Source organism: Thermobia domestica, chromosome 1 (genome assembly GCF_964235325.1).
Source record: "Thermobia domestica chromosome 1, izTheDome1.hap1.1, whole genome shotgun sequence".
NCBI lineage: Eukaryota > Metazoa > Arthropoda > Insecta > Zygentoma > Lepismatidae > Thermobia > Thermobia domestica.
The window spans coordinates 193,823,748-193,945,643 of record NC_137454.1 but is presented as its reverse complement, the minus strand read 5'-3'; the positions used below and the strand labels follow the sequence as shown (position 1 = coordinate 193,945,643).

Genomic DNA, 121,896 nt, shown 5'->3' with positions numbered 1-121,896 from the left:
TTCTTTTCCAAGTGATCTGAATTCGTTTGTAGTAGATTGAAATCTGATTAGAGATTTTCGCCTAACACACCAGCGAGTAGGACAGAGGCAGCAAATGTTTAGGATTATTTTCGTTGATAGTTTTACAGGGTTCAAGAACAATGTTGGCGTATGTTATCTATCGTTTTGCAGAATCCAGGTTGATGTTTCAAACGTCTTTCACTATGGCTCGTACGTCACACAGATTCGTATTTTCGTGCTACTTCCTGCAATGGAAGATCTAATGCATGATTATTGCAATGAATGTATACAGCTTTCGGATGTTGAGTCGAAATTATCTTCTGCACACAATTCACTCCGTCCTGACATAATAGCTGCACGATCATGACACTATTCGCGTATATTTTCTGCATTCAGGTTAAGTATTGTTAGAATATATTTGATCGTGAATTCTGTTTGTGCCATGTGGGGTGATCATTCCCATAAATATTTTGTTGAGTTTGATGAATCAGAGTCAATACAGCGCACACAGAGACAACTATTCTTTCTTTGAAATATCAGTCGTGGAGTCGGCTATGATTGCATAAAATGGAGACTCTTTAACTTCTGCTACCAAGTCTCTCTATATTGCATGTTCCATGATCTTTAAAATTCCATTCTTTCAATCAGCACTAAGCCAGTTATCCCGTCGATTAATCCATTGATGAGAACAGGCACATCCATTTTTCTTTCATCCAGGAGCGACATCAAATTACCCGTACTATGCAAATGTCCACTGATTGCTTGACCACTGCGAGCTAAATATCTAAGACTACTAGTTATTATAAGCAGTGACTGTCTTCCTCATTCTTGTTTACGAACTTGGTTTGAAAGGAGAGCTGAAACAGATGTTCTGTTTCTGCACTCATATCTTAACTCTTTCACTACCACTGGGACATATGTGTCTCACAATACATTCCAGAGGACGCGTGGTAATTTACCGCATGTTATTGCTATGAATTGATGTTCCACTAGTAAAGAGAAGCCTGCTAATGGTTCACAGAATTGACATGAACATTATCAAATAGACAGTAGTGGAAGTGAACGTGAACAATGAAAGTGAGGAACAATGTGCTAGTGATAAAGCAGTGGTTGCATGTTCTGTCATTTGGGAAAGGATGCCGAAATGTAAAATATTTGTAATCATATATACGACCCAATTTTTTTTTTTTCAATATACGTATCTAATTGAAAACAGAAGTTGATCATTCATGTCTCTACCAGTGGGACATATAGGTCCCACGTAAAAATATCGGTGGGATACATATGTCCCACCCTTCCCACGTCGAAAAACGAAACGGAGGAAAATGTTTATATATATATATATATATATATATATATATATATATATATATATATATATATATATATATATGTTTGAAAACAACTTAAAGTAGCCATATATTAATGTTTCTCACTCCGAAAAAAAATGGTAGTGAAAGGGTTAAACGAACGGAACGACAATGGAGTTCGCATTTTTCATTTGCTCTGAATTGTTAATCCTACCTTATACATTTTTCCTCCTCACTATAAAACTTACTGCACTCTGCATATTGTTTGTAAGAACATTAATTTAACTTTATGGAAAATGTATTTAGGCTCTAAATGTCCTGTTACCCATTTAAACTGTTATATTTTCAAACTTTAAAATCTCGCTCGACGATTCGTTTCATATTGCAGACTTACGATTACTTAAACAACAATTTTTAAAGAATTTACTGTGTTTTGAGAATGTACACCAATGGAAATAAAGAGAATTTTCAATTCTTTTTCCTATCTCTTTCTGTCTAACATGGGGGCAGAAAAAGCGCCCGGTCCCTTGTTTCAAAGAGAAAGATGAATCTGGAATAGAGAATTTTTTCACATTACCATAAAAAGCAAAATTTAGTTCTTATAATCAGTGTTCTGTGATGTTTTTAAAGTCTGAAAGTGAGGGGGCAAAACGAGTATCTTGTCCCCTCTGAAAATTTCAGGAGGGGCAACTGCCCCCTTGCCCTCCCGGTTCCGGCGCCCGTGAATGTAGGCCAGTATATAATACGTACATAGTTTTGTACTCGCGTTAGTTCAAGATTTCTTTCCTTTTTTTAGTTAAACTCACTGTTGTAGTTCACAATCGACAATTTGCTTATGGTTTGAAACTAAAGTTATGCTGTCATGTATAAAGCTAATGTTATGGTGACGTCCAACACTTCAGGTGTTACGTTAGATTTGAACTCACCACACCCCCTCCTCCAAATCTGACACAATGCGTATTTTCTCAGCACCTGCTAGAGTGCGTGTGTTGCGGGAGCGCGTTAGTTTCGGTGCAATGTTTGTGCAGCGTCTAGGTGGAAGTGATCTAGATTTTGTCTAAGCTGTTTATTTAAAAATGAAGGAGAAGGTCAATGAATCTTGAGATTGTCAGTATGTTAACCATAAATCAAACTCTTTGTAGTTGGTTAGAAAAAGTGCTAACTTCTGGATAAAGAGTATAAATATGACAAATCGAAATGATAGTGTGGTGAGTTACATTTTTTTTCATATATTTATGTAAGGTAATAAGTTCATCTACGTGAATATTAACCAGACTGAATTATTTGTTTTATGATACATGTAAATAAATGTTTGGTTGTTTATACCTGTGTGTGTGTATGACTATTGAGACTTCTATTGATTTTTTTACTGGAGGTAAAATGTTACGGTCAAGGACCAATTTATCAACGTGAATTTAATTTTGAAATATCCTTTACATACAGTTAAATGATAATCCATATGTAAGTTAGTGGTGTTCATACATGCATCGCACACACAGTAATTCAGTCCATGTTGTTAGGTTACAGGTAAGAGAATTAGATTTCTCAAGAGATGTGGGTGTATCTTTGACAATGGACTACTCAATAGAATCGTGTAGTTCAAGGTAAACCGATAAAAATGATGTATTACATGAGGAAATTGTTCACTAGTGTTTAACCAAATGTAACAAAGGTTTGCTAATGTTTAAATTGATATATAAAGATGCTTGTATTACATTTTGGGAGTCGTGCCACAGATGTAAGCCAGGATGTTTCACTTTACAAATTTGTTGATATAATTGCTGACCTATGGTACTGTTACATAGTTATGGGTAGTTCTGGTTCACATTTGCTTCAGATTTAATGAAGCAATTTTATTTTCTAATATTTATTTTCCCTGATTAACGTTGCTGCTCATTCCTGGGTTAAATAAGACGCAAGTGAAGTTTTTTTTTCATTACTTACTATCCTATTTTAGGTGCGCACACTTACATTCATGAATGTCAACTTCTCTTAGCACGAAATCCACTGCCTTAGAAAGGGCAAGGTTCTAGAACAGGTCCCCCTTCCCATTTAGCTGTAGTAAAGACAGAAAACAACGTGCCCTGCGGGGCTCTAACCCGCCTTCACTCGCTGACGCTCGCTCGGCAATACTATGTGAATTAAATATGAAACTTTGGTACAGAAAGGAACCAACCTAGCTACTAACATATATGGGGGGACCTTCCCCTTAAAAAGTGTTTTTAAGGGAGAAGTTGCGTAACTGGGTGCAGATTGACTTCAGGGAGCTGAGTATAAAAGACGAATCAATTTAAATACACAAACTTGTGCTAGGTGGCCACTAAAAAGCACGAATTTTATCTAACCGAGTCAGAACAAGAGCGTAGTAGGGATGATGCTTCCGTAGGGAGCAGGCGCATCAATGACGGAGGGTATACACATAAACGTGAATAGTGGAAATTCACATGCTGCATAAAAACACATGCCTTGCGTATGGCACAGCTTTGCGACACTTCTTTGATCTCTTCGTGTGCAGCCGTGAGGGTTGTAGAATGCTGGCCCGCATATATAGGTGAAGGTAGGTTACTAGACAGGTTGGTTCCTTTCTTTGTTAAAGCTTAATGCTCAAACCACATAGTAATGCCGAGCGAGCGATAGTGAGGAAGGCGGGTTAGTAGTCAAGTTGATTACTTGCTTTATTATGATTCAATAGAAATGGGGGCCAGTGTTTCAGAACTCCGCCTTCACATAACACTTTACTTCATCATGTTTTCCGGAATACTACGTTGTGAAGAGCACATTTCGCATTTCATATTTCTACCTTATTATCATTGGAGTACGGGATTTCAAGCAGTTTTAAAACCTTTCTTGAAATAGGTACTGCTTAAACAGCATTTCCATTTTGTTCAGAATAAAAGAGGCTTTCAAATGCAACATGACGCATGTCCGTGAGACGTACGAAGAATGGGAAATTTGGAAAAATTCGTGAGTTTCTCTTTTAAAAAATCCCTCTTTACAAGTTTGGTATCCGCTTGAGCAGCCCCGGGTAAGAGTACGCAACCTTAATGTAGTATCCTGAAAGATATGTTCGGAAATGCCATGCTCATATCCCGTTTAGTGACACACACACACACACACACACATATATATATATATATATATATATATATAATAAAAATTTCAGGACAGGGTACTATCCACCCGAATTTCGTGGTTAGAACGTCATTCTCACCCATAATAAAGGAGACTTTTCAATACCGTCATGATGTAGGAGAAAAGGAAGATTTGGAAAATTTCTGAAGTAAATCCCTGAGAGGTGAGGAAGGAGGACGGTGGTTGAGGGCTAGCCAAGTAAATTTTTATGTTACGCAATATGTCATAAACTCTCTCAAGTACACATCCTGCTCATAACACTAACGGGGTAATACCATCACAAAACAACCATGAGAGTCACGTGAAAGTCATACGGAAACAACAAACTTGTTCACCCTTTACCTGTGACGTCATAGCTTAAGGAATTCGTATCCGGGCTGCGCAAAGGCTTGTGACATATGTCAGTACACCATCCACAGTGGTGGATATAGAAGGTAAAAACCGGGGGGTGCCAGCCAGAACCCAAACTAGGTATCGTGAGTTTACAATTTCTCGTAAGTCCTGAAGAAGTTTCCAGTTTAATTCTCTCCCATTAGATATTATGGATAGGTTGGACGTTCATATTGTGGACCTCATCTATTGTTTATACATTGCGTAACAGAAAAACTGCAACTGAAACTATTATCTAATGTTTCAAAAGTTTTTCAATAAAGAATGAAAGGCAACGCTTACTATAAACTTTCAAAAGTACATAGGTTATACTTTCAGTTATTTTTGTCACGAGAAAAACTGGGGGGGGGGGGGGGGGGGCTAGGACATCGATCTCCAGGTGTTAAATCAGGAGATCGAAGTGGATACCCAGCAGGACCTCTTCGACCAATCCTCCTTCCGAGTACAGTTCTACAAGGGTCACTACGAAAGTTTTCAGATGTGAAATAACTTACATACTTAAAATCAATTTAACACTTACATTTTCTCAAAGTATTCACCATTACACTGTACACACTTTTGCATCCTCGAAAACCACTTTTGGAAGCAGTGTTGCCAGTCTTTTTCTTTAAGTGTTGAAAGTTCATTCTCGTAAGCCACTACAGCTTCTTCAGGGCTGCAATATCTCTTTCCAGGCATGCGATTTTTGATCCTGCGGAACAGAGAAAAATCACACGGGGCCAGGTCAGGGCTATACGACGGATGAGTCATAAGTTTGACCTCCGTAGATTCTAAAAACTGAATTGCGATGTCGGCCGTGTGTGCGGACGCTTTGTCATGATGAAGCAGGATCCCACGCAATCCAGTTCGTGGACGCCATTCCCGAAGCTTCTGGAACACTTTTGTTAGGTAAACAGTGGTGTACCACTGAGCAGTAACAGTCCTTTGTTCTTCAAGTGGAACAGTGGCAACATGGCCAGATTTAGAGAAGAAAGTTGCGACCATTTTCTTCCCCACACTTCGCGGTCGCTTCACTTTCCTGGGTGGATTTTCGTCTAGAAAGATCCAAACTGTAGACTGGCGTTTATTTGCAGGGTCAAATTGATAGATCCAAGTCTCATCACCAGTAACAATGTCAAGACGCGTCGAGAATTGCCTCCATCAAATCTTGCAAGCATTTCTTCACACCATTCCACACGCATACGCTTCTGTTGTTCAGTCAAAGTGTGAGGCACCCAACGAGATGAAACCTTTCTGAGCCGAAGATGATCATGAAGAATTTTTGTTACTGCTGGCGATCCAATGTTCACTGTAGATTCAATGTCCTTGAAAGTTGTTCGATGATTTTCTCGAATCATTTGTTCCACAGCGGCAATGTTTTCATCTGACAACAGTTGTTGCCGGACGTCCAGCTCTCTCTTCATCTGTAAGCGATGTCCGGCCTCTTCTGAATTCACCAAACCACCGAAAAATTGTAGCACGGGAAGGAGCAAGGTCCCCAAATGCTCCCTGCAAACGGTCAAGACTTTGTGTCTCGTTCAAAGCACTTTTGAAATCGTAAAGAATAATTGCCCGAAAATGTTCCCTTTCGAGCTTCATTCTAGACAGCCGAATGCTGCTCACATCAACAAACAAGTGAAGGCGATACGGCCACGCCGATAAGCGAGGCGAGTTGAAACTTGCTTCGCTTCTTCGCTCTGAATACCACTACCGAACGCAATTGTTGGAATTCAAATAATGTGCCACTACAATGCGTATCTCAAAACTTTCGTAGTGATCCTCGTATCGAGATACATTACATCTCGAAAGTAATGGGATGGGGCTTCGTCTTGTTGCATGTAAAAAAAGAATCATCACGATACTGGTTTTGGATGGCAGGACGCTTCACTAGTTACGGTACCCTCGAAGAAGGGACGAATCATACCACACACTGATAGACCATTCCACAAAGCAACCCCTGGTAGATTCATTGCCCTGTCCACTTGAGCGAGAGGATTTTCAGAAGCCCAGTAGACATAATTGTGACAGTTCACAGTATCGTTAAGTTTGAATTGCGCCTTGTCAGTCTACACAAACTTTCCTGCATCCTCGCCAACATGTGCTGAAACCATTTGCAGTACTTCATCCTTCGATCTGGACGTCCTCGTTCGTCACGTTTGCAGTCTTGGAATGTACATTTTCCATTCTGTCCTCTTCAGAATCCGTCTTACGCTTCATCGGCTCGCCCTACTTTCACGCGCTCCCTGGTTCACGGATTTTTGCGATGATCGGATGAAATGTTGCAACACCGCAGCCTGGACGCCGGACTTGTTGCTGTTCGTGGTCGGCTGGATCTTTCCTTGGACACATTTTTAAGTGTTCCATCGGCTTCGAATTTATCGCGAATACGGTCAGTTCTACGTGTTGGTGTTGGTGTTCCAAACTCTCTCTCTCTCTACCAATGCACTTATACTTCGTGAATGTTCTCGTACATCTAGTATCATTTCCGTGCAGTCTTGCGTTCAACAAGCGATAAGCGAACTTCAGGCATTGTTGCTACTCGACTATCTTCTGCTGCACTGGCTAATATGACTGGCTCGTTCCACCACCAACCGCCTGCCCATTATGGCACAAATTGTCATCTCCGCTTTCTACGGCAAATGTAATACTTTATACTACACTACACTTTAGATTAGTAACTCTTGTTTAGAAATTGTTTATCCACAAACAGTGAGTATTTTTGGACCCTTTTGAATATGAGTGGCTTGGGTAATGATAATAGTAAGCGCCACTTCCGATTAAATAAAGTTTTCAGGTGGAATGGGTGTGATCGAACCGCTGCAGCTGGCTGAGGAAGCATGTTTGATATGTGTCATTGCGTTGAATTGCATGGAAATGTGGTAAGCTGCAATATGAATCTAATTATTTGTTTCATTAAGGAAGCTGTCTACGTGTGTAAACATAGTAAAATGTTCTTCCCGCGTGGTTTTATCTCGACTGTTGTATACGTTTGTGCCATAAACTAAATATGAAATCATGCATTAGTGCTTACCTATCGAAGCCATGTTGTACACTTATTGTTGGCCGTTGTTGAAGCTGTTCTGATTCCTGATATAGTCTTATTTCACAAAGAAAGAATATTAGCTGAGGAATGTATTGCAGGCGACAAATCAGAAACTAAAGTCTATAAAGTAAAAATAACATACATATAGTCCAAGCGTCTGTAAAAACAACACTGCAAACTCGAACAAGCTACCTCCGTGTCTTTTTCAAGTGAGTGCAAGTAGCACCCATCCTGGCGTCCAAGTACTCTGTGTTAACTACCTTCTGGCTTCACATTTTCCAGTGGATCACATGACGAATCTCCTCTTCCAAACAGACCAAGTAAAAATTGGTAATTTCCAATAGAAAACAAGTTTGTGAGGCAGTAGACAATTTGTGTAAAGAAAAGAGTAGATGGTATATTCGTAATTATCTGGTGACATCCACATTCCTTTTTTATGCAGGCATGTATAGCCCAGGGTCTTGAAATAATTGGGGAGTTAAGTGGATTAAGAAGTAGAGAACTCTGGTCTAGAAGGCCAGAAATATCAGGTGATCTGATCGGCCGGGATCTTTGTGAACTATAATACCAAGGAATTTAGTTGTAGATTTTAGTATCTTCTTTTTATATGTATCCATTCTGTTGATCCCTTGCTCTCTTTTGCAGTGTGAAGATGAATGGACTGAGATTCAACAACGGTTTGTAAAGGAAGGTTTAGACTTCGATAGCTTAGGTGCAGAAGAACGACTTCTTCATGTCTGGAGGTGGTTGGTTGACGCGGAGAGCAATCTCCGGAGCTCTAGGAAGATGCTGGATAAGTTACGGGATTTACAGCATGAGGAAATGGAGGTAATTAGGTTTAAAACAATTTATTTCGTTCTGTTACGTGTGTCCTGGTCGGGTTATGAGGAGATACTAAGGAAGATCTTATATATAGTGAGCCAGATATTCATGTCTCATTTGTTCAATATGTAATAGTTTTATTTGGTAATTTTTCCGTATGATTGTATGGATATATCAAAACGTAGTGAATAGTTGTATGTTTGGATCAGTAGTGGCTTCGTATCAAAATCAGTGGTACTGCAGAAACTTTAACGTACATTGAATATCCACTGTTTCGCAGATATAATAGTTACACTTGTACGTTAAACTAGCAGTTCAGTTTTGTATTTGCTGTATCCCTTTTAGCCACACTCCCTGGATTTGTTATATATAATTCTGAATTGTATATGTACCAAGCGAGAAACATTTGTAATTCCGTAAATGTTATTAATGAGAGGGTTAAGTTTGATCAACAACAACAACACACACACACGCACACACTCATTATCATCGTTGCTAGGTTGGAAGTCAAAATATATGTAGATCCATTTTATAATATTTGTAAAAACCTATTTTGTACTAAAATATCTAGGATATATCTGCAAATGACCTCCTTGTACCTAAGTAAGTTGTCTGGCAATTCTGAAATTTCTGTGTGTTCAAGAATCAGCACACAGTCACACGTGGAAATAAGAGCTCTTGCTCTCGGATTCATTGCTCGGTGAAGGCTCAGATTTTCGGTTGATTAATTGATTGGAGTTTATCGTTTCCAGCACCAAGGCTTGGGAGATAGAATTATCGATTAGACGAACGCTAATTGCATTTTTATTCGAGAGAAGTACCGCCTTCTTTGGGGATCGAATCTGGGACGATGTGCATTGCGCACTTGGCTACGGAGGACACTAGATATTTCAGTGGTGTTTCAGCATCATGTCAGTAGTGGAGCTACCTGAGTTAAGAGATGAAATATTCTAGCAAAGCAGAAAGAAGCTCTCACGACGTATCACTTAGCTGACTAGCAAGGGCGCTTTATGGACTGTAGCTTCAGGAGTTGTCTGCTTTTCAATAAACAAATATGTAGCGAATTGAAAAAGAAGTGGTTGCTGTGTTCAGTTGAAAGTTATTTATTTTAACTTCTGGCAGGATTGTGGATATGGAAACCATGTTATTAGGAATACTAAAGCAAAATTTGTAGATAATTCCAAACTTGTTTTCTGTATTTCCGGTCCGGTTATATTATGTGTATATGGTGTAGATTTACAGATAAACTTCTGTACCTAGCAATGCTGTTTATTTAAGCATGAGTAGTAACTGAAGTCCCAGGAACCGCGATGACTCCGTTGTGGAGCTCTAACCTCTGGCGTGTGAGGTCCTGGTTCGATTACAGCTCCCGCTAGTGGGACTTTGTGGTGGATAAGCATCGTGTGCGTGGGCTTTCTCGCGGTTCTTAGTCTTTTGTCACTCCACTATTATTATCCATCTCATCGTCATCTGATCACTTAAATGTCGGTTCATAACGTGTGACGTTTAACGAAAAAGAAAACTTTTTTTTTTTTTTTTCTTTCGTAAAATCTCATTCATATATCTGGGTGTAATCGGACCTATCGTAGCTGCAGAAACAGCTCGTGTTATTCCCATCTAACTAATAAGAAAACTGTAACAACCGTACCAGCTCAGGCATCACTGTTAAATTTTAAGGATCGTGCTGTACAATGCGATGTTTATTGCATAATAAAAATGTCATATATAATATAATTGTGTGTGTGAGAGAGAGAGAGAGAGAGAGAGAGAGAGAGAGAGAGATTACAATATATGGTAGCTTTGCAGCTCTTTTGTACGAGCCTCTCCTCGACTGGATATTATCTTTATGAACTCGATTAGGAATTTAATCCTTGGAAAGCATTAATGTAGAAAAATCTGGTTTCGTCGTAGAGCCATGCCATGTCAAATTAGTACAATTTTTAAAACAAACTCTACCGTACCTTGCCTGATTTTGATTAAATGTGATGCAGTTCTTAGTATCACTAAAAAATGACAAACCCTGATGTGTCAGGTTTATATGTGAACTGGTTACGAAATTACTGGCCCCCAAAGTTCTCAAAATTTACCAAAAATTGCTTGAACAAAATTTGTTCGATTGATATTTGCGGCTGATATAAAGGGCGTAGGACGTTGAGTAAAATGTCACTTTAAAGCTTATAAAGAGCTTTGAAATTATATATTTTAAATTTGGAATTTGATTTTGTCAAAAAGCAGTATTTTGAAAATTTTCTTATGGATGTCTACTGGAACTTCTATTTTGGGATCAGCATGGGGTAATCTGTTACAGGAGTGTCATTGGACTTGAAGCAAGCCACTGTTCATCCATTTATAGTCAGTGACGACACAAGAGGGCAGCAAGGGGGTAGGCACGTCTGCCCCATGTATGTGTTATTATAATGTCGGTCAAATAACATGAAACTGTCCTTTTCAGTATATAAAATAATATCTGTCCCTCAAATATTTCCTTTACCTCTCCGTTCCGTGTTTACCTTAGGAAATTAAAGCTTGCGTCGTTACTGTTTGTAATGTACTCTAAAGGGGAAACGAAAGCAGAGCATGTCATTTATGTTGTAATTTTGGAGTGTTTCGCACACAGCACTACAGCTATGTACTACTTTCAGCAGAAACTTATTGTGTTCTTGAGAATCCAGTGAAGACCGAAGAAGACATTACTATTCTGATGAATTTAGTATTTAGTATTAAAAAAAAAAAAAAAAAAAAAAAAAAAAAAAAAAAAAAAAAAAAAAGGTTTTTAAACTTACGTTTACATAAAGCTGATTTTGGTATATAGGTTGCATGACATTTTGCTGCAAGAGCTCATAGAAAGGGGTCTTGTAATAGAGTTGGTGGCACAGTCAAGAGATTGGCAGCCCAAGTAAGTCTACAGCATCCATATGATAATATAGTTCTTCATCCCGGAGGTTTTTGGGCAGCGTCAAGCTTTGCTGGAGTAGATTTTACATTTGTCAATCGAGAAAAGATTACTTACTTAACAACATTCCTACAAGATTGCTTTCCCAGAAATTTCTCATGTTCATTCCTGCAGCTTTAGATACTCCCAAACTTTTTGTCAAAGTATTTTCGTATTGCCAGAATTCGTTGGAACAGACACCGACCAAATTCCACGAAAGTTGGCAGTGGTAGATGTAAGTGGATATGTAACTGCCATCTATAACAATAGGTGATTACTGGCGTATGTTTTGGGGAAAGACTAATTGAAAATGACGTTTTTCTTTGTTCACATGGCCCATTTCCTCCTCCTGCATACTGGGAAGCTAGATATTCTCTAGATTCATGCAGTGGAAGTACTGCGTAAGATAAATTCTGTGACCCCAATAGGCAACTATACACCTTGCCTGACAAAGATGTAGTGACAATCGAAAAATCCTTTCAAATTCATTCCAAACTAGGTTATAAACTGTGTCCAGAGAAGACTTGAACTTCCAAATATGGAGATAAACTGGTCAGTGTTCTTTTTTGATACTGTGGGGTGTTATTAATTTGATTTAATATATCGTGGGATCTTATATGTGAAGAACATAAATTAACGCGATTTTCTACTCCATGTTTGGAAATGGATTATTCCACGCTAATCAAAATAACATTTTGGAGATACATTTATAACAGTCCGAATGTTTTATAATTTTTTGGAACTAAAAAATAAATTCAGAATTTTGATATTTTTTTCGAAAAGAAATTTAAAAATTCCATAATGTTATGGACCATTTGAAAGCTCTTTAGTATAAGCTTTAAAATGGCACGTTAACTAACGTCGTAGGTCCATTAGCTCAGCCGCAAATGGAAATTGAACAGAAGTTATATACTGAATTTTTGGTAAAATTCGAGAACTTTGTGGGCCTGTAATTTCGAAACCGGCTTACAAATCAACTTAAGTTTTCTGCTTGTTCACACACTGATGATAGCGGTCAGAATATAAATTATCACCATAATCTGTAAAGGTTGATCTGAAAGTGTGTATTGATTTGGCATGGAACGGTCGATACAGATATATTCAATTAATGTCAGACATATATTGACATGTTGTTATTTAAACATTGTGCTATTTATTCAAGCTATCGTTTCCTTGGTTTATTGCCTGTATCATATGCGCTTTTAGTGTGTAAACGTTAAGATCAACAATTCAATTATAACTTGGTGTTGATTTTTCATTAACGAGTATTACGTAAGTTAGTTCAGAATGTATGATCATGTCCAAAACGCTTGAATACCACTTCGCTCTCAAATTCCAGTGTACTTACCAGTAGCATGAAATAGTTTCTTTCTTCCTTTTCTGTTTTACTGTTTATATTGTTTCCTCTACTCGATCTATGAGACATATTCCAATCATTTATAATTACTTGTGGAAATAATAATAATAATAATATGATTTAATCTGAATAACCAGGTAAGATTAGATGCTTTAGACCAGCGTTTCCCAACTTTTTTCAACTTGCGGCACACTACGGGTGTTACTTGGATTCTCGCGGCACACTTATTGATATTATTATTTGTAACACAGTGATATGTTTTCTGTGATTATTGATCTCCTTCTCACAGAGAAGAAAGCTCTATCACTGGTTTTTCCCCGTGGTAAATCATTATGCCTATTTTTCATTCTAATTTAAAAATAGAAAACAATTGCAATGAAATATTGGACTCAGGTTTTTAAAAATATGCTTTCTTTTTTTTAAAAAAAGTGTATCCTACCTTTTACTAACAAGGAAGATCACTAAATAACGAACGAACAAACAAATCTCTTTTACTTTTAAAACACAAATATAGGCAATTTGTCGAAAGGATTGAATAATATTTTAAATTTTCAAGTTACGAAATAGTCTGCAACAATAAAGAAGCAATAATGGTCATAACAATGATAACAAATACTTTTTTCAACATTAGAAATGTACAGAACAGTACCACGGTATGAAACTTAAAATTGTAGATTCATAGTAGAGGTTCATAGTAATGTGTAACACAAATATACAGTTTTCATTACGTTTTGCAATTTCATCGCTATAAAATTAATAATTTTGTTTCGATTCCTCGCGGCACACCAGTGGCCCATTCACGGCACACCGGTTGGGAAACGCTGCTTTAGACACTGAGGTCGTAATCATCCAATAGACGCAATAGGTTAGTTACTCACTTATTTTTATTATTATTACTATTATTATTACCCAATCTGGAATATACTTTATATTTAGTATATGTATCTATCTCTAGTTAATATCCTTTTTTGATTTATTTAGTATTATTGTTAAAGTCACTTGTGATTTTAAGCAATATGTGATCTACGTTATAGGAAATGGAGAGCTATATATGTCATATTCGAGAATTGGCTGAGGAACGGGCAGGCCAGCTTGAATCAGAAGCAATGGTGCTCCGTTCAAAACTCGAGTCCTCTCAGCAACAGGCAGCCACTCTTGCAGCATTGTTGGAACAGAATGGCTTCCAGGCAGGGAGTGCTGAAGAATCTTTGGGTGAACAGGTGAGGTATCAGTTTCCTTTCATTATAAGCTTTTTTTTTTTTTTTTCTTCGTAAATTTATAAGTTGTGGAAACACGAGCAACATTTCGTACAACATAAAATACTTGTGTACAGTAAGGTAAAATAAAATATTTATTACGCAGACGGCAAGATTGCGAACTAATTTCATTGTTATATGTGACGTCAGACACATGACTGAGTTGTCAGAGGTATTGTGTTTACGTGAAATTTCTTCCATGTACACTCATGTCCAAAATGATTGTCGCATATGTATAACTGTCTTTTTGTAAGAATATAATTTGATAATGATTTTGCATTGTACTTTTAATACTGATACTGTGTGTATAATCGGGAAATGTATATTTGTGGTAAATTTCATAGAACAAGAATTATAAATATAAAAAGTAGAATGAGTAAACCAAATGTTGCTAAATGGACAAGAAAATTTTATTTTCGTTTTATTGTTCTTATTTGCTGCTCTTTTGACATGGAATTTGCCACATACATGTCTTTGCCGACTATACACACACTAACATTATAAGAAGTACCGGGTGACTTCGTTATCAAATTATATTCCAATAATAACATATTTACAGACATGCGGCAATAATTGTGGGCATGAGTTTACATAAGTTTCTCAAGAAAATTAACGATAAGCCACCCTATGTCATGTAGTTTGGTGTTTGTTTCACCACCTTGTGTTTTGTCACATACTCATAAGTATTGTTTTAATTTCGGGGTATTAAAAGAATTGTGTTAAAGCACACAGGCGGATAGGGATAGCTGAAAAGTGAAGTGTAGTCAGTATTTATCATAATTTTAGAACATTCTTTTTATTTATTCGTATGTATTGTTATATGCTCGTACCTATATATTTATAGTGATATTAAAAAGAATATAAGTTCTCTTACTACAAAATATGGTTGGATAAGGGAAATAGGAGGCCATCGAATATAATTCGAATTTGTAGTTTAAGCACTGTCATGACTAGCGACTGTCATGGAGTATCTTCAACGATAGCGACATTAAGAGCCATCGCATGTATGAAAGCCTAAAGGTAACGAATTTGTAGGCATAGGTGGTTGATTTATAGCACAGACTATTTCACTAAAATATAGTCTGGAAAATGTGGAGAAATCAAGGAATTTTGTTTCTTCAAGATAGTAGACATCCTGTTTAACATTCTACTGTTAAGATCGTTTTTTTTTTTTTTTTTTTTTTTTTTAATGCTTCTTCGAATTTTAGACTAATATTTCACATACTTATTACAGGTAGCATTTCTTATAGCAGATCGAGCGAAACTTATGGAAGAAATGGAGGTGCTAAAGAAGCTCAAATTGTCCAATGGAGTGAATGGAATCAATAAGGAAGGAGATTTGTTGTCAGAGATCATCAAGGTAAGGGCTTGCTAAGTTTTTGCTATTTCATACGTATATAATTTGCAAGGTATTGACATCGATTATTTTGTGCGAAACAAAAGTTATTAAAATGAAAATAAAGTCGAACCTAATTGCATTCACTCTTCTTTGTCTTTGATAGTTCTTATGGGAGAATATGCTTTCCTTTATGTTGCTTTGATTATCAATGCCATGTTGGAATTAATATGTCGTGTAATAATGATTTTCCTGACCATGTTGTACAGAATCGTAGTAGTGTTTTATTATATTTTATGAATTGGAACAAGAAATATTAAATGTGTGGGCTGTTTTGTGCTGGAGACGCTTGTTGAGAACAATAAAACTGAAAAGTGGGTTTGCAAATAGGGACAATTTTTCTATTGTACAAGGTTTAAAAAAAAAAAAAAAAGCCGTTCTTAAGCAGTGATAAACAGAGAGCAATACAATTTATGATATGTACCTTTAGGTTTCGAAGCAATCTCCATCAGCATCCAACTTCTTTTACCAACGTTCCTACAGCTACACAATACCCTGGTGATAAAACTCGGTAGTCGGAGATGCAAAGAAGTCCGTGGATGCGTTCCACAGGTCCCCCAACCGAAGGATCTTTCACGGGGGTGGTTGTCGAGGGAATGAAACAAGTGGCAGTCTGTTGGCGCAAGGTGTGGTAAATATAGTGAATGGCACAGTGTCCCAGTCAAGTTTCCGAATGGTCATCTTTGCCATATGTGGCTTGGCATCGTCGTGCAGGAACAGCACACCTTTACAATTCACCAATGCCGACTCTTTCTGCCGCAATGTGCAATGTACCCTTTGCAACTGCTTAGAGAAGAGGCCATCCATGATGGTCTGACCAGGTGGAAGAAGCTCGTAATGCATCACTTGCCGACAGTTCCACCATACAGAGAGCATAACCTTTCACGCAGAAGTGCTCTTGAGGTGTGAGCAACAGGGTAGCGTGGTGGCAACCAGTGTCTGGTACACTTGGTAATGTCATGGAGAACCCACTTGTCGTCACCAGTGAGCAAACACAAAGATGGACATGTTCAGATGCCGAGTGAGCAAGGACAAACAGGCTGTCACTCGTTGTTCCTTCTTGGCTGCCAACAATGTGTGGCGTACCTACTTGCTTAACTTGTATGACTTCCCTAACCCAAGCAAATGCAGTCTGACTGTTTCAACGGAAACATGGAACTTTTCTGCAAGTTTATCACACATTAGACCACTGTCGTCCTCGATGGTTGCTTTCAGGGCCTCGTTAACCAACACATGTTGTCGTACACTGCGAGGTTCATCCGAAAGGCTCACATCTCCAGAACTGAATTTCTGGAACCAATGCCTGGTGGTGCGTTCGTTCACGGCATTCCCCCCAAATGCCTAGCATATGCGGCAGCTGAAAGGCCCTTTTTAAATTTATACAACAAATACAACGAAAAGGCTTCTTCGATACCTTCATTTCTCTTCGACACTGGACGAACTATGACTGCTGTGTGTGTATTACTGAAGGTCGACGATCAGACTAACTTCTGATCGCTTGGTGGGAGACGCTTATCTTCGTAAAATGACCCGACCATAAAATACTCAATTTTTCGCATAGTGTTGACCCTTAGGTCCCCCCATAGAGCCCTGATTTAATCAGTGTAATCTGATTAAAAAAATAAAATTAAATTAAAAAATCGAGATATGTGATAGCTACATCCAAAAATTCATTTCAAACGGCTTAGCCGTTTCTCCGTGTTGCGATCAACAACAAGATCCTTTGCATCTTTATAAAATAGATTACAACGAATTTGATCGAACGCAAACAAAATTCGTTATGCATGATACTCAGACATTTTTTTTTTCAATTGTATTCTGTTCTGATAATAATCTCTTGATAAATAAACATTTTAAGCCAATTCTGAAAATAGGCATGTACTAAGAAACACGATTGAAAAAAGTAATTGTAATAACATTTAAGTTATTATTTCAATTCACATTTTGAAGTATATCTTTAGGAGTGGGTTTTTTGGGTTTTATTGTATATTTTTGTTTCTTTGTTTTATCGCACCCCCCCCCCCAAAAAAAAAATGTGGAATTTTGGGTTGGCAAAACAACAATCCTGATGTCATGTGGGGTGATAGATCAAGGTAAGTAAAAGAAGGTAAACAGAAAAGTAGAGGAAGACTGAAGACTTCACTCTCTCTCTTTTTTTTTCTTTCCCCACAAAGGAGGAGAAAAAGTCCTTCCCTCTTCTATAAAGAAACAAAAAAGGTGCAGAGAGAGAGAGAGAGAGAATGTCTCTTCTGGTCCTCTTTCTTTCCTGTCTGTCTTTACAAATATGTGATTACTGCCATTATAGAGTTGAAGCAACAGCATTTAGAAAAAGAACGATGTGCTGTCAATTTTCTCGAGGCAATAGGTAAATATTTTTGTCAAAATGCTTGAGATTAGTCTCAGGGGCGGATCCAGGACGGACTTCTCGGGGGGCGGTCGGTAGTAATACTGTTACTTAGAGGTACTTTTAAGAGCTCCAAACTTTTTATGGATGGGTTTATTTATATATAAAATAAGAAATTTTCCTCTTCTGGGGGGGGATTGCCCCCCTCTGGATTCGCCCCTGGTTAGTCTTTGTCGAATTAGCTGAATTTGCAACTTGTACAGAGTTGTCATTCGAGATTAACATTGGTCTCTGTGGAGGTGAAAAGAAGTTTCAGTATTTACACAAAGTCGTTTCTTCTCCATATAGAAACGTGCTTTCATGTAATATCTTCAGAGATACTTACGTATTGGCCCGAATATAAGCCGAACATTTTATCCAAATTTCAATTGTAAAAAATTAGGATGCGTCCTATATTCGCGACTTTACAAAAATAATGACATTTCAGTCATACCGTATGCTGTTAAAAGCATCCGATTTCTCATTTTGAAAATAATAATGCAACAACAGCATTCTAGAAGCTATCAGCATTCTTGATAGTGTTCTTTCTGATTTTACTTTTAAGAATGTTTTCGTTATTCTCTGAGCTTATATCTGTACTCATTTTTATTGATAGGAATTTGCATTGTCGCTAATATGAACAATCGCATAGATAACAAAACATCACCAAGGCTAAGATAAAATAAAATAAATACCAGGGTATCTGTCTTTCACGAAAGTCATGATAAAGTCACGAAATCAGAAAACGGCCATGAAAGTCATGAAAAAGTCACGAAATTTAGCTTTTGGTTCACAAATTTTTTTTATCTGTACAAATATAAGTGCAGACCGGAAAATTTTGTTCTATAAGACGTCAAAATTCACCACCGAAAATGTCTGTGGTCGGCTTTAGACGCTACCAAATCGCAACCAAAGTATGCTTCAATCGCATGTATGAAAATTTGGCCTAATTCGCACCCAAATTCACACTTGAGAATGTTACGAAATTTTATGGTTTGGTAAAGAAAAGATCACGAAAAAGTCACGAAATTTCATTTTGAAATTTTAGTAAACACCCTGTATACCTAGCTAGTTATATTTCTCTGAATCTACTGGTAAATAATTATTGGCATTTTCTTTTCCACTCCTTCAAAATTTAGGAGGCAGTCTATATTCGGGCTAATACAACACACATGTAATGAAAGAGATAGGGTACATAATTTATATTAAGTTGTTTTTAATTACAGTTGAGAGGGAATAGCATCTCTTTATTGCCCTTTTCGCTCCTTGTTTTAGCAGTTTCTCTTATGAAAATTCCCTGAAAATCCTAATGCTGGTTTTTACTCACTGGCCAGCAGTAAAAAAATATTTTATCTCAGAGCTTCCCAAACTAGACCAAAACTTAGGCCAAAACAATTGATATAAATGGATTTTTCTTTGAGAATTCTTAACCAATCTTGTTCTGAAAGCCACTTTAAGTTATAAGTAAGTAAAACATTGTCTTACGCAGTCATTCTTCATTGAGGTGAGTGGAAGATACTCCAAAGTGAGTAAACTCCGGGTCATAATTATTATTATTTCCCAGACTGGATGACTTTTGGGCAAGCATAACAATTTACAAACTTATAAAAACAGGGAAATCACTTCACAGTTGTCGAAAAAGATTCCAGGTATGTAAGTAGTGTAGAAAGGATATATAACAGTGATCCTACTTTTTGACCAAATTCTACTGCAATTTTGATTTCTACTTTACCTACTTAAAAGTCACTTGAACCTCTGAGTTGATATTGTGTTTTTGTGTGATGGAGCTTTAATAATATTCAGAAACCTCTACGTGATAGGTGTCTTCTGAAAAAGAAGTTCTCCGACGCGAAGTATCGGAAATGTGTGAACGTGTGCAGTTGTTGGAGAAGGCTTCCAGACAGCTAGAGTTGGATAACGAAAGGCTTGCATTCAAGGTATGTATACTTTTTTTTTCTTTTTTTTTTTTTTTTTTAAACATATCACACTAATTGTAGCAATTTCGTCAAGGGACACTGCATTAGATTTTAATTGGTTTTATTCTACACATCACAGTCCTATTGGTGTAATTACACATAGTTCAAATGATAATATTGTTAGTCCAGTCTTATGTAACTATAATAATGCAATTGAACGTATTTGAGATTAATTTTCGTTATAATCAGATGCCTTATTCGCATTGTAGGTGCTGGTTGATACTGCATGTTATCGCTTATATGCACTGTGTTCAGGAATTAGAATCACGGAAAAGATTTGTCCAAGCAACAGAAAGAATTAAGAAGGCGATCTTTTGGATATTAACAGTACTTTTTCTCCAGTAAATAGATAGCATTGCTGTATTTACGTGACTGATAAGTGCCAAAATTTGAACGTTGAGAGCTGACTAAACTTAGCGGGACATACACATTCAGAATGTAAACACCTAAATCTGTAGCATAAATAATCGGAATCATAAGCTAGAATTACAAACTTTTATCACAAACAAGGTTTGTTTACACTTACATGAATGGCGTGTGTTCTTTTCGAAAGATTCATTGATGCAGATCACCGAAACACTCAAATTATATGTATGGAAACATACACTAAATGTAATCCTACATCAGATCATTTGCCAGATAAAATAATCTAATCGTAGCGTCGCTTCATGTATCATGTATTTTCATAGTATTGACAATATGGTTGTATGTTTCTCATGTAAATGTCCTGATGATGAAGTGGTGTTGAGGATTTCGTAGTGATTAGTACTCTTCTCATTTTCTGGGGTTGTTTCAAGGGGAGATTAAGGATGTAATACGAAAATGGAAACACGCTTCTAGTTTGTATGACTGAAATTCTCTGAATGATAACTCTTCGTGTAACTAACTTATTAACTTTTACATTTGGATTCATTTCTAGTCAACTGGTCAGCGTAGTGTGTAAACACTCATATGAGTAGAATTGCAGATTGCGCCCTAAAATCACATCTTACTCCATGGCTTAATAAACCCAGAAAGTTAATGTCTCAGAAATGTAATCCTGCCAACAAGAGCTTATCCTATGCCAATCCAATTTATCCAGAATTGTTATACTTACTGTACTTTATGTATAACGGCCGTATTCTTGGTAATTCATGAGTGACTTTTATGTCGTATCTGCTTCAGTATCTATTTTTTAGCTAATTGCGAGGGGGAAAAGCACTGTAACTTGTTCTTGAACCCAAAACTGTTTGACCGATTAGACGATATCTCCCATTACTTTGTGATTTCCAATTGGCTCTTTGTTACTTGGACTGCGGTTCTTACGTAGCACAAGGTCGTACCTGCTACAGTGTATAACCGTGTAAATCTTAATATTTTCTGAATTTTCTGTTTAGGATCATGTTTTCAAAAAATAATTCTCTTGCTAAGCTTCCGCCTTTTGTTTGAATGGAATAGCTCTGCATTTTTGAAATGCCAGTCACTTATGTAAGACTTGCACCGTGCTTTCACGTTTCTGTCATCGTCATTAGATAAGAATTCGTACAGTCATCTTGTTAATACAGGCTGTTAAATAAATAAATAAAATCAGAAACTACTATTCTTATTTTTTAAAATTAAGAAACTAATGCACAGAAAAATATTACTTGAAATAAGAGTAATAAAGGAAAATAAACGGATAACGGAAGATAAATGATTAGTATCGAACTATTGAGAATTTTAACTACGGATTATAGATTTCATGTAAATAATTACATATAACTGTGTAAGAGAAATAAAACAGAATTTAAAACCAGCTTGATATAATCTTCTTTTATATAAAATTTAGGTTCTGCAGAAATTATCGGATTGTGATAAGAATAAACGGAGGGAGTTTTGCAGGACCATATCAGAAATGTGCGAAGAATGATGAACTTCACCTGGATAACGTTCTCTTTACTGATGAGTGCTACATATGTCTGCAGGGGTTTGTGAACAAGCTAAACTTTAGATTCCGGTTGAAAGTGTGGAGTCATCACCATTACAGACTGATACAATATGACGAAATGCTTTAAAAAGTCAGTTTTTGTAAGATCGCAAATTTCAGTTGTATTCTTCTTCTTCTTCTTCATTATTATTATTATTATTATTATTATTATTATTATTATTATTATTATTATTATTTCAGTTAACATTTTGGATACAATATGAGGCTTATTTACAGCTTAATATAATATTTACAAGGCTTGTTAAATCGTTGATTATTATGTTGAGACGATTTACATACTACCAATACGACTAAAGGTTTCCTGTAGGGTGTCGAGATCAATAGTCCCGGATAGTTGCCCCTCTTCGTCCCCTTTTTGTCATCGTTGCAGCCTAGCGATATGTGATAGGTGTAGGTTTGCGAAAAAATATTAGATTAAAAGAATTGCATATAGTATACGCACTTGATTTGCATACAGCCAAATTGTAGATGAGGAAAACAAAGGAATCCCAACGCAATACATGAAAGGCAACATAAAAGTGTAAGGCACTTATGTGACTATCTTGAGTATTACATATATAAATAATAATGATAATCAACTGTTTTATAATTTTTCGATTAATAATCAGAACTGTTGATATATAGTCTTTTATTTATTTATTTTTTGATGATTTAAGGTTTTTGATGGTCATTTCATTTTCAGTGCTTATATAGAAATAATAAGTGAAATTTAAAGTAGATTTTATCGTTACGATTATTGTTGTTGTTATAAATTAAAATTTTGTCATTATTAGTCTGGTAAAGTGACGATTTTAATCGTAAACAGAAATTGATACTGTAAGAAGATATTTAGTTTCTTTTTAAGATAAGGCTTAGTGAAAGTTGATGTTAAGCGAGATATCCCAACATCATACATTCTCATCAGGTATCAAACTCGCCCAGAAAACTTACCTGCTAAATGTGTATTCGGTAACAGGGGACCCCTTTCTTGTTATTATACCAGAATAGAAGTTCTTATTAATATGTTGTACTACAAAATTTTCTCTCGGATAAAAAGGTACACGTCATATTTCGAAATTAAGGGCCGCTTGGTTTTGAAAAAAGACATGTAACAAACATGTATGAGTAGTTATAAATATTAATGCACATTATTTTTTCTTTGTAGTTCCTTATTTTTCCAAGTGATTTGGATCGAGTGGAACAACTTTTGTACTCTTCGCGATAAATTCCGGTGCTTAAGTTCCCTCGTTTAGCAGTGACAATTACGGTGGTTCTGATCCCATCTTACAGCTGCAAGTCCACGTCTCATGTAGCCTCGGTGCTTAAAAGGAATGCTATAATTTACCAAACAACAACATTGATGTATTGTTTCTTCTTTCGTTATTGTAGGACCATAAATTTCACATAATTCGTGATGAATTTCGAAAGCATTGTGAACATTTAAGTCAAGAAAGGAAATACTGGCGCAACTTCATATCTGGTAAGATTATTTATTTTAGTATAGCCGTCCAGTGGAGAATTGAATCTATCACATGCTATTATTTATGCGCAATCCTATCACCTTTAATTGCCAAGCGGTCGTTATTTTTTATTATTTTTTTTAATGTAGCTCGTATATGATTTATTGCTTTTAAAAAGAAGAGGTGAACGGATGAAATCGACAGTAAATTAAAAAAAAAAATCATAGTTTGCTTTTAAATTCGTTTAATTTTGTGTATGCAAGTTCTCATTAACGCTACCGCGGCGAGAATACTAAGACTCGGATAAAACTCGAGCAGTAGTTCGGATATCACTTTATACAGTAGGTCCCGTGTCTTATAGGTCTGACGCTTAAGAAGGATGTTCTTCGATCAAAGGTAAATGTCTGTAGAATTACAGCGCCATAATATTCAGATACAACTACTACAATTAAGGCGATGTATTTCAGAATCTCTTCTAATGTTTCTAGCTGTAAGGTATTACATCTGAAGAACCATCTCTTGAGGGAATACAAGTATTAAATGTATGGTATCACCATATTATTCGTGTATTGAGTCAAGGAAAAAAAAATATTCAGGTAAATTAGTTTCACTCAAAACTTTTGATTGCGAGATGAATTTGATACTAATTAGTCACTGTGATGCTCAAAATTGTAGTGTTCTGAATTTTCGTTATAATTCCTGAGAACTTTACGTTGTAATAACGTAAATAATTTTAATAAAATCTCTTTTGTGCAAGGATTTTCCGTATCCTTATTTGTGGCTGCATATGAGATGTATCTTACTGTTTATTTAAGACAAATTTTTTACTACTGTAAATATAACTCGTAAAAGTTATGTATCTTCCTAATAAACACAACTAATGCTAACATTGCTTGTGTAGTAACAATCCTAGTGGTAGTAATAGAAATTCCTTCTGTTTTTTGTCACTGCTACTTTATTTAATGCTTCAGACATCCTGTAAATAGCTTTCTAGAATAATCCTCGATTCTCTTCATCTTAGTTGTCAGAAGCATTGGCTGAGCTTGAAGAAAGGGAAACTCAGTTAAGACAGTTAGGTGTGTGTGAGTAACTAATCATTCAGTCGCTGTACTTTGATTTTTTGCTCATATATGGTTATTTGTATTTTATTATGGACAGTAGATATTGTGGGATTATTATTATTTTATGCTTTTTAATTAAGTAATTTTTTTGGTATAATTTTGCTGATGATTTCTGCTACTTTCTTGACGGTTAATCCATTCATTATATATTTGTATATATTTAACATATTTACACTTGCATGGGAACTGGATATTTGTGGGTGGATGAATGGAGGAGTGAATGAATAAGATAAAAGGAAAAGGTATTGTGCATTTCACAAAAGTAACTGAGTTTAAATATTTTTTGTAAAGTGCTTAAATTACATTGACAACTAACTTACGTATCAAATCCGTGTGGAAACGGTGATTCCTGTGATAGATTGATTACTTCTTGTGCAGATGGTGTGGTCCTATAATTCCGTTCTGTTGGTGGCGAGGTAAATGGTGGGTAATAGCCTATACGGGGAAGATTGACGTTACAGGATGGTCTGTGTATCCGTCAACTCCAGTGGATTCAAACATCGGCCGTTGTTCAAACTTCATATTAATAGTAGGTCCTGTCCTTCAACACCGTGTTGCATACGAATGTAAAACGCAATATTAAAAAAAAAAAAAAAAAAAAAAAAAAAAACCTTCAAAGGATTACAGTTCGATGTAGATTACGTAATGAACTTGTGATGGAGAACTTCATCTTAGGGTTCTTTGAATGATTCCGATCCCATCCTTCCTCCCTTCTTTTTAATTCTTGTTTTTCATTCCACCAATTCTTTCTTCATTGTTCTTTTTGTTATCCACTACTTTTAGCCGACTAAGCATAACCATGGAACCTTAAAGTGAGAGATGATTTTAAGTTTCTCTATCCAATTTGCCCTTTTGTATTTATTTCCTTTCGTGCCACACTCAGCGAGCAACAGATTGGTAATTAGAAAAGAAGGTATAAAGAAGGACGAAGATAAAAGAAATAGCTTAATTCGTGAACTATACTATGAATATCTTTATTTCCAATTTGCATTTGATGTAGTCACGACATCTGAGCTGGAGCCATGGTGTTGCTGAGCTTCCAAGTCTGTGAAAACTTAACCTGAGGGATGAGATCGTTGTGTTTGCAGTATGAAAAAAAAAAAAAAAAAAGTCCAATTCTAATTAGAAAATCTAGGAAAGAAGCAATTATCTGCCAAAGCTTGATGCCATACCACAGATTCTTTGCTAGAATAATGATAGATTGACAATAATTCACTTTGTTTTTGTCTGTGTGTGTCGTACGTGGTGCTTTAAAAACAGTCTTGTGTCATATTTGAATAGATTGGAAAATGCATACATTTTAACGCTTGAAGGGCTTTAAATCTGCCCTTCTGAAACATTTATATATTTTAAGGAAAATTAATCCAATTAGTTCATTGCTTTCATGTAATTGAATTGATTGGTGTTTTTGGCCACAAGTTCGATTCCCAGCAGAGAGATGAACATCTGGATCGGCCAGTATGGTGACACAGTTCGGGAACACGTGAATTAAGAGGCAGCAAACTTCAGTGTAAAAGAAGACTAGAAAATAATGGTGATGGAAGGTAATGTGCTGACTACACATCTAACAGAAACCTGTCTATCCCACCAATTGTTTTTCGCAGACTGTAACGCAATGAAGTTCAATTTAATCCAGTTACTTTTGTGTATTAAAGTGTGTATGTGGGTGGGTCGGTGGGTGTGAGTGCGATGTGTATATTTTTAATAGTTTTTTTTTTGTGGGAATTCTACGTTCCCACTCCACAGATATGTAGCAAAAGGTTAAGTGGATAAACGTTGTATTGTGAAATCGACGAGTGGGAGCTTAGAACTTTTGTCTTTAACTTGGATGTTGTACACAGTAGATGCTTCTTTTTATTTAGTTTGTCACTTGCAGTAACTGCACAATTTTTGTAAATATATGTGTTATAATATTGTTTTTGAATGTACTATTTTGCTTAGAATGTGATAATTACATAATTAATTGTCAATAGTAGATACACCCAGGATAAGACCATAAATCTTCTAGAGCTAGGGTAAGACTTCTTAGTGATCACCAACTTAAATATACACAAATAATGTTGAACAGTTGAGAAAGAAAGGTGACATATTCGTATGTTTGCTTGAACTCAGGTGTAGAACTTCGATAGCATTGTGTTCTCTTTGCGTTTCTAAAAATGATTTATCAACACTACTTATTGTAGAAGAAAAGGGTATAAATGATGATAAAATGTGTACTAACCTTTTTGTATTCCTAGTAGATAGAAATAATATCCTATATTTCAGGTACTTTACGACTATTCATTTTCAAGAACCTAGCGCCTTAAATCATATTATGCAGTAAGAGCTTAACATGTATATTTTCACCATCTGTGAAAATTACTGAATTTATGTACGAAGTAACTTATTTTGAAGAAAGAAAGAAAACAAAACTTACATTGGGAGCATTACGTTCCTATGATTTTCCTCACAAACTATTTACTGCACAATATGATGTAGGTCGTTAGATTCTTGAAAATGGATACTAGCTAAAGTATCTGAAATACCGCAAATTATTTCAGTCTATTAGAAATGCAAAAAAGTTTGTATAATTTTTAATCTTGTGAAATGTGTTCTATACGTTCTATTAGTAAATATGAATGATCATTATATCTTAAAGGAGAATGGAAAGAGATTAGGGACTTGAATAAAGGTGATAAGATATTAATGCTTGTACTGTCAAGCTGTTTCGTGTTGTAGCAGAAAGTTGTAAATCATAGGTTATCTTAACTATCTATTACTTCTTTCCTACTGTAGTAGTATACTGAAGTGATTCTCCAATAGCATGAAGGAGTCTGAACTTCGAAGCTAGTATGTGTTAGGAGTTCCTTAAATTCTAGAATAATATTTGCAATATATTTTGGTGATAAGTAAACAGATTTAAACCATATGATTTTACACACGAGATATGCTTATGACACTCTTTGTATATGTATTTCAAATGGAAGTTGGCAGATTTGTTTTGTAATATTTCAGTATGTTAATACATTTTGAATTTAAACGTAATCCGTTTTTAAGAGTTAAAATTTACAGCTCTTAATTTTCCAGATTTAGAAATAAAATAGGGACCCTTGCACTCATCAGAAAATATAAACGTACACACAGTCAAAACTTCTACAGCTTTACACTGATAATGATTCAAAATAAAATACATTTAACTTAAATTTGTATTCACTGCTTTCTCAACAATAGATAGAAAGGCAACTAAGCTTATTGTATAAATGCTATGCACAAATCACGTTAAACATGTACTTATGCATGGAAGCAAAACATCAGTCGAGCTGGCGATACATAAATTACATAACATTCTCAGTTCAATATAAAAAGTCACATTTCTCATATTTGTCAAGAGACATATTTTCATAAGCATTTGAATCTCTCATATATATGATTGAAAAGTCACCCTTATATATAAATGGCACAAATTTTTTTGTGTTCATTTAATAAATAAAAACACTGTGTATTACACACACGTTGTTTGTAATAAAAGTTTACTGCAACATGTGCGACTTTTTTAAATACGTGCATATTAAAACGAACTTTTTGAAAATTATCCTAAGTACAAATCTCTAAACCAAATCCACTCACACACGTATATAGTGTGTGAGGACTGTAACAATGGTGAGCCACAGGCAGTTTTCTAAAAGGAGAAACTGGAATATACAACATAAATTTAGTATGAGTTACTATTGAAAGAAAAGAATGAGAAAAACGAAAGAAAAGTTATAAATTTTTCCTGCTTGTGGGTCCAGATGAATATGTTCAAAATTCAAGGAAATCCAAAGCACCAATGTCTAAAAATTGTATACTATAGATAAGGAATAAGTAAATCCCTGATAACGCATGTCATGTTTCTAGTTCAAGTAAGTTCTAATATATTGAATGGTTGACCGCAGATATTGTTTTATAAAACCACCTCCATATAATTGCTACTTTTTCTTGACCTTGGACAAATAAATTGGAATAAGAAAATGTTTTTACATAAAGAAGCATCTCTTTTCAAATCTTAACATAAATTTCAGTTTCATACTTTAAACTTGTGTCAAGATGACCCTTATTCATAATCGTTTATATCGATATATGTATATAAAAGAAGAGTTTTCCATTCTTGATGGTGTTGTATACTTTAATTGTAGAAAAGTGAGAATATGTAACATGTTTTGGTATTGAAACTATATGTTGTGCGTTTTTTAGCAAGCAACGGTGAGCCAACAGTCCAAAGTGTAAATATCCTTTGGCCAGGATTTAAACGAGCGGATTCTTCAAGATCTAGTTCAAGAAGGAGCTCATTTCAGAGAGGAGAGTCACCACGAAGCAGCTTGAAACGAGCCAGTTCACCTCGAAGCAGTGGGAGGAAAACACACGGGTAATTATTATTAGATTTAATTGTATTCTGTTTATCTTATAAGTTCGTCTTTGAATTGCGCTTACTGTTCATGTTTCCTTTGGTTCCTTGTTGTTGAATTAAGTTTGTAGTTAAATCGTTATGACAAGTTGAGCCGAGCGTTAGGATTTGGTTCACAGGTTTATAAGGTTCAGATTAAAGTCGAGTGTGGGGTATGTATTTAAGTTGAAAGAGATCCAGTGTAACTTAACTAAAAATTTGTTAAAATACGAATCAGGATGCGTAGGTGTAAGAATTTATCTTAACAGATGGAACAAATTTTTAAGTTGTCTTGGAGTGCGCAGAGAATTTTCAGAATTCTACTGACTTTTCGTTGTTAATTATGTATGAAAATACACACATGTTAATAAAATAAATAAATAAATAAAAAATAAAAAGGACTGTATGAGACATTAGTTTTATGGGTTGTCACATTCGAACCTCGTTTATTCTTGCGAGGCATCAATGACAGTTCTTCCTCACGAAACATGAGAAGGCTCTTCATGCGTCATATGCGATTCGAATTTCATATTAAACTACGAGGGGGGGGGGGGAGGGGGAAGAGTTTTGTTCTACAAGGAGGAACCGGAGTTTTGTTCGACAAAATTAATTTATTAAGTTTTTTACAAAATTATTTCAGTCCCCATTAAAGTACTCTTGATTAGATGCAATGTACTTCTCCAGTACTCTTTCACGCTGTTTGAAGCATCTTTGGGAACTCTTCAACTTTGGTGTTCCTTTTTACTTTTTTCTTTTTTTTTCTTTACATTTCATTTCATTCATTCTCTGGAACAGAAAGTACTCCCATGGCGAGGGCTGGAGAATACAGAGGGAACGATAGTAGAGTCCAAATAGCAATTCACAGACAAGGCCGTGTGCGAGAGCGTTGTCATGATGAAGGAATCAGTAACCTGATCGTCAAGAGTTCCGGGCGTTTCTTCTTCGCATCCCTCCGCAAACATCTTAAAACTTTCAAAAGAATTGTTGGTTAACAGTCTGACCAGGGGAGACAAATTCCTGGTGCACAATTCGACGAACAGCAACAATAACAAAAAATCGTCTGAACATTCGACCTCACTTGTCTTGCCTTTTTTAATCGAGGGTCTTCCACTGGCTAGACCCTTACTTGGTTTCGGAGTCATGTCCGTAACATTAACTCTCATCAGCTATAATGTTATTGGCTAAAAAGTTTGGGTCACTTTCAGTCTAATTTTTCAAGACCTGGCTCAAATTCAGACATTTTTTTTTTTTTTCTTTTTTGATCCTGTGTGAGGAAGCGAGGTACAAGCTTAGCGGCAACTGTCTCATTTGCAAATCCTGGCAAAATCCGCTGGCACGAGCTCCAACTAACTCTTTGTCTGTTCTAAAATTTCGATCGTGAAACGACGATCTTCGTTGATTTTTTGGCGGATTTTTTCAATGTTTTCGTCGTTTCGAGATGATAAAGGGCGCCGAGAACGAGCATGATCTTCAGTATTTGTCAGCACCCTTCTTGAAACCCTGTTGAAGCATTTGGTAAGCTTCCATTGACAAATTTTTAAGTAGGAAGCAAAATTTCAAATCCACTCTTTGTTCCTTTAAATCTTCCATAACGATTTCGCAGACTGCAAACGAGAACAGTTGAGTAAAACAACACTATTATCAAATGTTAACCTCCTACGCAGACACCGCTTGGACAACTGATTTGGGAATTGATCTACTAGACCCACCTAGCGGGAGAGCTTTGTACTACACCTAGGAACGGCCGCACGGTATCAATCCGGTTTTTTTGGGTCCTTTCTCGGATGGGTCCAAATCTCACATCGCCTGATACCAGGCAGACAAACTTGAGCAAATTATATTAAAACATCCACCTTCCACAAATGGATACTAAAAGAAGATACTTGTAAACATTCTGTGAATGGAATCAATTTCGAGGTCGACTACTTGGATTTTTTGTTTTTGTTTGTTTGTTTGTTAACGCGAAAAACATGAGTTTTTGTTATGCTTATAAAATTCAATGTTTATCCAGGTTTGGAAAATACAGTACACAAGGTTTGTTTTGAAACCCCAAACATTGCGAGAATACTGCACTTGTCCTTCTTACTAATATATCTCTTTCAGCAGTAGTATAGTCTTAGTGATCATAACACAAAGTTACTGCTAAAACATCACATTTACTAGTGTTCAAAACAGTATTAATAAAAGCTCTACGTTAATCCAATAACGGAAAGTAAACTTTTTACGTTTGATCCTTCGTTTTTCTCTATCGTTGTTACTGTATCTAACTTTCAGACATATTAGAGTATTTTCTCTCCAATCCACACTCAAATATATATGAACATTGATTTTACGGTATATTGTACTTTGCGCAACATCGAAACTATAAAGGATACTATTACAATGTGTCCTTAACTACTAATTATATCCTGCGACCTCAAAATCGTGTTTATTGGAAATACATGTTAATCAATCTACTGCGGACAAACAAATAAACTTAAATAAACGTATAGTGGACCCTTAAAATTGAGTAGAACTCTATGAAGCACCACAATGTTGATTCGAACATTAATACTCTTCCTTGGAGATCGTAGATCGTACTCACAAGTTATTTTCGTATAACTCCTTTTCTTATAACTACAAAATATTGTGTTTCGTGTGACAACTTATTTTTTGTAGATAGACAAGAGTTTGCTACATAAATTTAATATAACGTGAATAGGATCAGGTATTCAAAAATTTTGACTTTTAGTGATTTTTATGTATCCATTGTATTATTTACATATTTTTATTTGGTGCGCTTTCAAACTCAAACTTTCATAAGAATAACTGTCTATAAATCCTTGGTACAGTAGTGAAAGAATATACTAATAATTAATTTCAAACGAATCTAATAACTGTCTATTAGATTCGTTTGAAATTTATTATTATTGTATTCTTTCACAGTTAAATAAGTAAACATCGTTACAGTGGTTGTTGGTCAGCAACAACATCATATTTCAGATAGTAACATGAAAATATTTTTAATATGTCGACGACTCTATCACTGCCCGTTTGATGAAGTTACGTTGAGACAACAGGTCATCATAGGCACATTAATTCTTGTAGAAAAACGTAGAGTTGAAATAGACCTATCACGCAACTATAGTTTTTGTTTGCTTATCGTGTTAATTGGCAGTACTGTTTCAGAGAAGCTGTGTGCTGAACAGGTGTTCAAAAATTTCATGGTCTGTAATCTTGCATTTCAAAGTAGTGATTTCCGATAAATAGCACCAGAAATTACAGCTAGTGAAACCAATATAGTTATTACATAGTGTCCAACTGTAAAAGTATTGGAAAATGTATGGCGACTGTGACACTGCGCTCTTGCACCCCATATCTAGTTCATACATCATGATTTTTCTTGTGACCGCGGTAGCTCAGTGGTAAAGCGCTCACCCTATGATTCGTGGAGTCCCTGGTTTAATCCCCGCTCTCACCAAATGTGGAGAACAAACACCATGTGCGTTGGTTTCCTCAGAGCATTCGTGTTTCCTCTACGTCTTCACTTCACCATTTTCGTTCATTATCTCCTTTATCGTCTCTCTTGTCCTCTGTTCCATAATCGTGGGATGTTAAATAAAATAAAATTAAATTTAAAAAAAAAATCACTTTCTCAACAAAACATTATTTTCGTATATATTAAACATTACGAATTTGCTTAAGGTCAGTTAATGTTGACGAAATTTAGATTTTAAGTCTACTTTCATTATATCGGGTCAAAGTGTATAAGGAGTTGAAAGAGAAATATTTTATTATGAGAATATCAATGGCAAACTTAAGAAATTTTGATGTGAGCATTTGTTTTAAGTCAAAACACAAAAGTATATAAGGAAGTTGATTTTTTTTTTTTTAATTTCGTTATGACAATATCAGTTGCAAATGCTAAAAAATCGATGTAAGCACTCATCTAAAAGTACTGTCCTTTCCAACATCAGAAAGAAACTGAATACCTAGGTTAAAATGCCTAGATTCAAGTATAAGTCGTAGTAACAAGCTTGATTGCCTAACAGTAACCTTCTTAGTGTATGCTTTATTTATTTCAGAGAGCCTCTGCGAGCGTTTCAGCAAGCATTTATGTCCTCCACCCGTAGCAGTTCAAAAAGTCCATCACAAGACAGGGAGTACAGTCAAGAGATGAAAGAAATGTGTACTCAAACGGATGGATATCATTTGGGTGCAGAATGTCTTTTATCTCCAGGCTGTCGGGAAAGGGATTCCAAATCTCCTTGGTAAGTCAATATTGAGTCGTATCCTTTTTGTGTAAATACTATTGCTTAGAATTAATTTAAAATTTGCACTAATAGGAGCTGAATACAGTATTCGTTAAGCTTCGTAAGATGGAAGAGGACACGATGGCTCAGTTTTAGAGCGCTCACCTCTGCTGCTAGAGGACCCTGGTTCGCTTCCCAGGCATGTTACTTTGTGGTGAACATTGTATCTGTGAGTTTTCTCGGGATTCTTCCGTTTCCTCGTGCATTCTCATTCTATCAGTTCTGCCGTATTCATTCACTTCCATTAATTATCCGTCCCCTTTAGCCTAAGTGGCTTAACTAAATATTGCATTTCTTAAGATGGAAGGAACTGGGCTTTTTAATATACTATCTCCGTCAAGACTCAGTTTGGTGTATTATGCCTATTAACTTCTAATAATTTACAGATATAAATAGTGATTATAGATTAAACTTTCATTCCGTTGGAATCCCAGGAATAAGGATTTGTTAGCAGAGTGAAAAGTCTAGTTTGCTTTATTGCAGTGTGAAGCGTGAAGAGTTAGTAATGCTTCAAATTAGTATTGTAATTCTAATTTCCGTCAGACGCGATATGCAAATATTTAACGTAGAGTTGGCTCGTTTTTCATTAGATAGCAAAGGATAATGTTACATGGAATTTTCATGATGCTTAACACATGTTTACCGATTCGAGGCTCAGTAACAAGCGTTTCAATTTGCAAGCTAAGTGATTCATTTTATATGAAAGTGTTGTTAGACCTATATAACTAAATAGTTCTGAATCGTAGTTTATATGTGAAACTTCCATGTGGTGATTTAACAAGACCCATTATAAAAATAGTGTGTCTTGCTTCATTTCATACAAATTATTATTAACTTACAGTGCAGATTCTGCCTTACCTAGTCTGTTGAGCGATTCAAGTTGTGCTTCTCCGAAGAAATTAGCCAGTTTTTTGGACTCCCAGATAGCTGCATCGCGGAGTGAACTTTTAAGATTGGAAGAAATAAAGAAACTTCAGGTAAATGTGCATATCATATTACTAACTACGGCCAATGTGCTGCTTTGGTATGACTGTTAAATTATCATTTTTGGAATTAATGTATGTAAGTCTTTATTTTATTTTTATTTTTATTTATTTATTTATTTTATTTTTTTTTATTTTATTTTATTTTTTTTTTTTTTAATTTACGGTGTCCGTATAATTTTGGTGTATTTTCTAATATGTGACATTCTTCTCCTCGTTGTACTACTAGTTTCCACTCATATGCTTTTTTGACATCAGAAATGATGACTATAAATAGGTTTAAAACGTAAAAGGGTTAAGATGAAAAATGAATGATATTGTAAGTAAGACCAAAATACGTCTTTCTCGTTAGTAATATGATCTAGAACGTACTCTATAAATGTGATTTTGTTTGTTTGTTTGTTTGTTTGTTTGTTTCTGAACGAGGTGACAGTGAACTTCCTCATGTTGCGTTTCGGATTTAGTAAAAACCAAAGCTCAACTGAGCATGTTATTCCTTTATGTAGCTTTTGCCATATTTGGTAGATACTAGCCAAAGCCAGAAGGACAAATTTCAGAGTATCTGTTGGTTATGAAAGTCACAAGAAAGTTACAGAATTGAGGATCATTCGTGAAAGTCAAGAAAAAGTAATAATATTATGCTTGAGGTCATGCATTTTTTCTAAACCCGCAGTATTCTGGTGTAGAAATGCTGCACTATAGAAGACGCTCGTCTATTATAATTATTATTGGTTAAAAAATTAAGACTTTTTTTTTTTTTTTAATCTTTGTTCTCAGTATGTTTTTAATTTTTCTAGGTGTTGTGTTGAATTACAATATTTCGGTCCGACTTCATATTCGAATAGCTGCATAGACGAATAGATCTTGTTTTAATTTCAGTGTTATTTTTCGCATTTTAATGGTGTTGTGCTTTGTTTCTGTTGGATGTTTTGTAAAGCCCAAAGTTAGGTCATTGTTGTGTTTGGCATATACCGTATTGGCCCGAACATCAGCCGCACATCTTATTCAAATTTTAGTTGTAAAAAATTAAGATACGTCTTATATTCGCTGCCTTACAAAAATTATAGAACTTCGTTATATGATTTCTCAATTTAAACTAATGAAAATTTTATAGTAATATTGTAGAAACTGGCTGTATTGTAGATACGGAAATATCGTCGAACAATAACATTGTCAAAACTGTCGGCATTCTTGGTAACGTGCTCGTTGATTTTCCATTAAGATTATGGAATGATGGAGAAGAAAGCAGTGAGAGTAATGGAGTAAGTACAGGAAGTGAATAGTAGTAGTGACGATAGTGACGGGGGAATAGGCAAATTTCGTTATCCAAATATACTATGCCGGCAGTTAACAGAAAGCTGCTCTTAAAGTAGATAGTACAGATTATTGTTAAACTAAATTTTTCAAAAATTACACTGTATTTACGATAAAATATGTACTTACCTAATTATATTTTCCGAAATTTGCCGGTAAATGATTACTGGTACATTCATTTCTTCCCCCAGCTTATATTCGGGTACCATATTTTTTTCTTTTTTTCCGCTCCTTCAAATTTTAGAGTGCGGCTTATATGAGGATCAACATGGTATTAGGTGTCCTCATGTTTGTGGTCAAGTAGCTCCGTTACACTCTGACTGTTATTGCAGATTACTAAATATTTCTTTGTAAACAACAAGATTATCTTTTTGGAGTGTTAATTTCTTATAATTACATGTTGTTATCACATTTAAGAAGCAATAAGCGTGCCTCCTTCTCATATGTATTTGAAATACTTTTTAAAACGCCAATATAGATCTGAAAAAAAAGTCAGTATCGTATGTAAGCACACGAATTTAGACAACAAAATCAGTTGTTATTGAGAAACTCAGATTGTAGAATCAGAGTCAGTGTACAAAAGGACGTACAAAACAGCTCATTTTATTTATAGTACAAAATCTTCGTTCACTTGTGTAATTGGTTGGAAAAGTGAAAAGAAACAGAACAATTTTTTGTGCCCATTGTATATGTCAGTTGTATTCTGGGTTATAATACCATGTCTAATAGAAATAGTTAACATATTATCTTATTCACTTCGTTGATCCATATATTGCATTAATAATAACAGAAATGCTTCTTCTTATATTGCAGGCAGAAGCAGAGAACTTGAAAGGACAGCTCAACACAATGAACGAAAAGTATAATTCGTTAGCTTTGAAGCATATGCAGTACAAAAATAAGAGGAAATCTCAAGTTGATGATCTCAGGTATGTAGAAAATTTCATGTTATCATAATAAGTGGAAACAAATAATTTAGTGACTTTTATTAAACAGATTTTTCAGTTTTGTCTTTAAATTCTAAGTGCGTGTAAATACTTATTTGTGCAGGAACCGACTTGATGTTGAACTGAGTTCTCTCCAGTGCGAAGTAGAGAATTTGCAGTCGAAGTTGGCTCTGCAGAAGAAGATGCTCAAGAGTGAGGAAAGCTTTCGCAAGCGAGTAGAGACAGACTACCGAAGGCTGCAGGAGGAGAAGAGAAAATTAATGGCGAGGTAAGCAGAATAAAGATCAGAGAACATACTGATCTCTATGCCATTGATGGAATTTACGATCCTAAATTAGTGACACTAAGTTTTAGCATAACATTTTAATGATTTATTTCAGCTTCTGCCACTGTTGCCAGGAAATCAAATTCACCATTTTTCTTTCCATGTATTTTTAATCCATTACGTTCATCAAGTATAAATACAGAGTGATTTTTTATAGGGTTTACAACTTCAGTCAGTTATACTTCCTTATTGGAACCACATACAGACTTAGTTTATGTGTCATTATTTTCCAAAACACTTCAAGTTTTTTGTGACAAATCCATTATGGCTCAATGTGTGCACCTGCGGTCATCCTGAACACATCCCAGCGAAAGTCGATTTCGTGCCAAACAGTAGCCAGCATTTCGGGGGTAACGCCCGCGATGGCTGTTGTGATGCGATGTTTCAGTTCGATAACATTATCAGGTAGGGGAGAGGTGTACACCTTATCTTTCACAAACCTCCACAGAAAGAAATAAAGTGGCGTGTAATCTGGAGATCGTGGCGGCCAGGCAATGGCCCCACCACGACCTATCCACTTATCTGGGAAACACTGCTCAAGAAATTGCCTTACATCTATCAGATAGTACGGCGGGGCTCCATCTTGTTGCCACCATTACCGGCCATCGTGGTCATCTTCATCTAACTGTGGAACAAGGAAGTTCTGGAGCATATCAAGATAGGCGATGCCGGTGATGGTGCTCTCAGCAAAGAAGAATGGTCCATACACCTTTGCTCTGGAAAGAGCGCAAAATACATTCACTTTGGGCCTGTCACTAACCAGCTCCATGTGGATTTTTCGTGCCCCAAATACGACAGTTGTGTGTGTTGACTCGGCTGGAAAGGTGAAAAGTTGAGTCGTCACTGAATACCACATTGTTCAAGAATGACTCATTATTAATCTTTCCGCACCAGTGAAAGTCTCCATTTTCAACGACTGACCGGTGGCGCCGCATGTGTTTAAACGTCAAACTTGAAGTGTTTTGCAGTATAATGGCATATAAACCAAGTCTGTATGTGGTTCCAATAAAGAATTATAACTGATTGAAGTTGTAAACCCTATAAAGAATCACCCTGTACATGTTAGGAACAGAAATGAGACGCAACAATTTGGTCGTAGGTTTCTTCCAGTTTCTACCTCTTGCCGGGTTCTCACCGTCCTGGACGGAATTTAGCTTACTCGTAAAAAATACTGGAAAAGTCAACGAAGTAAAATACAAATTTTTACTTATCAGAACCCATTTCTCTTTTTGCCGTATTTGGCAGGGAATATTTTATAAAATAAATAAATAAATTAATTTGTTCTGCAAAAACACACACACCTTGTGTACATGTACATGTATAATAGATGAGGAACCTCCTGGTTGGGAACTAAATAAATAAATAAATAAATAAATAATAATTAATTTGTAAGTCGTGGCCTATATATCCCCCCCCCCAAAAAAAAAAGGTCAGGAAATTCTTGCTTGACAAATAAGTGAGAATCCTGTACTTGTGACTTTTCTCTCCAATATCAATACTAGCATGTTGGTTCCTGTGTAAATTGCAGAATAATTTTGTTTCTTTCCGGTGAACACTTTTGTCCTTTAAAATTTCGATCAAGAAAATAAAAGGAAAATGAAGTATTGAAAACAAAAGGATTTCGCCTTTTTAACGGATAATCTTGAACTGTTACAGCTACGATTTTCCTTTCGTAAAAACCCAAGGTTTTGCTAAATTTGTAGCAGAAATTAGTATATCGGGATCCACGTTGCTGTTATTCTTTCCTGGGGAAGGTTTGCCAGACGCTCAGAGAACTGCTCAAGACGCATTGGAGTCCACACTTGAATGCTGCCTGTCTTTTTTGTTAAAAAAAAAATAAATAAATAAAAAATCGTAGATTTTAGAAATCTGAAGTGCCTGTAAGTTCAGTCTATTTAATTTCTTTTGCAAGTGCCTGTCATCTAACACTCGCTTCGTAATCTCTCTGTTTTATAGAACTTGTGATGTACGCAGCAGTGTATACGATCATCAAGCAATTGATCTAATATAAAAATGTAAGCTCTTGCTTGTAGGTGGCAAAAAAACACACCAAATATTATAAATTATAGTAGATTTTGAAAAATAAGGATCATAATCGGATCATCCAGAAATAAACTCCTCTTGTATTATGTCTGGCATTACTAGGTGTATCCACTGGACGTGAGTTCTTTTTCCTAGTAGTTTTGGAGGAAATATTATGAGTATATTGCCTTCATTTCTAAAGTTTTAAAACATTACTAACACTATTTCATTAATTCAGATGGTTTTCAGAGTTCCGTCAGTGATTTATTTGATTTTACATCAATTTTGGTGACAGGTAGAAAAAAGTAAAATCGTTTTCAAAGTGTCAGCAGAATGGGTGGGAAAGCAAGTAAAACACTGGTGAAACATTAAAAATTATTTCAGTTGATTCATATTCATCTCCAAGAAAACTTCACAAAGTATTAAGTATCTCATTCTCTTGGTCTTTTGTTTAATTGTAAAACAGATTAAAAAATTGTTAGCCCCCACGATGAATGGTAAACTTCGATATATGTATGATACCTCTAAAATATAGGGCACGAATTTTGGTTCTCTTCATTTGGCTGTTGCGGGGCCGCGGTGGTTAAGTGGTAGAGTGTTCACCTCTGGTACATGGAGTCTTTGGTTCGATCCCAGCTTGCGTCAAGTGAACTTTGTGGTAGACAAACACTGTGTGCGTGGATTTTCTCGTGTTTTTTTCCGTTTCCTCCCACTTTCTTCATTCCACCATTTCCTTTATTTCTCATCACCACCGTCTCCTTTACCCTAACCGGCATAACCGTTGAACGTAAAACTTAGAGATTTCTTTTCATTTAGCTGTTTTTTGACTTACTAAAGGACCTATTTGTAAATGGCGTATCTGGTTTCATTACTGTGTAAGAGGTCGTTTGATGATCACAGTGTATATTTTAAGTTAAGCGCATCAACCATCTTAATGAATTGTATGTTTTCATTTATCTATCAGTGTGATGAATTTCGAAGCTGTGATGAAGGACAAAGAGCGGGAGATGACCGTTTTACTAAAGAAGGTTGCTGTGTTGGAAGATGCCAATTCCAGCCTTCTCGCTAAAGTTCTCGAATTGAAGTATGCTACAAGACAGGATATGGACGTGACCACGAAAACCTCCACAGATAATCAGCCTGCCAATCAAGAACTTGCCAGAAGCGATTCAGATAGAGATTCGAAATTGTGATGTGACACTTTGTAATTTAGTAGTTACCATTAACAAAATCTAGTCATAAGTAACTAAACGTGTTTACCATGTTGCATGATATCTCTTAAGTATTCATAGTTTACATTTTCTTCTCGAGTCCATTAATATTAATGATATAAAAGAAGTATTGAAGAGTCTATTTTAAATATTTCTAGGTATATAGGAATAATGTGTGGATCATATAGTCATGTATATCTGAAAAAAAAATATATAATTAATTTATTTGATATAACTTAATAATGTATTAAAGCAGGACGAATGTTTCTTATGAACGCATTCGGTTTATTTTTTATTTGTTTAATTGAAATGTACCTGACTTTCTTTTTAATGCTTTAATGTTTAAGAGAGACCTTTTTTTGTTCCATTTTTTTTCTTTGTTTCAGTTCCAGTAATTGTGTTCTCGCGTGGTTTCATAAATTCATTTTTTTTTTTTTTTTTTTTTTTTTTTTAACGACCAAGAATTGGAAAATATTTGTATACATGCGATAGTTAGAAATAACTTTTGACGTTCCGACAAGCCTCTTTATACATAGTATATTTAAGTACTGTTGTAGTGTAAAGTACAGAAGTACAGTTACCATCAAAGTGTGTACCTTCCTCATATATATATTAGTAACTTTGGAACGAATTGACTGAAGTTGAGTCAGTCTGTTCTGAAGTTGGAAAAATAATACAGGAGAAAGAAATGCACTTTCGTTCCTGATGATTGGTTGGTTTGGAGTTTAGCATCCTCTTTCAGCACGAGGCTATATGAGACGTAGACCAACAGGTTAATGCGGGGTGAACTACATGTGCTCCTACCGCAATCGAACGCAAGTCTTCTGCACCGAGACGCGTACACTAACCACGTAAACACGAGGAAGTTATTTTTGCAGGTAATTGTTGAAGCGAAACTTTTTCGTTTGTACTGATTTGATTGTGCGAATCAATTGCGTATGTGCAGTCAGATTTTAAAAAAATGACCATCCATTTTCTTTTTAAGACATTATGTTAAAATCAGTATTGTTTTGTCTTAAAGTACAGATCTCACAGAGCCAAAGAAAATTCACTTTTATTTATTTACCGATTTTTCTTTACCAATAGGTACGGGACTATAATTGCCTAGAGAAGGCTTTTTGGTCGCAATTAAACCTCAAAAACTAGTGTCACTGGTAAGTGAACAGTAGGAAATCCACTCGGACTGGAAATTTCTGCCAGTCTAACCATAACATTTTTCTGATCAAGATTCGCCTTCATTTGGTTTAATTCCATGTATGGATAATATAAGAAAGCTCTCCAAAGGAAGGCAGTGGCCAACTTGATTTTTAATTCTATTTTTTTCTTTCCTTTACAGTACAATAATTAGATTGTGGTAACTACATATTGTTGAAAGTTCAAAAGAAAGAAAAAAAGTTAGGAAAACCATGTAATTTACAGAGATCGCCAGCACATCTTCATTTACTGCAAGAGTTTAGTGTACATGTGTACAGTTACATTCAAAGAAGTATTCCCTTCCAACAAATTTTCGCGTCTCTATAACTCTCGAACAGATAAATCAACTTTCATAAGTTCTCTGTTTCAACAGGAAGTGATGTAATTCAAACCAGAAAACACAATCGGTCAATTTATTAATATATTTTCATTTCACAGCATTTGTAGTATCCGAGTTATCTAATACGAACCTACAGTTAAACGAAGGATTTCAACAATAAAGAATGCAATTTGAACGTCTCCCTCCAAAAGAGAAATTTCGTTCATTCTCTTTGAAAGTACATTAGTTGAGTTTGGAAATTGCTTTCATTTGTGTTGCTATAAAAGCTGATGTTTATCGAAACACCCTTCTTTATTACAAAAGAGAAAAAAAATGGTTTCTTTTTAATCATGCAAATTCAAAATTATCGTCTGTGTACGAAAGCATTGTTACTATTATTATTATTATTATTTTCGTCACAAGGCATGGGAAAAAGAAACTGATTTTGATAAATAATGTTTGCAATTAATAATGCAATGATAACTTTAAAAATAATAAGAGAAATACTTTTCATGTTATTTTCTCGCATAGCACTGCCACTGCATAGTAAGTACTGCCCTGGTCATAATGAAGTACAAAATTGAGTAACTGATTTGTCATTTTTGCCAAATAATAAATGTGATCAGCGAGCTCAGAAGCATATTTATGGTAGACTTCCTGCATATTTGTGAAGAAATTTAAGATAATAGAATATTTTTAACACTTCTCTTCTAAAAGTTATTGCTGAATATATTTGGTATACCATTTTTGATCAGTTTGCAAAAATCCGTGCAAGTATTTCTACAAAAATGCACTCGCGTTGAAATGAACGCTTTTTAAATTTAAATGTATATTAGGACAGTACATGAATATGATATGGATAAAATCAAATAATTTACGCAGTTAATGACAGTATTCGGTAAATGATCTGATACTTGCGTAAGTGCACTCTATCAACATTGAGTAACACTGAAATTGTCTGAATTTCTTTATTTTTCTTATATTCATTTACATTGTTTCTGTTTCGTAAGGCTCTAGTAAACCACTACGATACGCAGTTGGTAATAACTCGTTATTCTTTGATTAGATACATAATAACACTTGTGTAAGCACAGTAGAATTTCTGAATAGTTGAGCACAGATTCCTATGTTCATATCCGCGATTGTATCGAACAAATCCAAACAAAGCTCTAAGGATTATTGTGTAGTTGGCAGGGAAAATGAAGTCCATTCAATCTCTAGATGTCAAAGAAGTCTGTTGAGATATGTAATGGAAACAATTATATTCTGTGTATTATATATATATAGAACTAGATATATATGTGTCAGATAACTTTGCAGATAAGTTATTATTAGTGTTTTCTTGTATAATAATATTAACGATTTGGACTTCCATATAATAATGGCTCATTGTACGTAATTAACCTGTAGAAATATTACTTTAAAAAAAAAAAAAAGAAAAGAAAAAAAACTTGTATTTTAGTGTAAACGTTCTTCCTATGTTAAATAGTGTATGAGTACAGGTTTACAAGGTTGTGACATTGTGTACATATATATATATACAAATATATATAACTGAAAAGAAAAAAAGTAGATCTTTAAACTAGTTTTAAAGATAGTGCAGATGCAGATATATATATATATATTATTTTTATGTGCTAGTAAAACATATTTCGGGTAGAGAATTTTGACTCTGCCTCTTGATTGTAGAAGGTAACAGTAGTACCATGTCTCTTTATGTAGAAAAAAAAAAAGTTTTTGAAAAAGAGATTAATTTCTGATAAATAGCTGTTTCCGTAATTGAAATCTATTAAGTATATTTTTGCCAAGTCAGTGATGCTCAATGGACAGAGAAACAACATACTAAGGAAGCAAAACCAGTGCTGTGTTACTCTCTGTGAGCGTAATTCAATTCGCATTATCGAAAAAAAAAAAAAGAAAAAAAAAGAATAATATTTAAGGATGTTGATCTATTTAGTATCAGTACAGCTATAAGGTTGACTGTTGTAGCCGATGAAAGAAGAATTAATTAATATCTTTAAATGCATACTTAAAAATTACATTAGATATTTTTTTTTCCTATACAGAAGTATAAGAAAGAATTAACTTGCAAATTAAGTGAAAAATATTGTAATGTGTAAAGTTGTGCATTATGGTGAAAATTAGTAAAACTGGGGATTGATTATATTGTTTAGCCAGAGTCGAAAATGATACTCCTGGGTTTTCCGGAATTTACACTCATGAAGTTACAGATTTTCCAATTATTTGATCAGGTGATAAACGAAGTAATAACCTCAAGACGAAAGCTTAAAGTAATAAGCGAAAGGAAGTTTATGCGTTAAAATATTTCTTGAAGCAGACAGGTTCAGTTATTAAATACTAAAGTGTTAAACAGGTGCAGTACGAGGGCTGCTATATATATTTCTGGCCTAATAATGAAAATACGAATATTTATCAACGAAAATGGTTTTATTGTTTTTCAAAATATTCTCCATCAAGATTTATACACTTTTGCATGCGCTCAAACCAATTTTCGAAGCACTTTTTCCACTCCGATTGAGACACCTCCAAAACATGGTTTTTGAATGCTTCAACAGCATTTTCTGGCGACGAAAATCGTTGACCACGCATTTTTTTCTTGATGTGTGGGAATAAAAAGAAGTCATTGGGTGCCAAGTCAGGGCTGTACGGCGGATGACCCATCACTTCGACGTTTTGGCCGGTCAAAAATGCGCTGGTTTGAGCCGATGTGTGAGAGCTCGCATTGTCATGGTGCACAATGATTCGTCTTCTCTTGTTCATTTTTCGAATTTCTCCGAAGACTTCAGGCAAACAAATGGTGGTGTACCACTCAGAATTGACCGTCCTACGTTGCTCAAGCGGAACAGTCGCCACATGACCAGTTATGCCGAAGAAACAGGCGACCATTTGCTTCGAAGTGCTTCTTCCACGAACAACTTTCGTTGGATTTGGCTCGTCTTGGAAGACCCACACGGTCGATTGCTGTTTTGTTTCGGGCTCATACGCATAGATCCATGATTCGTCACCTGTGACGATCTTATAAACGTCTTTTGAAGCACCGCGATCGTATTTTTTCAGCATTTCTTTACACCAATCCACACGAGCTTTCTTTTGAGCGATTGTCAAATTGTGCGGGATCCAACGAGAACAAACCTTTTTTACGGCCAGGTGTTCATGCAATATCGAATGTATGCTGGTGGAAGAAATGCCTAGGCATGCCTCTATCTCACGGTAAGTCACATGACGGTCTTGCATTATCAGTTCACGTACGGCATCGATGTTTTCTGGCACAACGGCTGTTTTTGGACGACCTTCACGGAATTCGTCTTTGAGCGAGCGTCGGCCACGATTGAATTCGTTGTACCAGTTTTTCACAGTGCTATAGGATGGTGCTTCGTCGCCATACAAAGATTTAAGTTCATCGATGCACTCTTGTCGTGATAATCCACGTCGAAAGTTGTGAAAAATGATCGCACGAAAATGTTCACGAGTTAATTCCATTTTTTTGCCAAGTTGATTTCTTCAAGTACCTGTAAAAGAAAAAAAAATTGTCGTAAGTCAAAAAGTTCTGAGTACATTTATGCTACAAAATGTCAAACTTTCCAATGGAAATGTCAGATTGCACCTGGCAACACTTAGTGTTGCCTAGGCCAGAAATATATATAGCAACCCACGTATATTCATATAATTAAACTGACTTGCATCATATTGAATTAGACGAAATTTGCAGTTGAAACTGTTGGAACTTAGGTTACACATTGCTGTATAGGCCAATTTAATTATTCACCAGCATGCGTCAGTTACATTCTTTAACTTAATACTCATATGATTTTTTTGCTATCTGCATTATGGTGCACTGAAAATTAGATTTTTGGTCAAGATTGTAGCATTTTGTGTATGGTCCGAATCAGTGCAAACACACATTATTTTTATTTATAAGAATGTTCGTAGATTTTACATGTTCTGGATATAATTAACTTCTTGTATATTATAATAACTTTAAGTACATGATAGTGTGAAATTGTACAATATTGTGTTGAATCGTACAAATAAGGTTGTATTTCAACATTAATCAGGAGGAGTTGTATCATTGATGGATACTTAATTTCCTTACAATACATTGAATATAAATGAAACAAATGGCTGGTTAATGTTTAACTGTGTTGACTTGTGATACTGTATAGTTCGCTAAGTAAAAACAAATTAAGTAAAAGCTTTATTTAACACTTTTCGTATTTAGTATTGGAACCTAATAGTAGTTAGCCCTGTTAATGCAGTAAAAAGTAGCATTAAATGTTTTATATCTTATACAAAAGCACGTCTCAAATAGATACCGACAATCCTGGCAATCACGCACAACTTCTTTGTTCTTCACAAGTTTCTAGATAGACCACTGAAAATTATTAAAATCACAGAGAGTGATGAAAGAACAGTAATTATTATATATAATTTAAGTATCATAGTGATAATATGAAATTATGTTCATTGTTATTTCCTAGACATTTATCCTAGTTTCTATACATATTTCCTAATTTAATAATTTCTAATTATTGAACTTATTACGAATCCATGTGTTAAAGCAAAAGTTGTAAGAATTCATTTCCGGTAGATCAATATTCAGTGCAAAAATATTATTGATCAAACGACAGAACTTATTAGTTTTATCTTCTTTTCACATTAAATATTCACTTCAACTCTACCAAATCGTAACTTTCTTATTAATGCCATGTAAAATCATCAAGGAAGAAAAAATACAAGTTTCTTCTCAGCACTATAAAGTTATACAGGATGCGGCTTTACTTTAACGTAGAATCTGAATCACGTATATCTCACCAGAAATCGAATCTGGGATTTCGTACACAAAGTACACGTACCAAATACTCTGGATCTCCGAGGAGTTAATACTTACATTTCATACTTTTGTCAGATAACAAAAGTAGCATTAGATTGGAAAGGTTTGTCTTAATGTATCTGAACAATAATGTGTCGTGAAAATATATTGTTCAGTTGGAGATATTTTTAATTTTATAGCTTTAGTATATTTATTAACTCTGATTCCATGTTATAAGGGTCTTCCTAAAATCCTGCCTCCACTTTCTTCTTTTATCCAAAGGTCTTTTTTTTTTTTTTTTTTTTCATAGGTTTTTCAACTAGAACTCTATACAACTTTGGCGAATTTTCTATTTGAGCCCATGCTCCATCTATCTTAAACATCTGAATCACATTATCCTCTAGTGCACACATTAATTAAGTAATTGAAATTTGCGAATCGCAGCGTTCTCTCCTTGTGATTGGGAGGCCTTGTGTATCTGTTTCTCGCTATTTTTCTATTGTATCAGGCAAATCTGCGATACATATTGAATTTACAAAGTGGTAAGTTCATATATATTTTCCCTATTAAGCAACAAAGATAGTAGAATGCTAATTTTTAATATAAGGTTATTTTTTACTATTATGGGTATTACTTACGAGATCGAAATGACGGGTCCGTTAAAGATCGTCCTTGCAGAAACTTACGGGCGTCTGCTACTAGTAAATGAATTTTCACATATATTTCGTTCTTGTATCTAAAGGAATCGTTTTTTTTTTTTTTATTTTTTTTTATTAGTGCAGTACTTATATTAGCTAGGTGATTCGATTGAAATAAACACTATTTATCAGAAATTAATCTCATTTCATTGGTATTCTGTTGATGTGACATTCGTTTACTTTTTAGACGTATCCGATGCCATCTGTGATTCCATCCTATTTTCACTAATAAGAGGTAAAGTAATTCAGTGATAACATACATGCCAGTGAATTAAGCATCAAGTGTTAGGGAGCTTCATTCTTTAAATTTGGTCAGGATTTTTTAAGGTTAAAGAAAAGTGTTATTTCATGAACGAAAAAGAAGCAAATTAACAATTGTTATTAGTACATTGGAGTTTTAATTAGAATGATGTTATTGTATTACATTGCTCTAAAGCAATGTTTCTCGACCTGTTTTTGGACACGGCACAGCCTCTTTTCTTAATTGTACGTATGACATACTAACATTGAGTTGACAGCACAACTTCGACTTTTTCATTGATTACTAGCGTCCATTCTTGAACATCGGTGCAAAGAATATTTTTTTGACCTTCAAAATATTTTATTTTCAAATTTATATAATTTTTATTTATATTTCACCTTTACTATCACATTGCCTCGAAAATTTTGCGGCACAATGATGGGAACTACTGCTCTAAGGCTTTGGTGGGCCTATAATAAATACAGACACTTTTACTCGCTATCTCGCTGTTAGTATTATAGATGATTCTACATTACGAAGCTTCACAATTATTTCTTTTAATTTTGGATGTAAGTGAAACAGTTTCTTGCTTTTGATTGCTGCAGTATTCATGGACAATGTATTCGTTTAATCTTTGAACGAGATTTATTGGTGTCTGTTGCGTACCAAGAGGAGCTATTTTATTTATTTATTCCTTACTTGATTGACGTGTGTCACCACTTGATTCAATAGAATGTTTCCGCCTTTTACCAATATATTTTGTACATGTTATCCGTACCATAAAATGACGTACATTAGTATATAGTAAAGTTTGACGCATAAAAACGTTGTCAGCATTATATTTCGTGCATGACGAGATCAATAAATATATATTGCTTTTTTGAATGGATGAAGCTCTTTGACATTGATCAGTAAAGGATCATTGTGGCTCATAGTGCATTGACTCGAGGTTCAGAAGTTTGAAAATGACTAAGATGAATGTGAGACATTAGTGTTGGTAGTAACGTCAGAGCCAAAGTTTGTGGCTAGTACTCAGTTTGACTGAAATTGTATTCATTTTTAAAAAAGATATGCATATTGTGCCAGGTTATAGATATGTTTACAGATAACATATTTGCGTAGGAAAAGTTATAATGTTTTACAGAAAAGTGTTTCTGAAATACTCCACTTCTTACTTGTGTTCCACGTGAATTGTTTGTGAATGGATCATATTATCTGATGAAGGGAAGAAAATTAAGTCCGATAATGAAACGAACATTGAAATGCTAAAACAAATTGTGGATTGGTGAGTTATGGATTGATCATACATACTCTCATATACTGAAATAATAAAAAGGTGATATGCTTGGATACTTTTGATTGTTTAAATGTGTATCGTTTATGAAATATTATTTTCGGAAGTGTCATTACGGTAATATGGAAACTTGCTTCTTCTATATTTAATTTTTTATTATGATGCCGATGGTTCTTCATAAAACGACAAACGCTTTGCGAGGCAGTATTACCCTTTAATTTGGGTAGGGTGATAGAGATTTGATATTTGAAAATTACTTTGTAAATTTTAAGGTAATTGAAGTAAAACCAGAGATTATGTAATGCAAAATAATACAAATAATAGTAATGACGCTGTATTGCAAGTACAAGTTTATTTAAAAATTTGTTCAATGGTGACTAGGTGATTGCAATTCCATGCGCCAAAGGTTTCTTTAACATCAGAATAATACAGTGATACTCATGAGTAATAGAATTGAGTAATAATAAAGTAAGAAACTATGGTATGCTATTTTATATACAGAAAACTATATGAGCATTTAAAAATGGCTTCTTGTCTTTCATTAAAGACCCTGTCATATAATCATGCCTAAATTACTAATGTTAGGTTTGAAAATTTCCAATCTTTTAAGGTAAGACACAAAAGCTTATTATATTTTAAGTGTTTGTATTAAGTAAAACTATTCTTTAATAGCAAAGTTGTGATTATGGCTGCCGACTATAAGTCATACATCTCGATATGTGTATTAATTTGTTTAAGTATAAACTTAATTCAGAAACAAATTAATTCTCGGAATAAGTATACAGAGTAATTCTAGATGACAGTGTAAAACTTTGGTGTATTATTCCTGACAATTGAAGGAATGTTTTTTTTTTTAGGCCAACCATTTAAATCTAAGACCTTACTTTTTTAAGCTATACATGAACAGATCGACCATATTCCGTACTGGATGCTAGTTTTGAGTATTAGATCAGCGGGATTGATAATTAATATTAGTGGTATTCAAAATATAGGAAATTCGTAATAATAAGAACAACAACAACAACAGATAATAGTAACAAATGGAGCTCAGAAATATTAATACTAGTAAACATTGTAAAAAAAAAAAAAAAAAGAAAAGTTTGATAGAGCTAGGATCATGTAAAATTTAGGACTTTCCACAAATAACAAAGGAAATCCTATACATAGAGGCAAGTCGTCCCGAAATATTTGATGAATATTTACTTCAACGCGACTTACAGATACCAATATACTGTTATGAAAGAAAAAAAATTAGAGCTCTTCAATCTCCTACGTAGCATCTATCAAATATTTTGGAATGAACTGATTTTCAGGCGGTGTAACTGCCGTCAGTAGTTCACCTTTGATTCGAGATTATCCATTTTTGAAGTGGTCATCAGTAGTATTGTTCCCATGCTCTTGTCAAGACCGATGTTTATTATTATTTTAAAACCCGTTTGTTGTCAGACATAACACCAAAAGGCTATCATTCAGAGTTAACTCTGTGTAAGGGAAATTGCTGCCCAGATGCAAAGTTGTGGATCATGAAGAATTATTACATATTTAGTTATTTACTTTTAAATATGTAACACCAGGAAACTGTTTTCTTAATTTATAAGGATTTTTATGTTCCATTTCGATAGTACAGGATGGTCCGGAAGTGGGCGTACCCTCCCCCCTTAGTTTCAACAGTATAGTGTTAGTTATGGTAGAATGTCTGTACACAATTACCTTGAAGTCTTAAGAGTCATAAACATCGGTATGATCACCATCCATGTCGTAATACAGCTGAATTCTGCGCCAAGTTCTCGCAGATGTTTTACGGAGATACTCCGGAGTCACGACGGTGAAGGCGTGTTCCACAGCTGCTCGTAATTCCTGCGTTGTGTGATATCGATTGTTTCTTACTTGTTGCTTTATGAAACCCCAGAGAGCATTGTCTCGTATCGTCAGATCGGGGATTCTTGGAGGCCAGGCAAAGGGAGCTGGTGAAGATGCACAACCTCTTCCAATCCAACAGCCAGGAAACGTCTTGATTCAGGTAATTGCGCACATGAATCGCGAAATGCACTGGTGCTCCATCCTGCTGTATCACAAATGTCTTTGATATCATGCCAAGCAATGTTACCAGACAATGCCAAGCAGTGTTACCAAACAAATGTGGGTAAAACCTAAAACCGTCAGAAAACACCACGCTGACGCCCACTTCCAGACGACGCTTCCGTACGGGTATGCCCACTTCCAGACGACGCTGTACTTTTGAGGTATGACATTTTGTTTTGGATGAGTAAACACAAATAGTAACTTCATTTATTTATTATACGAAGTTGATACTTTTTTAATACGAGCTTTAAAAGCACACCTACGAGCAGTCACTTCTTTTATAGTACATTTGCAGGTTCAGTATGTTTTAAATATTTGAAGGTTTTCGCGTAGTTGCTATAAGGACTTATATTGTAGTTGTATATATATTTCAGTTTTGCGCTATTAAGAAATATTGTATTTGCACTGAATATTGTTGCATAGAATTACATATCTTGTGATGCTGTATAAGTGGGTCTTGGTGATAGTAGTGTATGCGTACGAGTGAAATAATGCTGTTCGTTGGTTATGGACAGAAACTAAGAAAAATCTTTGTTGTAATAGTTATTTAACTTGACATAGTAACTGAAATGTTGGTCTTTCGGGTTGTGAATTACTGAGAAGTTAAATACGGGAATCAAGTGCATAATATGCAATGAACCAGTGCCAAATATAGTTTTCAAAGAAAACAATTTTTAACTACTATAGTAAAGAGATGCTACATGTAGTGTGATTATAACTGAATAAAGATGTTAAAACATTAATCATATTTCGAAACACATATATTCCTTCTAAATAATTTAACAACTGTCCAAAACATTAACATTATTTATTATTATTATTATTATTATTATTATTATTATTGCCATATGATATACCAGATGAAGTATGTTGACTCAAATTGTTGTGGCATTTGAATATTAGTTTTGTGGAGTTATGAATCCACAGTTTGCTTTCTAGTCACTAAATTGGAATAGGTAAGGTGTAACATATATATTTTTCCCATAATTGGTGCAGTATTTGTGTGTTATTTTTAGTTGTGTTTGAAAGCCGAGAGTTTACTTCAGAAAAAAGACGCTATGTATATGTTTTTTTTTTTTTTTTTAATCAAAATACTGAATACAGAGATTCATTAGGTATTGTATTTTTTACATTGAATTGCATGAAATTATATGAATCCTAGTCTAACTTGCTCTTCTACTGTACTGGTTAAAAGAAAGTATTTACGAAACAAACGTTCTCGAAAGAATATGTTAATTTTAGGACAGTAATATACAATAAAAATTTACACAGCATTTCTTTTAAAGTCGTTTTTCTTGGGCATCTGTGCATTGTTGCCAGCATACGGTGATTCGAACGTTAGATTCCTGGTTGCTGGACAGTTGTTCTCAACGGTAACTTTTTTTTTTTTCATATACACTGAAATAATGTCAAAACGAAATAAAGAGCCGCGTGGTTCAGCTTATCATTACTGTCTCCTCTGGCCTCGGTTCGTAATTATAGACATTAAACTTTTTTTAAAGCATGTTTGGAGTAGAATAATCTTTATAACACTTTGGCTCTTCAGCTCATATAGCAAATTCCAACTTCCTGTCAGTTCAGAGCATTTTTAAAAGATGTGTATCAGATAGTAGGAGAAAGGTAGACATGCGGAATATATGACAAATCTTTAGACGTTCTATTGTAGGATTTACACAAGATTTATTTGAATTGGATGGAATTGCTACAATATTACCGAGCTGGACTCAGGCGTCATCCTTTTGTATTAATAAGTTATCCCGAATCTTACTTGGGTTTTAGGGTCTATGTTAAGTAACTCACTAAATAGTGTATTTCCTTACTAGAGTAATTGCCTTAAGCTACGGCACAAAAAATAAGCAACACGAAATGTGGACATGCTGTTTGTACCATTGATTTTTTTTTTATTATTATTATTATGTGCAATTGTTCCTTACTGACTATTATTGGGTGGAAACGGAATAATTTAATAGTATAAAGTGGGAAGAAAGTCACTTAATACATTTGAAACGAATTATTTATCAGCTATGAAATTATGATATTATTACGAGTTGTGTCGTAATGTTACCTAAATTAAGTATTCGAAATATCGTGTATCACTTTTAATGCACAAACTACATGCTTTAACCACAGAAGAACGTATTAATCCCTATATGAAATTAAGAAGTAATACGCTCGGTTAGATGCTATGGATTGCTAGTCGAAATGGAAGTACAGTGTTTGGAAAACGCTGCACAAGTAATTCAATCACATCTTTGTAATTGTAGTCGTGTAACTACCACTTTTGAGGTATGGACGCATGTTTATTCTTTATTTTCTATTCGTGGTCAGCTAAGAATTACATATGTAAAAAAGGTTTAAATCCTTTATAAAATCACTTCTCACAATGTATTATTCAAGAACCATACCACAACGTAAAAAGTTCTATTAGCAAATACATAATTGGAGAAAAAATCAAGGAGAAAAATTATGTATATCTTCTTTCGATACTATTTGCTTGAATTAGTAGGAAGTTGTACACTATCGAAAGTTGATTTTTTTTTTCTTTCCTTCCAACCTGTTTTCTGTTAAGAAATCTTTTAGTTTGAAAGGTTCCATTTCTAAGATTTCGCGTCTGGATATGAATGGATGCAAATACATTTATGTAGGTAATCAATTTATATAACGGAGAGTTAAACAAAGTTACGGTGAAACAGATGAATCAAATTTGCTTGATTAAACTCAGATGGAGAGCATATATTTATTGCCCAAAACATTTTTTTATGTATACCAGATATGTATATACAGTACAAGGCTAGTGAAATTCATCTTATTGTGGATCACATTCTCTGTATCGCTACAACAAATTTAAAATATGAAAACAAAAGACTTCTTAATGATGATAGTATTCTTTACATAGCGTCTCTTTTCTTATATTACTACAAAGGCACACGAAGGAATGATGATTGTGTAAGTTAATTATTTATATTTTCATACCTCCGATTTTCTATCTGTAGAACAAATTATTTGCAACTGCATTATGTTAGAAACCGCATAATGTATATTTTGTTACGCATTATATACCAATAAAAGTGATAAAACTAAAGTGTGTATTTTTTTTTTTTTTTTTTTTGTATACTTTTCAATTCAAATCGTTAGCGCACAGCTAATGGTAACATTGTACGATCACTCCAAAACTCTTGCCATAAGGGAGAACTATACGTTTCTTGAACAAACTTTTGTTACACATGTTCAAAGTGTAACAACGCACTTATTTAATCTCCTACCCCAAGTCAAAAACCTGTCGCCGCTCTTGTCTTGGAGTGCTATGGAAAGAGTTCATGATTGGTGCTTCAATTTTGTCCTCTGAATAAAATAGGCATTCGCAAATGGTTTTTATGGTTATAAAGAACAGAGGTCACACATAGCTAAATCAGAGGAGTAGAGGGTGGGAGGAGGGATGCTAAAGTATTTTGACATGATTACCCTGCAGATATTCCACTGTTTACTTTCCAATGTGGAAGGCGGTATTGTCGTGGTGGAAGATTAAATCTAGGATTTTTAAGAATTCAAGAACTTTGGGTAAAAACTATTCAATACCACTTTGCTATAACAGTCTTCTGTTCTTTTAACTGGACTTTTAATGGTTTCATTGATTTGATTTCTTTTTCAAATTTTTTAAATGTCCCTTACTACGACTAAACCAGTGCCACGGAAGAACGCAGCGTACATGGCTTTCTTCATTCCTCGCTATTTTTTCACAGTTGTTATTGTCATCGTCATGGATCTATACACGGCTTTCGTGGCGAGTGGAGCAATCATAAAATGTGTGTAGGTTTCATCACCTGTACCAATGTTAGAAATCTGGTGTCTGCCTCGGTTTAACATATTTAAGGTCTCACGTGCAATTTTCACCCTCTTTACTTTATGAAAATTTGACAATCGATGGGGTACCCACCGAGAAAAAAATACCTTTTTAAGTTGCAGATGTTTATGTATAATTGTGTACATTGACGAGGATTCAATGCATTAAAGCCGCCTCTATCATTTCATACCCAGACAGCACAATGCACCTACAGTACTCGTATAGTACATGTACAATTGCACGGATACAACATGTGCATCATCTGTATAAATGCACGCCTGTACATGTGATGCACATATACGTCACAAGTCCTATTCAACATCTTCACGTGCACAGGACATGTGCAATGCACACGTACACGTCATGCACAAGTGATTTACACCTACTGCGCAGGTGATTTACAAGTAGCACGTATTCGATTTACAGGTAACACACAGGTGATTTACATGTAGGACAGCGGTGATTTGCACGTAGCACACAGGTGATTTACATGTAGAACATGATTTACACGCAGTACCCACGTGATTTACATGTATGACAGAGATGATTTACACGCAGTATCCAGATGACTTACATGTAGGACACAGGTGATTTCCTCGTAGTGTAAAGGTAATTTAAAAGCATATTCGAGATGCAACGGAAAAAGAGTTTATATATTTGGTGCCTTACGCAGTAACACCATCTATAACACCAGATACATCACCTTCAAAGTATATTACAAGTAACTAATAATTGTCCTGTAACTGTAATTGTCCTGATGGATACAATCCTGTAAGTTCTGCATGTGAAACACTTACAATGGTTGATGGAGTTTTCCTTCTTTGTGAAAGAATATGTTGAAGTGGTAGGGAGCAGCATGATCAGAATGTCAATGTCTTCAACTACGACGGCAACATGGTTGTATGACGTTGTCATATTGCTTACTGTTATGGCAATCATGCGATCAGCATCAGGCTCAGCAATAAGTACTTCAATTTCACAAGATCATAGATGTTTACTTAGTGCTTCAATGAAGCAAGGCTTGTTTCTTACAAACAATGATTGTGTCACAGTAGGAATCACACTTTCTTGAAACATAATTTCCGCCGATTAAGTATACATACTTCTTCTTCTATGCTCTTCATCCTTTGTACCCAGGGCTACTGTATATCCATCAAAAACTACTATAACTTTGGTACCTTGATGCTTATGAATGTATGATGAGTATACAGAATACAGATTACGATATGTAGCATTTCGAGGACACACAACCTTATGCAGTAAGTATTCTCCATCAATCACAGCAATATCATACCTTACTTCTTGTTCGGTGGGACAGAGATTTTCTTCCAACAGAGGGACAACACTAAATTAGTTAAGCTTTCTCATTAATCCATTTTCAAACAAACATGGTGGGTAAGGTGCAAGTTCATACTCAAAGCTATTTGCAACATCTTTATCCAAACGCATAACAGAACATTCTGTTAAACAGCTGCATGGAATTTTCTCGCCTCTATAGTAATGGTTAAATTCCCAAGAGAGAAAGGTTTTACTTTTTGATTTCGCGTAAGTTTCACAGTAAATATATTCTTATCTACCATTGCAGACATTACTTTAAGTCCACACTCACTGGCAGAATCGCAGTTAACTTCATCATCCCCTACTGTTATTGCTGATATGGATGCTAACTTATAACCAGTTTTGGTGAAAGGCGAATGTTGTTGAAACCTTTCAACAAACGCGAAAAGTATCAGTTTCGTATGAAAATGTTGTGCACCTAATAAAATATATACGTTTTCATTATTTGTTAGGCCATATAACGCCCGTGATTAAACGCGAAATTTGTAACAAGTCTCGATATTCCACGAAATTTACGCGAAAGTGACGCTTTTACGATTCATTCATTGCCATTATTTCTCCCTTTTACATATTTGACCGTGAATAAACACTACTAGTTTATTATTTGTCTACCACAATGAAATATGGAACTGCTGGGTGTCTGGCGCCAGCCAGAGGCGGATCTAGAAGGTAAAAACGGGGGGAGGAGGGGAACCAGAACCAAGACTATGGTACAGTCCGCAGCAAAAAACCTGCAACATGAGCATGTAAGTTTGTGAAACTACGCCTAACAGCGCAGGGAATCAACATAACGTCTAAGTGGCACGAATCACGCCAAGAGAAACTTCGGCGTCCTTCCCTGTACACTTATTTTGGAGCAAAAGACTTCGTCGTTTCACAACTTATATGCTCATGTTGCAGGTTTTTTGCTGCGGACCGTACATCATGAGTTCGCTATAAACTTTGAAAAATGTATAAATAGTAGCTTAAGTTATTTTAGTTGCTAAAAACTGGAGGGCCTAGGCCTCCCCGGGCTAGATCCGCCACTAGCACCAGCCCTCCCTCAGTTTGTTTTCTTTGCTGTAACGAGTGTGGTCCCAGATTTGCTTCGTGTACTTCTGAACGGTAAAGCAATCGGTACTATGCCGAAAATCAAAACATGTTTCGATAAAGCACAAGAATTTAAAGACCATGGTTACTACGTTTTGATGCACGTCAAAAAATAGTTACGAGTAAATTTTGCAATATTAGACTAGCCTGGGAGCGATGCGATTCGTGTGTGAGGCAGAATGAAAGCGAAAATCACAAAAGGAAGAATTTGTTGTTTTGTGATACTGACAAAAGAACAAATTTAACACTAGAAAACATTGAAACAATGCTTACGTGTTATTTGCATAACTAAACTGTAAACACTAAAGTTATGTTTTTCTATTAATGTTCTCTGTGTGCGTGTTTTTTCTTTAAATGATACTTTTATTGAATGTGGATGCTTAGTGTTATTTTTAACAAAAACTCAAATATTGTTTAATATAGTCATATATGAGCTCCTGTCATGATGATTGATGAGTGAAAATTAAGATGAAATAAAAGGTAACCAATTGTAATTGTCAAGGAAAATAGTATTCTTACATTGAATTTTTATTCACCGATTTTATCCCGCTTTACGCATATTCTTATAACGAAATTACGAATTCTTATTTATCACAAAATCGTGTCTGTATCTATGGCATACAAAGGGCCCATGTTGCTACAGAACTATCTGATACACCTCTACTATGAGTTAGAGCACCGGCTGTTTTCATTGACCTCATCAGCACCTTCTTTGTCCGATGAATGGCAAAGTTCCCGGATGCGATGAACTGCTCGTATGCATCTTGGGAAATCATATTTGGAAGGTTCCTCATTTGCTGTAAATATACGTACATGTGAAGTTCCGGCATAATTCAGAGACCACTTCCACAGAAACAGCAGCATTCTCTGAATGCAGTGAAGATGAAGTTCCCAATCTCCTATCCTTTCAGCACGCACAGAAAGTCTCATAATGTTCACTTGTTCGATGTAGAATGACCATAATTTACTGGTTCTACTTATTTTTTACTTGCTTCTTTGATTACATCATGTACTACAGCCATTCCCCCGTTTAGAGTTGAGGACGAAATGATAGATTCGATTGTTTCTTCGCGAGAGGAGAGACCGAAGGCAAGCTTCTGAAGTTCTATTATTATTTCTTCGGTTAAGTTGAACTGTTTCTCTGCAGAAATCGAAATAGACAACTGAGTTAAGAGCTCTTGAGTAGCTACGTCAATGATCTTTTTTGGAATAGAACCATGGGTATATACAGTTTGCCACAGCTCTTCCAGGCCGCTACCATATATAATGTATCCAACAGCACTCATGAACGGCATGAGGAACAAATACGCCAAGTCTTAAAACTACATTTGACAAATCCTCATTTTGCGTCACTATCTTGACTATTTCTGATGCCTTGAGATACAAGGACTGATCAAATGTCATGAAACAAGGAGAGTTTCTACAGTCCTGAAGGAACTGAACTGTATATAGCTGTTGAGTCAGATGGGTTCTGGTTTATAAACGGCAACATTCTTACTGTAGTAAGAGTACAGTTCCATAGTGAGAAATGGGCGATGCGGTAGCTTCAACTATGAGTTTACAACATCGTTATACACCTGTAAGTGGAAAGGGAACGTACTTTCAGAATTATATCCTGTTATAGTGAATACAACAAAACATATACCAATAAAAAGTACAACAACATAGGTGGTGGGAACTATTGTTATTAACCTATTTGTTGCCCGTCGGGAATTTTACTTTTGCAGACCTTTTTTGTGCGGCTACTATAAGCCTTCTAATTATAGAACAACGTATAATACATCGTTAGAAAGCGTATAAAATCTACATTTTAAAGATATGTTCTTTGTACTTATTATAGTATTATCTTGCAATCAGAAAACAAAAATATTTGAGTGTTTTGTAAAAAAAAAAGTATATGTTTTACAAATAATCTGAGATGGAAACATTGTCGCTTGCTCTACTGCTGCCGAACTACACTAACCCATGCGCCAGACATTTATGTACAACATACCAAAGAATTGTTGTGATTGATGTAAAACAAAATGTAAAAGGTGGGAGAACAATTTTGGAATACAAGTGATGGCAGCCATATTGAATAACGCACAACTCCTAGGTACGGGGGCTTTTGGGACGTGACTTCTTTGGATAAAAGGAACTTATCCCCTAAGTTTCAAAAAGTTACTAATTGTCCGGGTTCCAACCCCTACAGACTGGACTATGAGGCATCACCAAACGCTGACTTCAACCTCCCATGACCTTAGGCCAACGCAGAAGTCATACTAAATCATGGCTCGAAATGCTTCACGTGACAGTTCCAATATTATAACGAGAATATCACACCTATATAAAAATCAGAGATCGTGCGCTGAAATTGCTCTTGTCTTCAATTTTTCTCGATGTTTCGCATGTAACGAGATAAAAGGCATAGCATTATCTCTCATAGTCTTTGTGTCTCGTATATAGAAAGGCCCATGTATTATATAAAAGTCTGACAGCGTAGTCATATACAGATACGCCATTCTTTCTTTTACGTGGAAATTATTTTTATTGAAATGAACTGGACTTTTAATTGTTGGATTTTATTGATTTCTTCAAATCTATTTAAATGCTCCTTATTCCGTGAAAATTAAATATTGTGATATAAATTTAAGTAATTTTGAATTTTTATGTAATGCAAACTTATTTTGGAAAAGCAAGGAATATTTAACTGGGTTGCAAATACACATTTTTGCCATGACGCAGCCACCGATTCTTTTTCATGACAAACAAGTCTGAGAATGCAAGTCGTCCTCAACCGCACGTTGCACCGTTCAGACATCAGGAAAGTTCTTCCCTGCCAAAAAGTGATCGAGATACCGGAAGAGAGATAGTCGATGGAAGAGATGTCAAACGAATACGGTTGGTTAAGAAGGCTCTTATGTTGCAACTTGTGGAGAGACTGCACAGTTCTTTGAGCGACATGTGGGCGTTCATTGTAGTGCAACGGGATATAATGTCGAGTTCCTTCGTGGCTAAGCAGTTAGAGTACGCGCCTTTGGCGTGGGACCCGGGTTCGATTCCGGCGGGAGCTCATCTGGTTCGGATTCCACGTTAGTCAGTAGGTCCTGTCTCATATAGCCTTACTGCTGAAAGGGACGTTAAACTCAAAATGAACTCAACTCATGATACAATGTTCGTTAACTAATGTTGGATGTTCGGTACATTTCATGTTGTTCAGTACTGTAACTCTCCACAGTGAAGGTTTCGTCTCTATAGATATCATGAATCACCCCTACCATACTAGCAACACCCTCGGGTAGAAGAGTAGTTTTGGAAATCACCCTACCGCTATCGACTAATTTTTCACCGATGGCACGGGCCCATGGTGGCTCAGTGGTAGAGCGCTTACCTCTGGTGCGTGGGGCCCCTGGTTCGATCTCCTGCCAAGTATGTTTGTGGTGGACAACCTCGTGTCCATGGATTTCCCTCGGGTACTCATGTTTCTTCGCACAATTTCATTCCACCAATTTTTCCATTATCATTCACTTGCCTTATTCATCCGTCTCCCTTAGCCTAAAGGACATAATCGTGGGACGTTAAAAGATTTCATTTTTTTTAAAATTAGAAGTAACTATCCATTGAAGGAAACCTCTGTTATTACGTCCATTCAAAGAAGTATATGCCTTCAGATAGGCAGTCTTCGTTGGCAGGTGTCAAGTCATGTGGTAACCTTGAGTCTGTTCCAGTGTACTGATTGCGGAGACTGATCGAACGACAGTGGTGTATTATGAATCCCTAACTCGTCAGTTGCACAAACATTTTCCTAGGGTCCGCTTTCACTATGTTCTTGAGGAGCTCATTAGAACATATGTTCGGTGTCCACGGAACTCATTCTTTGGGTTTCTTAAAATTGACATTACCAGTAGCCATTATTTGTAATCTTCCATTGCCACTTCACTACTTGTTCAACACTTGCTGTAAATTCACTTTTACACAGCACACTACACGCTAAACCACCAATGTTATGTCTAGTGTTGTAAAGGGACAGAAAAAGAAACATATATTTGGGAATTGTTCTTTTTTTTTTTTTCCTTAGCAATGCCAGAAAAAAGAAGAAAGCCTTTAAGATAATTTTTTAGCAGTCCTGTTTACTCTCGTTATAAAACAAAATTTGAGTATCAAATTTTATACCATATCCTGTTTCTGCTGCATAAAGTTATGTATCCGGTGCCGTGGTAGGTCAGTGGTAAAGCCCTCACCTCTGGTGCGTGGGTCCCTGATTCAACCCCACCTCTCGCCAAATGCGTTTTGTGGTGGGCAGAGGGAGAAGTTCTTACGTTTCTTTCCACTTTCTTCATTCTACCATTTTGGTCATCGGATCATTATCGTGGGACGTTATACTGGGAAAATAGTAGGTGATTTTTTTTTATGTGGCTACATTGTTGTTCAATATGCTCACACACGTAGAGTTCCACGACATATTCAATTGTCAAAATAAACTGGTAAATTAAAATAGAATATAAATGTTAAAATAGGACGATTTTGGAATGCCTCGAAAGCAGCTTTTAAACGTTTATTGAATTAACAATAAATACATTGACTTTTTTACAACGATGAATTGTGAAAATATAATGTGGGAAATACTGTTACTAGTATGACCATCCTAGCCTTTTTTTTCTTTCTTTTCCTCAAAAGGTAGCGTTTAGGTGATACATCTCGTTGGACATGGAAACTGTCCATCTACTGAGAACATACATATTGACGAGATTGTTATAATAAAGTCTCCGTTACTTGTTAGATCTTTGTGGAATCTGTGCCTCCTGACTATATTAAACATGCTACGTTCCAAATTTGAAGTAAATCAATTAGGAACGGATTTAAGACAGCAACTGTGCTGTTTTATTGATATTTTGCATAATAGATGTTAATAAACCAATTAGGGCCATTGGTGAGCCTATTGTGGGATGTTCGAGGCATTCTGAGGGTGATTTTTCGCTTCTGTCACGCCAACGTAAGAATTTTCCAAGAACTACTGAGTCACGTCCGACGCACACTCACCTCCAGTGGAACACATTAATTATTCGTAGTTGTACGTCCTGATCATTCGTATTCTAATGATTATCAGATCAATCGATTACGCATTCAGTGAAGAACCTACTTTGATGAAAAACTAATAGCAATTTTAGATTCTTTCCCAAAAGATTTTATCAAATGTAGATACCAAAAAATCGCTTGTTTGGGAAATACGGACGGTTTGAGTCTTATTTGTGTAATGACTTACATGTTTATTCGAAAAAAAAAAAAAATTCCTGTTACGATTAGTGGAAAACTAGTAGCGCCATTAGCGGCGTTATGATGAACTATCTTGTACATGATTTGGTGTATAACAGGCGAGCGTCATAATGAAGCTATATTTCAAACTGGGAACATCTGACCTTGATAATAGAGTACGTCGAATTACTGTACTAGTTCATGGTTACCTTCGGGTCTACGTTTGTGATATGGAATGGAAGTCAAATTTATAAAACACAATATAATCATAAAAGTTAAGTGTATGGTTGTTTATTTGTGTATTCAACTCATGTGTAGTTCATCCTAGTTCCATATGGTATACGTTTCTTAAAAGTTATAGTTATGTGTGGAAAATTAAAAGATGTGATATTTAAATTAAAATCTTTGGTGGTGTTAAGTGTGAAGCAAGTAAGTTGGCACAGTTTTCATATATTACGTACTTATTTAATCTGCAGTATTGGTAAGTTGTAAAATTTACATAATATATCGCTATTGTTTAAAATATTTAATTTGTAAGATAATTGGGACCAATTTGTATATATATATATTTTTAAGTGAGATGTAGTAACCAGCCCTTCAGGCTTTTTGTAAGGTCCTATTTGAACAAGATAACGTCAAAGTTATTGTTGGATCTACTCAATTTTGATATTTAATCATATAAATTGCTATTAAATCACATAGATATAGTTTTTCTTTTTCCTCAATTAGAATCCACTGTGTTTTTAGATTTATAGATATATTTATGTATGCTAATCAATTCACTTTGCAGTCTCTACAAGAGAACGGAATTTATCGTATTTGCGATAGTTTATGGGGATTGGTTAACCCAGTTAGAATATATATTCCTTTTGATAGACCCATACCTGCCTTTGTTATTAATTATAAAATATGGAGGGAGTTTTAAACACTCCCTTTCCCAGGAACGATACCGAAGTCTGAACTTATATCGGGTAGTAGGTACGTTACATAAAAAATATAGCTTCATTATATTTCTATACTACTTACATTTTTTCAGTTAGAAGCAGGTTGGGTTTTATGAGGTACATTATATGGAATTTGATACTATTATATGGACTTTGCATTAGTGGAAGGAAAAGTATAGAAATACCTTACCGATTGACAGTAATCAATTATCATTTTGTTGAAAGAATAAGAAAGAGACTAGCTCAACATTCGGTTGCAGTTTTCATTTACAGCAGTATATATGATTGCCGTATATAACATCCATATTAATATAGCTGTATTTTGTATAAATTATCAAGATTTATATGTTGGTTGTTAAGATTATATGTTTATTGTTAGTTATGGCTCATTCTCAGTTGAATTTAAATAATTTCGATAATGGTGATCATGGATTGTTTGTCGATAGAACAGACTATGTTTGGGATTTAGCATTTCTGCAGGAAAGCACCTCGTTTGTAGAAAGAGGGGTGGGGAGAAGTACTGCGATGAGCGACAGCCCGCAGGTGTTAGCAGGTACGACTCAGCGGGCGATGACCCAGGAAACAGCTGGTGGTGATATACTGTTTGCGGTAGGTCAGGAAAATGAACAAAGCAGGTGCTTGTTAGGAAATGTTAGTTCTGGTAGTCTATTGAAAAGGACTAAACAAAATAAAGAATTTTTGTGCGTTGAAAATAAACAAAATAAAGAATTTCCAAGTCATAATACTAGTAACCCGTTCGTTCCTTTTTGCACTTCTTTTTCTAAACTGACCGTAGATGCAGCGAAGTATAGTTTTCAGGAATATATAAATAAAATTCCAGAATGTGATGCAACAGAGCACCACAAATTGTTTTTGTTTGCTATTGAGGTTTATAAGATAATAAAACTGAACTTATTTCCGGTCGAGTCTGTATTAATAGCTGCATTAGGAAAAACTAGTAATTGTTTGCATCAGGAATTAATGAATATTTTCTGTATTACTCATGATTGGATTGAGATATGTGGTCAACTATTTGATAAGTTTATATCGCCTTTGGCAAAAAGGCAATTAATCCATAGTTATGTAGATAGGTTACAATCACCTACAGAGTTGACCTCTATTTATATTAACAGTATAGTAGATAGTTATACTATATGTATGGGTATACGTAATGATAGAGACATACTTGAGTATGTATGGAAAGGGATTAAACCGGAAATACAACACGAACTATTCCGTTATTCAAAACCTGCAACTTTATATGAACTAATAAGTGAAGTGCAGCGTTATGAATTATATCAAAAGAATGTTGAGGTTTACCAGGCGATCACTAGAATGGAACAGATTCCTGAGAAAAAACCTATTCAATGTTATTCCTGCGGTGGAAGACATAGGGAAAAAGACTGTTATTTACGTAGGCGGTTAAAACAACAACAAGACTTGACTACCTCGAGGAGAAAGGTGCAGTGGTTAGGTACAAGTACTTTAAAGGGAGAAAAAGATAGTAAACAGACTGGACAATTGAATGATCCTTTGGATGTTAGTGCTTCAGGGTCAACATTAAATAAACTTAATAATGCGACTAGCAAACCGAGGGACAGTTCAGATAAATTGGTAGCAGTGTTTATAAAGGGATACATCTTAGGGAATGACTATGTTGGAGGAATTGATACTTGTGCGTCGGTTTCGATTATAAATCGTGGAAAGTTTTTGGATTGGAATACTAAATTGAAAGTGCCTGTTAAAGTGATGAATGAAAAGTTTACAGGGACAGGTGTTAATAGACAAACAATAACATTGACTCAATATGTGATTATTCCAATACGTTTTCGCTCTAAAGTTTATAGATTTAAATCCTTTTTGATGGACCAGTTAGAGCCCACTTTTATAATTGGAATTCAGCAATTAAAGTATATGCGTGCATTTATAGACTTAGTCGAGAACAAATTAGTTCTGGCAAGTGAGAAAGTGGCCATTCCCATAAGTTATTATCCTAATAGTGACTTTAAAGAATTAAATGATTCTGCCGTAAAATTTTTATTCCGTAGCTTTTCGAGTCATACGGGCAATTTAAAGTCTTCTATAGCAGACCGAGGGGATAAGGTACAAGGAACAAGGGAGCAGACCAGCAGTGTTGCCAACCATATGGAATGTCCTAGGGATTATTATTTGTTTCAAGTTGCGGAAGTAAAAGAGCCATCCAATCAGATATTGGTCGATCCACTGCTAGCTGAAGATGATCCCTCATTGGAAAGGTATGTTGATGGTCTCCCTAATAGATTTCCTAGTGTGTTTAAAGATAAAATAGGTGAAATTAAAGGATATAAATATGAAATAAAGGTGAACAATGAGGATCCTATAAGGAAGAAAGCTTATCCTATGAGTAGATGCGATCAAAAACAACTTGATTCCATTTTAGATGATTGGTTAAAACAGGGAATAATTCAAAAGAGTAATAGTGATTGGTCTTTCCCATGTTTTTTAGTGAAAGGAAAGTCTGGAGAGAAACGTCTTGTTATTAATTACCAATGTCTTAATCGGCGATTATATTTAAATCCGCAGTTTACCCCCCGTATAGAGGATGTATTAGCTAACGTGTCTGGTGGGAAAGTATTTTCCACTATTGATATTAAAAAAGCATATCTACATTTACGATTATCAGAAGATTCGTATAAATATACAGCGTTTATGACTCACCGAGGTCTGATGGAATTTAAATTTTTACCTTTTGGTTTATCTTCTGGTAGTTTTATGTTGTCCAAGGTATTAACTGACATTTTATATCCTTTGAAAAATGAAGGTCTTGAATGGTTCTACGATGATGTAATATTATTCACTCCCGATGTCGAGAGTCATAAGAAACTATTAGATAAGGTTTTAAATAAATTTGAAGAGTATGGTATAACAATTTCTTTGAATAAATCAAAATTCTTCCAGACAAAAATATCTTATCTGGGATATATTTTAGAGAACGGGAATATGTCACTGGATCCTTCCAGGGTTGAAGTAATTAGAAAGTTACCAGCTCCGCGTAATAGAAGGGGATCAATTAGCCTTCTTTGTTTTCTACAATACCATGCTAAGTTTATTCCTCATTTTCAAGAAGTAGTAGAACCATTAAATAGAATGAGGTCTCTTAAAGTACAATTTAGGTGGGGTGATGAAGAACAGAGAGCGTTAGATCAAGTTAAGGAGTTATTTGAGACTCATGTAATTCTGAAATTACCAGATTTAAATGCTAAGTTTTTCGTCAGTTCGGATGCAACACTCAAAAGTTTGGGCGGAACGATACAACAATATGATGAGAATAATATATTAAGACCTGTTGGGTTTTATTCCAGACGTTTAAAACCTTATGATTTAAATAAACCAATCTATCTGTTGGAACTTATGGCAGCTGTTGAGACTATTGAACGCTTTAGTACCTATTTGTACTCATTCGAACTGAGTAGATAATTTAGGGTTAATGTATGCCATAAGAAATATTAAGCGTATTAAGAAATATGGCAGTTTATTGTATCGATTGTTTTCATTCGATTTTGATGTCAAACATGTACCATCTAATTTAAATATTTCTTCAGATTACCTATCAAGGGTCCATGATCGAGAAATGTTCGAACCTATGGAGATAGACCAAACACACGATCATGAGGTAAAGAATTTGTTGTTAGTCAATATGTGGAACATGCCATATGCTTGTATGTCAATTAATGAACACCAAAGAAAAGATGTAGAATTGATGAATATAATCGATAGGTTAGAAAAGAAAGAAAAAATTGATTATAAATTAAAGGTACATTATGTAAGAAAACTAAAGCGCAAAAGAATCCATGGAAAGTTTGTATTCCGCAAGAACTTGTATTACCTATTATAGAATTTTATCATAATTCGATATTGCCGGGAAATCATTCGGGAGCAAGGAAAACTATCAGTAGAATATCAGCTAGATATACATGGCCTTCGATGGTAGATCAGGTACGTGAATATGTCCACTGTTGTAAATCTTGTCAGCTCAATAAAAGCGATAATCGTAAGAAAATGGGCCAATTAGTGTCCACTTTCGATAAAACTGTGAATGGAAGATGGTACACTGATATTTATGGACCGTTATGTCATTCCCAATCGGGAAGATATTGTTTGATCATAGTTGACTCTTGTTCTAAACGAGTTTGGCTGGAACCATTAAGAATATTATCGAGTCAAGCGATCATTAATAAGCTATATAAGATCATGTGTAGGTTTGGGTTCCCTTACTCGATCAGTCATGATAATGGGTCAGTATATGTATCAGCTAGATTTAAAGATTTCTTGTATAGCCATGGTATACAGGATATTCGTAGTTCTCCATATTCGGGGTGATGAAGTGCTTCTAATTCATTCGTAGTGCTTCTAATAATGCTGAAAGATATCTAAGAGTATTGGGTGATAGTCTTAGAATTTATTTTTCCAACAAACAGACGATGTGGGACAGAGGCATTCATGAAATAGAGTTTTCAATAAATTCTGCCGAACATTCGGAATTAAAATGTTCCCCAATGGAGATGACATTTAATTATAATGTGTGCGATCCATTGGATATCCACTGGAAAATAGATGAGTTAGATATACGTAAAAAAGACCCTAATGTATGGGCCAATGCCATGAAGAACATGGTACTAGCTTGGTCTCGACGTAAACGTATATATGATAAGTCAAAAGTTGCTACTTCATATTCAGTGGGTGACCAAGTTTTATTAAAGTCGCATTATAAGTAGTCTTTGGCTGACAAGATAACCAGGAAATTGTGCCCAACGTGGCTGGGCCCTTATCGGATCGAAAGACTATTGGGGACTAACTCAATTCAATTAAAATCTGTTGACGATCCATTGGATATTAGGAAGGCTCATGTTTCTCAAACTAAACTGTACCGTCAACCTCGTAACGCAGGTGTAACATGAAGTGTATTTCGATAAACTATAAAAAATTTTGGGTATATTCTTAATTCTGGTCTAATTATACATACATATATGTGTGTGTATGGATAATATTTTGGTTATATTATTATTTAATAATTGCAACTAGATGTGATGGCGTTAAATAGTCAGTTTTAATTAGTCTCTTTCAAATGAATGGTTTTTAGAGGATTTTAATGTGTTTTTGAATTTTAATTATATTAGAAAATATAAATATTGTTATTATGTTTTTGTCAATGTATGTTATTCTGTGCTAATGTCTGTTTTTAAATTCCAGGCCTGGAAAAATCCTTAAACCTTGAATGTTTGTAATCGTGGAAAATATCATATATGTATTTTTGGATATACGTATGGATTGTAATAGGAATGAATACTGGAGTTGTAACCTAGATTGGTATGTCTCATATTATGAATATATGTACGTCATGCATGACCTGTTTGGATTACTATGGATATTCAAAGTAAGTTATTTATTTATAATGTATATGGTTGGTTAATGAAAATATATATATATATTCTATTTTCATTTTGTACATGTAATGTTATGAATTTCCAGGAAGGTCTTGACCTGAGACTTTAGAATTTACTAATATTAGGTATAGATGTAGATAGAATGTAAGGATGAATGAATGTTTGCGTGAATGGATTATTAGGGGGATATTTTTATTTTCTTTATATATTATTTGGAATGAATGGTAGAATGAATTGGAATTAGTATTAGTAGAATCGATTCTTGGGTTAATTATGACTAATGTTGACAACTAGACTATCATCCTTCCGGAAAATCATAATGATTTTAAGGGGGGGTGTTAGTTGATGTAATGACTTACATGTTTATTCGAAAAAAAAATATTCCTGTTACGATTAGTGGAAAACTAGTAGCGCCATTAGCGGCGTTATGATGAACTATCTTGTACATGATTTGGTGTATAACAGGCGAGCGTCATAATGAAGCTATATTTCAAACTGGGAACATCTGACCTTGATAATAGAGTACGTCGAATTACTGTACTAGTTCATGGTTACCTTCGGGTCTACGTTTGTGATATGGAATGGAAGTCAAATTTATAAAACACAATATAATCATAAAAGTTAAGTGTATGGTTGTTTATTTGTGTATTCAACTCATGTGTAGTTCATCCTAGTTCCATATGGTATACGTTTCTTAAAAGTTATAGTTATGTGTGGAAAATTAAAAGATGTGATATTTAAATTAAAATCTTTGGTGGTGTTAAGTGTGAAGCAAGTAAGTTGGCACAGTTTTCATATATTACGTACTTATTTAATCTGCAGTATTGGTAAGTTGTAAAATTTACATAATATATCGCTATTGTTTAAAATATTTAATTTGTAAGATAATTGGGACCAATTTGTATATATATATTTTTTTAAGTGAGATGTAGAACCAGCCCTTCAGGCTTTTTGTAAGGTCCTATTTGAACAAGATAACGTCAAAGTTATTGTTGGATCTACTCAATTTTGATATTTAATCATATAAATTGCTATTAAATCACATAGATATAGTTTTTCTTTTTCCTCAATTAGAATCCACTGTGTTTTTAGATTTATAGATATATTTATGTATGCTAATCAATTCACTTTGCAGTCTTTACAAGAGAACGGAATTTATCGTATTTGCGATAGTTTATGGGGATTGGTTAACCCAGTTAGAATATATATTCCTTTTGATAGACCCATACCTGCCTTTGTTATTAATTATAAAATATGGAGGGAGTTTTAAACACTCCCTTTCCCAGGAACGATACCGAAGTCTGAACTTATATCGGGTAGTAGGTACGTTACATAAAAAATATAGCTTCATTATATTTCTATACTGCTTACATTTTTTCAGTTCGAAGCAGGTTGGGTTTTATGAGGTACATTATATGGAATTTGATACTATTATATGGACTTTGCATTAGTGGAAGGAAAAGTATAGAAATACCTTACCGATTGACAGTAATCAATTATCATTTTGTTGAAAGAATAAGAAAGAGACTAGCTCAACATTCGGTTGCAGTTTTCATTTACAGCAGTATATATGATTGCCGTATATAACATCCATATTAATATAGCTGTATTTTGTATAAATTATTAAATTACATTTGGCATACCGCTTGACAGAAACCATTAGATAGACTAAGGGTGTGGAAGATAATAGGGGAAGTCCTTAAGAAGGGTGAGAATAAAACTTCAGATTTAATTGACAAGATAGGACTTTTTTCAGCGTCGAGGAATCTTCGGGTTCGTAAGCCATAGTATTATTTCGATACGGAAGAAAGAAGGTGCGAAGAATTTTATACCGGATAAGTATTTAAAAAAATATATATCAAAATGGTACGACAACCTTCCTGTGTTTTCTGTGTGTTTGCAGTTTACAATGCATCACGTTGCTGTATACCTTTTTATAATAAAAGCTTGAAATAACTATTCACATTGATTGAATAAATACGGACAAGGATTTCGTAGTTATCACTTTTAATAAAAATCAATCAAGAATTATATTTAACAATACCATTGCTTATATACAAAATTTAAGTACAACCTACTAATTACATTATTTATTAATAACCAGTAATTGTTCACAGCCAAACATTACATACATTAGTTATAGTCTTTGGACTTTATTTCCAACATTAAGTCTAAAAGTATTCACTCTTTATACATGTCAACTGAAATTAATGAAAGAAAACCGCTCGTTTACACTTTTGGTCTACCACAAGTCCATACACATTTCACTGCTCTCATGAAGGAGATAGATAACAGTATTTATCATACATAAATATTCCAATTACTTCCATCTTCTGGGGGTAGTCCATTTGTAACTAATAACACTACATCAACTATCCACCATATTCCAACCCCACCCAAAGTCAGCAACTTTCCCACTGCCGTTCCAGTTTGACCAAGACAAAATCTATCCATTCCCAAAAACCCTAGCAGAATACTGTAGATTAAAGTTGTCACAAAGAAGTGCCCTGTGTACCTAAAAAGGAAAGAAGACTTTGTAAATATACTATACCCAATTCTCCTTTTTTCTTTAGCCAATACAAATCGTAATGTTTTCTACACTCAGATATATGGGAAAGTTGGAGAAACGGTATCTACAGACAGATACTTCAAGATCTAATACACACTAAATATCCACTTCACTACTTTCAGTAAAGAAAATGCCAGTCCTGAATAGGCGGTTGAAACAGAAGTACAAAATAGTTTCAGAGGAAAAAAAAAAATCACAATACCCCCTTCTTATAAATCGAGCATTGTTTACTTGTACGGTTTTTTTTTTTTAAGTAAATTCCAGCACTACCCTTAATATAACATGGATCAATTCTAAATTATTCTATTAGACACCATATACTCTTTATATATATGATGCAACTTACAAGTTTATATCACGCATCTGGGAAAAACATCAAAATTCCTGACTTTAATTCATTTATTTTTCCTTCCTTCAACCTGTGTTAACTTAATTTTTCTTCCAACAACACACTTAATTTCAAAATGTACTTTGTAATGTAATAAACGCAATTTTAGCCGTATCAGTCGAAATGAGTATACGTAGAAAAAATATTCATACACTATTCGGAAATAATCGACAGAAATTCTTTAAATGATGGTAAATATAGATTGAATTCAATATGAGTAATTATCATGTCAAAGGTATTAGGAAATAATTACTTCTAGGTTGTCTTCTCATAATATAGCTATAAATTATGTTTCGTTTTATTAAAAGTCTGTGATTTCACACAACAGAATTTTAATATAGATACAAATCAGGAATGGCAGATTCGGATGCTTCAGCGTGTTAGTACTTCAGTAGTTATTAATGTCGGTATTTTAAAGTCAAAACGGGGGAAGCACAGTTTGTAAGTTTTATTTGTATCCAGCAGGCTATTCATACAATTAAATGCACACCTATGATAGCTCAATAAATCACAACGTGAGCACACAGATAAATACGTAACATCTTAGAAACTATGAATTTGATTACGTGTCATCAGAATCTACGTTAACTTAAACCAAAATACGGAATACCTGAATATGATATGCACGTCTGAGATCTGGAAACGAGTATCTGCGTTGTAAATTGATTTTGTGTTGCATTACACAATTATGCCCTGTTCTAAAATGTAACCATCCCTACATTTGGCGATCATTTTATTCACAAAGAGTAAAGTTGACTCTTGTACGGAGTTTACTTACCGAACACATGGAATTCCATCCTTAAGAAATGTCGTATTTCCCCTACATTGGATCCCCTCAAGTACCTTGCATCTTACTTTGGCTTTCTCTACATCCTCATATCGAGTACCTCCAAACTGAAAACAAGAACCAAAAACTTTATATTTACCTAAGGATCCTATAGGATACATATTGAATAATGAATTGAATTCCTTACCTTAAGTATCTGGTGTCACCAAAGCATTATTAACCTTTACATACTCTGATCTCTTCTTCAGTAATACTTAATTACTTAAAAATAGGAACTGATGCATTTATAATTATTTGTATACGTGCTCTCCTAATTATAGCGTCTAATATTTGATGTAGTATTAACTGTGGTGTTCCGCTATTCCTGACATCTTCCCTCTGCTGATTCAGGCAATTCACGTGCAACCGATCTCATTTCCCAGAATTTCCTCTTGCATTACTTTGTTAAAGTGGCAATGAAAATCAAATTTACTGATGTTCCATATGATACTTTCTGGCTGATAAGAAATAAACGTGTCTAATGATGAACTAGTAATTTTGAAGCTTCTTTGGCAAAACAATTATTTATTTATTCTTTTAATATTTTTATATTTTATGGACGATTAAATAACAAAATATTGATTACATCCACCCTTGGTACTCTCTGTTATGGTCCCGATCTTGACTTTGGTTCGAAGTCCCTGAATATTTCCTATCCACACTGTAAATCTATGAACCTAACTCCGAGGTCTTCTAAATGAGATAGAGGTGGAGGAGCATTTTAAGCGAAGCTTGGAATAAAAGTAACAATAATAAATTTTATACACATCCATGCAATACCTTCACACATCCACGTCCGTTCTCCTCTTCCTTGGCCGTAGCATTTCCATTATGATCATACGGTTGTTCACATTCGAGGAAATCCCACGGTCTGTGAAGTAATAAATAACTAACATTACCATTTCTTAATAAGTTAAAGCTTCCTTATTCAGTGTAATAGCAATTATGTATAACAAAAATGAAATAAATTCCTCTGTGCATTTTTATTTAGAACCCTTATAACTTTGATATCTCATACAATTCTGGATGTCTTCATCAGAGCAGAAATCACCTTTCGAATAGTAAATTGAGTGGATAATTACATGTTACTTCTTTAATATCTTTATAACAGATATTAGATTTCATTAACTTCTTCAAGACTACAAAAATTCCCAAGAACTGAAATATCCACTAGAAAAATACAGTGATAAACTGATCGAGAAAATAAGAAAAATATATATACAAAATACAAACATATATGCAAAATCGCCAGCATTATAATTCAAAGAAGCCAATCACTATTAGCATATTTCTTGCAACTATGAAAAAATTGCTGAAAAAGTCTTCTGTAACAGTATGAACAATACAGCATACTCAAACCAAGTGGAGTTGGTAATTTTCTGTGGTGTTACAAAGTTTAATAATATAGTTTCATCTTTTATTCAGTGAGTCTTGATCAAGATTAAATTACTGATCCTAATAACGTAAGTGAACTTCATTAATAAAACATAATTAATCATTCTTGTTCGTACTTACAATGTATTTGTACATCACTGCTAATACTGTACAATGCATTGCTCTTTAAATCTTTTCACTACTCTTATGTAAATATGATGTGAATCAAGGTTAAATTGCAAGGTGAATAATGGTTGATATGAAGATTAGGCTTAAATACAGCTTTATTAATCTAAATTACAACAGTAACAGTGTAATGGTAGTATCATATCACAAAAATTAAATTGAACAAAGAAAAGAGTATCAATAAAGTGCTCATTACTTGAATATGATCTTGTTTATCTGAATTTAATTTAAGTGTAGCTTCCTTTCAGTAGCGAGGCTATATAAGACGTGGACCTACAGCTTAATATGGGATCCGAACCAAATGACCTCCCGCTGGGAATTGAAACTGAGTCTCCCGCGCCAGAGGCGGTTACGCTATTCACATGCCTACGTGCTTGTTTAAAGGGAATCTTAAGCGCAATTTAACAACCTTATTGGATTCCGTTAATCACTTAGAATTTAGTCTTTGATACGTATAACAAAGCCACTATCCTTTTTTAGTGGCTGAAGAAAATACAAAATAATCCTACTTACATACTTCTGACTAGAGATATTTCTATACTCCCCCGAACTTCGATTGACATCCCTTACAGAAATTCGCTTCATACACCCCTAATCTGAAATTACAATCATTAGCATACTCAGAAAATGTTTGTCAAACTTCCTTTTTCGCAAGACTACAGATTTGTACGAACTATAGGTTTCAGAAGAACTTGTTTTGTTCATTACAACTTTCATTTTTTTGAAGATTTGACATCTGCCACACCCATCATCTGAATTTTTCTTTGTTCGGTTTATCTCGGAAGAATCAGCTAAAGAGACAAAAAATGTGCGTGTTCCTGATTCCTGGGAATAAATAGAAATAACCACTGGAATGTCGAACAGGACATTTCCTGCAGCGGTTTCTCCCCTTTTCAACGAGGGATGAAACAGAAACTATTCCGGTGTAACCATTTTAACTGGTAATCAGAGTGAATATACTTCCAAGTGCGACTGTTTACGACTGTCTGCCGTAGTTTTTGGGATTATGAACAGCGCAGGAAATACACTGGAAAACTATTTTCTTCAAGAAAGAAATTAAGTAACTAACTCTACAGCCTGTGGAACCCGAAAGTTCAATGTCGCGTTCACAAAGGCTCTCCACTGACTTCTGTCCTTAGCCAATGAATCCACTTTCTACTTTGTATTCCTATCCCTGCAAAATCCATCTTAATATTGTCTTCCCATCTGCGCCTAGGTCTTCCTAATGATCGTTTTTCGATTGGACTTACTAAAATTTTGAAAGCGTTCCTATTTTGTTCCATTCTGGCTACATAACCTGCTTACCTGAGCCTCCTGGACTTGATGACCCTAACAATGTTTGGTACACAGTATAAATTATGAAGTTTCCGCCATTCCACACTCCTGTTCCTCTTGCGTCCGAATATTCGTGTTAGGATCTTGTTCTAAAATACTATCAGTCTGTTCTTCCCTCAGAGTAAGCGACATGTTTCGCCCCATACTGGACAACAGGCATGATTATCGATTTATATATTTTAAGCTTCAAATTCCTCGACAGTAATTTCCGAAGACAGAAGATTTAAACTGAATAGCACAAATTCCCTGATTTTTGCCGACATTTAATTTCTTCGTGAATATGATTTTGGTCTGTTAATATTAAGCCTATATATTTGAAAACAACCACTGTGTCGAAAGTATTATTTCGGAATGAGTTGAGACAAACGTATTTCTCGACTCGAAGTCGAGTCGAGTGCTCGTAAAAATTTCGACTCGACTCGAAAATCTTTCTATAATTTTAAATAATATTTTGAATCACGATATCGGCAACTACGACTGAAATGAACACGTGACCATCACTACTGGACCTTGGCGCAGTGGCAGAGCGTTGCATTGTCTGATGAATTCCGATACTTTCTTCATCATGAAGATGGGAGAGTACGAATCCGTCGTGTTCCAAGGGAACAGCTCCTTGACACCTGTACTGCGGGACGGAGTCAAGCTGGCGGCGGCTTAATTATACTCTGGGGAACACTCATGTGAGCATCCAATTGTCTAGTGGAGCTCGACCAAGGCACCATGTCACAAGGCTAGGAGTGTGATGGAGTGGTTCGAGGAACGCAGGGGCGAGTTTCAAGTGATGTGCTGTCCCCCCAACTCGCCGGATCTGAACCCAATCGAACACATCTGGAATGTGATTGAACGTGACGTCAGAGCGCATCGCCTCACTCCCCGGAATTTACGGGTATAAGGTAACCTGTGTGTGCACATGTGGTGCTAACTCTCTCCAGCGATCTACCAAGGATCACTGCGTCCACGCCAAGACGCGTCGCCGTTGTTATCCGTGCCAAAGGTGGACATTTAGGTACTGACAATTAGGTAGGTAGTCATAATGTTCTGGCTGATATGTGCGTATATTTTAACTCGTATATTTTGTCTCGACTCGAATTTCGAGACATTTTCTTGAGACAGTTGAAATAGGCTTAAATCTCGACTCGTGCACATCCCTAGTATTATTAAATTTTGATTTAGGCTACTCGCTGAGCAAAACAATACTTTATTGTAAAAGTTATTAACGTATAACAGTTTCGCCAGCTATCCACTTCGGCTTCATCAATCAGTATGAATATACAGGTAATGGCAGATTTAATATGAGACAGCAAAAAAATTCCTTATTCCTGATTGGTTACTATAGGCTACTACAGCCAATTACCTTACATCTCTCTCTCTGACACACACAAAGTCGTTATTCTCCCCCCTGTTGACATATACGTTCATTTCTATACAACTAGGCCTAATTTCATTAACAAAATAAGCTGTACAATTAACTTCTTTAAATATGAAATTAATTATATAATATAAATAATGAATATATATATATAAATAAATAAGTAATAATATTAAATTTGCAAAAATAAACCTCTACAATTAACTTATGTAATCTTTAAGCCTCCTGAATAACTTATCTCGCTGTTCATCAGCTTTAAGTTCAGAGTTCCAGTGCATACCTCTGTCGCCTTCTATTTCAATAAATCTTGATTCTTTCCATTTTCTGACTAACTTTCTCTCCTCTTGGCCCAGCACTTCTACTTCACTCCAATTAACAGACTGTCCCGTGTCTCTTATGGGCCTGTAGACAGCATTTCTGTCTCTCTCTAATTTCGTTCTTATGTTGTTTATTCGCTCTTTTAATCTCTTTCCCGTTTCCCAAATACAATATGTATCACACTCACTGCACTGGATCCTATATATTACTCCTTTCACCATTATTCCCTTCTTCTCTTCTTCGCTTCTCCCTTAGTACCTTCAGTAACCTCCTGCTTCCTTTTCTATACGTAGATGTACCTCCAATCTTGTTAAACATTCTTTTGACTTCCGTCTCTTCCCCATACTCTCTACCCCCCACCACATTTTTCTTTCCTTTTTCTCCTTCCAGTCTTCCTTCTTTTCTTCCTTTCCCTTTATATCTTAGTTTCCTTTCATATCCACTTCTCTCGAACTGCTCATGGAAGGCCTCTATCTCCTCCTCTGTTTTTCTTCTTTCGCTGTTCGTCTGCCTAATCTTTTTCTCCATGTTATTAATGAAGTTTATTTTCGTTGAATATTCACATCAGTCCTCACATGACAGTAGTTTCCCGACGCACAACTCTTCTGGTACCACTTCATGTGTATCTTTCCTTCCTTCTTCCTTAACTTCATGTCTAAGAACGCATATATCTCTTCATTTTCTACTGTCAATTCTAGTTCTATGCCTGTTTCTTTATCTTCAATTCTTACACAAATTTCTCCAGTTGTCTTCGTGTCCTCTTCCATATTCCTACAGATCACTAATTTGTCACCTCCTTTTAATTCTTTTTCTCCCAATCACGCATGGCAATTTCGGCCAATGCCCACTCAATTTTGAACCTATGCTCTGCCCCTCCTTAATTTTAACCAATTTATCATCTATTATGCAATTTAACTGTTCTTCCACATGAGGTCTAGGGCCTCTTTCAGACCTTCCCCACTCCAGCTATTAACCCTATTATCTTTCATCTGTTCTGTAATCCCTTCATTATGTTCTTTCTTCCTAAACTTGGGAACATGGCTTTCACATCAGCATTAAAAAATGATGTTTTCAATTTTAATTTGTCCTTCTCCAATCTTCTCTTCAGTTCCATCGAGTAATTCACACTACAACTTCGTTGTTGCCCCCTTATTACCTCTATCACTTTCTTTATCTCTTGTTCTAGTGGTTCAAATATATTGCCTTTGCAATCTAACACTAGTGCACTCCGAACCTTCTAAAACCGAGAATCTATGCGACATTTCAATTTGGTATTCTTATCTGACCTGACTCTCCTCTAATTTCTTTGAGTTAAATCTCTCTGTTTTCAGATATTGAATATTTTCTTTATTCAACGATAATCTCTTTCTTATTATAGCTGCTACTAGGTAGTGATCGCTGTCACAGTCAACTCCTCTTAACGACCAAACATCAGTTATGCTAGACTGTCTTCTTCTATGTACTAAAACATGATCAATTTATGTGTTTTTCTATCTGGTGAGGTGCAAGTATATTTATGAAGGTCCTAATATGGGAATTTTGTACTCTTCACGATAAGGTTTTTGGATGTTGCAAAGTTCACGAGTCTACAATACTTTCTTTAGGTAGACTTTCATTTCCTACAATCGGTTTGAAAATATCCTCTTGTTCTACCTTCGCATTGAAATCCCCTAATATAATTTTCATATGGCATCCCGGGACTTGGTCAAATATCCGATCTACTCCTTCGTAAAAACTGTCTTTTATATCGTCATCTGTATCTTCTTCTGGGGTGTGTACATTGGGAATATGAATAACACACCACCGATTCTTAAGAGTAATAAAAGAAAGTCTATCATTAATAAGTTAAATCCGTTTAATTGCTGATATTATTTATTTGTGAACGAAAAACTTTGTTTTAGTTGGTGATTTTAATTTTCTTCCCCGTAAAAAACGTCCCTTTCGGCAGCGAGGCTGTATGAGACGGGACCTACTGTTTAACGTGAAATCTGAACATGAGCTCCACCGGGAATCGAACCCGGGCCTCCCACGCCAAAGGCTCTGGATTATATGAGTTCACGTATTGATGCGATATTATGTCAACAGGCAATAAAGCATAATATGGCAGTGTTTGAAGCCCACTGTCTTATTAAGGAATCTAAGACGTGTATGCTGCAGTAGTAGACGGAAACAGAGAAATGTAGAGCGGAAACTAATAAGAGAGTTGCATCCGAACCAAATGTGGTGAAATGGGCAAAATTTTGAGTGTTATCTCATTTTATGGAGGTATAAATTTGTAACATCCACGGAAGAAATATGTTACTTTATTTCACAATAGTGAGACAGTCTTTTCCGCTCATGTATAATGATTAAAATTAATAAAAGATTGTAGGGAATTTGAGGACCCAAAATGGCGCCCTTCTTCGAGTTCGACCCAAAGCAACATTGAGAGTTTGTTTATAGTCCTCGCAGATTGCGATGGTACTGCCGTGTAGGGGAGAAATAAAAGAGGAAAGCAAGAGGACAATCAAAATAAATTTTAATTACGAGAAGTATCAATCGTAGGTGAGAAAAATATATTTTATTTCTTTCCAACAAATTCAGATTAGATAACAAGTTAATGTTAGTACAAAAAGGTATAGAATAATTAACGTAAAAGAAAGTAACGATTAATAAAATTTAAAATTTATCCGGTAGTAATCATCGCACCAATCGGATTGAAAGGGGGTGAAGTGAAGCTATTTTTCGCTGGGAACAAAGAGAACAGAATGTAATATACCTTATAATGGCGTAGAACTATCAGTTAAATACTTGGCGCAGAAAAGAATTTGATAAAAAGCAATGCAATAACTGAACAAAGTATGTGAACTACAGGTTTAATAGTATGTAAAAAACGGCAGGCGGGTGAGGAAGCCGAGAAGACTGTTATGATGTGAGTTAAGTGTGTAAAATTAGAAAATTCGAACCGAACTCCTCTTCCCTACAACTATGCACGTGTATCGCCCATGATGGAGTTTGCTGTCCAGAGGAATGCTGAGATTCAGGACTGAAACGCACATTCAAGACCTCCCAGGTAACAACAGTCTCTTGTTTTAAATTGGGATGTAGCTACCTTAGATATTTTGAGAAGCAGGCTTCGAAGTTAAGAAGGCTATGTGACTCGGAAGGTTCCAGGCGTAGGACTCCTAAAAGAAATTTACTATGGTTGGTTAAATTTTTCTTTCAATCCGGATCAATTGGTGGCTAAGTTTTAAAAAAAAATTAAAAATTCCCTCAAAATCGGAACTATGAACTTTTAAAATTTTCAGTTTTCGGAATTTTTATATTTAAGAAAAGGGGGCAAAGATTAATGTAATTAAACCTGTTTATTGTAAATTACTTTTACAATGGCTAATGTAAAAATAGTTAAGTTTCTTCCAAGTAAGGTAATCTAAAACCATGATCGCTTAAAGTAACTAATTTCCAGTCAAGCATGGATCCTCAGTCGCCTGGGTGATACAATTCGTCCTTCCTCTCCCTTCACTCCCATTTCACTTACTTTATCAGAACTTAAAACGTTTAATTTAATAATAGGCTAACACCTCTCCATGTCAGATTTAATTTTGTTTATGATAATTTATTTTCTCTTTGTTAGTTATAATGGTTAGGTTAGTTTTAGTAGTGTTAATGATTGTGTACAAGGTTCGAAGTTGGCCGTGTCGTTGGGTATTAGGATTCTCCCAGTGATTTCTACATATAGTGGGATAATCCGGGGTGATGTTTAGTTCGTTCATTGCTCTCTTTCCCCTGCTGACATGTTATTAATGTTCAGGCTTTCAATAATGGGATTACATTAAGCTTATTCTCTCGCGCCCGTAACGCAAGAAATATGAATTGGCAGATATAATTAGTTGAAAATTGTTATAAATAAGTGAGACTAGAGAAGCTGCAATTTAATGGGCCGTGGGCGAAAATAGTTAAACATCTGAAGAATGTAGTGTTCAGAGACGTGTTGCGCCTGAGACGGACAGGTTGCCCGCTCAAAGAGAATTATATTTGACTTTTTCAGTGTTTCTGTGGGCCCTGCCAATCTCTATCTCCACCGCTGCCACTTTCAAAGGGTGCTCCGCCATTAGGAAAGCTGTTGGAAGAAAATTGTATTTACATTTTGAATCAAAGTAATATTTATGATGTGTAAGTTTGTAATAGTTCCTTTTTTTTTTCATTCATATTGTATGTCAGCAGGCCAAGGAATTTTACAACCCCCTTTCTATTCGAATGATGTAATAAAAGCTAAAGATCAATTGTGAAATTTAATACTAAACTGTGACAAAGTTTAATTTGGGCAACACAATAATTTATTATTATTTATAAGTCAAGTGGATATAACTGGAATTGTATTTTGTCTTATGTAACTCGAAATCTTCAAAATTTTAAGAATGCACTTGCGCTAAGAATCGGATTAACTAAACAGAGTTCATACTGTACAAAACTAACTCTAACCTTAACAATATTATTCTTTGGAAATTTAAGAGGTGCATTAAAATTTGTTCTGTTGTGTCGAAATTGTTGTGAAAAGACTAGTGAAGATAACATCGGAATTGAGAACTAAAATTAAGACAAAATTTTAAACCTATTTTTTTGTATTACCATTTTCAATGTGTGCTTCAGTCTTTTTACTCGCCGTGCGGGAAGGGGAGCTCTGTCGTTGTAGTTTTTTTTTTTTTCTCTTGTAACAATAAATCTTAGTTTGTCCTTTATTAAGTAATAGTCATTGCATTATGAGATCAGAATATCCCTTAGTTACAGGGTTGGCAAAAACCATGGTTTCTATTGAAAAAAACAAACAAAAAAAAATGTTTTTCGTTTAAACTTTTTTTTTGTTTTAACCAGGTTTTTTGGTTTAAATAATTTGCTCTATGTATTTATATCACATATGGACAAAAATAAGTGTTTTGCCTTTGTGTTATTATACAACAACCGGGTTATGTTGGAAGGGGTCACATACGCTTAAAGCGGAACCCAATCGCTTCTCGACTTACATCTGAGGGAAACTGTCCTTTATTTGGACTCGAAACCGGGACTAATTGGCCACAACTGCGGTACGTCTGCCGACTCACCCACGAAGGACTCCTGATAAAAATAAGTTGTACTGATCTTTACATACTTGTTAATATGATTGTCAAGAGTCATTTCAAAAGGACAAAAAGATAAATAGTTGCACAAGTGAAACCATTATACAGATCTACATATGGACAATTTCAAAATACTGCAGAGTACAAAGAACTAATTTTGTCCAAGTTTCACTACGACTTTTATTATTCCAAGTTAAAGAAATACGACAACTTAATTTGCGTATCAGTACTAAAAGTGATTAAAAATACAAATTATTTGAGTCCACTTTGACCCATTTATACATAAATAGATACCAGAGATACTTCTGATTTCAAAAATGCCTCTCGTGCGGTTTGTATGACGCCCCCCCCCCCCAAAAAAAAGTACGGCATTTTGATGTAATTTATCGATAGTAAACATTATTAGAACGAAACAATATTTAGAATTTTTCTTTGATTGCAACTCCATAATAATAATAGCAAACTACAAAAAAATCACACAAAGAAACATTCATAAACTTATACAAAAATAGAAGTTGCTTTTGTAGTATAATCCCTTCGAGAAATTAATAAGGAATTTAGGTCTGAATATAATACGAATAATATACAGGAGTGAAACGTGGTAACTCACAAATGTCTGTCCATCAAGATTTTACGAACACTTAGTTTTACGAACATTTTTCGCCTTTTGGTTTAAACCAGCCAACCCTGCTAGCTACTAATCAAAATAGGGGGACCTGTGTTCTTGAGCCTTCCCTACCCTACCGTAAGCTAACCTAAGTCTTAACCTGCTGGACATATTCTGCAATACAAAAGCCAACGATTTAACCCTTTCCGGATCCTGGCTTTTTGGGCTATTTTTTAGACTTTCAGTCAAGCAACTACTGTATCGTCACTATTTATCCTAGGATCATGGTTCATACCTCATTCTCTTCAGAATAGAGGTGGCTTTCAAATGGTACCACTTGCATGCTCATACCATATATCAGAAGCGGGGAAAAAATGTCAAAGTGAAAGTTTCGGAGGGAAAATGTTTTTTCTCGAACTTTGCCCCCCCCCCCTGTGTGAACGTAGCCATCTAAAAAAAATCTGAGAAATATTACTTGGTATACTGAACGTGTGTGCCAAATTTCAAGTTTTTATCTTGAATAGTAAGGGAGGGAGAAATTTTATCAAAATTTCCCACAATGCCCCAAATTACCACAAAACACTATGATCTCATGGAAAAAAATTCCTGAGACATCCCTAATTACCCTAGGGTCATGTGTCGCCCGTATTCTCTTCTGAATAGAACTGCCTTTCAGGCGGTACCATTCACATGTCTCCAACATGTGTCTAAGGAGGGAAATTCCAGAAAAAAGGATTTTTTTTGGTCTAAAAATCCCTTTTTTCAACTTTTAGTACCTCTGGACCCCCCCCCCCTGTTTTAACGCAGAAATCTAAAAAAAAAAAAATCCGTTAAATACCACTCGGTGGACTGAATGTTTGTGCACAATTTCAAACTTCTAGGTGCAAAAATAGACCCACCAGAAAAAAAAAATTCAGAAATTTCCCCATTTTACCCTATACAGAAGTATATTTTGAAAAAAATTCACTGAGACGTCCCTAATTACCCTAGAATAATAATTTGACCGTCATTCTTTTCAGAATGGAACTGCCTTTCAGGCGCTATGGCTCACGTGTCTCCATCATGTATGTGAGGCGGGAAAATCCTGAAAAACGGGATTATTTGGTCAAAAAATCCCTTTTTTCAGTTTTTTCCCCGTGTTTTAATGCAGAGATCTGAAAAAAATCTGATAAATACTACTAGGTAGGCTAAATGTTTGTGCACAATTTCAATCTTCTAGGTGCAAAAGTAAGCCCGCCAAAAAAAAAATACCCATCATGTCCCATTTTTCCCTATATAGAAGTATATTTTTCAAAAAATCCCTGAGACGTCCCTAATTACCCTAGGACAATGATTTGACCGTCATTCTCTTCAGAATGGAACTGCCTATTAGACGGTATGACTCAAGTGTCCCCATCATGTATGTGAGGCGGGAAAATGACGAAAAACGGGATTTTGGGGGTAAAAATATCCCTTTTTTCACCCCTTTGCCCCTCTGGTTCCCCCCCCCCCTGTTTTAGTACTGGTAAACAAAAAATTTGGTAAATACTACTCGGTGGACTGAATGTTTGTGCAAAATTTCAATCTTCTACGTAGAAAAATAAGCCCACCAAAAAATATTGAACATACGCTTAGAAAATGAAAAAAGAAATTTTTGACTTATGACATCATCACCTCCTATGTCTGGACGCAGGACGGTCTGAAACCATACGTAAAGTCTTCTACAAGGCCTCTGGACTTGGAGGAAAAAAAAAACCGGACGAAAAAGCTCAAATAGAAGAGAAATAACGCAATTACCATGAAAAATGCGTATGGTACAAACTGTACCATAGGATCCCGAAGGGGTTAAAAATAGTTAGGAATGTTCTAAAACCTAGATCCCCCTATATAGGTCAGTGGCTAGGTTGGTCCCTCTCTGTCCCGAAGTTTAATATATAAATCACATAGTATGCCGAACGAGCGTTAGCGAGTGAAGGCGGGTTAGAGTCCCACAGGGCACGTTGTTTTCTGTCTTATTTACAGCTAAATGTGAAAGGGGACCTTTGTTCTAGAACGTCTCCAAAATAGTTTTCTTATCGTCATTAGACATTCATATTTCCAATTTGTGAAGCATCAAGTAAGAGATGTCAAATAGTTAACTTTATTTTGTAAATACGAGACAATTGTACTGAAAAAGTATAGATATCTAATCATTTCCTCGTGATCGATAGCTCGTCAATCTGCAAGATGACTGAGACAAAAGAAGCTAGAACTTAACCTATTACTTCAGGTAGACCATGTAAAATAAATTTACACACACAGTTTTCAAAAACTAAAATCATGTAAACGTCACACAATCCACTTACAAATATGAACAGTTCACTAGTGGGCTTAATGGATTGTCAATTGTTGCTGATCCATTACTTTTCACGCCATAATATGGAAAAAGGTAGCACAGATAGAAAATTACACAAAAGCAGAATGAACACCAACGTAATGTTTTCATTTCACAGTTTTAAATTATGTATTCATGCACCATTTTTCTTCTTTTGTCTTGTCTAGTCAGTGACCATTACCGGTAAATAAATATGTGCACCAGCTCGCTAGTCATACGTGCTAAGAATGCAAAATTGTCAATTGTACCTCACACAGAGGATTTATGATTCAGGAACAAAATTGACTAAAATACAGGACACAATTGAAAAAAAAGGACACAATTGGGGAAAAAGGTCAAAGTCAGAAAAAGGTAAAAATTAGAAAAGAAGTTCAGACAGTGAAAGAGTACTGAAAGCCAAGTTGAACAGGGCAAAATGTTAGAGGAATATGGAAAGTGTAAAATGAAAAAAGAACAATGACTAGAAAAAAGAAGAGGATGTATGAACGTGTAAGTATAAAAAAAGAGTAAGTGTATGGGAGATCCCACTCAATTCTCTTTCTCATAGAGTACCAACACACGAGGAACTCGCCATAACGGCCACTGTCGAACTCCTTCTTCTTTTTTCATCAACTTCCGGCCGACATTTCAATTGCTTGAGTTAACTTCCGTACACCGTTGAGCAGTATTAAACTGTAGATGGTAAAGAAACGGCGATTTTCAATCCCTGTGCACGAACAAATTAACAAAGCATCTTCTTTCACTTTATTCACTTTAACCCTTTTAGAATTTTTGGCAACTTCTGTATGGCGTAGTATCGTCTTTGACCACTTATTTAGGTTTTATAACAGGTATTGAAGACGGATTTTTTATTAGTCAACTCAAGAATGGACCCAAAAGAACACCTCAGATGCGTTTTGGAACCGGATGGTCAACTTGGCGGCGCGGGATTGGAAGGGAAGGAATTTTCATTTTTTTCATAAGAGAAATTTCAAAATTTTCCACGCCTTTAGCTTTTCCTATATCAGATTCAAACTTTGCATACGGATTGTGTGCCTCTTCGGGTACTTCTCATTATTAAAGTGAAAATAGACTAAAACGCGGCTACAGAAAGATGAACTAAAACGCAAGATGTTTGCACAGTCTTATCGTAGAGAGTTCAGACTTGTTCCATCTGTTTTCATTTAACAACAGTTTTAAATGATGTACTACTTGACCCCTTGCCATTTGAAAATTTTGAGTAGGACCCCAGCTGGGACCCTGGGACAAATATTTTTACTTTCAACCATTGTACTTTTGAAAAGATGACACACGTGTTTTCTTGTTTTGATATCTCTCTCACCGCTTCATTTTTTTTTTTTTTTTGGTGGGGGTGGACATAGACTTTACAATGTTTTTGCTGACATTTTGAACGGAGGCCATCTTATACAGGGTAATTTTAGAGAGTCAAGACTTGTTTCGTACTCTTTCATTTCCCAACAGCTTTCCAACGATATGCTTCTTCTTGACCTCCCTATCTTTTGCAATTTTTGATTGATTTGATTTGAATTTGATTTTAACGTCCCTTTCAGCAGCGAGGCTATATGAGACGTGAACCTACTGGTTAACATGGAATCCAAACCACATGAGCTTCCTCCGGGAATTGAACCCGGGTCTCCCACACCAAAGGCGCGTACTCTAACCGCTTAGCCACAAAGGAGCTCTGCAATTTTTGAGTTGGACCCCGCCTGGGACCCTACGGATGGTCCTCGGACAACATTTTTTGCTTTGGTACATTGTACTTTTAAAATGATCAAACACATGTTTCCCTGTTTTGGCATCTGTCTCATCATTTGCGTTTTTAAGGGGTGGAAACGGATTTTCTGGACACCTTGTGTGTTCATATAACTCGCACAGCATATGCATTTGGAGACTTTTTATTACAGTTTCGTAATAGGCGTTCATTAGTGCTTTCGATTGGTATAGAAACCATCTTCCACTCCCTCTCTTCCCTTGTTAGCATGTTAGAGATGAACTACTGAAACAATGAATAATATCTTGATGTGAAATAATTTGATATTATGTCGAATTAAGTTTATTTTATGTTCGATTCAGTTACAACGGGAGTTTCAGTCAAACGGCTTTCTTGCAACTGAGACTATCAATTTTCCATTTGCCCGCAAGTATTTTTTTTAATCATATTCATCTTTACCAAAGTAGATGTGAATAACACTGCAGATAAAGAACTGTATCCTCGTCATTTTTCAAGGAAGAACAAGAAGAATAGCATCTAAAATTTATGATGAAACTTGAAGAAATAGTTATTCTTCTTACAGTCTCTGTTAGAATTACCAAACAGATTATTACGAATGTAGGACAAAATTCAAGAGGAATAAACCCCATAGAAAATTCAGACAAAGCGGACTAAATTCAAGCGAAGGAATCACAGGCGCAGAATAATAAAAGAATGATTTTTTTCTTCAACTGTTATGCAACCAAAATGTTATCTGAAATTCTTTACTTTACGGAAATAACATTTTTAAAAAATGCTGAATACCCAATAAAAGACGTAAGACTGTTATAATAAGTATATATTTCACATTTTAATCTTTGCTTTTTTTTTAAAAAAAAATCTTGATCAGTATTTCAGAATTAAAATAAATATTCATACATTATTCAAAATAAAAGACTGCTATATGCTATCACACAAGAACGACTTTTTAAAAATCAAATAGCATCACAGTTACTTTTCGTAATTAAAATGATCTTACTATAATATGTTAAACGTATTTCAAATGTATTAAAGGTATAATAAATAGGAATACCCAGAACTTTTCAAGTGGATATGTGTGAAAGTAATTAAAGGTTATCTGCCCTTTTATTATAACATTTTTACGTTTTATTGAGTTTTCGGCATTTTAAAAGAAAGAAAAAGTTATTTCAGTTGAAAAAATACAGATACCATTTTAGAATATAAAACAATTGAAGGATAAAAATAATCATATAGGGTGTGCACTGGTATATAAAATATATACTCCCGTGATTTTGTCGTCGTCAGAATTTCCCTTGTATTTTGACCGCTTGGATTTAGTTCCCGCCCTCGTTACAACAGCCATTTTATACATGACTTCCGATCTACATACAAACATGCTAGCAGTCAAGCTTTTCGGTGTTGCATTTCCCTAAAAATTTCCTCCTCGCATAGAATTCCCTATCTCCAAAGATTATGCAGAACGGGAATTCGTGTTCTGTCTAAAGGTAATTTAAAATATTTTCTACAAAGTCCTGGAGCGCTTTAGGTAGAACGAGAATGATTTTTTAAATATTGCACCCCCTAGTTGGGGGTGTAAGGAATTTTTTCCGGGGTGTGTCCCAAAATTTTAGGGGTTGCTGGGAGATGTTAGGGGATGTAGATAAAACACTAGTTCTAATAAAATTTATTCATTAGTAATATAAGTAGCGCTAGCGCCTGCTTAGAAACAGGGATATTCTACATCAGGGTGGTCTTGCAATGTCTCTAAGAAAAGATTAGCTTAAATGTCATCTTACGCTATCCTTACTTGTTTTAACGAATATTACAAAGTTTTATATCAGTCATGTCATCACACGAAAGTTAAAGGACCCATACATTATTACTAATAATAATAACTTAATTATCTTGAGTTAAGAAGGACCAGAGCAATGGACTTATGACATTGGCGATACAATACACCAGTATTTCCAGCTCAATTTACTTCTCCAAATAAATATTACTTATTATGAAAATTCTATAATTATTCAAAAAAAAGTAGAGGAATGATATATTTACATGCAAAAATATATATGGAATGTGAGGCATTGGCTTGAACTTAAAAATAAAATCATTCTTCACTGCGTTATACTAAGAGCTGACTATAGATAGATCCCAATTTCCAGCATGGCACAACAAACACTACTAACCAGACAATATGATAGCAACGATATTATCTGTATTTCTTAACTTGGTTCATTTCTAAATATTACATGAACCGTATGGTAGCAAAATAGAGGTTTCCTGAGGTAGGCAACTGCGAATGGTTGGTACCGTCGAAGCTCATTTCGTACATTAGTATTGATTAATTACAAAATCTAATAATCAATCAAAGAATTTAGATTATTATGAAAATCGAGAAATTGTATTTGTCACGCGATTGAAGCTATAAGACGTTCCCACTATGAATCTGAAGTGCATGACGCTACCGGTATTTAGCTACTAATCATCATCATCATACTATTCAAATGCACAAGAAAAATATTAACATTTATGGAATTTTCTTTATCGAGGATTAGTTTTACTTTTCACTGCCGCTAGTGCCACCACTGAGAACTAGACAGAAAACTTTGTATTTAAAAACAATTGCAAAACGTATTAATCAGTCATCCTGAGATTTCTACTGCAGCTATCCCCTGTCAAGTAAATAACTGGTTAGGGATTACCTTATAATACGGCTAAACTATCCACCATCGTTCGAGTCCCAAATAAACTTCCTCGTTGTGCTCACAGAATATTACCATGACTGATAAAAATTATCTGTCTGTGTCAGAACACCACATAACACTATTACAAACGAATCATCATCTTTCTGTAAAGTTCATACACTTAAATTCACGTACGAAGTCCCACTTACGTTACTTCATTGCTTCTACTGTCATTATCAAAATTTCCAATCAATAATTTTGCATAGGTTAAATGGCCCAAAATGTAATTTTAGCTTAAATCGAATGATAACAGGACTCGTCCCGACGCATAAACCGATTATATTTATTCAAGAATTATGTTGGGGGCGCGGTGGCTCAGTGGTAGAGCGTTCACCTCCGGTGTTTGAGGATCCTGGTTCGATCCCAGCTAGCGCCGTGTGGACTTTGTGGTGGACAAATACCGTGCTCGGGGATTTTCTCGGGTTCTCCCATTTCCTCCCACTTTCTTCATTCCACCATTTCATTCATTTCTCGCAATCACCATATCCTTTAGCCTAACCGACATAATCGTAGGACGTAAAACTCAAATATTTCATTTCATTTCATTTTCCAAAAATTATGTTCATACGTCACACTTAACAACTAATGTCGAGCCATCAACAAACTAGGATTTTCATCTCTTTAAGAACATTATTCCCTTGAATCATATTTAACATTCAAAATTTACTCCCGTAATTCCTAAATAAATATTGAAACTAAATTATTTCATTCCAAAATGTATAAAATATTTAATTTACACGGCACTATGTCTTTGCTTCCTCTTTCGAATTTCGCTCGTCAGTTGTTTTGTTGCTATTAAATTCAGCTGCCCATACTTATAAACAGAAGCACCGATTAAGAGAAACAATAACAGCCATTAATGTTCATGCACTGTTCGACACCACTTGCAATATTAATAGTTTAGTATTCGTAACAATTAATTTCTGTGTGAGGAAAATAGAATAAGTTTAAATATAAATAATTACATATAATCAGAATGCAGCATACACTGTAAAAATGAGGTGTTGAAATAACACAAAATGACTACCACTTTAGTGTGTTACTTGTGTGTTAATTCAGCACCAACCATTTTTTTAGGGGAAAGGGAAAAGGGTTATAAGTGAACTGGTTAATCCTTTATTCATCGATTATTAACTGATTTGGTCAAGGTGATACTCCTACTCCCAGTCATTAGAGGGTTACACCCTCTCTTTGGCATAGATGCCTATAGATTTACATTGATTGTTAACACTGTGAGATGGTCAAAGTGCAATTATATAGACATGAGGAAAAAGTGAGCATACTAAACTAGGTGTTACTGATAAATATAATAATAATAATAATAATAATAATAATAATAATAATAATAATAATAATAAATCAAAAGTAGAACACATATGTGCAAATATATATATACGAGGTGCAAAAGTATAAATATGATAGAAAAACAAAATGTATCACAAATGTAATAGAACTTAGAGCAATGATGATGAGGTATGAGATGAAGTGCAAACACAACACATACATAGTTAAATTAGCAAGACAGATGCAGTGTTAAATCTTCTGTCCCGGGGCGACTTGGGACTGATGAGGACAGGGGGAAGCCCTTGTTAATAGTGAGCATTTCAGTGCTAATATGGAAAAATATGAGGAAGATGATCATTAATGAAGTAAATGTCATATATTTCCCGTTCGTCAGCAGTCAGATGTGTATTTTGGACAAACAGAGATACTAAGGTGTTTAACGGCGAATGTTTGTACAGAAATGTAGCGTCAGTAAGAGCATCAGTCTGCAGGATGTCCAAGAATAGCGGATGACCTGTTTGTATACGTGAAGTGATATACTTTAGTCGTAGTTCTGCGAGGTGTTTCGTGATTTTTGAAAAATCGATATACTCATATGTCAGCCATGTAGGGTAAGGAAGCTTAATACGATAAGCCAGCCGAATAGCATGTCGCTCCAAGATGCAGAGTTTTTCGTAATATGACGCAGTAGCATTGCTCCAGGCGGTGTGTCCAAAAGTGAGGATGGGTCGGAGGAATGCCTTATAGGAAGTATCACTTCAGCTTTCAGACCCCAAGTCGTGCCTGTGAGACGGCGCAATAGATTTAACCGCATGTTAGCCTTAGCTGTTAGCTTTTTCAGGTGAGCATTCCAAGTGAGTTTTGATTCGAAAACCACGCCTAGGTAGGTAGCAGTAGGGGTAGGGCGTACACGGTATCAATCAACAGTTACTTGCAAAAGATTCGGATTTCTGTAAACTCGGGAACGTCTGTTTGGAGGCAAGAATATGGTTGCTTGAGTCTTTTCTGTATTAATGGATAAATGCCATCTCTTGCACCACTTGATGTAATTATCGAGAGTTCTTTGTAAAAGAATATTAAGTTGTTGAATAGTTTTACCAAGAGCAAGAAAAGCTGTGTCGTCTGCGTATTGAAAAGTAAAAACATTGCGTGGAACTGCAGGGATATCAGAAGCGTATAGGATATACAATAAAGGGCTGAGAGCTGAACCCTTAAGAACCCCAGTAAGCGGAAAGATAGGCCAAGATAGGATAGCATTGCCGACTGTAACATAAGCAGTGCGATTTGCAAGGAAAGAGTATACTATCCTCAAGTAGCAAAGTGGAAACTTGAATGATTGTAATTTTTTGATTAAGCCGTAATGCCAAACTTTATCAAAAGTCTTTTCTAAATCCATAAGAATGAGGCAAGAAGGGAAGGCTTTATTATACTGGTTAGTTATTATGGTGCTGAGGCGAAGTAGCTGGTCATTTATGGAGAAGTTAGGCCGAAAACCTACTTGATGGATGGGTAGTAGAGTAGTTGTCTCAAGGTACTTATGAAGACGGCAGACAAGAATTTTCTCAAAAATTTTACTGAATACTGATGTCAGTTGAATTGGTCTGTAAGAGGAAACAGAGTGTACAGGCTTGTTCGGTCTATGGAACATGCAAATTTTTGATACATTCCAGTCTGAGGGATAGAAACCAGTTCTGAGAATGAAGTTGTATATCACCACCAGTAGTAGTAGAAGTGATTGCGGGGCTTCTTTAATATGTTGATAGCAAATGTTATCAACCCCAGGGGCTGTGTTCTTTTTCCGCCTGAGAGCAATGTGAAGTTCATCTGTAGTAATCGGTGCGGTGAGTGGATGTTCCAGATCAATGACGTGGTCTGCAGAAGGTTGTAAAGCAGGAATGCAAGAGATGTCTGTCCGTTCAGAGATCTTAGAGGCAGCTGTTGGAGTAAAAACTGTCTGTAGCTGACTAGCAAAAGCGTTAGCTTTCTCTTGGTCTGAGAAGAGAGGGGTGCCATCTGAAATTAGAGGATAAGTTGTTGTATTCTTGCCAGTTAGTTGATTAAACTTCTTCCAATAGCGTGATGGGTGTGCTTCCTCAGATAAGGTATTACAGGTCTTAATCCAACTGCGACGTTTATATGCAGCAAGATAATTATGAACCGCTCGTTGCCATTGGCGATGTTGATGAAGATAGACATCATTCCCTGTTCGATGGTATTCACGGAGATGTTGGCGAGCCTTATGTATGAGAGTGACATACGTCGGTGATAATTTTGGCTTGTGGAGAGTCACTTGAACAGTTGGAATGTTATGATGAGCACTGGTTCGTATTGGCTCAGTGAGAGTAGTAAGACACGAAGCCAACTCAGGTTCTGTAGCTGGAGCTGCTACACTTGAAAGAGAGTGTTCGATGTCTTGCCGAAAATGAAGCCAATTCGCTTTGTCAAATCTAGGAACACGTCGCGGTTCAGCACCAATCACATCGCTTTCTGAGCATATCAGAAATAACTCGTTACTACCTGAGAGAATGTGCATTGGTATTTATCGTTTAATATGAGCAAAGCTTTGCGAAATATATTTGGCACTTGTGCCAAGTAACGAATAATGTTCTATGTTTCCTGTTACTAATCACAATAATATTGTTGTAAATCTGTGAATCGTCTGACAACAGTTACATAAGCAACAGTCCTGCTATCTTCTGTTCACACGTGCTGACACAAGAATAACAAATAAAGAAAATAGATGGAAGCACTGCTATCTGTGTAACTGATGTCAGATGATTCACAATAATATTATTGAGACCGATTACAGAAACATAGAATGTTATTAGTCACTTACCATAAATGCGAAATGTATTTTGCAAAGCTTTACTCATACCAAACAGTAAAAAACGATACAAATACCCACAGCCAGTAACGAGGTATTTTTGATATGCTCTGAAAACGATGTCTTGGTGTTCATACGTTTGATTTGGAAAAGGCATTTGATAAGGTCTGGCATCCTGGCTTGATATACAAATTACACAACTATATGCTGCCCATATCTTACATACGATTAATCAATATTTTCTTAACAGGACGTCTTGCATATATTTCTATTAACAACGCTTTATCACACCCCATATTCTTACATTCTGGCGAACCTCAAGGCTCTTCTCTGTCTCCTTTGTTATATTCACTGTACGTTGCTGATCTCAGACTGACTCCTCACGTCCAAGTCTACCAATTCGCCGATGACACAGCATTTCTCACGACAGCTCGCACTATCCAGCGTATTAATAGAATCATGCAGCCAGCTATCGACACATTTGTCCGTTGGTGTCAGGTCTGGAGACTCAGCAAAAACAAATCTGTAGTCTTTCTACCACCACGTAGACGATCCCGAGTGTTTCGCAATCCGAATTTATTAAATATTCACGTGGACAACACGCCAGTTCCTTTCACATCATCTCTTACTTACCTTGGGGTGATATTTGACTCAAAGCTGATGTGGACTCCGTATCTTAAGAAAATTGTTACCCAAGCTAAGAACAGACTAAATCTACTTAAACGTTTAGTTAGCACCAGCTGGGGTTTACGACCACTTACTGTCCTCCACACTTACAAAGCTTTTATGAGGACTACTTTAACCTATGGCCATACAGCTTGGGCCGCAGTTCCCGACAAATTTTATAAACAATTGTCTATAATGGAGCGGCATGCTTTTAGATTGGCCTATCGAATTCACTTACCAACCCCACCAGACTTCTCTACGATCTCATAGACTTTCCACCACTGCTCACTCATCTAGAACAGCTTCGCATTCGTTACATCACCAAACGCTTTGATTTACGACACCCCATGCTTCAGGATATACTTCGATATGATCGAGACAATGATGCACCACCACGATACGTCGACACTCCGCTCCAACACTATCTTACACTGTATCACTTGCAAATGGATCCTGCCAATCGAGACCCAGAAGTATTTGCTATATATCATCCACGCCATCTGTCATCTTCCATCTATCCATCATATGCACAGTAATAACCAACTAACATAGGCCTCCCCTGTCTACATCAGTTCCTGAATAGCCTCAGGAACAGAAGATAACAGCATCCGTTCACTAACAGAACCTAGTGTTGTGGCGTCCAGTACAATTCATACTCATTTTCATCATCATTTCTAAATATTATTTCTTTAAATTGTAATTCCTGTTCCTGTTTTTCTTATTTGTTATTATATTCACGCACTTAGCCTTCATGCACTGACAGTTTGTTATTTTCTTGTTTCATATTTCTAATAGCCTCCATGCACATATTACCTTTGTTATTATTATTATTATTATTATTATTATTATTATTAGGTTTTTGTGTCACCTGTTTCAACTTATCTTTATTGTATATATGTTAATTACTTAAAATAATGAATGAATAAAGGAAAACCCCTTAGACCAACCACAATTTTGTAGTCTCTACATTCCTAATACAACACTTCCCCGAAGAAAGGGCGCAACCCTTTAACCGGGTAGACGACAAAAAAAACTTGGTGTTCATTTCCTCTCATAATTTGTGTTTATGTAATAACTGGCAATGTTCACTTCTAGCCGTTAACCTATTACTGCTTGTGTTATATATATATATATATATATATATATATATATATATATATATATATATATATATATATATATATATATATATATATATATATATATATATATATTCTTCTGGAATCATTTCAATCCATGTACGTTTAATATAAATATGATGAATAAAGAAATAATAAACCTGACAACCCTTAGACCACCTACATTTCCATAGAGACAATTGATCTACATTACAGCACTTACCCGAAGAAAGGGCACAACCCTTTAAACGGGACGACGAACAAAAAAAGACTTGGTGTTCACCCCGAAGAAAGTGCAAGACCCTTTAACCGGGTAAACGGCAAAAAAAAAAAACCTTGGTGTTCACCTTACCAAGAAACCTAACCTCTCTTGTGTCAGTTACTGTGCCAGCGAGGACCAAGTATAGCATAGGCACTTGCGAGCATAGCACAATTACAACACTTAGGGGCCTGACGAAAGTTTTCACTTTCGGAGGGTGTATTGTTTGTTGAACTTCATCTATCTTTTTTCATTTTCTTCATCTTCATCTGAGCTTCGGCTCTCGGCTACTCTATCACGATGACAGACTTTGGCAAGGATAACGGATCTACGAATCTTGGTCAGGGTTTAGGATTACAACCTCCACCACTCAACATCGGGCCTAACGGTCGCCAAAAGACGCAACCACGGATTGTTACAGGAACTCCTCGTTCAGACCGTAACACTACTCCTTCGTCTACCTACGCTGATTGCATCACTAGAGGACATCGGATTCGTTGTCGATCTCTCTCTGATGGCGAACAAGCCCTAGATCCAAAGAAGCAACGAATTACTCCCAATGTTAATAAGACTACAGTTGCCAGCCATTCTATGGATTGGGCATCCACTTCTGACGATAATCAACAGCAGCAATACCAGTCAGATCCCGTGTACAACTTCTTGCTAACCGACTATGATCAGAAGTATGACACTGTTCGTGCTGTCTTTCAGCAATTAGTCAAGTACGTCCCTCGTTCTGAGATCCGTGACATTGTTAAGACACGCCAAGGCATTATTTTGAAATCCAGTAACCCAAATTTCGCCACGCATGTTCGTAATAAGGCAACTTATGAAAATTTGGGACGAAGACAAAGATTTCTACTTTACAACCGAGTACACACAAAACTCCTCCTCCACCACGTTGACCTCCTACGTTGCCCGTAATTATTCGTGGTGTAGAACCTCATCTTACTGATGACGAAATTCTTGCTCAACTTCAGCAGGAAGAGCTACCTATAAAGCGTTTTATTAGGATCAAGAACAACCAGGGGCCAACTTATCTCGTGCGAGTGCTGACTGATCGGCAACAGCTAATTGACCAACTTATATCCAAGGGCGCATATATCTATATACGTCGATATAAGGTTGAGCCATCTCGCACGCCAGCACCTCTGCTTGTTCGATGCGAGAAATGCCAACAGTATAATTCACACTCGATAGCTGAATGCACAAACAACATAAAATGTGGTTATTGTTCTCGCGAACATCGTACCAAAAACTGTCCAAAACTTCAAGAACCCCCGCGTTCTGATCGCTGTTCTGAAGATCACCTAAATACAGCTATAAATGTAAAGCTAAGCCTCAGCCTGATCCAGCTAAGCCTGAACTAGTTGTTCCAATACGTTCGGTCGATGTACCAACTCTACCAGCAAATTCGTTACGCTATCCAGTTACTGTGGAAGATCTACTACGTTTTCTCACTATTTCTCTACAGAACATACATCCATTTCTTCGCAACCATATTCTAACTCAAATCATGCACACAGCCAAACTGTTGTTTAATCTACAACTCCATGCAACTTATTCTAGACCACGCTCCAACTAGACCACGTCTCTACGGATGCTTGTAACGTTTAGACTATATTTTTAACTTACCGTTAAATTTTTTTTACCTTTCTGTTACAATTATTGCCCACAGTTCGAGTAAGTCAACACGATCCAGCATCTTAATTTTTTACTCATAATTGCAAGAGAAATTAGGCACATCGAATGCTTATCACAATTAACTTTTATTCTCAAAACTCCAAGAAAAATCTTTTTTCTGATGTCACAGCAACGCGAAATGACTATATCTTGTTACAGCAACTCTCATTATATGATTATTTTATCTATCAATATTATTTTATATATTCTGGGGGCGAGGTGGCTCAGTGGTAGAGCGTTCACCTCCGGTGCTTGGGGTCCCTGGTTCGATCCCAGCTCGGCCGTGTGGACTTTGTGGTGGACAAACACCGTGCTCGTGTGTTTTCTGGGGGTTCTCCCTTTCCTCCCACTTTCTTCATTCCACCATTTTCAATCATCTCTCATCATCACCGTCTCCATTAGCCTAACCGGCATGTCCGTGGGACGTAAAACTTAAAGATTTCATTTCATTTTTTTCACATATATTCTACCTTTTTCTTCTTTTTCACAACTGATTGTGCACTTTTAAGCACCGTTGCCCAAAATAGCTACAATTAAAAATGGAAGTAATTCACAGATGTCAGATATACGATATGGTTATATATATGGCTCTCGACTAGGAGTTCTTAAATTAGTTATAATTGAAGAATCCTGGACCGTTACATATCTTACACACATGGTTACCTTACTTTCCGAATAGCTCTCACACACAAATTATAATACATATATACTAATTTCATTTTGTTTTAACAATAATCTTACATTCATTTAATAATCAATTTCATTTTAGTTCAATAAAATTACCGACGAAGAGGACTTATACAGAAATGCAAACCTTTTCCTAATTATTTAGATCCTAAAATGGATTCTTTAATTCAATATCATCGGAGCTCATAGACAGATTAAATTAAAGTATATTGAAATGTTACATAACTTATTTCTTTCATTTAGGCATAATTAAGATAATTATAAAAGACTTTGAAAGCATAATATAGATAAGTGAAACGAATTACAAAGAAATCATAACAATACTCAAAGTGAAACAAAACAAGACGATTAATATCATTAACAGGAATGACACAGTAAAAGCTCTTTATTCGCATGGTATATTTTCCATAAATATGCCGCGAATACAGAAACCGTGAATACGGAATGGTAATTTATATGGGATTATAGGGGATACGTTCTTAGGTGACAAAATAAAAACAAACAAATACATATATAAAAATCAATTTACTGTAATTGAAGTTTTTGACCATATTGAATAATTATTATCTTCAGGCTTAGGCAATGGTTTGAAGAATTTTGTAATTTTTTCTTGCTTGGCAGTTTTTAAAAGCTCCTTCAATTCAGACTGATATTCAGCAGTGACATCAACAATTTGCCTCTTAAAATAAGACTTCGTTCCATAGACGGATCAATTTTCATAAAGAAATCACAAAGCTCATTTGCCATTCTTAAACCTTCACTAAGATTTTTTAAATTAAATGTCGTGTTTCCAGTGCTTGTTGAAGCCTCTTCTTCAATGGGCTGTGAATTTAACATTTCCTCCAAGTCGGTTTCAGTCAAATCTTCATTTTGCGATTCAAGCAATTCCTGAATGTCACTTGACTCTATCTGTTCGAACCCATCTCGTCCTATTCCATTCGTAATTTCGGCTACATATGTTTCCAGTCAAAGTTTGAATTTGCACACATTCTTCGTCATTTTCCGCAGTCAGAGCAAGCCACAGTTTTTTCCAGCATGACTTCAATGTGTGTGGCTTCAGTTCTTCCAATGATTCTTTTCTGTTTACGATGCATTTTGCTATGTCAAATTTCTTCTAGCATTCCATAACATTCATATCAGGATTACATTTCATATTATCCCATACGATTTTGAAGGTTCGTCTAATGTAGTAGAGCTTAAAGGCCTGGATTATTCCTTGGTCCATACGTTGAAGCAAAGCCGTCGTGTTGGGAGGTAAAAATGTCACTTTTATATTTGGATGCATAGTTTCAAGTTCGCGAGGATGACCTAGTGCATTGTCCAAAACTAGAACTGCTTTAAAGTCTAAATTCTGTTTTTTTTTTAAAGAAGTTTCAACTTCAGAAACAATTCTGGAACCAGTCAAAAAATAGCGCTTGTAACCCATGCTTTCTTATTAGCACGTCAAAACACTGGCAGGTCGTCGTCGTTTTGATTTTTTAAAGCCCGAGGATTTAACAATCTGTAAAGCATCAGTGGTTTAATGACACAATCTCCAGATGCATTAGAACATAGCAGCAGTGTAACGCTATCCTTTGCTGTCTTAAATCCAGGAGCAGACTTTTTGCTTTTAGAAATGAATGTTTTGTTTGGCATTCTCTTCCAAAATAGTGCAGTTTCGTCGGCATTAAATACTTGCTCAGGTTTGTATCCTCCATCAGCTACTAAGTTTGCAAATTTTTCTGGATATCGTTCTGCTGCAGCAGTGCCTGCAGATGCAGCTTCTCCAACAATTTTAGTGTTATGCAATGATTCTCTAACCTTAAATTTATTGAACTAACCTTCCGATGCTTGAAATCCTCCATCTGTACATTCACCACTACAACTACCATGAGGTTCTTTAAAATGAGATTAAACACGCTTTGCCTTATCCCGGACCATTGGACCACTCATGGACACCCCTTTTTGGTTGCGGTCTTCGATCCATAATGACAACACAACTTCCATTTTTCCTATTGCTGGATCACGAACAATTTTCGCTGACAGTGGAGGTGAAGCTACAGACGACCTTATTTTATCTTCGGATTTTTTTATCGATCGTACAGTTGATTCGTTGACATTGAATGAGCGTGATATGGATGCAAACGACTCTCCAAGGCGTAAACTATCAAGCATTTCTATTTTCACTTCAAGCGGTAACACAGATTTTTTTCCTGTCGAAACACGTTTCTCATTTTTTAGTTGACATTACTGTATAAATTAGGAAGACAGCGGTAGAGACGAGTTACTCGATCAGAATTTTTGTAACGAATGGAAAGACGAAACAATAAAACACGCAAAGCGGCTCTTACCAAAGGACGGAACGTCTAATAATGTGGCGGCATTTAAAAATGTACCTTTTTCATTGAGTAATAAGGTTGCTTTCATTCTGTTTGTTTACATTCTCGAAAACACCGATCGTGGCGAAAGCGGCTTCTGTCAAAGTCCGAACCAATACAGCGGCGATATAATTTAACAACATACTTTAGGCAAAGTTGTAATAAGGTCTATTTTACATTTTATTAGTCCATTTGACGGCGTTTACAAAGGATATTGGGTTGGATACCTATTGGAATCTTTTTTATTATTATGTATGTACGTACTGATTAGATCCGCGAATAAAGAAATCTTTAGCCGCGAATATGGGAATTGGGTCGCATTTTTTTAAATCTGTGAATAGTGAAAACGCGAATGAAGGAAGCGCGAATAAGGAGCTTTTAGAGTACAAATAAAGAAATTATTATATTAAAAATGAATCTGAAAACTCAACATTATCTTAATCTTAGATAAAACTTCTGTAGGAACTAACGTTTTAATTATTTGTATTCATTTACTTTTGGTATACTTTGACGAACGCCATAACTTAGCTCAAGTTATATTACGAAAAGATTCAATTAGGTTGCATTGAATCGCACAATCTTGAATACAGTCCTGTATATTATGAATTCCTCCAGTTCTTCGGTTTCTATTTTGAGAATTTCTGCCAGCTATGAAGTTATTACGTAATCCATTTCTAGAAAAATTAGATATACTGTTTGCCTGATTTATAAATGCTGTACGATTACCATTTCTGTTTCTTCTGAAATTTGGTTCGATTCTATTCTCAAAACTCCATGATTTTTTTTCTGATGTCATAGCAACGCGAAATAATTATACTTGTTACAACAACTCTCATTACATGATTATTTTATCTATCTCCACATATATTCTACCTTTTTCTTCTTCTTCACAACAGATTGTGCACCTTTAAGCACCGTTGCCAAAAATAGCTACAATTAAAAATGGAGGTAATTCACATATGTCAGATATACAATATCGTTGTAGGCACAGCTTTTGGTATTCGGCAAAGTCTTCCTTATCTTGCAGTTACTGTCCCATCTGCTCTTCATCTTCCTGAACATAACATCACGACGATTTATTTCAGAGGCAAAACAGTTAAGTTTGTTACTATTTACTATCGTCCAGGCAGAGCTTTCAGCTATGAATTCTTCCGCTAAATTGATACTAACTTCCGGCATTACATTATCATGGCCGACCTCAATTTTTATAGCCGCTCCCAACGTGACAAAGACAACTTTCTCGATTTTATTCGGAATGAAACACGAGCTGAATTTCATACTTTACCGAAACCTACACGTCCTATCAGTCGCACTACTCCTGATGTAGTCATAACTTCATCTTCACTATCTCAGTCCATTCATATATCTGTACTTGACTTCATATGTAGCAGCCATGTCCCCCTCAAAGTCGAACTTGATTGTTCTCCCAACATTCAGCCGAATCCTCCTCCTCAGAAGGTCTACTGCTACCAAAGGGCAAATTGGGAACAATATCGCACCGATTTAGATACTGCAGTAACTATGCTCACAATGCCTAGTACGCAATACGAACTCGATCGCTGCACTTACTACAGCCCTTCAAGACACAGCACAACGTTCCATTCCAACAATCGAAGTTCAACTACACAAACCTAAATTACCTCCGCAATATTTACCATTCATTTCAGCATCCCGAAGAGCTTTCCGTGAATATCTCGCTACGGGTAACCTTGAAGCACTTCGGCTTCATCACCAATACCTGAGGATCACTCATAATTATATCGTTGCGTTTAAGAGACGCCACTGGATTCAAACTTCCAACACGCTAGCTAATGAAACACATCCTACAAAATATTGGGGCAAGTTCCAGCAATTAACCGGTAGAATATCTTTCACGCCTTACTCTATTGTTCATAATCATCAAGCAGTCCTTACGGATGAAGAAAAAGCTAATATTTTTGCTTCTTATTTTCAAGATATATTTACACCTCTACCAGGTTGGCATACACCAGATCGCTTGCTAGCAACTATAAACCGACATATCGATGCAGCTTCTACTTCCTTTCGCCCATCTGCTAATCATGATTTAGAACCAAATAATCTTCTAACCATGCCAATTCACCCCGAAACTATTAGTAATACACTTAAAGGTAAACGCAATACTGCATCAGAATCTGACTCTGTTACATATGTACTCATCAGAGAAGCGCCTCACTCTTTTCTACTCTTTCTTAGCACAATCTATACCTTTATTCTGGATATTTTCCACTCGACTGGAAATACTCAAAAGTGCTTCTCTTTCCTAAACCAAAGAAACCTCCATCAGAAGTCACATCCTATCGTCCTATTCTCACCAGGTGTTTCTGCAAGATCTTGAAAAGAATCCTTGTCCGTAGCATGCACGACCATCTTCACTCACATAATCTTCTTCCAATACACCAAGCTGAATTTCGACCAACTTTTAGTACTCAAGATCAATTATTCAGTCTCACCACAGCTATTTACAATCAAGGCAGTTTTCCTTCTTGCCTTGTAACATTTGATTTGGAAAAGGCTTTTGACAAAGTTTGGCACCCTGGCTTGCTATATAAACTTCCTAACTACCTCCTGCCAACTTCGTACATCCGCTTCATACACTCCTTCTTAATAGGTCGACTAGCTTATATCTCAATCAATGGAACGCTATGTCATCCTATCTTGTTGCAATCTGGTGTACCACAAGGCTCATCTTTGTCTCTTTTATTATATCTTCTGTACGTCGCTGATCTTGTTGTTCCTAATAACACCACAATATATTAGTTTGCTGACGACACAGCTTTTTTTGACAACTGGCCGCACTGTACAAACTCTTAATAAAACCATGCAAGTAGCTATTGATGCATTTTTGCGATGATGTCATGTATGGAGGTTGAAAATTAACTCTTCCAAAACACTTACCACGTCGACGTCGTTCACGAGTACGTCGAAACCCGAATCTACTTTGCCTTCAGGTTGATCTTACGCCTATTTCAGTTTCAAGTACTATTACGTATCTCGGTGTCATTTTTGACACTCATCTTACCTGGATTCCATATCTCAACAAACTCATAGGTCAAGCACAAAATCGACTTAATCTTCTCAAACGATTAGTTGGCACAACCTGGGGATTAAGGGCACATACCGTTCTCAATACATATAAAACCTTCATTCGGAGTACATTAACCTACGGACATGCAGCATGGGCATCTGCGCTCTTAAAAGTCAATCAAAAACTTGTTACACTAGGTCGCCATAGTATACGCCTAGCATACCGCATAAGCCTACCGCATCCAACAGGTTTACTTTATGAGACGATCGATTTTCCGCCATTATTAATGCACCTGGAACAACTTCGCATACGTTACATCAACAAACGTTTGGCACAGCACCATCCTATGATACTTGATATACTCCGCTACGACCGTGACAACGATGCTCCACCAACTTTCGTTGACACTCCTCTCCAACACTTCATGACATTATATCATTTACAGTTAGATGATGACATGTTGGACCCCGAAATCTATACAATCTACCGACCGCATGAACTTTCACCTCATATCTATTCATCATATGCATAGTAATACCTATTAATAAGAGCCTCCTCCGTCTTCATCAGTTCCTGAATCGCCTCAGGAACAGAAGATAACTTCATTCGTCTATACTACCATAACCTTGTGATGTGACGTCCAAAGCACTGCATTTCATCCATTCATAACATTTGTTCATTTTTTTACTACAGCCCTCAACTTTCTTTTCCTCTCACCATTTGTATTTATGTAATAACTGGCAATGTTCACTTCTAGCCATTAACCTATTACAGCTTGTGTTATATATATATATATAATTTTATTTTTTCTCTTAGAATCACTTCAATCCATGTATGTTTAATATTAATGTGATGAATAAAGAAATAATAAACCTGACAACCCTTAGACCACCTACATTTTCATAGAGACAATAGATCTATATTGCAGTACTTACCCGAAGAAAGGGCACAACCCTTTAAACGGGACGACGAACGAACAAAAAGATCTTGGTGTTGAATTGACACACAAGTAACACGCTAAAGTGGTAGTCATTTTGTGTTGTTTCAACACCTCAGTTTTTTGCTGTGTACTGATTAAGAAATTTTAACATGCACATTGGTTACTATAGCTAAATTCTTATTAAAATTTTATAAATATTGGAACGTAAGTAGATGTCTAGTCATGTGTAGTCCTTAATAAACAATATATATAATTTAATTTAATTTTACCTTTAATTTCCCTTAATTATAAATGAAATTGAGAAGTACAACCTAACTAAATATACGAACGGATGAGTACTCAGTACAGCTTTAGAATACGGTTGTACAGTATAGAATAATAATAATAACATATCCAGTCAAACGCAAATCACCTTTTTTTTACATCGTGGAATACTAACAAAACACATGATTGATAACTGTTGGAATCAATGTCACGCGATCAGAATGATCCATTACATAATTGTATGAATTTAGATGGCAACTGTCGCCTATCATTAGAAACTGAATATGGGAGAACTATAAAAAAAAGTACATAGACGCGCGTAATTTTGTTATAAAATTACATGCCGAACGCATTTTATCTCATCCCAAACGGTTATCGTCCAATATAAACGGTTAAAGGAGCACTTTGATTGGCCAAATTAAGAAGACTTCAACGATTTATCTCTCTATAAGCGGGGTTTCTTCATAGTCTCCGTGAATATTCCTATCTTAGTTATAGCATTTCTACGTAGTTTGTTCCCAGATATTTTGTTTCCTTTTCAGATAATCGTAATTTAGATTTGAAAAATGTTGATAATTTGCTCTGTCTTATTTTCTAATTCATTACGTGAGTTTGCTGAGGTTATAATGGCTATGTCATCCGCAAATGCGTCAACTCGATCTGTAGCTTCACCTATATCTATAGACAGGGTTATAACTCAATAACTCACATTAATGGGCCTGAGATTGATCCTTGAGGACAGCCTTTTTCCGAATTTACTATAAAATTGCCTTACTCACTTGGTATTACGATTTTCCTGTCTGTGGCATAATCCTTAACTATATTTATTAGGTATTGCAGTAAACCCAGTTGCTGGAGATTATGTATCAGGGAACTTAACCATAAGTCGTCAAAAGCACCTTCAATGTCTATAAACAGAGCCAACGCATATTTAGTAGCAGATTTCCTTACTTTAATTTTTTTCTATAAAAGTATTCAAAACTTCTGTCGATCTGCCCTGTCTAAAATCAAATTGTAATTTATTATTAACAATGTTTCTAAATATGTTTATTCTATTTGCTATTGTTTTTTGGAAATGTAAATATTTTTAGGATGCAAATGGATCTTTAGGAACTTGCATCTATGGGGTCCTTTTCTTGCCCTTTTAGTAATATTGCCAATTTTGATTCCTTCTAACTGGTTGAAAATGTTTGTTTCTTTAGTAGTATATTGTATAGTCAAGTTAAGTATGAGATCCAGATATTTTTCTTCTTTTTATCCATCACAACCTGGAGTCTTTCCTTTTTACGATGTATTTATAATTTCTTCTACTTCGTTATTATATATCTGATCAATATTTTGTTGTTCTTTTAGTGAATAAGTATTTTCATATTGTATTCTTAATTCTGATTGATACCCCGTTTCATTTTCTTTTATATCTCTTGGGAACATTTTACTTGATCATTTCTGTAGTGTTTCCTCTCGTGTTTGTGTATAAGATCCATCGTTATTTCTTATAGTTGATAAGATAGTAGGTTTTGTTTTCTGAATTATCAATCTGTATGGAAGGCTCCATGGATCGATTTCAATATTTTTCTTAAAAATTTTCCCCACCTTTTCTTCTTTGCTGCAATTATTTCTCCTGTATATTTATGGTTTACTGTTCTATAAATATTCAGTCTTCTTTGCTTAAGTATGGGTGATATGGTTGCTTGATAGCTTTTTCTTTTCGCTCTAACAATTTTCTCTTAGATGTTCTAATTTTGGTCTCCAAAATACATTATAACTTTGTTTTATATTACTCTTAGCAGTAGATTCATATATAGCTCTTTTTGTAGCATCTTCAATCTGCAATACAATGTTATTTTATTTTCATTAGTTTCTACTACGGGGTAAATTTAGTTTTTCTTCAAATTATTCCCAATAAATTTTCCTAAAATTAGGTTTCTAGTCTTGATCTTCTTTATGTTCTACTACTAGTTCAAAAGCTATTACTTCATGGTCATTTGTAGTGATTTAATCTAGAACTACCTACTTACTAATTCTATTTATCAGGTGCATATGGTAAGATCTATAAAGGATTCTCCTCTAAGGGCCACAAAAGTTGGATGATTCCCTCTATTTAATACTAGTTGTTTGTTTTGTTGAATAAGATCTTCAAGTGCTTCTCCCTTGCTATCTATAATCGGAGAGCCCCAGATGCTGGATTTTGCACTTGTATCAACCAAAATTATAAGATTTTTATTAGGATGTTGCTAAATTAGGTTTCGTAATTTCTGTAGAAAAATATGAATATTCATACTATATTGAAAATAAGAGCTTATAAACCGAAAACTGTATTCGGAATCAGCGACCCCAAAAAACCTAGTGAAACTCGTTCATGCTTCATACATAAAATGTCGAATTTATTATTATTTGCAGTTTATGCTGGACCTTTAAGAGACGATAATAATCGACGGATATCTAAAAAACGCGGGGTTTTCTGGCTTCGTGCCCATTGACACTTTTCATCAGGGCACCAAAATACACAACATACTGCAATATCAGCCAATTTTACGGAAACCGGATTTCCATAAGCTCTGAGCGGGATCCTGTATGACCCGGTATTGAATATGGTAAAATTTGTGAATGTTACGAGAAATGTTAATCGAATAATGTTTGATTTACACTTACTTCACTTCTTATTTTTTAAATTAATATTTGTAGACACAGAGACATATATCAACTAAGTGGTTTACTATATTTGATATTATTGTTTGAACTGTAGCTTATGTTTCTTCTTCGTGTCAGAGATCCTAGCCACCCAATTATTTCTGATAATTATGTTTAAGTGCATTTACATTTTGTTTGAGTATAAGTGCGTGATCTTGGCTCCGACATAAATTCTAGTAAGGTTTCGGGTTGTTTTTATTCATATTAATTTCTGACTAGTTACATAATATTATGTACTTTTGCTTGACTCTTAAAATTAGTCCTCACAGAAACTTCTCTTTATATTTTTGGCAGTGACCTCTTATTTTAAATTTTTAAATGTTATGTCTCTAGACTTTAGTTGTCAAAATTATAGATGTCTTTTGTCGCCAGAATTAATACTAAAATTGTACAGGTATAAATACATATTTTAGTTTAGTCTTTTATATCCCATCCCAAATTATATAGAAACAATGGTCTTCTCACACCAGGTTGTTACTAATAAGGGCCCTAAAAGAACAAAATATGATAGTTAATTAAAAATTGACATCAGTATTTTGCTTGATAATTAGTTATTTATACATACTATCATGATTTCTTTTATAGTCATAACTCGTTTATGTATTGTATACACTGCCCGATGGAGACAATTAATACCAGCACACAAAGGATTGAACTGAGACTTACTTAATATATGTAAAGCTATGCTTCAAGACTAGTTTTCAGAACTTTTGAGTCCTTGAAAATGTGGATCTTCTAGAGTATTCCTTCTATCTTTTTCTTTCAGACGATTTTGAAAATTAAAACTGCTATTTTGGCTCTTACTTGATTTTCGAATTTCTTTTACTCGATGTAAGAAATAAGTTTGATCAATTCAAAATGAAGTCTGCTCTACTCTAGGAATTCAAAATGAAATCATTGTCAGTTTTCAGTTTCAAGAGACAATTTTAAAAATTTTTAGGTCTCAAAAGATTTCAGAAATGAAACTACAACTTAATTATTTCAGATGAAATAAACTATGAAATTAATACACTTATCTGAACTTTGCTCTTAAAAAAGTTACAATATATTAAATGAAATACTATCAATTTCAGCTTTGTTTTTCATATTATATGTTGAGAGACAAGATTTGATCTACATAAATTCACAATTTTCAGTTCGGTTCCCATATTAGTTTTACAACTAATTGATTAACAATTAACCATTATAGAAATCATCCAATTTCAGTTTAACCGTCTTCAAAAAGTACTTGATTAATAATTAACCTGTTTAAAAGTATTTGATTACGGTTTGAACAATAGTTATTATTATTATCGGTGTGAATTGAGAAAGATGAAGCTTGTAGATTTTTTAAAAAATAGAACTTGTAAGTAGTAGATAATGAAATCGATATAGGCTTAAATATGAATCATTGGTAGATTTGTATGGTTATCATATAGCTGTCAAACACTACAAGACAAAATGAATCATGGCACATACTTAAGTGCGTATAGGAAATGCAACATCAGCTTTTAACTGCAAGAATAAAGTGAAGCGTTAGTTGAAGAAGGGAAACATTTCACTTTTGCCAAAGTGAGGTTTTATAGCTAATATCTACATATTCAAGAAATATATGCATTTGGTATTAAACTTTACAACCACCTGATTTTGACATGTATCCAATAGCATAATAATAGAAATTTAAAGAAACAAAATATTTTGGGCAGAAGGAAGTTCCTCAAGATCAGATCAACGAAATGTTTCCCATTTACAAATTAGACATTCAATTTTTACTTTATTTTTGCTGAAATATTACAGAATTTAAAAATCAAATCTTGAACTGTTAACACATAGATGTCACATATTTCAAGATAAACTTCATTGTTCCAAAAAACGTAACCTAAAAGAAGTTGCCCAGAAATAATTATTTAGCTTCTGCCCGAACCCGAACATATGCTCTACCAACTGACCTACAAGTGAAAGATAGCCAACAAATTAACACTTTTCTTTAGGAGCACAACATCAACACACTGCGGTTTCATTCATTTTCAACTTATTTCAACATATCATTATACTTAGCTGTTCTCAAAACAGTGGCCCTGTAGTGGCCACACGTTCAATGATTGGTGGTTGTGCCCGTTGAGACTTTTTCTCACAATGACAAGATTGACAAGATACATTGAAACCTGTCTATATTGGCCACTATCGGTTCCAATGAAAAGTGTCCAACTTAAAAAATTGGCCAAATTACAGAAAATAAATATGATTGGTATATTTTGTTGAATAGGATTTCTAGTATTTTTGATTGTAAAATTTTAATAAGCAATGTCACGACAGGTACTTTTAAATAATGTATATAGTGTAATCATAACAACATACAATACTAGAAAAATTACTTCAGTATGTTTAATATATGCACATAATTGTCTCTTCCTGAAAAGTAGTCTACTACACTGAATTATTCGGATTGAAAATACAATAACACAAACAACCATAAAATAGAAAAATATGTAAGCAGTTTATTGAAATTGATATTATAGCACACTAAGTTATTCATATTGAAAACAAGGAAAGCAAAATTATAAATTGAACAATTACATGCAGCTTATATGGCTTCTTTTCCAGTTGTTACTGTTCTTTTCTATTGCAAAATATGTCTTTTTTGTCACATATCCGCATTCTAATTTTGTAGTAAGCTATCTCTTGTTAATGAGGTACAAGTGTTTCCCTCGGAGCAAAAGATGTTTTGACAAAATCTTAAGGAAATTCACATCTCAACAAGCCGTCAGGTGCTAATAGTTGACAATTGATACTGTTAGCTTTAACCTTGAGAATTTTTCGGAATTTTTTATAGCTCCCTAATGATAAAAGGAGCAGATATAGCCAATAGTTTCACCAAGACAGAGTAAACAAATACGTACAACTATTTCCTGAATTCCTGTAAGTACTTTTTCTTATTCACACCTTCCTCCATCACCTCTTTATCAGTGTAGTGTTCTGGCCATTGACTTCAGAGAACAAATCGTGGGAATCTATGCTTCTTTGTCTTCAGGGACAAATACACAACATTTGCCACTCCTATGGAATACGAAAGAGTTAAGAAAAATAACAAAACGGTATTTTGTGTTGCCAAGATACACAGGTAAATTTATCATTACCATCACAGGGTAAACATTGCTTCAACAAGGCCAACTGGCAAGATAGACTGGTGCCCAACTTAGAGTGATAAGTAAAGAATATCTTATGGGAAAAATGCAGATTCAAGACGAACCAGGCCAAGATGAGTAGGTAGCCAACTTACAGAGGTAGCCAACTCGACAGGTTTTAGTGTATCTCGGTTTCAGTCTTTTCCACCGAAACCCAGAATATCTTGATCTTCAACTGTTTTCCAAAAAGTTGCCTTGTAGTGGCCAAACGGTCAATGATTGGTGGTTTTACCCATTGAGACTTTTTCTCACGATGACAAGATTTACAACATATCACGGTTTCAGCCTTTTCAACCGAAATCCTGAATATCTTGATCTTCAACTGTTTTTTTTTAAGTGGCCTCGTAGTGGCGGGTCAGTGATTGGTGATTATGCCCATTGAGACTTTTCCCCAAGATGACAAGATTTACGAGATACCACGGTTTCAGCCTTTCCAACCGAAATCCAGATTATTTCGATCTTTGTTTTAAAAAACGGGGCCTTGTAGTGTCCAAACGGTCAGTGATTGGTGGTGGTGCCCATTGAGAGTTTTTCTCACGATGACAAGATTTACGATATATCACGGTTTCAGGCTTTTCAACCGAAATCCAGAATATTTCGATCTTCGATTGTTCTAAAAAAATGTTGCCTCATAGTGGCCAAACGGTCAGTGATTGGTGGTTGTGCCCAATGAGACTTTTTCTCAGGATCGCAATATCTACAACATATCACGGTTTTAAGCAATTCCACCACATCCAATTACCATAAGGGTTATGCAAGGTCTTTTACATCAAAATCATGAGGTAAATGGGAACTACTTAAATTATGGATTTGGTCTTATCTCTACCAATACAATTAATGATATTTCTTTCATCACTGGCAGGTTACTTGCTACATATTTAGAAGTTTCAATATATAGAGATCCTTAGAGATCTTAGTCTTGATGTAGGAATTATACCATTAATACTACCCATTTATTTTATATTTTTCTACCTTCCTGGCTTTTCCTTCATAGTACCTTCTAGTATGTCGCTCAGAATACAATTTCTTTTGCAACTATGTCCTAGTATCTTTTAAATTATTTCACATTATATTCTTTTACCTCTATTATTTCTAATGCCCCTCATTCATTTATCGTTCCTATCATCTAAGTTTTCCATTCTTCTCAACATACAAATTCTCGAAAACTCAAGTACAGCCACCAGCTAAAGTATCTCCCCTCTGAGTACTCTAATCCCATTACTTGGAGTTCAGGTCATTTGCAGTTGTGAGAACGCCTGGACAGATGCAACCCAACGTACATGATTTATTTTTTCGATATTGACAGCAGTTGGTAGCCCTGACCCAGGTTTTATGCAGGAAAAAATATAAAGAGGTCAGTAACGAAACAGTTCTTCATTCTGAGATGAGTCTATGGTTCGGATCGTGTTGTCCAACGAACACCATATATTAATCTAAAATTTGCTGTGTATGTAGTGTATTATTTCGATATATACTGTATATTCAGAGAAATAAAAATATTAACCACGGAAATAAGTTTGTAAATGATTGCCTCCATTGACAGAACTTCTTGAATTCTCCTTATTCCAACATCTTTTTCTATCTGGAGAGATCTTGCTTGTCACATTGAGTATGCATTGAAGTAGATATTGAAACATTTGAAGAAGGTTCAACCTGGCCGGGATTTGAACCCGGGTCCGCCGGATAGAAGTTCAATATGCTAACCACTTACCTACCACGCCATTTCAAATTCCACCCAAACTATTAGCTAGTTAAAATCGTTGCACTTAAGACAATACACAAGATACTAATGTTCGTGTAAGGAGACGTTACTTATGTGAGTGTCAGAATGACTTACTCGAGATTTAATTCTTTAACTCAAAAACAAGTTATATAGACCTTCGTCAATGAGGAAAATATCACGAAACGTTCTTCAAGTTGAGGCTAACACATAATTTTTAACGATAGTTTCGATTTACATTACTATTCTTCCTCACTCTAACTTGTAATTTCAAAAGAAGAAAAGACGGCAGACATTATTTTCTCATTCTTGGCATTGTATCAACACGTGTAGAAATGTAAAGTTCTATTTTTACTTTACATAACTACTAGTTTACTTTCTTATCTTTGTATGAGGAATTTGTAATAGGGTAGTAAAGTATGGAACTCGTATGGCAGAAACATGGGTTATTACAAATGATAACAATTTTCTTTAATTACCCACCGGGAATAGAACCCAGAACTACAGTGATGTGAAACCAACCTTTATCCTACTACTCTAACACATCGTTGTTAATTAAGGGATGAAAAACTTGGTGTTAAGTGTCTTCAGCAAAGTGCACACTTTTACAACTCCAATGTTGTAAAACTCTTATTTCGGTCATAATAAAATAGAAAGTGTTATGTAGAAACAATAGGCAATAGAATTCAGTCGAAGTAAATTGTTGAAAATGAGTAATAGAAGTAGTATTATTGGGTGTTGTTGTAGCATTTAGATATGAGGAAGTTTAATGCACTGCTTGAGCATCGAGACTAAATGCTAGTGAAACTACAGTTTAAATATATCTCTTCGAAAATGAAATGAAATGATATCTTTAAGTTTTACGTCTCACAAATATGCCAGCTAGGCTAAACGAGACATTTAGATATATCTCTTCGGGTATTTCTTTATAATTATATTATTTCACGATCCATTAATATACATTGCAAATTGTCGAAATCAACATTCTATCCAGTCTACTAGATATTTGGTAAATCAAAATCTCTAATCGTTGGCACGCGATGACGTGATGTGTGGTTCGCGCACTCAAACTTACTTTTTATATTTTCTGTTTATTATGTTATTTTGTATGGACGTTTTGTTTTTGTGAAATGTATAAAAAGAAAACTTATAATGTAAACAAAGTGAAACTCAATCTACTGCATGCACAAAATGTCGGTGGACCAGGGCAATTAGTGATCTCTTGGCAAAAGTTGGATACCCTACAGTGACAATCCACTGTGGTCCCACTTCCACCAGTGACAGACGTGTTACGAAACGCCAATGAACCACAAAATTACTCACCCAAATATGCTAAATCACCTGTATGTGTGATGTGTTTACATTAAAGTGAGTCTTAGAAAATATAAAAAAAGTATTTCAGAGTTGGCGCGAACCAACAACCTTAGGATCACTAGGCGGATGGTCTTCCGACTTCGGCACGGAAGCGATGAAAGAGACGTCGCATGTAGATGGATAAATCATTGAGGTCTTTCCAATTTGGCAAACCAGAGTGCTCCTTAATGTAAACAACCTGAAACTCAAGCCATTGGCTTTTACAATCGAATGAAACATCAAATAGTTTTGAGAAAATAACATTTGTATTAAGATGTCCATTATGGAAAAAAGTTAAATTTTCAATATTTTCAAATTTGCTAATTTTCCATATAAATTCTAACCAGCGACGAAGCGTAATACCACAAGTAGGGTAGGCCCAACAACATTTAATGCATCATAAAATGTTTAAAACTACAATGATAATGTATTAATGGAATATTCCCATTTAGCTTCACTACAAATATTTTGAAATGTAGATCATATTTTCTTCAGTCTGGGATTTGCAGGGTGAAACTCCCTGAGGTGAGCCTTTCCAAATTTGCGAACCTTTCCAAGAATGCGTGCAATCTCCAGCGATAATAGCTTCGCTCCCTAAACAGCAAAACCCGTAAGCCTATCTAGCGATCTCGTGAGGCTCAAACAGAACGTTCTCCGAGTATTTCCAACCTATTAATTTGTTACCGAAAATACGAAATGTTGAAGTATTGATTTTTTAAAATAAGAAACCAAAGATAAAGAAGATATACGGTACAAAACTGGGTAGGCTTGGCCACAGGCCTCAGAATGCTTCGCCACTGATTCCGACAGAGTAAAGTTTTAAATTCATATTTTCATTTTTTTAAAATTGAGACAACTACTAAACCTCAGCCTTTGATATCTAACCTTTACAAAAAGGTTGACACGTTCTTAAGAAAGCCATTTTTGGAAGTACAGTAGAGCGTCGATTATCCGAACGTCGGTCAACCGAACGACCGCTTAACCGAACTGTGTACTCGCTCTCACTTGTTACTCTCCCACCCTACCGTCCATCATCCCTCTCACTCCCAAACCAAGTTTCCCACAGTAGTCACCGCACTTAACCCCCGCTGGCGGAACATTGCTTCTAATGGGGCCTTCATAAGGCGCTGCTGACCGGCCAAGCCGCCAGCAAAATGCGTACGTAATATGTACATATTTTTGTTTAATAAACTGTACCACATACTATATATTCCTACTAAAGTTGCCTTTGTACGTTACTTTGTAATACTTAAAGAGATGCCTGTTTTTATGAATAAATTTACTGTACAGTACTTCTTTTTGGCAAATAAACATGTACAGTTCGATTATCCGAACAAACCAGTTTTCCGAACGCCCATGTCCCTCAATTACTTCGGGTAATCGACGCTCTACTGTAGCTTGAATTTCAAGTTGTTTACATTATAAGTTTTCATTCTTTTAATTATTTCCCGTAACGTGATACAAAACTGCTCAAGTGGTCCGATGGGTTCAAAACAACAATATACAATAGACAGACTATCTACAGTCTATCCACTAGAAATGTTCACTTTGAGTTTTACGTCCCACAATTATGCCATATGGGCTAGAGGAGACGGTGATGATGAGAAATGAATGAAATGGTGGAATGAAGAAAGTGAGAGGAAACGGGAGAACCCAAGCACGCGGTGTTTGTCCTCCACAAAGCCCACTTGGCACGAGATGAAATCGAACCAGAGACCCCATGCACCACAGGTGAACGTTCTACCACTAAGCCACCGTGGACCTAACCATTCTGTATTTCTCTAATGGCCTGTAAGACCTCGCTCGGCAAATGTTAATAAAATTTTCCCTCGAGCAGAACACTCATACGCAAAGATATGCATTCACAATGTTCTATTGATCTGTCTTCAACATGTAAATATTGTTAGTTTATTCTTTGTTATGTCTAACATAGAATATTGCAAATTATTGTTGATAGAATTAGAGTTTCTATTCTTGTACTCATTGTTATCGTTACTAACAGAATGAAAATTCAGTGCAGCGCACAATGATCTTTTAATAACACGTATACAAACACAGCTCTAAAAAGAAAATATGACAGACTGAAAGAAAACCTCTTTCCTTGCAAAATTTGAACAATCATTTCCTTATATTGACGACGCACCCTTGGCAATCAACTGCGAGCGAAGATGTACCGAATAGCAAAACTACGACAGCAACGGCAACATAATATATACCTATCGTTTCGATGAGGAAGTTGTAAGACCAAACTTCATATATACTGTAACTGATTTTGCTGTTTTCTGGTTCTTACTTGAAGACATAAAGTTTAAGGGAATCCTTCCGTACGTTAGTGTGAGAACCGATCTTCGTACATTTCGTGAGCTACATAAGGACCCCTCAATGCAGAGAATAGAATCTGATCTCCTTTCACCTCCTTGAGCGGCACACTGAGCGGTTCCTCTTAGTATTTGCTATTTGAAGATAGAAAATAATGGCGAACAAATTTGATATTTTTGAGTTTGAGAAGCTTGTTTGCAAAGATTCATACAAACAATTCCATTACTACCATTGGCTCAGATGATCATATTAACGAACTATCAGAAGATTAATTGTTGAGCGACATCCCAGAATCTGAATTTGAAGAAATAATCTTCAACTCTAGTACAGAGCTTAAGTTTACGCCAGAAGAAAACACCATGGTGGAAAAGACTGTTGTGTTGCTTTAGTGGTGTTTGTCGTTAAGGAAACGCTTGCTATACGATGAGAGCCGTCCAGGATAACTAGAGACGTCTCCAATAGAGTTGACTTTTTGGCAAATTTTAACTAAGCTGACAACAGTAATAATAGAACCCCCTATATCAAAGATCAGATTCACTGTTAATAATTTTGGAAGTTGAAAAAAAAGAAAATTAAGAATGTAGCTGCCGTGCTTTGGCTCATACAAAGGACATAAGGTGAAATGGAAAATACATGCAAAACTTTTCGGCTACTTTCACTAATAACAGCTCAGTATTCACAAGACCTTGACTAGGAAGTTAACTTGATTAGACAGGATTCAATAATTCTCTTTGAAATTATTGAATCAACAGAATATCCGGTGCTGAATGAAATACAACTTTCTTTACGAATGAGGCTACCACAAGTGGAATGTATTTTGTTAAGTTTTAATTGTATAGCAGCTTTTATGTATAATATGTGTAAAGAAGAGTTACAACTTCTATTATGCATTCAAGTAAGACTTTTGTAAATCCATACCCAGATGGTTCAGATGAGATGGAAACACATGTGGATGCACTTGCAATGAAGAAAGTAATTTAATTTTGAAAAAGAAAGCGGAATTTCGAAGAAGGATCTGAAAGAAAGCGAATACGACAACTGGTTGAAATTACGAGCATCGTTACAGCGTTGCCAAGAATGAAGATGGAAAAGCATAGTAAGGAATAATTTAAAAGATTTTCTTTCGTATGTTTAGATAAATATTCAAACAAAAAACAAAGGCAACAAATTAATAATTGTTTTCCGTAATTGCAGTCATGTTAGATGGAATCTGCGATAAATTTGTCATTTTTATTTTGGATTTTAAAAAGTATTAAAAAACATACGTTGCGTTAACCTGACTTATTATTCATAATGCTTTTGAAATTATAAAAACAAGTGGCAAATAATTTATCAATCCATTGTATAACAGTTGTTCCCAACCTAGGGTTCTCAACTTTTCTTTAGGGGCCGTGGTGAATCAGTGGTAGAGCGTTCGCATGTGGTCCTTGGTTCGATCCCAGCTCACGCCAAGTGGAATTTGAGATTGATAAACACCGTGTGCGTGGGTTTCTCGGTTTTCTCCCGTTCCTTCCCATTTTCTTCGTTCCACCATTTCATTCATTTCTCCTCATCACCGTCTCCTTTAGCCTAGCGGGCATACGCGTGGGTCGTAACACTTAAAGAACACTTTTCAATCTTTGTTTACATAGTTAAGATGTCAGTAAAATTTAAAAGTTTTAATGGTGAATGACGAACAAAGGTTTTGATATACAGCCAGCCTTCACTTAATGTAAATAGACCGTTGAAGGGCTTTGCGCAGTTCGAAATTTATGTAAATCGATTTTTTACGATAACCATTTTCGTAAACAAGTATTAAAAAATCGACAAATTACGTCAAATTAGCAGTTATTCCTGTTTCACTCACTAGATGGCTCACAAGATAGAATTTAGTAATTTAATACTATTTCTTATTTCAGATGTAAGCGTCATTCGTAAGCTTTACTTATGTTGGAAACTTCTTACGCTACTATAAATTTGCATATGTTGAGTTGACGTACAGTTACGCTGCTGAAGGAAACGCTTCTACTGCTTGCAAAAGGGGGCGTTTCAGGGACGGAATATCATGTGATTAATAAAAATGGTTAAGTAAATATCTAGAGTTAGGTATGGCAGATGCACTCAGAAACTGTATTCCACGCTGTTGTATTAGAGCATGAGAGGTAGGTTTTAATCTCTTTTTTAATAGAAGTAAAGTAAAAGAACCCTAATTCTCCTCAAGATGCTCTGGCACAATTTTATTTATACTATGTACATAATGATGATAGTGCGATTGTTTGCACAATATTTAAGTTACAAGTTACTAATATGATTCTTGCTAGGAAACCAACTACGATAGCTCAGATTGTCTTCCTTAGCTGAATTTTTTACTAAAGGATGTAGTTGAACTTACAGGTAAACGTGGAAACCTCTCACCCAATGTCCGATGCTCCTTCCTTTCCACATGGCTAACTCAAAATCTCTCTTGACATCTCGGCTGCTTCCGTGATTTTTTCCCTTTCCCCCTCTTTTGTCCCCTGAATCCCATTATATTGCCAAATTTTATCAGTCTTTAACTTCACATTAAAAACTTCACATTTTTTTACAATTAAAAAGTCTCATTAACTTCTATCTCCATTATCCCTTAGGACAAGTTGTTATAACCAAAGAAAAACATACTAGTGGTTCCTCTTTTTTCTCATAAAATCTGTTTTTAACACACTCTCGCACTGAAAGTTTATATAATTTGAATATCACCTTTTAGTATGTGTCTATACCCCTTTTTTTCTCATAAAATCTGTTTTTAATACACATGTGTTTCCTCGAGAACATTTTGGCCTCCAATTTGGATCACAGATCATAGTCCAAGAGGTTGAGACAAGCGCTCCCATATGGCCTTTCGACCACAGTGATAATGTTGCTAACATGGGTCGACTTATGAATTCCCTTGGAGGACTCAGTGGATGTTGAAAAAGGAGATGTGACTGAGAGGGAGAACAACAGGTATCACATTAGACTGGTGTTTCAGAGCATGTATTTTCACTCCAATTTCACAGAAGTGGAGCTTTATGACTCTATAATATTATACCTCCAAGAATACTATCTCCGTGGCAGGATGAACTCTGAGAACTACTATAGCGGCTTTTTTTTAGATGATATTACATTGATATTATGATGATGGTGCATTGGCTCATATTGGACGTTCAAGAACTCCTCAATGGTAAATGTATTTTTATCTTAGTGTGAATCACCTGTGATCAGTAGTGTCCGCAGTATCCTTCCAGAAATCACTCTTTCAAAAAAGTGTCAACGTTTTTGTAAAAGTTAAATACCAAAATATTAGGTTTAGTAGTTGTCTCAATTTTAAAAGTTAATATGAATTTAAAATTTACTCTATTGGAATTTATATGGAAAAGTGGCAAATTTGAAAATATCCTTGTTTTCACTTTTTTCCCATAAAGGACATCATTCATACAAATGTTATTTATTTCAAAACTATTTTAGGTTTCTTTGGATTGTAAAAGGCAAAAGCTTGAGTTTCAGGTTCGTTACATTAAGGAGCACTCTGATTTGGGAATTTAAAAAGTCCTAAACGATTTATTCTTCTAATGCGACGTCACCTTCATCGCCTCCGTGGCGTAGTCGGAAAAACATCCGCTTACTAATCGTGAGGTTGGTGGTTCGCACCCACCCCGGAGTATTTATTTTTAATTGTTTTTTAAGACTCAATTTAATGTAAACAAATCACGCATATAGGCGATTTGACATATCTTGGGTGAGTAATTTTGTGATTTATTGCCGCTAGTGGAACGCTGGTGATATAATTTTCAAGACGGAAGTGGAGCCACAATCCAATTTTTACCAAAGTGATTGTAGGGCATCCAATTTTTGCGAACAGGTCGCTATTAGTCCATAGCTGGTCTACAGACGCTTTTGGCATCAGGTAGCTTGAGTTTCACTTTGTTTACATTATAAGTTTTCATTTTATACATTTCATATAAACAGAACGTCCATACAAAATAACTTAATAAACAGAAAATATGTATAAAAAGTACGTTTGAGTGCGCGGGCCACATATAATATCTTCGAGGGCCAACGGTTAGAGATTTTGATTTCCCCAATACCGAGTAGACATAAATCTGTAATCTATATTAATGGCTCGTGAAACAATATAATTATAAAGAAATACCCGAAGAGATATATCTAAACGTCTCCTTTAACCTAGCCGGCATATCCGTGAGACTTAAAACTTAAAAGATATCATTTCATTCCATTTTTGAAGAGATATATTTAAACTGTAGTTTCAAATAACATTTAGATTCGAGCTCAAGCAGTGCGTTAAACTTCCTCATATCTAAATGCTGAAACAATATCCACTAATACTACTTCTATCATTCAGGTTCAACAATTTACTTTGACAATTTAGATTTGAATTCTTTTGACTATTGTTTCTACATAAGACTTTCTATTTTATTACGACCGAAATAAGAGTTTTACAACATTGGAATTGTAAAAGTGTGTGATTTCCTAAAGACACTTAACACCAAGTTTTTCATCCCTTAATAAACAGCGATGTGTTAGAGTAGTGGGACAAGCGTTTGGTTCATATTCTGGTGGTCCTGGGTTCGATTCCCGTTGGATGATTAAAGTTGGTTTTTATCATTTGTAATATTGATACTTCCAATGTAAGATAACATGGAAAATATTCAGTTTCTCTCGGCCTTAGTGTTGAGATGGCTTTTCTTCAGTGCACTCGCAATAGAAAAATGAACTTCGAAACACTACTAAAAGATGACGTCAGCCGTATCAACCTTGATTCATACTGTCTGGGAACGTAACGTGTTTAGCGAACAATTGATAAATACGTAAGGCATATCCTTAGCATGGGTCAAAAATACGACTGATAAAACACAAACGTTCTTGTTTCCCAGCGATTGCTTATAAGTTTCTACTACTGCTGCTAGAAATATGAATGTTTTAAGCAATTCAACATTTCAGATTCGTTCCATACCAACAAAAAAAAAACAAAATTGAATCAAAACTTCATAAAATATAAAATATATGGCCAAATCTTAATTTTCCAATAATAATAATAATAATAATAATAATAATAATAATAATAATAATACAGAAATAACAGAATTGCATTATCAATTACATAAACTATACCTTCCATAAAGAAAAAATAATTACCACGACGGGATTCGAACCCGGTTCTCTACCATACAAGTTCCATACTTTACCATTCTACTACAAATTCATCACACATCAAATATAAGAAAATAAACTAGTAGTTATGGAAGTTAAAATAGAACTTTCTATTTCTAGACGTGTTGATACAATTCCAAGAATGAGAGAATAATGTCAGCCGTCTTTTCTTTGGAAATTACAAGTTAAGGTGAACAAGAATAGTAATGTAAATCGGGACCATTGTTGAGACTATGAAATAGCCTCAATTTGAAGAACGTTTCATATTTTCCTCATTGACGAAGATCTATGTAATTTGTTTTTGAGTTAAAGGAAATCTCCAGTAAATCACTGTGATACATCACGAACGTCTCCTTATACGAACATTAGTATCTTGTGTATACTCTTACATGCAACGATTTTAATTAGTTAAAAGTTTGAGTTGAAGCCTTTTCAAATGTTTCAATATCAACTTCAATGCATACTTAATGGGACAAGCAAGATCTTCTCCTCTCCAGAGAGAAAAAGATGTTGGAATGAGAAGAATTGGAGAATTCTGTCAATGGAAACAATGGTTTACAAACTTATTTCCAGCAGTTGTTCTAGATTTGATATTTTGAGGATAAGAGATGATGCTGTTAACACTAAGTATTCGGGAGCTTTGCTCTCATTTTTTATTCAATTTTTACTATTTACAATTCATAGCTTTGGACAATTTTATTATTTGTTACAATTTTCATATACTATATTACATTTTCAATATGTTCATGCGCCGCTTATCCTTCTGTATTATTACATTAATAGTGTGATAAACAATTTTATTTAAAACATGCAAATTCGGCCATCTTGGCTCGTGCCATTTTAGTACAATTACTTATTTCAAACAATTTATAATTAAAACAAATATAGTGACGTAGTCCACAAAGCCCTAAGGCTGGGACTTCCTTTATAAATCTCCCGTAAGGGAGGTAACTGAAAG

At 35.3% G+C, this 121,896-nt stretch overlaps 2 protein-coding genes across 2 annotated transcripts; one reads left to right on the top strand and one right to left on the bottom strand.

Moving 5' to 3' along the window:
* The first annotated feature begins 2,234 nt into the window (after positions 1 to 2,234).
* LOC145692404 (uncharacterized) lies at positions 2,235 to 40,444 on the top strand. Its single transcript, XM_081767710.1, has 12 exons — positions 2,235 to 2,518; positions 8,500 to 8,682; positions 14,000 to 14,185; positions 15,456 to 15,581; positions 19,821 to 19,937; positions 24,403 to 24,457; positions 28,715 to 28,886; positions 32,969 to 33,154; positions 34,038 to 34,173; positions 36,307 to 36,422; positions 36,544 to 36,708; positions 39,752 to 40,444. The coding sequence occupies exons 1-12, from the start codon at positions 2,495 to 2,497 to the stop codon at positions 39,978 to 39,980; spliced, it is 1,695 nt and encodes a 564-aa protein (XP_081623836.1). The 5' UTR covers positions 2,235 to 2,494; the 3' UTR covers positions 39,981 to 40,444.
* Positions 40,445 to 70,251: 29,807 nt separating this feature from the next.
* On the bottom strand, positions 70,252 to 85,125 carry amrt (TM2 domain-containing protein 2 amaretto). The gene is made up of 4 exons (XM_081767708.1): positions 84,914 to 85,125; positions 73,088 to 73,178; positions 72,260 to 72,375; positions 70,252 to 71,039 (listed from the first exon to the last, which is right to left on the bottom strand). The coding sequence occupies exons 1-4, from the start codon at positions 85,051 to 85,053 to the stop codon at positions 70,826 to 70,828; spliced, it is 561 nt and encodes a 186-aa protein (XP_081623834.1). The 5' UTR covers positions 85,054 to 85,125; the 3' UTR covers positions 70,252 to 70,825.
* Between the last annotated feature and the right edge of the window lie 36,771 nt (positions 85,126 to 121,896).

What these genes read in the sequence shown, in the direction of transcription:
- LOC145692404 (XM_081767710.1), top strand. Translation starts at nt 2,495, where the DNA reads ATGACAAATCGAAATGATAGTGTG. An exon ending in TACAGCATGAGGAAATGGAG is followed by an intron (nt 8,683 to 13,999) that starts GTAATTAGGTTT and finishes TCTACGTTATAG; the next exon opens with GAAATGGAGAGCTATATATG. An exon ending in AAGAGAAAATTAATGGCGAG is followed by an intron (nt 36,709 to 39,751) that starts GTAAGCAGAATA and finishes TTTATCTATCAG; the next exon opens with TGTGATGAATTTCGAAGCTG.
- amrt (XM_081767708.1), bottom strand. Translation starts at nt 85,053, where the DNA reads ATGAAAACATTACGTTGGTGTTCATTCTGCTTTTGTGTAATTTTCTAT. An exon ending in CTAGTGAACTGTTCATATTT is followed by an intron (nt 73,179 to 84,913) that starts GTAAGTGGATTG and finishes ATTACTTCACAG; the next exon opens with ACCGTGGGATTTCCTCGAAT. An exon ending in ACGGACGTGGATGTGTGAAG is followed by an intron (nt 72,376 to 73,087) that starts GTATTGCATGGA and finishes TCTTGTTTTCAG; the next exon opens with TTTGGAGGTACTCGATATGA.